General features: G+C 40.2%; 8 protein-coding genes and 3 pseudogenes across 14 annotated transcripts; 5 read left to right on the top strand and 6 right to left on the bottom strand.

The window, feature by feature from the left end:
* The first annotated feature begins 28429 nt into the window (after window positions 1–28429).
* On the top strand, window positions 28430–30197 carry LOC115742211. The gene is made up of 2 exons (XM_030676349.2): window positions 28430–28766; window positions 29929–30197. The coding sequence occupies exons 1-2, from the start codon at window positions 28497–28499 to the stop codon at window positions 30040–30042; spliced, it is 384 nt and encodes a 127-aa protein (XP_030532209.1). The 5' UTR covers window positions 28430–28496; the 3' UTR covers window positions 30043–30197.
* A 799-nt stretch (window positions 30198–30996) lies between these two features.
* LOC115742198 lies at window positions 30997–33518 on the bottom strand (annotated as a pseudogene).
* Window positions 33519–43736: 10218 nt separating this feature from the next.
* Window positions 43737–45700, top strand: LOC115742199 (annotated as a pseudogene).
* Window positions 45701–62556: 16856 nt separating this feature from the next.
* LOC115742200 lies at window positions 62557–63042 on the bottom strand. The gene has a single exon (XM_030676337.2). The coding sequence runs from the start codon at window positions 63040–63042 to the stop codon at window positions 62557–62559; it is 486 nt and encodes a 161-aa protein (XP_030532197.1).
* A 5554-nt stretch (window positions 63043–68596) lies between these two features.
* On the bottom strand, window positions 68597–71834 carry LOC115742201 (annotated as a pseudogene).
* Window positions 71835–72285: 451 nt separating this feature from the next.
* Window positions 72286–75272, bottom strand: LOC115742209. Its single transcript, XM_030676346.2, has 2 exons — window positions 75076–75272; window positions 72286–73512 (listed from the first exon to the last, which is right to left on the bottom strand). Exons 1-2 carry the CDS (start codon window positions 75176–75178, stop codon window positions 72497–72499), a joined length of 1119 nt encoding a protein of 372 aa, XP_030532206.1. The 5' UTR covers window positions 75179–75272; the 3' UTR covers window positions 72286–72496.
* A 7234-nt stretch (window positions 75273–82506) lies between these two features.
* Window positions 82507–85243, top strand: LOC115742206 (cytokinin dehydrogenase 6). The gene is made up of 5 exons (XM_030676341.2): window positions 82507–83309; window positions 83674–83801; window positions 84013–84273; window positions 84373–84635; window positions 84721–85243. The coding sequence occupies exons 1-5, from the start codon at window positions 82637–82639 to the stop codon at window positions 85040–85042; spliced, it is 1647 nt and encodes a 548-aa protein (XP_030532201.1). The 5' UTR covers window positions 82507–82636; the 3' UTR covers window positions 85043–85243.
* Window positions 85244–90660: 5417 nt separating this feature from the next.
* LOC115742208 (probable glycerol-3-phosphate dehydrogenase [NAD(+)] 1, cytosolic) lies at window positions 90661–95408 on the top strand. Its single transcript, XM_030676344.2, has 6 exons — window positions 90661–90946; window positions 91035–92275; window positions 93074–93295; window positions 93497–93744; window positions 94403–94542; window positions 94944–95408. Exons 2-6 carry the CDS (start codon window positions 91615–91617, stop codon window positions 95068–95070), a joined length of 1398 nt encoding a protein of 465 aa, XP_030532204.1. The 5' UTR covers window positions 90661–90946; window positions 91035–91614; the 3' UTR covers window positions 95071–95408.
* A 459-nt stretch (window positions 95409–95867) lies between these two features.
* On the top strand, window positions 95868–99493 carry LOC115742210. 3 transcript variants are annotated; one of them, XM_048279092.1, is made up of 4 exons: window positions 95868–96169; window positions 97861–98169; window positions 98976–99060; window positions 99204–99493. In XM_048279092.1, the coding sequence occupies exons 1-3, from the start codon at window positions 96009–96011 to the stop codon at window positions 99043–99045; spliced, it is 540 nt and encodes a 179-aa protein (XP_048135049.1). In that variant the 5' UTR covers window positions 95868–96008; the 3' UTR covers window positions 99046–99060; window positions 99204–99493. The 3 variants fall into 3 exon arrangements, with proteins under 3 accessions (XP_048135049.1, XP_048135048.1, XP_030532207.1); XM_048279091.1 differs by having other exon boundaries at window positions 99148–99493; XM_030676347.2 differs by having other exon boundaries at window positions 95870–96169; window positions 98976–99493.
* A 1952-nt stretch (window positions 99494–101445) lies between these two features.
* Window positions 101446–106558, bottom strand: LOC115742203 (zinc finger CCCH domain-containing protein 53). Of its 5 annotated transcripts, XM_030676339.2 has the most exons (11): window positions 106289–106558; window positions 105996–106075; window positions 104316–105554; window positions 104032–104208; window positions 103718–103903; window positions 103499–103599; window positions 103154–103408; window positions 102898–103048; window positions 102515–102739; window positions 102307–102399; window positions 101446–102209 (listed from the first exon to the last, which is right to left on the bottom strand). In XM_030676339.2, the coding sequence occupies exons 3-10, from the start codon at window positions 105278–105280 to the stop codon at window positions 102327–102329; spliced, it is 2133 nt and encodes a 710-aa protein (XP_030532199.1). In that variant the 5' UTR covers window positions 105281–105554; window positions 105996–106075; window positions 106289–106558; the 3' UTR covers window positions 101446–102209; window positions 102307–102326. The 5 variants fall into 5 exon arrangements, with proteins under 5 accessions (XP_030532199.1, XP_030532198.1, XP_030532200.1 ...); XM_030676338.2 differs by lacking the exon at window positions 106289–106558 and having other exon boundaries at window positions 105996–106277; XM_030676340.2 differs by lacking the exon at window positions 106289–106558 and having other exon boundaries at window positions 103154–103409; window positions 103506–103599; window positions 105996–106277.
* Window positions 106559–119032: 12474 nt separating this feature from the next.
* On the bottom strand, window positions 119033–120727 carry LOC115742352 (basic leucine zipper 23-like). Its single transcript, XM_048279573.1, has one exon. The coding sequence runs from the start codon at window positions 120151–120153 to the stop codon at window positions 119371–119373; it is 783 nt and encodes a 260-aa protein (XP_048135530.1). The 5' UTR covers window positions 120154–120727; the 3' UTR covers window positions 119033–119370.
* Between the last annotated feature and the right edge of the window lie 1239 nt (window positions 120728–121966).

The raw sequence follows: 121966 nt of genomic DNA, 5'->3' as shown, positions 1-121966 counted from the left end.
CATTTTAGACCCCTGAGATTTATTTATTTATTTATTTGTTTGTCTGTCTTGTAAAAGGGAATCCAGTTTGAAGCATTCAACCATCTAGCTGTCAGCATCATTAGGAGGCATGAGGCATCACAGTTGCTTTACTTGAATTTTGTCTGCATTTTGCAATTTTGGTGAACGAGTCAACAGTGGGTAGGGAGGAAGACTGGAACGTGGCATTGCAAGTGGTGGAAGAGGTCACTGTGGAAAGTTAGAAGTTGCTGCCATTGGCACAAAAGCAAGAAGACTATAAATGAATGATTTAAGTCCACTTTCAGCAAAAGTAGGAGATATTAAGAAGCCACCACCTTATCACCCTGATTTCTTTAGCTGTCTCAGTTCTGCATCTGCAGCCAAAGCAAAAACATGGTCTGGTTGGAAGCAGTTCTCTCTCCAGCCCTGCAGGTGCTTTTTGAAAGTCAACGTCTGGAGATATCACAGAGTTTCTCCATCGCTCAAACATCGATGAATTCCTCCTTGAGGAGCTAAAAGATTACATAGCACACAAACATTGCTGTACTTGAAGATGCAGAGGAAAAGCAGTAGGATGATCCGGCCATCGAGACCGGGCTAGATATGCTTAAAGAAACAACTTATGAAGCTGAGGACATATTGGATGCGTCGGCAACAGCAGCACTGACATGCAAGTTGCAAGTGGCCTCTCAAAACATAATGAATCAGGTGCGCAATTGGAACTTGGTACATCCTTTTAGATCGTTTGATGACAACATCAAGTCAAGGATAACGGGAATTGTCAATAAATTAGAATACATAGCAAAACAAAAAGATTTGCTCGGACTAAAAAGGTGAAGGTGGGAGGAAGTTAAGAATCACGCGAAGAATGTCAACAACTACACTACTCGTTGAGTCTCATGTTTCGGTGGGGATGATGACAAGGAAGAGATGATTAGGTTATTTTTGGACGACGGCTGTGAAAGGCAAAATAGCGAATTCTCTGTAGTCCGTCTTGGGGATGGGGGGAATTGGTAAGACTCAACTTGTTCAATTTGTCTTCAATGACAGAAGGGTGGATGACCTTTCTGATGTGAAAGCATGGGCCTGTGCGTGTGATCAATTTGACATGGTAAGGGTGACAAAGGCAACTCTTGAATCGGCCGCTCATAAGTCATGGGAAACCATGAACTTGGAGCTACTGCAGAATAGCTTTAGGGAAGAAGCTAAGCAAAAAGAAGCCTCTCATCGTCTTAGATGACTTACGGGATGACAACCGTGAGAATTGGCATGAGCTGACGTTACCTCTGCCTGCTGGTGCTCGTGGAAGTAAAATAATGGTCACAACATGCGACGATGCTGCTTTGTCATCTATGGATGCCTGCACGCCCTATTGTCTCAGGGAATTTCACAGAGACAAGCTAGTCTTGCCAGGAGAAGATAATAAAAGAATGGAAGATCTAGGTGTAGAGTACTTTAATGGCCTGTTATCAAGATCGTTTTTCCATAAGTCAACAGTGGATAAATCACGTACGTCATGCATGACCTGATTAATGATTTGGCTCAGCTAGTGTCGAGAAAGATGCGCCTAAGCTGCGAGGGTAGATCAGGACTGCAAAAGCCAACTGGTTTTCGCGAAAGGCTCGTCACTTCTCCTATCCTCGTGACAGATATGATCTGTATAACAAATTCGAGTCCTCAATTGAAGTCGAGTGGTTACGGACATTCCTGCCATTGTCTCCATATGAGAACGGATTTCGTTACTTAAGCAATAAGGTGGTCACCGATCTTTTGCCTAGGTTGAGATGCCTGAGGGTGCTTTCTTTGAGTGGCTTTAGCGTCAATGAGCTACCCGACTTGATTGGTGATTTGAAAAATCTCCGTTACCAGAATCTCTCACACACTGCCAATAAATCTCTACCTCAATCTGTGTGTACTCTATACAACCTGCAAACATTGATTTGGAATGATTGTGATTCTCTTGAAGAGTTGCCTCCGGATTTGACAGACCTAATTAACTTGCATTATTTCAATGTAAGTATGTGCAGAATACCGCGGATGCCTTTGCATATTAGTGGACTAAGAAATCTTCGCACTTTGCCAGAATCTCGCGTGGGCCGTACAAGCGGTTCTGACATAGGGGAGTTGCGAGATATGGTGCATCTCCATGGAGCACTTGCCGTAACAAGGTTGGAGAACGTCCAAGATGCTTGGGATGCAAGGAAGGCCAATTTGACAAATAAGAAGCACCTGTCCACATCGACAATAGAATGGGAGCTGCAACTTCGAATTACAGGACGAAAATGTTCAGATAACCATCCTGGAGATGCTAGAACCTCATTCGAAAGTAGAGAAGGTCGACATAATTTGATATGGAGGTACAACGTTCTCGTCTTGGTTGGGAGACCCTTCCTTGTCTAACATGGTGTTTCTCAGCCTCACAGATTGTCGAAGATGCGTGTTTGTTCTTACCCCCACGGGTTCAGCTATCCTCGCCGAAACATCTCTGCATCAAGGGACTCACTGCTGTGAAGAGCGTCGGTGTGCAGTTTTATGGCTACGCCTTATCTCGTGGTAAGCCTTTTCCCTCACACGAGACTTCCTAGTTTACAAAGACATACCGGAGGGGGAGGACTGGTCTTGCTCACTAGATGATAAAGGAATCGCCGCGTTCCGGAGCCTTCGCGAGGTTTATATCGAGAGTTGTCGGAATCCAAGGCGGAAAACTACCTGGCCATCTTCATGAATGCAAGCTGTGGGCATCTCCAAGGCTTCCTCTGCTCCATCAACTAGACATTAGAGGAAGTGACGCGTTATTGCTTGGAACCGCCATCGAAATGAGCTCACTTCTCTCGTCGCAAATTTGCAGACTTGCTCCGTGAGTTAGAAGACAGTGAGTAGTTTTCAGTGACACTCTCACCACCTCCTAAAACTTTGTTTTGCGGAATGTATATGACATTCATTAAGCCGACAATATAAGGCAATACAAGTTGTCATATGTTTATCCCTCTTTTGTTTCTCCGTCAATGTGATATATCAGCTTTAGCACTTTTGATTGGATATCCTTTTCCGCAAATATTTGTAGGTCAGTTATTGTGATGCAAATTCTTATTTTCTTTGGCACTTGAATTCTTGGGATTATCCAGCGTGTGGATCAAGCTCTTTAAGTGTGAAGGGCAGTTCCAATATTTTAAGCAAGCCGCCTCTGAATTTCGGAGAGAGGTTTCGGGATGTATATGATGTAATCTAAATATTTTAGGCATCACCGACGTACAAAGTTGATTGAAAATGTAGGTGCACAATGCAAGAGTAGTAATTAGATCACTGCTTTTTCAAATTTTGAGGTATCGACATTAAGAGACTAATCTAAATGGATTTTTCCATCTCCTTTTTCTTATCCAAAACCTCGCCCCTCATACACTTTGACTTCTTTTTAAAAAAAAAATTAGTCGGATGTATTTTTTGCAAAATATTTTTGAACTTAACTAATAGATTAAATTTTGACTGAATTACGTTTCACCTTTTTATCTTTAGGTTAAGCTGAAATAAACACGCCTCATTAATGAATGTATAGCATCAGCTAGAAAATACGCTAATAGGAGTTTGAAGCAAAAGTCACCCCTTACTTATTTTCTTAAGTTGCTTCAAACCTCTGTCTATTAATGTGTCTTCTCCCCCACCAAAATAACGGATAAAATGTTAAATTCTTCTTACTAAAATGTGCTTATCACGTGATGCAACCATTTTATAGTTGATTAATGAAAAAGTCCACTGTATTTCACAATTGAAGAATAATTATATTATTTTATAACCTTATTTATTAATAACCTTGATATGATCTCGAGATTTGTGCGAATTCGAAAAGAGTAATTTTCCCTATGTCGGTGCGAGGAAAGAGTGATGGAGAAGAGGGATGATGGGAGATACTAAACTTACCAAGGTCCGTTCGTTTCAAAAGGCTTTCAAAGAATTGAGTAAGGGAAGCTCTAGTTCCAACAATTTGAAAATTATTTTTCAAAATCGTATCATTTATATATCGTACGAAAAATGAACAAACGAAAATCACTACTTCTTATATTAAGAGTTTGGAATTATATAGATGAGTGACACTAGGTCAACATAGGATCAACAAACACAACTTTGGCAACGATATATACATCAAATTCACTTCACCGAATAACCGTACACCTTATCAGGTTTGGATTCATATATTTACATACATATATGTATTTATTTTCCTTAATACTATTTAAGTGAAAGCGAGTATGCTAGCTCTATAGAGATTGAGTGGTATTATCATATGATGCATCAAAGTCATATATTGTCGAGTTAATGAATGTCATATGCATACAAATTTCCACAAAATATGGGATAAATGCTGTAATATCTCCAAAAGAGGGGGGGTGTGCATAGCTCTTTGTCCCACGTTGCTTAGGGAGAAGGTCTTGGATGGCTTATATGTGTTGGATCCTCTTAAACTTGCAGGATGCCTTTTCCGAGGTTGTATGGGAGGCCCTCGGAGGAACAAAACCGTGAGGAGTTGGCGAGCTTTGTGCTGAGCGTGGTGGGTCCAGACCGTTATGCGTAACTCAAATATTCTTGGATAAATTCTTTTAGTCCCATGTCCCATGGACTGGATCATGAAGGCTATCTTAGAAAAAGCCGGGGGAATCTTTTGTGTTCATAAACTCAAACTATGCAACTCATGATGAGCAACATGGAATGTGTAACTCAAATTACACTGCAATTGAAAACGAATAGACAGACAGATTATTCTTGGTCATATATGCTTTTGCCCCATGTGGGCTTGAGTGCTATAGTAACTTTTCCGGCGTGTTACGTCAGCTTTACGGCGAGCCACGTCATCTTTCCGGCGAGCCACGTCAGCTTTTCCGGCGTTTATGGCACTTAAATGAACGTTTTGAAAGTTATGGCATTCAAGTAAATGCCGTACAAAAGTTATGGCACTTCTAATGTACTTTTCCCCTTATTTTTCTCCGGATTTCCTGCTGTATTTTTCCTGGTTTTGTGGAGGTGATGACTTTCAAGCAGCATCGAAGGTAATGCTCGTTGTTCGCTCGATTGTTGAGGTAGTTGCGTATACTGTATAGTACAAGAAAATCAGCTTATTAAAAATGTTAACTTTTCTGAATTGGTTTAACAAGTGATTTCGAGTTATTGCGAGTAAAGTCTTGGCTTTTACTAGTGCAGTGTCCTGTGAAGCTGGTTGTGTTTTGCTTGTGAAAGACTGTAATTCGCACAAATATACGTATTTAGTTTCCAGAGTTTCACAATATTCGAGAGCTGGTAGAATGCTAATGACATCCATCTCGTTTGGAGAATAGAACCAGAATATTTTCTTTCTTGCAGTGGAAAATTCAAGGGGCAATTCATGTTTGCTAGGGAATGGGGCAATTCATGTTTCTTTTATTTTAGCTTGAGCTGATTAGTCGATAGCCTCGCAGCCCACCACGAGGTTGGCCAAGAGTTCGAGACATTCATGGCTAAGTCTGCTGAGTATTGCTATCACCTTGATTTGCACGTCAAAGGACAGTGAGTTGCCAGCAGATAAATGGACCAATAAGGATATAGTTTAGTTTGTGAAATACAAGGATATAGTCTGCTTTCCTTTCCTCTGTTGTGAGTTTGCGACCTTAAGATAGAAGTTTTTCTTTGCATACAGGATTGCGTATGTGTGGCGCGCAATTTTCTCGTTTGTGCTCTCGTAGCTTTTTGGATGTCTGTCTGAGCTTTTATGTATGGTAATGGCAAGGAATCATACCTCTTAGATTTTGGAGAAGCCTCAGATGAAATTTTTGCCTTCACAATTTTAATGCCAGATTAAGTTACAAGCCTCTGCTTGTACTGGTATTTTTTTTTGCATTTGCCTTCATGCGAATGAATGCTTGAATTACATAAAGATGTGGGATTTTCATATCTTTGATGGTGGAAGACCAGCATGTTTGATTTGATCGGTCACTTGGGACAAACAATACAAAGAACTTGTTCATAAGATAGTAGTCTGTCAATGTTTTTACCTGTGTCTGTGAAGAGGCTCACCCTAGTTTAACAGAATTTACATTTCTCTGATCCAGCTTGCTATTAATCAAGCAATTAAGGACGCGGATGAAGGTGATGATGCTGAGGTCTCTTTAGAAGAGAAACCCGTTCTTTCCCGCACTCGCAACCGGCCAAAACGACAATTGTAGACTGCAGCAGCGTTGTGCGTAGTTTTGACTTTAGTTGAGAGACCAACACACCATGGGGAACACCAATCTGGAGAGAGCAGTAGCATGCTTGTAGTTTCATGTGATTCATCTTGGTTCTGAATATGTGTAATTTGGGTTTGATAGATGGATTGGAATAACTTAATCAGTAAAAAGATAAATTATATCACTGCAATCCGAATGTAATCGATTGAAATGCAACCTGGATGTACTAATGTCAATTTCGACTGCACTTTAACTAGTCCTTTCCTTCGTTAGTTTCTAATCCAATGATTCTTTCTTAAGCTAGTGGATTCATGACGTGGGTTAATTGCTAATAAATTGAAAACCTCCCTTTATTGGTTAATCTTTTGGAGAAGTGCAACAGGATTTACTTTTCAGATGTCTCAAAGTTCGACCCACAAAAAAAAATAGTCTCAAAACAGATCCTCAAAGAAAACACGTCAGAATTTCGAATCAAAAGCGGAAAATAACAGCATTAAGTGAAAAGTGTCTTAATCACTTCTATGTCCACATCATCTCCTCTTGGATGACCTTCATAGCAGAGGCAGGCAAACCTAGAACTACATTGATGTCTTTCTTATCCTCCCCATGGGGAATGATCAAGATCTCTTCCTTCTTGGGCGGGTTTTCGTACCTGGAAAGAAGCGGCTCTCCCCCGCCGAAATCCGTCGTATGAATTGACAATCTTGACCAAGTACTAATTACGAAGTCGCAAGCAGGGGACACCCTCGGTTTATTTCAAAGTGAACAAGCCGACCTGATATAGCTATGCGTGACAATCTTGATTGCATCTCAAATTAGCCCCATAATGAGTTAATCATGTTTCGTCTCCTTGGAAAATCGAGTGGGCTTCCATTACTTCATTTCCAACATTGCAGTGTTGCTCATCCACCAAATTGGTCTCTTACACAGATTTGACTAGTTCATGAGATGGGTTAATTGCTAACAAACCACAAAACATCACCTTTATATGAAAGAAATACCAAAGGATTTACTTTGCAAATGTATCAAAGCAGATCCACAAGAAATCACATCTAAAATATAAGGTAAAACGCATAAAATAACAGCATCAAGTGAAAGGGTCTTAACCTTTCTTATATCCGCATCATCTCCTCCTGGAAAATCTTCATAGCAGGGGCAGGCAAACCTAGAACTACACTGATGCCTTTCTGATCCTTTCCAAGAGGAAGGGACAACATAACTTCTTTGTCAGGCAAATTCACAGGCGCCGAAATTAGCGGTTCTCCCCAGCCGAAATCTGTCTTATGAAATGACTACCTTGACCAGGTACTAATCAAGACGCTGCAAGCAAGAGTAGGTCGCGATCATTTCATTTCAAAGTAATCAATGACCGACCTGACATAACTCTCGGTGACCATTTTGATTGCTTCTTGAATTAGGCCCATTGTTTCAGTACCCCACATCCGAACAAAATAAATAGTGGTTTTGTTCAACACGCCGGCGTGACCACATAGGTCAAGAATCAACGAAAACAGTGAAGTATTTTACCCTGAATTGGGCGAAAACCACTCAGGACGCAAAAAACCGTAATTGCGAATTTCCTTTTCAAAATTCGTCTCTGCCGAACAACCAAATGTCGGGACAACTTAGGACTTTTGTTCCCCATGGCAAGCCAACCCTATTTGTCCGAAACTGGGCCATGATTTGCGGGAATTTGGCAAGAATTGGCTAAAGATCCTGCCGGCCAGAAAAGCCCAAAAACGATTTCCCCAAAAATCCCACAAAATTCATTAATATTCAGATAATTCAATTATAAAAGTAGACAAGATCAAAATTCAAGGACAAATGCTTTGATACCAAAGAATTGATCGTATCTCACATCATACGCAACGGAATTATACGGAGAACGTGCCCTAGAATCAACTTGGATCACCGATCGTAAAAGAGTATATACCACACGAGGGACATACATTTTCACAATTAAATGTACAATGCAGCGAGAGAGTACCGTCATCTACCGATCCTGCATTCGAAACAAGAGCGGGAGGCCTCATTTTTCGTTTGTCACTCTTCTTTTTCGTAAGAGAAACGTCATTTTTATTTGCAAGGATATCATCTTTTATCACATTTAAAAACTGATAACTGCTAAAGGCAATTATCTAACGTGGAAAAAGGCTACAATAGCCTACATGGCAGACCACGGCCCTTCCCATGAATCCCAACAACCTGAACGATACCCTCCCCAAGTGAGCCTTGCGAATCAGAACCCACTATGCCATGGCTTTTTGAATCACTGCCATGCCCATTATTCAGTAAGATGTTGTCCAAAAGGCCTTTAGCCATCCTATGGCCTGTTTCAGAAGCAGGTTAGTATTCGTCGTGTGGCATGTATGTTTCTTTTTTTTAGCTCTTGGAAAAATTGAGGGAGAATCTGGATAAGTCATGTTGAATGGGGGAACGAGGGTGCCTCTACAATTTTTCTTTTCCTAATTCAACTCATTTTGGAAAGGATCACAAGCTCAAGAGATGAAACCTGATAAAGAAAAAGAAAAGAAAAAAAGACCCATCGCGAGCGAGCGAAAGTATTACCTTGCGGACTTGCTTATCGAATGTTTCAGACGAACCATGCTCAATAGAAACGAATAAAGAAAATGGGTCTATAGATTGCAGTTTTATGATGGAAGGCATCTTGAACTTTTCACGGTGCGAGGGGTCAAGGGGTGTATACTGAAGATAGACAGGATAGCATGATTTGGCAAGGCAATTCCTTGGGTTCTTTCTCTGTTTCGTCGGCCTGGGAAGTTGTTAGAGCAAGGGGTCAAGTGGTGTATTGGCATTCGTTTATTTGGGATAAAGCCATTGCACCGAGACATGCCTTTCTATTGTGGCTTGCAACTCGTAATCGATTGCCAACTCAAGTTTTACTGCTCAATTATCACAGGATATCCGAAGGATCATGTGCCTTTTGCCATCTTAGACCAGATTCTTTAAATCATCTATTCTTTTGATGTTCGGTTACTTCTTCACTTGCTTTATTCTGGGCTTCTAAGTGTAATGTCTCGTGGACCAACCAGCCATAGCAGGATTTTTTGCGTTGGATTGTTCCTCGGTTGGGAGGTAATACCTTCCCCCACCATGTTGCACGTTTCTCTCTTGGAGCACTTTGTTATCTCATCTGGACCGAAAGAAACAACATCATCTTTAGACAGAAAACGCTATTTATACCAGGCATCATCAAGCATCTACAAAAGGTAGTAAGGGACAAAGGTCTCACCTTTGTCGGCATTGAGGACAATCCGAGCAATAGGCGTATCCAGTCGAAGTGGGGTATATCCGAGTCCATCTTCGGGGACCGTTCGGTGGTGTCTTAATGTACTGTCCCGTCCTTTTTTCATGATCTTTTCTGCTGGGATTTGGCTACTGTTTTGGCCTTTTTGTTTCGGTGATATATATACCGCTGTCTAGCGGTTGGGTAGGTTGGTCCGGCCAGTGTTGTCTTTGTATAGCTCTCCTTTTTGCCTATACAACCTTGCACCTATTGACACATGTCCGTGTTTCCATAGGTACGAGGATGGTATATAGTTTTTTATTGTATGTAGCGCTTTTGAAAAGTCAATATACACCTTACCTTACCAAAAAAAAAAAAAAACTTTTCACGGTGCGAGAGTACGATAAAGTGAGACTATTACATTATTTTTGTTACTTTTTTTTCTGATACTTAGTTGTGTGAAATAGAGAAACTCTCGCGTGCACCTTGGCTCGCCCACCACGGTGAACCTCTCTTTGATATCTGGGATGGCATTGAAGCTGCCTAAACTGAATAAGAGGGCGGCGCCTATTTTCTGAGATTTACTTGGAGACATTATTGAAAAATTCTTGCTTTATCGACAGAGGCAGTTAGTCCAAATTCCACCCCGAAACAAAGGACCCATCTTGATCATCAAATTCATAATAATGTCACCTGGACAAATTGTTTTGTATCGGGATAATCTCTAATAATCGCAAAAGCCTAGGGGCGAAATGTAAACTCTCCTGAATTTCCTGCACATGGTTGCAAAAATGCCGGAGTGGATATTGAAGAAGTTGAAATATCGGGGGTCAATCGGCACAGACTTAAAAAAGGGATGAAACTATCCCGATTCTAACACCGGACTCAAAGCAGTTGTCTTGTTGCTGGATCCAAACTGTTCTTGCTTTTTTGATAGAGCTTCCACTGTTTCGTTTCTTCGACCTTCCAATTCTTGCTTGCATTGCGCATTTCGGTCTCAAGAATCGGGGTAAGTCTCCTCCCTTTACATTTCAATCACAAAGCAAATCAATTTTTTTTTTCTTGGACTTGGAGATGATTGCATTTTGATCGAATTATAGTCCTCGTGATAATACGAAATGGGGTTTCTTTCATATGGAAAATAGTAGGATTTTCGCCCATCCAAATGGAAAATCTCACGGATAAAAAATAAACGAAAAATCAGAAAATTAAAAGTCTAATATGTTCTGTTACATTAAAAATAGAGGATCCCCTCCTTGCATGTTGCTTGCGCGCAATTCTTTATTGAATTAAAAGAATCTTTAAACTTGGCAAAATTAAAACTAGTTATCCACTATGTGATGGCCGCCATGAACCGTCACCTGAGGTCGCAAGGGTAAAACTAGCTCTCCATAAGCAAAATGAACCACGTTGCGGAACAAGAACCAAAACCACCACCATACACAAAAAGAGTCACATAAAACCGATCGATCATTGAACAGTTAACAAGTTCCTCAACTGAAAAATTCTTCGCAGTAAGGGGCAACAAGAGCCGCAATTCTCTCTTAGCATGATTGGGTAACACATTAGGAATTGAAAGAGAGAGAAAAGTTGGGTCAATCAAGAATCGAGGAAAAGAAATCTTGGCCCCACGTAGAGATCAAGATTGAAGAGCAACTCACTAATGACGAGCTAGTTTCTTACCCTCCTTTCCGAGTTAACACCCGGGCGATTCAGATGACGCGACTAACACACACGAAAGAGGAAAACCATAAAGAAGGATTCTTGCTTTCTTTGTCTAGGTCACACGAAGAGTGCTACCGTTTTTTAGGGAACAACTAACACAAAAGAGGAAAACAAGAAGGCTTTCTTTGTGTGGCGTCACACCAAGAGTACTACCGTCTATTAGGGGACAATTTAAAGAGCGCCCTACGGCTGCCACTCCCTCTTCCTATATAAACATCGCATCGACTTTACTCCAACGCACAGCAAACACAAGCGCAAACAAAGAGAGAAGCGAAGGAAAAGAAATGGCGATCCGTTTAGAAGCCGCAGCGATGCTTGTGGCAGTACTTATGGCGACGGCAAGCTATCATAGCGTCCTGGCAGTGGAATGCCATGGCAACATGGACGAGCTGTGGAAGAATTGTTCGTTATATGTCCTCAAGGGAGAACCGCTCATGAAACCCTCTGAGGAGTGTTGTCGATACGTGAAGGACACGGACGTTTCTTGTGTGTGCAGGGAAATATCCCACAACACCGAACAAATACTCGAAATGGGCAATGTTGTGTATGTTGCAAGGTACTGCGGGAATCCGCTCCAGCACGGCATGCAGTGTGGAGGTAATCAAAATGAGAGATTACTCGTTTCTCTAGTTTCTGAATGTTGTTTGACATTCAAACACTTAGTTATCAACGTTATGATTAAATTTACCATTGTTTGCAGGTTATACCGTGCCATGAAGCCAATAGCCGTTGAAGAGCAAGCCTTGAGATGAGGCGAAAAGTTATACAGGCCAAGAATAACATGTCCGTTTTCAATGTAACTTGAATAACAAATTTCATGTTGCTCAAGAAGAAATATAGTGAGAATACTATATGGGAATAACGTTGGCCTTGTTTTTCGACATCTCCAAGGATCCTGTCTTGTGCATACATCTGTATTTTTTTTTTTTTTTAACGTTGCCTTTCATTCATCAACTAATTAAGAAACGAATAACAAAGAGTTGGTCGATTCTATATCTAGTTCGACGGAATGGCTTTCTAAGATGGGAATTACGCGATCCCATCCGCTACTTGGTTTGTCTCGCATGCGTCTATTGTTTAATTTTGAATTGAAGAAGTGCGTATGGAAGAGGACTAGTTGGGTAAAGAATAGGTTTCTCCAAATCCGGGCTTCAGGTACATCAATTGCTTGTGTCCATGACGATGAACATCCTTTTTTTTTTTTGTCATATTCGGTGATGAATGTTGGGGTGTCAAAAATTTGTCCATTATTGGCATTAGATGGGTGTTTTCGAAAGAGAGAACGTACAAAAGAATGTGGCATAAAAAAGAAGAAGAAGAAAAGCAAATGAAGAATGCTTAAAAAATGTGGGACCTATAAAGGTTAATATTGTCAAAACAATGTGCTAAGGAGTGTTTAAAGCATAAAGGGAGTGGAAAAAGAGCCACCCTTAGAAAAATAGCAGACAAATTATTTATACCCTTTGTTTCTTGGATGCAAGATGCTACAAAATCACCTTAACACATGAGAAATGTAATTTCAGTGTTCACTCTCCTTAATCCAATGAACGGAGATTTTCTCGAGCATATTTCCTTATATTGCCTTGCTGCCAAAGCAGCTATGGACAGTGACACGTGAAATTTTCTCACGGGATGCACATGTGCTTAAAATGTGGGCTTAGCACATCTTCATTCCGTTGTAAAATGCGGTCGGACGATCAGTGTGTGCTAATATATCAACAGGAACTTGTGATGAATTGGCCCATCATAATGCAAACTAAACATGCTATGGTCTCCTCTCCCCTCCTCATTTTACAGAGTACAGCTTATCCATCAAGACCGTCTAAGGGATGAGAAGGAGAGGATGACGCAGTCCCAAACAAAGGACACCTATTTTCTGAGATTTACTTGGAGACATTATTGAAAAATTCTTGCATTATCGAAAGAGCCAGTTAGTTCAAATTCCGCCCTGAAACAAAGGACCCGTCTTGATCATCAAATTCATGATAAAGCCACCTGGACAAATTGTTTTGTGTCGGGATCATCTCTAATAATCGCAAAAGCCTGGGGGCGACATGTAAACTCTCCTGAATTTCCTGCACACGGTTGCCCTTTATAGCTGGCACCATAAAAGTCACATGAGAGCATGCAATTGAAGTTTTGAGGAGAATTTGATATGACTCGAAAGCGGGGGTAAATTGAAACAGATTCCAAAAATGCCGGAGTGGATATTGAAGAAGTTGAAATATCGGGGGTCAATCGGCACAGCCTTAAAAAAGGCATGAAACTGTCCCGATTCTAACACAGGACTCAAAGCAGTTGTCTTGTTGCTGGATCCAAATTGATCTTGCTTTTTTGATAGAGCTTCCACTGTTTCGTTTCTTTGACCTTCCAATTCTTCCAGCCCATTTTGGCTGGCAATCGTTAAAGTGGATCCAAGCATCCTACATGGCACGGCTGCCACTAGCATTGACTTGGACGATTTTTTCAACATTTATTTCTTTTTCTTTTTTACTATTTCCTTCCATCGGTCACCAGGGCCTCGGTGATGGTCGATGCCATAGGCAAGGGATGGTGAGGCCATTACAGCCCTCACCTCTAGCCAGTGACCTCCTTTAGCCATTGCCAAGGCCCTAGTGACCGACGAGGAAATAGGAAAAAAAGAAAAGTGAACAAGAAAAGACAATCAATAACATTTATTAGAAATTACCAGTGTAGTCCACCAAAGATTTTCGGTCAAAATTGGCCAAAAGGACTATTTTTAGAAAGTCGTTAAAATTTTTAGGGATAAATTAACTAAATCAAAAGGTTTAGGGATGAATTGACTATTGTACAATAGGTTTAGGATTTCTGGGATAATTTTTCCCTTTTTCATTTGAAAAAACTACAAAGCTTTCACAAAGTCGGTCACTCGTCAATCATTACCAAAAGTTTTTTCAGTTTTTGATGTTAACTTAACACTAATCTATCAATTTGTGCTTCACTTTATAGTATATACCACTTCTAACTTCTACCTAGGTCGTAATTATTTCATTTTGTGACAGCCAAGTAAAGAATTCTAGCCAATTTTGGTCGAATATTTGCATGTGTTAATTTGTGGACTTTGTCCGTGGAAGAGACCTAGTTAAGAGGAAAGTAAATAAACAAGGTGAAGGCATTTGCCCGCAAAAAAGAGAGCCTTGAACTCATTTTCACATATGATAGAATACGGAAGAACCATATTGGAATATATACATTTTATGGTGAGGCTCCACAGATTCTTCACATTTTCCTTTTTTGTGGATTAGGCCGATCCTTAACGAAAACAAAACCAAAGTTGAACACATTCCATGTACTATTGGCGCATAATCGTTGCTAATACTTATCCAATTAAATTACCGTCATGTTTAAGCCCCAAAGAACAAACAAGCTCAACTCTTTCTTTGTGTTTCTCTCTCTTCGCCAATTGCAAACGTCAAGTCTCCCACGTACACTTGCACATACCCTCCGACCTAAATGCGTCAAAAGATGGCGCGGATTACTTTTGGTTCTGCAAATCGAGCCAATTGATCCTTCGAGGAGGAGGGGATCCAAGACGACTATAATCTAACTAGAACGGGTTGATGTGAAAACAAATAAGCCGGCTCACCTCACCCCCGAGGAACCAAGGACGCCATGGACTCTTTGTGCGGAGGCTCATCTTGCTTAGAGACCTCAGGGTCGAAGTCACCGGCAGTCACCGGCACTCTTCCATCCGTATCCCCATTGCGCACAGCAATGCCGATAAAAGGAGGTCGAACTTTTCCATTTCTTCACTACTTCTCTCTCGGTATGTGGGGTTGTGAGTTTTTGTGTGTTTGGGTTGAAACTAGTGAGGCCTTTATATAGGAGAAAGCGAGTGGCAGGGGCGGCAGGGGCTCTTTGCGTTCTCATGAATGCAAGCGGTGGGCATCTGTTGTTGTATCAAGGCTGCACTATCTATTTTCTGTTGAGTCAGTTTGTTGATGTCCTATTTTCCAGGAGTTAATTATTCGTGTTTTACTTGGTCAGTCCTATTTTGTATGAGTGTTTAACTGTTCTGTTAGTTTGTTGCTGGTTTTGTGGACCAAGCAAGCTGTTAGTTAGTGGGCAACGTGTGTTTATGGAAAAGCTTTTAGTCTATTTAAGCATTTTCAGTTTTTCTGAATAAAACAGAGAAGTCCCCTTCCAATACATTCTGTCTTGCTGCATAATATAGTTTTGCTGCAAAAAAAAATACAGCTTTCGCTGTCAATTCTCCTTCTGTTCTTTGAAAAACAACAGCATCTCTTCTACCTGACCAAACTACCCGACCATCTTCCGAGAATGCAAAAGTGCAATTGGCGTGATAGAATGCAAGCCGTGGGCATCTCTTCTACCTGACCAAACTACCGACCATCTTCCGAGAAACTTGCGACTCATGAATGCAAGCGGTGGGCGTCTCCACTCCCAAGGCTTCCTCTGCTCCATCAACTAGACATTCGAGGATGCAACGCGTTATCACTTGGAACCGCCCTCGAAATGAGCTCACTTCTCTCGTTGAAAATTGGTTAGATCACAAACTTCACTCATTTCAACCCGGGTCTGATGCAACATTTGACACAGCTCAAGCGTTTAAGTATCACAGATTGCGCTGATCTTAACTATCTGTGCGGAGATGATGGCGGGCTTCAGCAGTTGACTTCCGTCCAGAGTATGCTAATTCGCTATTGTCCACAATTGATTGCTTTGACCAAGAAAGAGCAACATCTCACCAACGATATTGAGTATTTGGAGTTGGAGCTTTGTCATAGTCTGCAGACACTACCAACCGCGCTTCAGGGCCTCACATCTCTTCAAGAGTTGACGATCAAGGACTGCCCTGCAAGTGCTGACCATCTGTAGCTGTTTCTCGAATCTTTTCGTGTCGGCAACTGCACTGGTCTCAAGTCCTTACCCAATGATCTGCACAAGCTCGCTGTTCTAGATTATTTTGAGATCGAAGGGTGTCCGAGTCTAGCATCCTTCCCTGAAGGGGGACTTCCAATGGTCAATCTCAAAAGGCTCAATGTCCTGAACAGCGAGAACCTAGGGCATTGCCCGAGCAAATACAGAATCTGACTACTCTTCGGGAACTGTGCATTTCAGTCTGTCCAGGAATCGAGTCCTTCCAAGAAGGCGGTTTACCCATCAAAGATTGCGAGAACAGTAATCTCTTGACCGACTGGGGCCTGCATAGACTGAACTAGCTTGATAAATTAAGTGGATGCTCGACTCTTTCAACTTTCCCCGAGTGGATGCTTCTCCCACTCTCACCAGCCTTCACCTGGGAAGGCTTCGGAACCTCGAGTTTCGAACTAGCTTGTAGCAGAACCTGACATCCCTGGAAGAACTTAGGCTTAAAGATTGTCGGAAGCTCCACTCTTTGCCTATCGAGGGGCTTCCGGCCACTCTTTCACGCCTGGAGGTCGGTGGTTGCCCCCTGATCGAGCAACAATATGAAAGAGAATAGACAAAGATCGACCACATGCCATGCATGTTAATGTGGACTCTGGAGCGAGAACTGATACCAGCATTGTTCAAGATGGGCACTGTGTATTATTGGTAGTTGCTAGTCAGTCTGTAGTACTGGAAGTGGTAAGCTAAAAATAAGACTATTGAAAAAAAATAAAAATAAAGAATGTGCTGTTCATCATCTGCTAGAGTTTCCAATTCCAGCAAGTCTTTTCAACAGAGGTGCTGTTCATCATCTGCTGGTGTTTCCAATTCCAGCGAGTCTTTTAACAGAAAAGCAGTCAATTCTTGTTACTCTCTTTACTCACATTTAAAGTTCCGTGGAATTGCTCCATCTCTCTCACTCTCTACATAAAAATTCCGACATATATAAAAGTTAAACAGACAAAGAAACAGATGCTGGGGTTTTTCTACAAGTCCCATTTCGTTTTTCTCACCCCCTTTTTACTGAACTTGCATTTTCAGTGAAGCTTGCTTGATTTAAGATAAAGAACTATAAAAAAAAAAAAAAAAATTTGACCCACGAAAATCCTTCGAGCACGAACTTTTGATCCGTGATAGGTAATTTTAAATGCAAGATAGTAATTTTTCAAATGCTCTACTAATTTTCTTTACTAATCTCTATTAATTCGTTGTCGGCCAAAAAAATTCCTATATTTGGTTAGGGTACATTTATTTCTCGAAAAATGTAATGAAAAAGGAAAACGTTTTTAGTGAAAATTATTTTCAAGAAAAAATAGTTAGTGTTTATTTGTTTAATAACATGCTGAAAAATATGACTGAAAACGTTTTCAGGTGTTTGCATCTCAATTGGGATAATTGGTATTGTGCTTTGTGAGGCTGGTGTGGTTTTTCATCCTAGAGTTGTCATCATTTGTACCATACGAGCTTTGTTAGGAGACTTGTTATGCTTGGAAAAATGAAAGTGTGTGTGCTTTCATTGGCGATAAATGTAACTAGTAATTTTTCATGGAACCAAACATATAAATTTGCGAAAAACTAATTCGGGAAAAGCTCTTCATGGTAACAAATTGAAACAAAGTCTGGATTTTTTTTATATTTTTTTTGGGATATGATATGGATTGGAATGGATAAATATGGGATCTGTAATATCTTATACAATGTTTGGCAAAATACGGATATACAGGCTGGATTGAATGTGGATGATCAGATAGATTGAATTACTATTGCCGGCACCGGTAAATTCCATCTCACTCTCCTCGCCGTCCTCCGCCTCCTCCTCCAGATTTTATCATATCCCGATTTTCATTGGCTACCAAATGTAGTTTCTTTCTAAGTGACTTGCTTGATTAGGATTTAGACAGTAAATGTGGAACGGAGTCGGAAAAGGTTAGGGGGATTTTGGCAATGTGCCATCGTGGCGCGCGCCGTGGCAAATGAAGATAGGTGAAGGGATAAGAGGCGATGGCTCGCCCCACGACACACCATGGCGAGCCCCCTCCCCTGCTTCAACTGCCACTCTCTCTCCCACGCTCTCCCCGCACGTGCGTCCCTCAACCCTCCGCACGTGTGATCCTCGCCGCCGGTCGGACTCTCTTGTGGGAAACCTCGGTGCACAGATAGGGGCGTCCAGTTGGTGGCTCGCGCCGGCCAGAGCTCGAGTAGCTACGTGTTCGTGTTCACATTTCCCCTCTCGATCCTCGTCATCACCATCTTCGCCTCCATAAAGATCACTGATAAGCTCGATAGAGATTTCCTCGAGGAGGTAGATACTCCATTCTCCCTCGATTCTTAGGTCGTTCGTCTCTGGATTTCCTGCTGATTTTTTCCTGGTTTTGAGGAGGTGATGACTTTTAAGCATCACCTTGGTGATGCAGGTGATACTTGTCGTTCGCTCAATCGTTGAAATAGTTGTGTATAGCACGAGAAAATCCAATTATTAAAAATGGTAAATTTTCTGAATTGGTTTAACAAGTGACCTCGAGGAGCATTCTCTAAGCCTAATTACTTGATGATATCAATACGACACTTGCTCTTATTGCTTCGCAGTTCGATTCCCAAGGTGTGAAACCCGCTTTCTAAAATCGTGAATCAATTTCGAGTTACTAAGAGTAAAGTCTTGGCTTTTTCTGGGTGCGGTGTCCTGTGAAGCTGGTTGTGTTTTGCTTGTAAAAGACTGCAATTCGCACAAATGTACATATATAATTTTCACATTTTCTTCTATATTAGAGAGCTGGTATAATGCTGATGACATCTATTGTAACAAATGCGAAAAGCAAACACAGAACACAAGGATTTACGTGGTTCGATCAAGGTGATCTACATCCACGGGCAAGGCAAAACAAGATTTCATTATAATCAAAGAGAATACAGATTACAGAAGTCGGTCTTATCAATCGAGCAAAAGCACACGGCTCACAAATCTCTATCCTCAATCTAAACGAAAAAACCCTAGCCGCAGTATAAATGGAGCCCAAAAAGTTTTCTCGGGGGCATTGCCTCCGAACCCCCATAGAGATCTGTTCGAACCGCTATAGAGATTTGTTCGTTTGCTCCAAATTGGGCCTATCAGCCTGATTCTCCACGTCACGAACTAAATCTCAAGTTTTTCTCCACCTTTGGGCCGCACAAAAAAATATATGTCGGGTCAGGTGATGAACCGGACAAAGTACATAAAATTCAAGACATATTTAACAACATCCATTTCTTGTCGAGAATTGAAACAGAAGATTTTCTCTTCTTGCATTGAAACATTGAATGGGCAATTCATGTTTGCTAGGGAATGTTGCAATTCATGTTTCTTATCTTTTAGCTTTAGCTGGTTAGTCGACAGCTTCGCTGCTCGCCACGAGGATGTAATGTTACTGACATAACGAAACCCCTCGATCTTTTCTGGTTGGCCATTTCTTATAGAATTCCAGTCATTCATGGCTAAGTCTGCTGAGCATTGCTATCGCCTTGATTTGCGCGTTAAAGGACAGTAGGTTGCCAGGAGATGAACGGACCAATAAGGATATAATTTAATTTGTGTAAAACAAGGATATAGTCTGCTTTCCTTTTCTCTGTTGTGAGCGTTTTTGTTTTTTTTTTGGGGGTCGAACTCTGTTGTGAGTTTTCGACTTCAAGATAGAGAAGTTTTTCTTTGCAGACAGGATTGCATATGTACGCCGCGCTATTTTCTCGTCTGTACTCTCGTTACCTTTTGGATGTCTGTTTGCTCTTTTATGTATGGTAGTGGCAAGGGATCATACCTTTCTCGGATTTTGGACAAGCCTCAGATGAAGTTTTTGCCTTCACAATTCTTATGCCAGATTAAGTTGCAACCACTTCTTTCTTCCATAAGATGGCTTTTTTTCTCCTTGTACTGGGTACTTTCTCTTTTTTTTTTTTTTTTTTGGCATTTGCCGTCATGCCAATGAACTCTTGCATTACATGAAGATGTGGGTTTTTCATATCTTCGATGGTGGAAGACCAGCACGGATGATTTCATCCGTACAAACCAGACAAATAACTTGTTGATAAGATAGTAGTCTGTCGATGTTTCTACCTCTTTGTGAAGAGGCTCACCCTAGTGTAACAGAATTTACATTTCTCTGATCCAGCTTGCAATTAATCAAGCAATAAAGGACGCGGATGAAGGTGATTATGCTGAGGTCTCTTTAGAAGAGAAACCTATTCTTGCCCGCACTCGTCACCGGCCAAAATGAGAAGCGTAGACTGCAGAGGCGTTGTGTGTAGTTTTGACTTTAGTTGTGAGAGCAACACACCATGGGAACACCAATCTGGAGAGAGCATGTGATTTATCTTGGCTTCGAATATGTGTAATTTGGGTTTGATAAAATGCACAGACTTGGTATATTTCTTGAGGATAATGTGACAGAATTGAAATGACTTAATCAGTAAAAAGATAAATTAGATCACTTCAATCCGAATGTAATCGATTGAACTGCAGATTGGATGTACTAATCTGGATTTCGACTACACATAAGTCCTTTCTTTAGTTAGTTTCGGATCCAAGGATTCTTTCTTAAGCTAGTCGATTCATGACATGGGTTAACAGAACCTCCCTTTAATGATTAGTCATTTCGAGAAGATGCTACAGGATTTACTTGTCAAATGTCTCAAAACAGATACTCGAAGAGAATACGTCAGAATTTCGGATCAAACACAAGAAAGTGGCAGCATTAAGTGAAAAGTGCCTTAATCGTTTCTATATCCGCATCATCTCCTCTTGGAGGATCTTCATAGCAGAGGCAGGCAAACCTGGAACTACATGGATGTCCTCCTTATCCTCTCCATGAGGAAGGATGAAGACCTCTTCCTTCTCGGGCAGGTTTTCATGCCAGGAAAGAAGCGGCTGTCCCCATCCGAAACCCATCGCATGAAATGACAACCTCGCCACGATTGCGAGAGGGTCGCTGGCCCATGCCCGGGTCCGAGGGAGGGCCACAGCCCTCGGCCAGACTAGGGCGAGGGCTACCGGGGACCTAGATGGCGACCGGTCGGTGGGGTCGTCGGCCCCAACCAAGGTGCTGGCGACCCAAACGACGATTCTCATTGCCCCACAACCGGTGGGGCTCTCTTAATTGAAATTTTCCCTAAAAGAAATTCAAAAAATTATGAAAAATAATTTTGTTCAAAATTGGTTCCTAAGTCTGGGCCAAGGCTTTCAAAGTTGATTTTGTGATTTTACGATTTTTTTTTTTTATTTTTAATTAATTTTTAAAAAATAAAATGATCAAAAATCAGGTGTCAACAGCAGTGTAACGTTACTTGCAAGTTATGTTTTGCTATCAGATATAGCAATTCTCAGTAGGACTAAGCTGTCCATACATCGATATCCTCGGGGTAGTCTAAATGCATTCTTCTTGAACTAAATATCTACATTTTACTTAGCGTAGGGATCATAAGTGATTCACCTAGTTCGAGATGTTGAATTCATTGGTTATCCCAAAGAAATTAGCTAGATCTTTTTGTCAAAGGTAAGAATGCCAAAGGAACCAAGCGTTATCTTCCCAAAAAGAATTCTGTTGCCTAGGCATTACTGATTACTTTTTATAGGTAGAGAATGTCTCGTCTTCTCAGCTTTATATTTCGTAGTGACTGCAAATTTAATTTTTCAGTTGGTTTATTCTTCAGGGCAACCTCGAACGGGGATGAATTCATGTGTAAGCAAGAACTTATTGATGCAGCTGAAGCTAGTGGACTTTCTCGGGCGCCAATTGTGTAGGTTATTTAATCTTTTTGTTTTTCTCTGAATTCGGAGTTTAACAGTTCGTTCTGTAACCACATCACTCTGTTCTTAGTCCAGAAAAAAGGAAAAGGAAACCTGGTCAATTTGGAAGCTCTCCAAGGGACTGGTACAGTGGATGGAGCTGCGTGACGACACTGATAACAAAGGGATTAGTTATGAAATCTAGCTGTCTAGCAAAGTATGGCACTTCTTTTGTCTCGCAATTTTGCTGATGTCTTTTGCTAAGATTTTCTTTTCTTTCACTTTCTTGGGAAAGTACACTAGAAGTGCGATAACTTTTGTACAACGTTCACTTGAGTGTCATAACTTTCAAAACGTTCACTTAAATGCCATAACTTTCAAAAATCGTTCACTTGAGTGCCATATTAATGTGGCAGCCGGAAAAGCTGACGTGGCATGCCGGAAAAGTTACTGTAACACGCCGGAAAGCTGACGTGGCACGCACGAAAAGTTACTGTAGCACACCGGAAAGCTGACGTGGCACGTCGGAAAAGTTATTGTAGCACTCAAGTGAACGATTTTTCTCCGACATAGCATTCAAGTGAACGATTTTGAAAGTTACGGCATTTAAGTGAACGTTTTGAAAGTTATGGCACTCAAGTGAACGCCGTACACAAATTATGGCACTTCTAGTGTACTTTTCCCCACTTTCTTTTATTGGTTTGCAGCCTTGCAGAATCTATCCTTCATTGCACTCCCATTTTTAACTTCTTGGCACATTTATATTTGAATGATTAATAATATTCAATCTGCTACTAAACAATCAAAGCCATCTTTCTTGCTGAAATGAAATGATGATGGGGATTTGGGAGCATCCATTTCCAGTGGCTAGTTGCATATTGTTTTGCAAACTTGGTAGCCCATTGGTTGGTTCACCAATTCCTAACCAACTCACTGAGCCAAATAGGTTTCAATGCCATTCTGACGACCTCCTACTTCAACTTTGAGGGATTTTTTTTTTTTAAGGAACAATGCAGATAATCTAGATTAGTTGCATTTTGTTTTGCAAACTTGGTAGCTCATTGGTTGGTTCACCAATTCCTAACCAACTGACTGAGCAAAATAGGTTTCAATGCTACTCTGACCACCTCCTACTTCAACTTTGAGGATTTTTTTTAAGCAACAATGCAAAGAGCGCACCCCCCCTACCAATCCCTTTCATGTCCTGTATAAAAGCCCCACAAATTCCACTGCCAATGACACAAAAAAAAACACATAAGAGAAGCAGAATGGCGAGGGTCGAGCTCCATTTATGGGTGGCGGTGCTTTTGGCAGTGACAGCCGGTATGGCCATCTCAGGCGCTAACAACAGTGGGCGATGGCCGAGCAGCAATGCCAAGGTGACATGCAGGGCCACTTCTTTCAATGCTTGCCTTCTTCCTGAAGAACAACCGCAGACACAGCCTTCACAAGGGTGCTGCGATGCGGTCAAGGACAGCAACGTGTGTTGCGTGTGCAAGCATTTGTCCCACAAGCAGCACCTCAATATGGATAACTCCGTGTTCGTCGCAAAGTATTACGGGCAGATTATTCTTGGTCTAAGTAGGTTTTCGCCTCACATGTGGGCTTGCCCTTCAACATCCATTGTCTTCATGGATCGTATAACCTGCAAATAGTGGTCAATTTAAGAGTAAGGTTACTAATTGAGTTCTTGAATTTGAATGTTGAGCAACACGCAGGCGCCAGAGAAACGAGTTATCTCTCGTTCTGGTTACCTTTGCATTGCGTGCCGCGGCTTGCTCAATATTCAAATTCAAGAACTCAGTTATGAACCTTACCCTTAAATTGACCACTATTTGCAGGGACAATGGATGTTGAAGGGCAAGCCCAGACGTGAGGCGAAAACCTACATAGACCAAGAATAATTTGCCCGCAATACTTCGCGACAAACACGAAGTTCTCCATATTGAGGTGCTGCTTGTGGGACAAATGCTTGCACACGCAACACACGTTGCTGTCCTTGACCGCATCGCAGCACCCTTGTGAAGGCTGTGTCTGCGGTTGTTCTTCAGGAAGAAGGCAAGCATTGAAAGAAGTGGCCCTGCATGTCACCTTGGCATTGCTGCTCGGCCATCGCCTTAGCGCCTGAGACGGCCATACCGGCCGTTGCTGCCAAAACCACCGCTACTCATAAACGGAGCTCGATCCTCTCCATTCTGTTTCTCTCTTGATGTGTGGGCTTGTGTGTTTTTTGTGTCATTGGCAGTGGAATTTGTGGGGCTTTTATACAGGACATGAAAGGGAGTGGTTCGGGCTGCGCTCTTTGCATAGCAAAAGAAAACATATGTCAACCATTGACATTTATGCATATTAGCAAAAGAGAGAGCACCAATGTCAGTATCCAAATCAGATCCATATTGTCCTATCTGTTTTCACCTTTGTTGTTAAAAAGATGTGCTACTCTTATCAATCATATAATTTACATAACTTTCATTCTGTTGATAGGCAACACAAGTAACAAACTTTCTCCTTTTCCTGGGCATTCATGGGGAACTAATAAAGAGGCACTACTTTTAGAGCTTCGTTGCTCTTGCTTTCTTCCGTGAAAATCATAAGGAGGCATGAAAAAATGAGATCATTCCTCTGACCGCGCCTCTCGTGCTCCCACTTCATAGAACGCCTCATCCATGACATGAGTGGATAGCTTGGCAGCATATTCTCCAGAACAACTTCTTAAACCTTGCGATAACCTCTTCCCTAAGGAAAGCGGTGTTTGGGTTATAGATGAAGACGATGTTGTCTAGCACCATAAACTGCCCTTCAACAAACGAACGAGGGTGCAGGTCACGTCGGAAGATGGTTGAGGAACTGAGGGTATTTGTTACAGGACAAAGCACTTTATTTTGGTTTTTAAGAACAGATCAACTTGTTGGGCATGATGTGAATTATTTGTTTGTTCATCATTTTCCACACACAGCTTCATGTATACATCAAAATCTGCCGACAAGAATATTTAGGAGCTTAAAAACCAAATTAAGCCCACATTGTTTAGGGATCATGTTCTCCTAAATAACTTCTCAGCACATATTCAAATAATTAATAGTATTCAATCTGCTACTAGCCATTCAAAGCTATCTTTCTTGTAGAAATGAAATGATGATGGGGATTTGGGAGCTTCCATTTCCAGTGGACTATATAAATGTAGTGATTATTCAACCATAGAGCAACCAGGTGAAAAGTCTACTTGAATGACTACCTATTTCCACAATGGCTAAGGCATCTTACTTCGTATAAAAAGTTGCATTTCATGGAGTGAGAAACACAGGATGAAGGTGCACTAGTTGTTACGAGAATCCGCTACCTTTCTGCTATTTTCATACATAGGAGTAACTCCTAAATAGATAGATGTGGAAGCATCAAGATTAATGACTTTGCAGATCATGTTCTCTCATTCATCTCTTAGTAGCCTTTCAAACAGTTAATTAATTACTTGAGGGATCTTGACCTGGCCAGATATTTATGATGTGATAGCTTTGTGCAGAATCAGATCAATTAGCAGAATCCCACCATATAGTAAACGTTTATTCCCATATATTATTCTCACTACATTTCCACTTGAACAACATGCAATGTATAACTCAAGTTACATTGAAAATGAGCAAATTATTCTTGGTCTATATAGGTTTTGCCTCACATCTGCGCTTGTCCTAGGTTCATGACTGAGTTCTTCAATTTGAATGCTGCTCACGCAGAAGCTAGAGAAACAAGTTATTTCTCATTCTGGTTATAGCAATTTTTTTTTTAAATGTCGCGAGAATACTAACTTCTAAAATATGCTTCACCTTGTAAAAGTTACATGCAATTTAAGTGCTCATCAAAAGAAAGGAGAACAACAACAACCAATTTGACCTTTTAAAGTAACAGGAAATTCTTATTTTTTTCAAAAATCATAAGTTTTATTTTTTATTGAGAACATATTAGTAAACACTTTTCGCCTTTTGATCATTTTTTGTTTTCTCTTTTCATTCTTTTATTTTATAATTGTTTCATTATTTATCTTTTTCTTTTTTTATCTTTTTTTTTTCCTTATGGTTTCGGCCAGTCACGGCCATGGTGACCTGTTGTAGGCCAGCTTGAGGCTTGGCTGGTCCCGGCGATCTCGAGACCCGCAAGCTCTAGCCTCGCTACCAACTTGTCGACCCACGTCATGGCAGATCGTCGGGCTGTCGCCATCATTGAGGTCTGCAATCGGCGGAGGACGAGGGAGAAAAGAAAAAGAAGAAAATTTAAAATTTAAAAAGAAAAAGAGGAAGAAACAAAAATTAATTATAAGATCTTCAAAATTTTAAAAATAAATAAATAATGAAAAGAAAATAAAAAATTAATTATAAAAAAGGAAAATGTGAAAGAGAGAAATAATGAAAGATGAGGAGAATGTTTTCATGAGTGGACAATAATTGTCAAACTGTTTTTATAGACTAGTTTATTTTTTCGCGAACCAAAGGCCAGAAAATCCAAAAAAATGCTTTCCTAGAAGTTCTTTTCGGCGAAACAAACGGAGCCTAAACCCGACAAAAAGAACCGAGTTGTAAAATGTTTTTTTCTCTTTCAGTGTTTTTGTGTGTGTATCTATATAATGAATAACCACTTCATAATATGTGAATAATATTATTTGACTAATTTATAACATTAATATTCTATACTAAGATGATTTTACTAGTTTCATTTAAATCTTCCACATTCTCAACAGTCTTAGTTTTCTTTCCTAAAATGAGACAGATCACATTATGTCTTGCTTCTATTACTTTTTTCCCATTTTCGCCCACGTTTATATATTTATGTGCTATTTTTGCCGGATTTTAGAGATACCGATTCATAAGTTTTATCTTTTTATTGAGAACATATTAGTAAATCTTTTCGCCTTTTGATCATTTTTCGTTTTTTTCTTTTCATTCTTTTGTTTATATAATTTTTAATTATTTATCTTTTCTTTTTTATTTTTTTCTTATGGTTTCTGCCACTCACAAGCGGGCTCGATGCTTGGCTAGTCCCGACAATCTCGAGCTCGCTCTGCCCGCGACCTCCAACCTCACTGCCCGCTCGCCGACCTACGTAATGGCGGATCGCTAGGCTATTGGCCATCGCTAAGGTCCGCGATCAGCGGAGGAAGGAGGAAGGAGCGACAAGCAGAGGAAGGAGGAAGAATGAGAAAAAAAAATTAAAAAGAAAAAGAGAAAAAAAATTACTAATAAAAATTTCAAAATTTTTAAAATAAATAAATAATGAAAATAAAATAAAATAATAATTATAAAAAAGGAAAATGTGAAAGAGATGATGAATGAAAGATGAGGAAAATGTTTCCATGGGGTGGACAATATTTTTCAAACTATTTTCGTAGACTAGTTTATTTTTCACGAACCAAAGGCCACAAAATACGTTTTCTTGAAAGTTATTTTTTTGCGAAACAAACGGAACCTTAATATATTTCAATTTTGAAAGAACCCATTTTATCTTATAAAGATCGGTAAAATGACATCTTAAGTGTTAATATTTATGTACGACACTCACTTTGACGCCAATATTTTTTTTGAATCACTTAAGTACCAATTTATTTGAAAAATGATTATTTAAGTGCTAACTAGGTCGCCAAAATTTCTTGCCGTTGGCACTAAAGTAATCATTTTTCTCTGATTTGGCACTAAAGGGATCATTTTTTTGGATCACTTAAGTACCAATTTTTTTATAAAATAATTATTTAAGTGCCAACTCCAAAGAGATCCTCGGAATTTCTCACCGTTGGCACTAAAGTTGTCGTTTTTTTCTCCGATTTATCACTTAAGGATCCTAAAAAAAATATTGGCACCAAAGTAAGCACCGCAAATAAAAATTGACATTTGAGATGTCCTTATACCTATAAAAATCTGACAAAAAGAACCGAGTTTTAAAATGTTTCTCTTTCTATATATATTTTTGTGTGTGTGTGTGTATATATACGAAAGTGGGTAGAGAGGAAGACTGGAAGGTGGCATGGCAAGTGGAGGAGGAGGTCATTGAGGAAAGTTGAAAATGGCGATCCAAAGCTGCCACCGGCACAAAAGCAAGAAGACAATAATAAACTCTGAATGATTTAAGTCCACTTTCAGCAAACGTCGGAGATATTAAGAAGAAGTTCTACGTCTACCGCCAAAGCAAGACATGGTTTGAAGAAAACAATGGGCGCAGAAGCTAGAAGGGTTTGGGCCTAGACATATATTGGCAGCCTCGTCCAAAAAATCATTAGTCGAAAAAAGTTGTGGCCCAATTCGAAGACAAATGGCCTTGTAAGGTCCACCATTTAATGAATAATTAACTGTTAAATCGATGATCCTAGCGAAGATGAAACCTGATTTGGACGCATTAATCCGCAAATGAGCAGAATTAATCGTCTTGTACAGAGAGTAATCATTCAAGTTTTTGTCAAAAGTAGAGAGGTATCCCTGTCGGAAGAACATGAGAGAAACCCATTAATCAGTCCTTGTATGTGAGTAATTTAATGGTCAACACAACGCAATCAGACAAAGATTAAGAAGCAAAAGAGAATATTTCAAGGAGCACACACTCACAGCCATTTGAAGGTTAGGGGCATTTTGGTAAAATGTCATCGCAAGCGCGCGGTGAAAGATGAGGAAAGGCCATGAGATAAGACGACGACTCGCCCCACGGACACGCCATGGCGAGCCTCCTCCCCTGCTTCAACTGCCACTCTCTCTCCCATCCTCTCCCCGCACGTACGTCCCTCAAGCCTCCGCACGTGCGATTCTCCCCTCCGGCGGGACTATCTGGCGGCCGCGCCGACAGAGGCGTCCGGTTGGTGGCTCGCGCCGGCCCGAGCTCGAGCAGCTACGTGTTCGTGTTCGTGTTCCCTCTTTCTCTCCTGGTCGCCACCATCTTCGCCTCCATCAAGATCGCCGATAAGCTCGATAGAGACTTCCTCGAGGAGGTAGATACTCCATTCTTAGCTCCTTTTTCTCCGGATTTCCCGCTGTATTTTTCCTGGTTTTGTGGAGGTGATGACTTTCAAACCTCATCGAAGGTGATGCTCGTTGCTTGCTCGATTGTTGAGGTAGTTGTGTATAGTACGAGAAAATCAGTTTAATTAAAGATGTTAACTTTTCTGAATTGGTTTAACAAGGTGAGAAATCCGCTTTCTGATATCGTGAATCGATTTTCGAGTTATTGTGAGTAAAGTCTTGGCTTTTAAAAGACTGCAATTCGCACAAATATACATACTTAATTTCCTGAGTTTCTTCTATATTCGAGAGCTGGTAGAATGCTAAAGACATCCATTTCTTGTAGAGAACAGAAACAGACAATTTTCTTTCTTGCAGTGTGAAATTCAATGGTCAGTTCATGTTTGCCAGGGAATGGGGCAATTCATGTTTCTTATCTTTTAGCTTTAGCTGATTAGTCGACAGCCTCGCAGCGCACAACGAGGATTTAATGTTACTGACATAACAAGACCCCTCATTCTTTTCTGGTTTGCCAAGAGTTCTAGACATTCATGGCTCAGTCTGCTGAGTATTGCTATCATCTTGATTTGCACGTCAAAGGACAGTAAGTTGCCAGCAGATAAATGGACCAATAAGGATATAATTTAGTTTGTGAACTACAAGGATATAGTCTGCTTTGCTTTTCTCTGTTGTGAGTTTGCGACCTCAAGATAGAGAAGTTTTTCTTTTCAGACAGGATTGCATATGTACGGCACAATATTTTCTCGTTTGTGCTCTCGTTACGTTTTGGATGTCTGTCTGCTCTTTTTTGTGTGGTAATGGCAAGGAATCATACCTCTCTCAGATTTTGGAGAAGCCTCAGATGAAGTTTTTGCCTTCACAATTTTAATGCCAGATTAAGTTACAAGCCTCAGCTTGTCCTGGGAATTTTTTTTTTGCATTTGCCTTCACGCAAATGATCACTTGCATTACATAAAGATGTGGGTTTTTCATTTCTTTGATGGTGGAAGACCAGCATGTTTGATTTGATCCGTCACTTGGGACAAACCATACAAAGAACTCGTTGATAAGATAGGAGTCTGTCGATGTTTCTACCTGTGTGTGTGAAGAGGCTCACCCTAGTGTAACAGAATTTACATTTCTCTGATCCAGCTTGCAATTAATCAAGCAATTAAGGACGCGGATGAAGGTGATGATGCTGAGGTCTTTTTAGAAGAGAAACCTGTTCTTTCCCGCTCTCGCAACCGGCCAAAACGAGAAGCGTAGACTGCAGAGGCGTTGTGTGTAGTTTTGACTTTAGTTGAGAGACCAACACACCATGGGGAACACCAATCTGGAGAGAGCAGTAGCATCCTTGTAGTTTCATGTGATTCATCTTGGTTCTGAATATGTGTAATTTGGGTTTGATAGATGGATTGGAATAACTTAATCAATAAAAAGATAAATTAGATCACTGCAATCCGAATGTAATCGGTTGAACTGCAACCTGGATGTACTAATGTCGATTTCAACTGCGCATTTAACTAGTCGTTTCTTTCGTTAGTTTCTAATCCAACGATTCTTTCTTAAGCTAGTGGATTCATGACATGGGTTAATTGCTAATAAACTGCAGAGCCTCCCTTTATTGGTTAATCTTTTGGAGAAGATGCTACAGGATTTACTTTTCAAATGTCACAAAACTCGACCCCCCCAAAAAAAAATATCTCAAAACAGATCCTCAAAGAAAACAAGTCAGAATTTGGGATCAAAAGCAGAAAATAACGGCATTAAGTGAAAAGTGTCTTAATCATTTCTATTTCCGCATCATCTCCTCTTGGAAGATCTTCATAGCAGAGGCAGGAAAACCTAGAACTGCATTGATGTCTTTCTTATCCTTCCCATGGGGAAGGATCAAGAGCTCTTCCTTCTTGTGCAGGTTTCGTACCTGGAAAGAAGCGGCTCTCCCCATCCAAAATCTGTCGTATGAATTGACAATCTCGACCAAGTACTAGTTACGAAGTTGCAATCAGGGGACACCCTCGATCGGTTTATTTCAAAGTGAAAAAGCTGACCTGATATTACTATCCTTCATCATCTTGATTGCATCTTAAATTAGCCGCACAATGAGTTAATCATATTTCATCTCCCTGGAAAATCGAGTGGGCTTCCATTACTTCATTTTCACCAAATTGATCTCTTATACAGATTTGACTAGTTCATGAGATGGGTTAATTGCTAATAAACCACAAAACATCATCTTTATATATTGATCCTTATACACTCGATATGAAAGAAATGCCAAAGGATTTACTTTACAAAATGTCTCAAAGCAGATCCATAAGAAATCACATCTAAAATATAAGGTATAATGCAGAAAATAACAGCATCAAGTGGAAGGGTCTTAACCTTTCCTATATACGCATCATCTCCTCCTGGAAAATCTTCATAGCAGGAGCAGGCAAACCTAGAACTACATTGATGCCTTTCTGATCCTTCCCAAGAGGAAGGAGCAGCATAACTTCTTTCTCAGGCAAATTTACGGGCGCCGAAATTAGCGGTTCTCCCCAGCCAAAATCTGTCTTATGAAATGACAACCTTGACCAGGTAGTAATCAAGACGCTGCAAGCAAGAGTAGGTCGCGATAGTTTCGTTTCAAAGTAATCAATGACCGACTTGACATAGCTCTCGGTGACCATTTTGATTGCCTCTTGAATTAGCCCCACAGTGAACGATAGTGGCTTCTCCACAATTTCACCCGCTCGGCGGATCAAATGGGCTAACATTATTCCATTCCCAAAATACCCTTTCGGAAGCGGGGGATCAAATTTGGCACGCATGTCAACAGCAAATAGCAGCTTGGTTTGTTGGTCAGGCAGCATACTGAGTGCTTTGGTCCTAGCAATCCATAAAAAAGCAGAGAGTTTCGAAAGTGGTGCATTTCTTCAATACTCCATCTCCCATCACCTTGGCCTTTAATTTCTCGATCTTGTCAGCATCAAAGCAGAAGGAATCATATAGCAGCTCATTGTTCTTGTAAAGATCCACGCAGTTAGACCTGTCTTCGATCTCACCGAGTTCCTGGTGTGAGTATTCGACCTTTGGTGGGTTCCTGGATTTGAGAATGGTTCTGTCCAGGAATGGTGGAATCGATAGAGGCAAACCCCTCGCTGTTTCAGCCCATGAATTGATGAATTCCATCGCCGCAATCCCATCAAACATGCAATGGTTCATACACAGCCCCAGAGTAAATCCTCCGCATTTGAACCTTGTCACCTGTTGCATGTATAAAATTTAGAACAAGAAGTTTTTGTGAATTACCTTCAATATCCAATCCTATCCGGAGGACATGAGCCTAGTTTAAGAGATGATGCACACATAAATGCACATGCTCTCCTGCAGAGGGAACATACTTGGAGGGATCTTTGTATAAAGTTGAGTCGAAGTATCTCAGTCTCTATCATTTCCTAACCATGATACAGTAATACTCTGCGACAAGATGCGCATAGTTTTATTGCAAGACTCAAAACTAGCAAATGCTCAGGCAAGAACATTTTCAATAAAACTTAGACTGACCTTGTAGGGACATGCATCGGAAAACAACAGTGAGGAAAGTTTCACAAACCTGAGCCAAGACAAGAGGCATCTCAAGTATGCTATTTGCACTAGGAATGTCATAGACCAACTTCCCTAGTCTCTCAGGATCGGGCTTTGTCATGTCCCTGAGTTCACTCAGTGAGCAATCCACCTCGGCCACAACAAAAACCACACCTTCTCCGTTGCAATCCACCACCAGCCTCCCTGCAGGGCCGATTGTGAGCCTCCCTGCAAGAGGGTAGTAATGCACAAGAACCTCTGCGAATGCATTCTTGATCACCTCACCAGCCTGTTCGTTCCCTTTTCCATTCAACTCGAAGCAATAGACGGTTCAGACTACTGAAAGGAGGACAATGTCCCAGTTCGTGAGGAAGTATAGCCCTCTCTTTGTTTCTTCTGCAGGAGAAATGAGTGTTGGCTCACCTTGTTTTACGCCAAGTTGAATCACTTGGCCATTGGAGTAATAATTCTCCGTGAAAGAAGACTGTTCAGGCTAATTTCAGAAACTATAGGCACAAGCTCAATAAACAAGATGGGATTAAATAAAGTTTAAAACTTAGCATTATTCATCTTGACGTAAGAAAGAATGTGATCCGAGTGAATTGTGGGTATGAATGCGTAGAAAAATGCTAAGAAAAGTCCGACCATGTGACTGGATTGAGACATATCCATAAGAACTTCTTGTGTTACCTTATTTTTTCCGAAGGAAAGGAGGCGGCCAAGATTAGCGTTCCTTCTAAGCTACCTCACTTCACTGCAAGAGGCTGATATATCTGGACAATGGATTGATAATTTGTCGGATTAGCGAAGTTTCATGTATTTAGGATATTAAATTGGGCAGTTCAAATGTTAAATAAAAAAAAGGAGATAAATGATTTCTTTCGTGAAACCATGTCAAACTTGACATTGATTTTCTTCTGTTACCTTATTTTATCCTAATTGTTTCTTTCACGAATATAATTCCTTGCTATGATTACTTGGAGTTGAAGAACTCTTGTTTTAGGCACGGCTTTCTTAGATAATATGTAAAACTTGAGTGGCTCGCTACATCACGGCCACTTGACATGGTGAAATTGCCCCCCATCGAATCCAGCTTCGGTCCTGCCCGGGTGCTGTACTGAATTCGCTCACCGAAGCATTCTGATCTCCTGTACTTTGTACTCCAGCATGATGTGAATTCTTCCTAATTTAATCTAACAAGCAACAATACATGTGAATGAACCCGAATCTTAGATCTATATATTTATTTTTCTGAAGCCAATAATGCTCTTTTATTTTTATTATATCTTGTCCCCAATATCACTGTCGCAGATTATCTGAATCCTGACGTTGTCGGCATTTTCCATTTACTTACCCTTAATTAGATATTGAATAAAGAACAAGAAGTTAGAATATCAAATGGAAGACTGAGTCTTGATGCAGAGAACTGAAAAGTTATTGACATGTCGTTAGGAATATAATACAAGTATATTTTTAATAAGAGACGATGGAAACTGTAGGACAAGAAAAATCTGGACACATCATATTATATTGGCAGATGGTTATTTTGAGCTATTAAATTTGGATCATCCTGGAATTCCAGTGAGCCATAGCTTAGTTAGTGCTAGTGAGTAATAGTAGCCATATCAAACAGCTGGCTTTAATTGATGGACAAAGCCAATATGCATTATATGTTCAGGCACTAAATAGTACATCCCAAGATTAAGAGGGCAAAACTAAGAATCATTGTCAGTGATGAAACATACTCCTGCTTCTATATCTTTGCCTCTGTTGAAAAAAAAAAAAAAAAAACAGTTTGAGGCACTGTATACAGAAGCTTTTCTGTTCGACAAGCAACTTTATCCTACCAAAACATGGAAGAGCCCATCAAAATCGGAGGCGCGACTCTCCGTTCCCCCCGAAAAAAACAAAGAACGAATATAATTTCTGATTTTTCTCTATACAAACAACTTTATGAAACTGAAGATCCAAAAAGCAGTAATCCCATACCTAAACACAGCTATAGATTCCTGAAGTGCGAGACTAACCCTCTTGTTATCTCTTCTGCTGCTCCAATATTGATTAGCTTGTTTACGTGCGCTGATGAAAATTTCCCTCTTGCGCGAGCCTTCTCCATCTCTGGGAACCCAAGTCCTGCTACTTTTTTTTTTATCAAACAGCCATTTTATCTGTTTTCATTAATCAGAGAACCTGCATCGACTCGCTTTTGTGAATCTAAAACACAAGAAAAGAAAGACTCCCTCACCACAATAGACTACTCAATTGCATGCATATGAGGAGTTCAACAGTGTGAAATAGACACGAACTGATCAATATTCTGAACTGCGCTACATGAATTTTATTCACAAATGCCAGAGATGGGTAACTCAAAACAGCGAGATTTAGCAATCATGATTGTCAATGTGGTAAAAGATCGAGCCTATTAAGCAAAACCAGCAATGTCCACTGGCTGTAGAAACCACTAGAGAGGAGACAGAGTGCACAGGTGTTTCTCTTGCCACACGCATTCTCTATAAGCAGCAATATCTTCGCAAGGACTTGAACAAGTTGGCTTCAAGATCACACCCTAGCTAAAACTAACATCACAAAAGTGCCTTTTGAAGCCTCAGTTCACGAGACACGATCATGAGCAAAACCTTCAGGATCACACCATAGCTAAAACTAACATCACAAAAGTGCCTTTTGAAACCTCAGTTCGCGAGACACGATCATGAGCAAAACGAATTGGCGCGATCTATCGAGAGGAATGTATACATAACATAATCAAACCCCAATGGCTGTCTCATACTATTACCCCAAACTACGACACTTTCTGCCAAACCATGAAGTGGGAGCATTGAAAACTACTAACTTCAGAACATTGAAAACACTAACTTAATTTTAGTTTACAAGGTAAAATATTCAAAACATTGAAAACACTAACTTCATTTTCAGTGGCAATGCAACTGAACAATACCAGCTTCATAAGCAAAATGACCCACGTTGCGGAATAGGAATAAGAAGCAAAACCACCACCACACACATAAGAGTCACCTAAAACTGATCGATCATGAACAGTTAACAAGTTCCTAAACAGAAAAATTATTCGCACGGATAAGCAACAACAGCCTCAATTCTCTCTTAGCATAATCAGTAAAACATTAGGAATTGAAAGAGAGACAAGTTGGGTCAATCAAGAATCGAGTAAAATAAATCTTGCCCCACATAGAGATCATGATGGAAGAGTAACTCAGTAATGTTAAGCTAGTCTCTTACACTCCTTTCCAAGGCAACACCTAGAGGCGATTCAGATGACGCGACTAACAAACACAAAATAGGAACAAAAGAAGAGAAAGATTCTTGCTTTCTTTTTACCGAATGTACCTGGAGTACAAGGGTCATGGTAGAAACGGTGAGCGCTTTCTTTGTAAAGATAACGATTGGGGTCGTACTTCCGACGAGGAGGGCAGTTCCACCACCTGCCCATAAAACCCCGAAACCAAGACAACCTCACATTCACTGTTTCATAGAGACTACAGAGCACCCTTCACTAGTTCACTCTCGGTCTCTGTCCGAGAACCGAGAGTGAGAGAGAGAGAGAGAGATGGCTTTGGTGTCGATCAGAAGCCAGTTCAAATGTGGGCATGTGGAGTGTAAGTGCCGCGAGTTTGGGGGTTTTCGAAGTCTCCGGCTTAAACAGTTCATGGGCCTCGAAGGCGCTCCATTTTTCAGCTTCCGGATAGGTAAGGCTGCTTTGTTAGTTAGGATAACAATCAAGTAGGATAAGATTTATCATGTACTGTGTGTTTGGCTTCTGTTTAAAATGAGATGGAAGGAATATGGCCTGGATGGATTGTCCTTGCGAGATCGAAAGGATCAAAGTTGTATCAACTTGTGCATTAAAGCTCTCGATCAATTTGGTAACAGCACTTATAGGGTTACTGGTGTTTTTCCTTTTTCTTTACAATTCTTCGTCTAAAATACTCGAAAATTATAATTTTAATATCATATTTGTGAGATATCTTTCTATTAATTTTCCTTTTTCATAGTCCAAAAGTCTTTGATAACGCAATGTTGTATCTTCACGGGCACAACGAGACCGTCGTCACCGGCCAAATCTGGCCAAAGCGAGGGTGGGCGAGGGTCATGACGCCCTCGCCGTGGTCCGCAAGGGCTTCACAGCCTCCACCCTCGCCGGCCCTCACCCATGGGCTTGTTACGCCCATTGGCCCTTCGCCGTCCCCGGGCAAGGCTGGATACCCCTATCGGCCCTAAGCTAGCGAGGCCGCAGCCCTTGAAACCAGAAACCAAAAAAAATTCAAAATTCTTTTATAAAATTATTAAAAATTATCAATATCAACATCGATTGTACCACATAGGATAGTCAATGTTCACATCAACAATTTCGGATCAAAATTGATCGGATTGACTCAATTCGCATAAATACAAAATATTTAGAACTAAATTGGCACTAATACAAAAGATTTAGAACTAAATTGGCACCAATAAAAGGTTTAGGACTGAATTGACAACCATGCAATAGGTTTATGACTGAATTATCATCAATAAAAGATTTATGACTGCATTGACACAAATATAATTGGTTTAGGACTTTTTTGACACTTTTCCCTAAACCAGTTCATGGAGTAGAATGTGCTTCGACAATCCAAATTGCAATATGCAACAACTTTTCTTGTGTCCGTTTTGAGATCTTTTACATATCGAGTACTGATAGTGATAGGTTTAACCCCGATTCCGATAGCAATTAGGCAACGACTAGGTTGCTTATTTATTACCGTGTCACATGTAAAGACCCAACTTCTCTCTTGCCCTACCCCATCTCTCAACTATATTCAAACAGTTAACGTATGTTCCCCATAAGGGACGTGAAGCCCCGTCAAAGAGAAGCCGCATTTGAAGAAATTGAACATGAGGCGGGAGAGATAGTTAGAGCTTCCGAAAGACTCTGGTTCGTCTGTCAGCTACCGTCCAAGCAAAGCAAACACTAATAGCAGATATCCAATGGCGCAAGTCTTTTGAAAACATGACTAGAAATGAACGATTTCGGGTTCCATACAGGTTTCATCGGGAACTTAGAACTTATCCATCGGAACAGGTTTTTTATTTTTTGGAACCTAAAACCCACCGTCTATACCCTGGAACCTATCATGTCACAGCTTTTAGAGTCGGTTCCGAAGTTTATCAGATTCCACCTATATTTTTAATTGAACAATTATGATAAATTATCACATTTAATAATCACCACTTGCTGCTACAATTCACTAAGTACAACTCATATTTAGAAACACGAATAAATATGAAACATTAATAAAGTAAAAGTCACAATCATAAATATATCGAAAATAGAAGCACATACTAAAGGTTCCAAATTACACACTATTAACATAAGCCACGAAATACCGCAGGATCACGCAAATACATATACCAAGAAAAAAGAGAAACTCATTCTAAGTTCCAAGTTCAGGTTCCATCTACCTAGAACATGAAATCTACCAATCGAAATAGGTTCTTCAATTTTTGGAGTCTGGAACTTATCTTGCATAACTTGAAACCTAGAACTGAACAGATTCCACATAGATTCGTTTCCCGATTCTAAGTTCTACCTTGAAACAATGCTTACCCCTAAACATGGCAATATTGTTAACTACTCAAAAATCCATTCTTAAATGATAAAAGAAAGTTGACGCCAGAGGTATTGATGAGATACAATTAAGTATAAAAATATTTGTTAAACCGTGAAACATCGGTCTTTCTTATCGGCTGGGACCATAATTGGGGGTTGGAGCCATAAATATTGTCCACAGATTCTGATATGATTATAAAAAATAAAAATAAAAAAAGATCATGTATTCTGTTCATGGGTGTAAACATCACAATGTGTTGTAAGTCCAAAAAGTCTAGGATTGCTCAAACCTTCTAGGCCACACCATTCTCTCATCAGTGAAAGCAGAGAGGGTGGTCTCCCACCAAAACCCGTAACCATCCCAAGTGTCCTCACTGCCAACGAACGCACTTTCCTCTGGACTTAGACCTAACCAATCTACGACAAGCACATGGTCTGTTCGTCCTTAGAAATTGCAGAAAAAAAGAACAACATTGAATTGACTGAGGTAGATTGGTCAATCCCACTTGAGAAGAGGCAGCGTCCATCCAAAAAGTCATTCAACGAGCACCCTTTCGTGTAATTATTAGTGCTTTTCTCACTACTCCAAGATGGACCCAGCAAATTCGTGCTCCGACATAATGTGGAAAGCTAAGGACAATGTTGACAATGTTCTTGTGCTTGGGAATTCACTGCTTGTAGATCACTCCCTCTTCTCATGCATGAACACAGGCTAAGGAATTGACATCATGTCTCTTTTGATGTATGAAAAGTTGGAAGCTCTGCAGACATCCGGAACTTGTGTACAAGTTCCATGTGGCGGTGAAAATGAGAAGCCATATGGTATTGGTAGTAACCATCATTGAATTGGAGGAGAGCAATAGGTTTATTGGAGTGCGTAGCAGAAGTCCGATACCTTCACTTGAAGAGGGAGCCAACGAGGAGTCTAACTTCGAGCATGTCAACATATTCAGTTGGACCCACATTCACTCAAAAGCTTAAGCCATCAAGTTATGAAACGACCACAGTAAATTAATTATTATGACCACATCAATTCTTTGATGTGAATTTTTTTAATACCACTCACACGTTTCTAGGTACATTTTGAATTTATATGGAAAGAGGATTTGCTCTTTGTGTCAAAGGCACACCATTAGACAATAAAAGTACTAAGAAACAAATGGAAATGGAAGCAACTATATGCCAATGAGTTCACAATCATTGAGATAAGATGTGGCCAAAGTATAGTTGGGTGATTAATTTATCTTGAATGGTAATCTTTGTGAGTTGGGTACTTCAAAATTTCCGAGAAAAGTTGGCATGGGTACTTCAAATTTCCTAGAAAAGTTGGCATGCACCTCTCTCTCTCTCTCTCTCTCTCTCTCTCTCTCTCTCTCTCTCTCTCTCTCTCTCTCTCTCTCTCTCTAAATAAAGAAAAACAGCCTTTCCAATGAGCAGGTGACTCAAAGAATGAATTCTACTTCTCCATTTGCATTTCTTCCCGATAAACGTTCTGATGAGTGGGACTTGAGAGGAAGCAAAAGCTGCATTATTTTTAGCAAGAAAGGGACTGTAGATGTGAAGATCTTCCGGGAAGGTTTTTATATTTTTGACCATATAAATAGTGGACAAGAGAAGTTGCAGAAGGAAAAGATGTTGATAGCCACATGGGATTGGAAAAGCATCACACCCATTCCCACAAAGATATTCCGTATATTTTTCTTTCTCGTCCATGCTTTCGGAACAAATAATATAATGTATATAGAATGTATATGATAATAAAGTGAAACTGACACCTATTCCAATGATTAGTGGTGATGTACAAATAATGTGATCAAGTTAAATACACATGAGAATAAAAAAAATCCATTGATTTATTGGGGGAATGTTTAATGAGACTTTTCACCAAAATGCGCATTCTAGCTTAAAAAAAAATCACCACATGAATGAAAATGAATGAAGATTGGAATCAAGATTTCATTGTGAGTTGGTTCGGTATACTTTAGGGTAACTTATATTTTAACTCTGACCTTCAGTAAATTTTGCAGACTTAACCCAAAATAATAAAATCTTTTCAAATATTCGAACAATAACATGTAAAACTTTTCATAAAGTGAAGATATTCTTTCGGAACTTGAATAATATTTTTCATTTTCAAAGTTCGATATAAAGGTAGAAGTAGAGGTATGAAAAAAATGCCCCAAATAAGAAGCTTAAGTGGCTTATTCTCACTGTTCATGCTCAGATTATACATTCTTTATGAAAGGATGGTTATCTTATTATCTTAAATGGTTTTCGTAATATAAATTCAATATTCATTATTCTCCCATGTGGATTAAACTCTTTTACCAATTCGTTTTTCCACCCTTTTGCAATACGCAGAAGCTTTCTTCATCGATTGGTTTGTGAGGTTTGTTTGGGAATGGGTATGAAGTAATACTTCATGTACTTAGGAAGTGGGTTGACCTCTTTAGTTAAAGTTCAAACCCCGCTGGATAAATCCACATTGAATTATAGTATTAGTAGTCTTAGCTAGGGCATAATCTTTTAAGATGGGATTAGGGCAATACACTCGAAAAGCAAAGATGCACTGTCCAGTGTCCACGGCACGAGATCTGCTTTTGACGTCAACTTATTCGTGGTGTGCTTCCCACGTTCGAATGCTCGCACTGCGTCCTTCGGAAGCAACTCTTTGGAAGGAAACCCTTTTTTTCTTTTTCCTCTTTAGCTTTACCTTAATGGCTTTGTCATCCCGAGAGGGAGCTTTACACTCCCACTAGAGAGATGGGTAAGGACATGCAAATCTTACATAGTATCATGTTTGCTTTGTTTTCTCTGTAATTTTCAGATAACTGGATCTTTTCCTCGAAGAGACGCTAGCACGCGTGGACCCTTGCATGCATGCATTCAATCTACCATGGCAACTACAGATCATGGCTCTGTTTCGTTCATCTTTCCCGAGGGGTTTTGAATTTGACAAGTTTTTTTTAGACCCCTTTGTTCAAATGTTAACCTTGACAAAGCTGAAAACCCAAAATAGGTGGCGACCTGCCTTGGGCTGTCAGCATTTGCAGGAGGCTATTCTTAAGATTAAATAAAAAAAAGTTCTTCCAAAACTACCATTACCAATTTTTTTCATTTTCTAGTTTTGCCCTCATTGTTATTGTTCATCTTCTTTGCTCAAGAGCCGCAGATGAGGCCACACAATCCAAGTGACTACCTAGTTAGCATGACCTCAAGCAGCCCTCGCTGGGGTCGCCTGAGGTCATGCGACCTCAAAGGACGGCAACCAGGGCCAATCTTGGCTTGCCAGCAGCCTAAGCCCTTCGCCGACCGAAGAAGAGTTTGAGGTTTTTTTTTTCAATAAAAAGAAAGAGCAGCTAGAGCAACCAAAGTCGCTTGCAAGAAGAATTTTGCCAAATACTATTTAACTCGAAGTTACTTTACAAAAAAATTATTTCCAAACGCAATTTGCATTTTTGAAACCTCCTTTAATCTAAAAACCTTTGCATTTTCCCAAAACTTTCCCCCAAAGCTAAACCAAGCGCACCCAATGTGACCTAACTCATAATTAACTGTTAATGAATTTTGGGTCGATATGTACGCACGTTGGTCCATTTAAAATTCAAAATCAAGCACCGCCATAACAAGAAAGGCATTTTTCTTCCCCTTATGGTCGTCGAAGAACTCCAAAACCCATCTTCGGATAGGACGTACCATCTTGTTCCATGTCATGAGCGATCCATGCTTTGACAACAGAGATAGATCACGACAAACATGTTTAGAACACGAGCCGAAGAAAAGTTAGAAGCTTTCAAAGATTCCACCGCATAAATGAGAGAGGGCCATCAGACATTGATTAGTGTCGAATAAAAGATGATAGGGAACATGACAAGAACGCTTTCATCTCTAACCCATAGTTGTTTTTTTCCTCAAGACCCTCAAAATCAATTCTGCGCCCTACCCAGTGGGCCTGTACCCACCCGTCTAATTCCCGTTACTTTATTATCCCTGTAATCTTGATCCAAATCGACCTGACACGGCATGCGGCACAGGACTAAATGACCTTTTGGATTCAATGGCCATGGAAACGACGCTAGGCGACGCGTTATCTTCGTATCTTGATATGCCCAATCAGGCTACTAGCGTCACGATTGACATGACAAATTGGTGTCGCTTCTATCGATGATTTGATGAGGCGTGTTCTTGAAAAGGCTCAATGGAGCCCCCCGGTTTGCCGCCCCTTTGATTCACTAATGACAATTGGAGATGATTAATTGTTAATGTTTTGGACGTCTTGACCCCTTTTTAGGTTCCACAAACATGGCATTATGGAGACATCAGGCCCACAAATGGGCCAAACCCTAGTACGTGTAAGGAGATGCTCCAACAAAATAATTACTCTTAGGAAATTGATCTAGGATTTAATTATTGTGGTCGGTCTCCTTCTAGAAAGCATGCGATCACAATTAGGTTTTTCACCACAAACAAGGGGGGGAATTATGTTCCTAGTTCACACTTAGACACCATGATGGCCCATTACCCACCCTAAAGGAAATATGAGAATGCTATGTCCACTCCATAGTATTACTTTGAATATCTAAACAATCTAATGAAAGGTGAGTCCAAATTTGGACAGTCCACGATGATTAACTGGTAAATTCCATGATCCTAGTGAAGATGAAACCTGATTTGGACGTATTAACCCACTACAGAACGGAATCAATCGTCCCGAACAGAGAGAAGTCATCCAAGTTTTTCTCAAAAGTGGAGGTATAACTGTCGGAAGAACATGAGAGAAATCCATCAGTGTAGCAATTGAGAGATAAAACACATTAAGACATACCAGTTGATCAGTACTTGTACGTGAGTGACTTGATGGTCAATACTAAGCCCCCTGCCGCAATTAGATACGCGATGTTGATACTAGTACAACAATAGGATCCAAAACGAACAAACGAGTCATCACACATCACACAAATGAATAAAGACTTGACCGGGGGAGGTACCAGTCAACTGGAACAGAGGAATGCTGATTCCATCACAAGCTTTTTTTTTTTTTTATAGCTATAAATGGCAAACGTATCCTTGACATGATTAACAAGAAACTATTGGAGATAAGACCCCTTCGGTGCAAAAGGTGATAGTGTGGTTACAACTGTTTGAAAAAGGAAAAAGATCAGTGAGATCTTCCATTCTTGTGACTTTTTCCTCCTCGACTTGGCTTATTTGTGATGGCTTCTCTCATAAATGAACGACCCCAAAACAAGAAGAGCTAAAAGCAAACTCCTAAGGCTCTCCCACTCAAGTGGGCAGTCTTCATACTGTTGAGGTTGATGTCTTGTATTCTATTATTCAAGAGATTATGAGGCGGTTCCGAAAGACCCTCTAACGACTGGACAACATGGGAGTCCCACTCCCCGGTGAGCGGGTGGGGGTCGCAGGGGCAGTGCCCCGAGGCTGCCGGAGGCGTTTTATGTTCAGAAGGACTTATATGGGAAAGTTAAATATTTTAGGCTATGTGGACAATTTTGTAATTTGTGCCATGTAGGGTTTCGCTATATATATTTAGGGCGAAACAAGTCTCTAAAGAGAGAGAGAGAGGATGTGAGAAAGAGTGGCTATACACTTTTCTACGTTATTAGTAAAACGGATCTCATCTCCCCGTGGACGTAGGTAGGCGGAATATCTCTCCTACTGAACCACGTAAATTCTTGTACTGTGCGAATTTCCATTACTTTCTTGCATCGTTGATAGGATCGAATTTAGATATTCGACACATACGTGTTCTTGCCAATGTAGATAGGTTGACTCTGCCACCGAATCTCCTCCCTTCAAATTCCAGCCTTCGACCATTCTTTTCTGCCTTGTTTCTGCTAAACCTCTCCTTTGTTCTTTCTCACGACAAACGACATATATGGAAATAAAAGTCTTCCATCTTCCACTTTTTCTGATTCATCCAGTGAGAAAAATGAGAAAGCCGACAGCAAGTTGCCCCCAGCCAAAGAACTTTCTTGCAGTAAGAAGCTTCTTGCTCTTATTACTGAGCTGTATAGCTGCCAAACTGAGCCTTTGCTTTTTCACTATTCCCTCTTCACTACTAACGTTCTCCCTTGATGGGCATCTCAATACCAGTTGCTGCCTTTTGCAGTATTTCACCCCAAGACGGTGACGGATATTTCCATCACCATAAAGCATGTCTGGCAAATGGGTCCTCACTCCGAACTCACCGTTGCAGCCAGAGGCCATGGTCATTCACTTCAGGGTCAGGCACAAGCCTACCGAGGTGTTGTGGTCAACGTGGAATGTCTTAAGAGCCCAATAATGCAGGTCCACGGGGGGAAATTCCCGTAGGTTGAAGTTTCTGATGGAGAGCTGTGGATAAACATACTGCGTGAGCGCATGAAATATGGTTTAGCACCAAAATCATGGACAGATTATTTACATCTGACAGTTGGCGGTACTCTGTCAAAATGCCGGGATCAGTGGGCAAGCATTTCCCCAGATTAGTAATGTCCATCAGCTGGAGGTTATTACAGGTACTACTGATGCAAAAGTTAAATAAACCAACAGCCAACATACTTCATCATGATATATAAGACGAGGGGTCAATGAACCACCACGAACTCAAAGATGGAAAAGAGGAGGTAGTAAAGTGCTCAGAGACTCAGAATGAAGATCTCTTCCATAGTGTCCTTGGAGGACTCGGACAATTGGTATCATCACCCAAGCTAGAATATCACTTGAACCAGCACCTGGCAAGGTAAACACCATACCCATGTAGCTGTACCTGCATAACACTACATAATTGTTTACACTATATGCCCCCATTGAGGATTAGATGTAAACATAAGATCGCCCCCATTGAGGAGTAGATGTAAACATAAGATCACAAGCTCCTAGGATCACAGATAAATCCAGACAAACTCATACATTTAGACATACAATTGCAAGATTTAATGCAGTGGAGTTACAAAGTACTCTAATATGGTTACCAATTTAAACAGGTGAAATGGATTCGGATGCTCTACTCAGATTTCAACACATTTACTAGAGATCAAGAGCATTTGATATCTTCAGAGAATACATTTTACTACATTGGAGGATTGTGATAATAAACAGAACTGGCCTTCTAAATAACTGGAGGTCATCCATTAGTCCACAAGATCCACTTCAAGCAAGCCAGTTTGAATCTGGTGGACGAACTCTCTTCTGCCTTGAGGTGGCCAAGTACTTCAACCTGGGGCAGACAGATACCATAATTGAAGTAAGATGTCGGAGTCAAGATTTAAATTTCATTCTGAACGTAAGTGCCATCATTAGTTGAAAAAAAGAAAGATTTTAATAGGTTATTTTACATTTCAGGAGGTTGAGAGGCTTTTATCTCCGTTGAATTATATCTCCTCAATGCTTTTCCTATCAGAAGTATCATGTATAGATTTCTCGGACAGTGTACAAGTATCTGAGGTCAAACTCAGGTCAAAAGGTCTGGGGGAAGTTCCGCATCCTTGGCTTAATCTTCTCATACCCATAAGCAAAGTTCATCGATTTGCTGAGAAAGTCTTTGGCACAAGCAATGGTCCCATTCTCAAGACCGACGCAACGGTACCTTGCACGCTCCTAACGGACGTCTCACGTGCCCACTCGCGCCGGTCAAAGCGTCATCGCATGTGGTCCACGCGTGGTCAACAAGTTCCGTTGATCGGTCAACGGTTGGAATTCGGGCCGGACACGTCAGCTGCCACGTAGACGCCACATCATCGATGACATAATCACACGCGGTTGGGCTGTTTGTGCACGTGCGATGTGCGTGGGCGCATGCAGTGCGTGTGAGCACGTGCCACTTCGTCCGGCGACGTGCCACCCCTCAAAATGCTAGTATCGATCGGACGAACCCAATGGTATACTTAAACCGAATTTTATTTGAGCGAAATATCACAAAATGGTCAAGTTTCGCCGCAGCCTCGAACAGTCCACTGGTGACTTTCGACCATTATTGGTGGCGCGTGACGCCAAATACAGTGTCCCCAATGACTTTTGACCACTCGAATTTCTCATCTCGACGAACCCTTTCCGTTGGTGTGTTCATTGGGATCGATTTTGGTTTCTGTTGGTTTGCTCATAAATCATTTTGGTTGGGAAGAACAAAACCGATCCAATGAACAGTGGCGACGAGAATCAGGTCTAACACGCTAAAATGATTACAAAATATTATATCACATAACGGTTATACCTCAATTTTCACGGATTAAATGTTCCCAATGCAGTATTCAATTTCCACAGATTAAATGTTCCCGATGCAATAGATTAAATGTTTCCGATATAGTCTCGAGAGAGTCCTCGTCATCACATTTGATGTTGGGGAGAGCAAAATGCCTTCCTCCGTTTTCTCTTCTTTCACTGTTTTCTCTCTGTTGAATAAATGGAAGAAAACGGTGTCTGTTTTCTTAATGCAAGAATGACAACGCTTGGAACGTGATCCTTTATCACATTGAAATAAACTTGCCGTGACCTAAAAGTTAACTTTTCATGTTAATGGGTTGCTAAGTTATTAGACATTGCTCAGGCCCTTCCAAATCCATACCAATTCACGACTTATGGTTCAAGTATCTCATGCAAAAGATTTTATTTAGAATCGCTACTAATCTGTTAACAGTAGGTCGATTAGATACCTAAATAAAGTATTGGGAGAAATACTTTCTTCCTACAAACCAGAGATTATGAATTCGAGGACTTGATTACGCTATATTACACTAATGCCCTTTTGGTACCATTTAAATAAAATGATTGGCAGACAGTTTGGATTCATTTTAAAACTTATCTCCTAACATCTAAAAATGTTCATGCTGTAAACAAATTGCGTGGATGAATGAAATGCGAGCAATTCTAAACATGAATTTTTTTTTTTTTTTTTAGTTTTTACTTGCTTAATGCACACTAGCTATATGCAATGCTAACCTAAATTAAACCTAAATGTAATAACATGCGATCTGTTATAATATGAATGCATACGATACGAAAATGACATGGAAAGTGTACTAGCCTATGATGGCATATATTTAATGAACTACATGACTAATCCTAAATGATATGTATTGATTCAAATTTAACATCAACATCAACATCAAGATCAACATCATCTTTATCCCAAACTAGTTGGGGTAAATGGTCGATGAACCCAAAAATAATAAAATAAAAGCAAGACCGATCGAGGAAAAATAAATAATTATATAAAATAAAAATATATAAATATTTATAGAAAAAAAAAGAATAAAACAAACAATCTGAAACATAGGAATTCTGCCTCTTCACAATGCTAATAGCTTTCCTTCACTCCTTGCTAAGACAAACCATACGCTAATTTATTTCTCACTTCATTAAATCTTATTTTACTACTTTCTCCCATGTAAGTTTCGACCGACCTCTTCCTTTCTTCATGTCATGCTCTCGGTAACAAACTTCTATTCTTACCAGAGCATTTAGGGATCTTCGAAGAATATGCCCAAACTATCTCAATCTATGTTCTCTCATCTTTTCCGCCACCGATACTACTTCAACTTTTCGTTGAATATCTTCATTTCTTATCTTATACATCCTTGTATGACCACACATCCACATTAACATCCTCATTTTCGTTACTTTCATTTTATGCTCATGTTGCCTCTATGCTGGCCAACATTCAACTCCGTATAGCATTGCAGGCCTTACTACTGTCCTATAAAATTTTCCTTTTAGTCAAAGAGGGATTTTACGATCACAAAAAAGCCTTAAATGATATGTATTGATTACGTGACCTAATTCTAACGGCTGGCAAAATAATGCAACTAAATTTTGACATGCACTTTTTAATGAATGACCCTAATGACGTGTAAAAAATGGCAAATTCGAATGACATAGCAAGTGTGCAATTTGAAACATATGGTATGCATGCATGATTTTCTTTTTCTTTTTTCTTTTTTTTATGTTTTTAAAAGGTGAATATTATCTATGTTAGAGGTAAAATCTTAACTAATCCATACGTGCAATGCATGAAAATCTCAAATCAAAGATTACGGTAATCTAAAAAATAACCCATCGTCTCACGGATTAAATTAAAGATTATCACAACTTTAGACAACACAAATATTCAATATAAAGTCAAAATAATTATAAAAAAAAACGGTCCAAAGTCTTACAGATCAAATCATGTTTGCTTTTCATGAAAAAATACCAATTGAAGTGGAGGGTTTCTTCAAACAACAAGGAGCTGGGTCAACTATTCAATCAAATGAAATTGAACATATTTCCCATCTCTTCTCGAGAAACAAGTGGGCTATATCTTTGCAAAATTGTGCTCAATTTCATATGTAACAATTCCGCCAAGATCTCTCCGTTAGTTGGGGGAAGAATCCGAACGAATTGGATTTTTTTAGGAACATATCAAAAGAGAATTGGATTTGGTTAGATAATGTGTGGTTGGTAAACAAAGATTGGTTTTTTAGCAAGGTATGCTTTTCTTGATAATAAAACCTAATTGGATAATACCTAAAATCTCAAATATTCACATTAAATATCAATCTATCCGAAATATGAAAACAAAATATTAAAATCAAATCGGATAGGAATCACTACCTATTTCGTGGATATTATTTCCAAATTCGAATCTGCGAATGACAGAATCAAATGACTGACTGCTGCATTTCCAATGGATCACGTGGTGGTTCGCAGTTCACAATCAGAACTCGAGGCCAATAAATCTACTGGAAAAGGATGAAGGGGAATTGCTCCATGGTGTGTGACGAACAGCACGGGACAGATTCGGTTGGCGGATCGTGCGGACGGACCCGCGGCGATGACTTACGCTGTGGCAGGAACAGCTCTAGTGGGTCTGCTAGTTCAGATGTTCATTGGAGAGAAATTCATGAGATTTTTTAGACTTTGTCTCCACTTTCTTGTGCGTATGATTGACTCCAAAAGGAGAGAGAGGCACTAGTGAAAGTCACTTTCCTTTTCCAAACCTTGTCCTTGCGTAACCCACAGGACAAAAGGGAAAGCAAGACCTTTTAACTCTTGACCACCGCTTGGACTTTTGCCTTCAACAAAATAACCTGCAGAATCAAGCATACGTGAGCAGTAGGCCAATGGTTCGTTGATCCAACGCGTGGGACGTTGAGTAGACTTGGTGGACAAAGCGTGTCAATCGTTTGACAGACAGAGCGACAACGATGGGGGATCGTCCAATGGGGCTTCAACGACTTGCACCAAGGCCTCATGCTGCAGCATGGATGCCTCTCGGACAAGGGCAATCACGATAATGCTCGAGAAACCGGCATTGGCAGGGCAGGAAAATCTCGTCACGGTGGCTAGCCTCAACTGGCTGGTGAGCCGGCGGGGCGTCGAAGCGAGAAGGAATCTTGGTGCAGCTCCTGTGCTATCCGAACAAATCGAAGAAACTCCTTGCTTTTCCTCTCTCTACAATTTCCTTCTTTCTTCTCTCGTCTCGTCTTTTCCCCCTGACTTCTCTCAGACTTTTTTTTTTCTCTCATGTTCCTCTCAGTTTTTAATACGCCAAGAGTTCTCAATGAATGCCCTTCCCTCCTCCTGTGAATGAAAGTCGTTCGCCTTTTATAACAAAAGTCTATCATATCTCTTTGGAAGTTTTGAATTCATGAGAGATGATTGATGGTACTCAATGGATTATTGCTCTTTTTTTGCAATCTTGTAATTTGCCTTTTTGCCTTAAACGTGTCCACATTCATTCACCATCAGCCAGTTCGTTCAATGAGCATTGATCTCATGCCGATATTACAGTGATTCCTCCTAATCATATCTGTGTTCTTGCCTTTCTGCATGACGCTGATTGGTGTCCGAAATTATTGATTGAATATTCCTACCCATATGCCTTTGATGTGCCCAAGATTATCATTCAGCTTCAATCCTGTTCAAGTTTTCCACAATTGATTTGCTTTCTTTCTTCTTTCCATTCTTCTTTCTTATCTCACCACAAGATCTGCTCTGCACACATTCGACAGCCCACGGTTTCCAAAATGCTCCTAATCATCCTCGAAATGCACTGATCTGATGGTCAACGTTGATGTGTCTGAGCTGGGGAGAGAGTAATGTTGTAGCAACGTGGGTGATTCTGTCTGCGAGGAATGCCGGTACTCGTCTCTGATTTCTTCTCTGGAACTAGATACCTTATTACCAGCGGATGCTTCATCTTTGTGGGAATGAGACTTAGATGAACAGAGGGGTGTTGACACCTAAATTTTATTTTTTAAGAAATTTATTTATTTACTTCATAAAATGAGGGTTAGTCATAATTCTCATAAAAAATAATCTTCATGCATTGCATTTTTATTTTTTGTCAGTCGCATCATCTGCATTTAGGGTCATAGGTGAGTCATTGAGCTTAATTTCAACAGTAATTTGGACCGAACCGAGTCTAAGATTTTCGTCTGAACCCACAATTGGGTGTGCAGAATTTTTGTGAGCTATTTGGGCCCACTTCAAGCTCAATTTAATTTGTTCAAGTCCATTTAGTTTGTAAAGGCTTTTAATTTAATGTCTATTATTCATAAAGCCCAATTTGAGTCCGAGAGTGTGCGATCAAGCCCGCAAGAGGATGAAATTCGAATAGCCCATGATAGTCCAGTTTGTAAGGAATTTTAATGGGATCGGACTCTTGAAGATCAGAAATTTAATCCTACGGTCGTTAACGAGTCATATTAGTTTATAAATACCTCGTTATGGCTTAGGGTTGAGGGGGACTTGATTAAAAAAAGCACGGCCATTGGTGGAGGAGGCCACACATTGTAAACACACGGCCATGAAAAGAGAGGGAGAAAATCTGCTTGGTGTGGTGTTCTCTGATCTCGCATAGTCTTCCTGACGCATACCATGAAGAGTTGACCAATATCTCTTGCAAAGCATTTCACAATAAGCTCTTTCCGATGTTCGACAAGCATGGATTTCACAAGGGAGGGATTCAGAGGCACACTTGGAGATTTGCTCAGGGAAGTTCTTCATAAAAATTTGTCCTTTATCTCCCATTAATATGCTCTCTCTTTCCTCATGGTACATGACCAAAAGGCAATTTCGTATACAAAGTGTGTTCTCTGGACCTGAGCCTAATTCCATCAATCCATCTATTTTTTTTCAAGGGCACTAATAGCCAAAGAGGCCGGCGATGTTCTTGTTTTTGTGAACGCATAGCGCAACGCCTCAAATCGCCTCTGCACTTGTTTTCCTCGTTCTTTTTGCAGGATCATTGATCTCGTTGTTTATAACCGAGTACCGCCACTGTCCAGCTGCTGGTGTATTGTCGCCGTTGTTGCTAGTCCGTCGTTGCCCACCACAAGCACACTGAGTTCCAACGAGCTTCAACGACCGTGTGCCACCCTGATGACTCCAAACCAGCGCCAACTTTGATCCGATGGACCTAGCAAGTTTAGTCCTATTCTTGCGGCAAGGTGTTTCTCAAGTCTTTCTCAGCCATGCACACCCACCATCCGGATGCGCACCACAAGGAGTCCCTCAAGCCTTGCGAAAGAGATCCCATGAAGACATTGATGTTCGGTCACCGTGAGAAGAGAAAAAGATAAGAATAACCCCACTTTGCAGGGATCACTCACGAGTCTCTCTTTTTCTAAAGATTGTGCACTTAATACAAGTGGACATGTTATGCACATAGAGAGTAACTCGTGTATGACGGCATCATCACGGAACTTATTCTTGCTGCATCTGATAAGGCGTTGCGTTCAGTACTACCGAGCACTTCAATCCCGCCGAAGCCCCCCTGCTGTCTGGCTTGTTTTGCGCCACTGTTCAGCATTATTTCTTAGGTTAATCAGCCTTATTTTTTCATCGTTATTTGGTGCTTGATATAGCTGCTGTTTGGTTATAGAATTTCTCCAATCCGAAGCTCAATCGGTGACAAATTCGGGTCAAAGGGCTGCTGTTCTTGGGCGAATTTACAGCTTGCATAGGTGCAAGAATTTGGCTCGGAAAATGTATGATTCTTTAACTTTTGATTGCTGAATCAATGCTTATTTGATTGGAACTAGCATGTGTGTTCTTACATCTTAAGAAATGTACACGTTGGTTTGCAATTAAAAGTGAATAGTTAAACCTTTTTGCTAATTCTTTGCTACAACAGAAAACTTGGGTTCTTGGTAAGAAATTCTAATTTTTTCAAGCAAGATTAATTGGATGATGAAATTGGTTGAACTCTATGCATGATTTGAGAATTGATTGTTTTTTTTTTTGGAAAAAACCTTTTCTCAAAGCTTAATAATTGGTCTACAATTTCTCTCTATGATCTAAATTGAATTGAAAAATTGAATTTGTGGTGAATTGATTAAGGAATTTCGGCGCATATGACCCCTTGGCTGAATTTGATATGTAGATGGATGAGCATTATTTTGATTTTTATCCCAATTGGTTGATTCGATGTTATCCATTGGTTCTTCAATCTTATCTCATGTAAATCAGATAATTATCAAGTGAATCGGGCTCTATCTAATGTCTGGGAATTTTTGAATCAGATAGTATCTAACTTGTGGATATCCTCGCTTTGAATTATGATCCATGGTTGGATGATTTATCTAATCCTTGCCTTGTCTTGTAGTTATTTGATGCTATCTTGTATCGTAGATAAGGATCGGTGCTCAATTGGATAATGTTTGATCGTTGTGGATAGACTTTTGATTCTGATGACTATCTTTAACATGTGAATCGGTTGGGATGATTATTTGATCTTATCTCCGGTAAATTTTCTGAAGGCATTTGATTAGAGATAATATTTGCGTCCGACTGGATAATTATCCCATTTTTTGAGAATTATTTGAAATTAAATTTTCAAATCTCAAAGATAATTTCTCAAATTAAAAGTGGATCAAGTTTTTTTCTAGATGAGGAAAGGTGGACTCCAATGCCATATTTTTGTCCACCCCTCTCGTATTTTCGAAAGTTCAAAATAAATTGATTCATTTTTATTTTATTTTTGGTCATGTTTGTTTGCTCTTGATTGTTATAAAATTTGCACAATTTTAAACAAACATGCCCATAATATATGCTCCCCTATGTGCCTAGACCCTCGGAAAAATAAATCACACGCTTTGTCCATGATCTTATGGAATGGGATGGTGATTTAAATATAGAAATTCATATTCTGCCCTTTGACGAGAAGGGACGTTGTATTTCTATATATTTATCCGCATACTGGCTCGAATCCTCGAGTATGTAGCGGATAAAATCTCGCTCTGACCCAAATCTTTGGGAATGAGAGGATTTTTGGAAAAATCGAAAATTAAAAGGTATATTATGGGCATTTTTGTTTATTTTTGTTCAGATTTTTGATTGCTTTTGAATGCTTTCTTTTATTGCCGAAAATACACCTCTTGAGCATAATATATGATCTCATATTACATTTTTTCAAAAAAATCAAAATCATTCAAATCACATCAATCAATCAAAAAGGGATTTTTCATGAAATTAGTACCGAAAGGGCATTAATTTTTCCAATTAATGTAACCAAATCCCTGAACCCATTTTTCTTTGGTGCGCAGAAATAAAATAGTTCTCCCTCTATTTTATTAAGGTTTCTAATCAACCTTCCGTAAATGATTAGTGGCGGCTCCAATTGAATATTTTTCATGAATAAACCTAAGTTGTGATTCGGTAGGACTCGGGAGGGTTCGAATTAGGTTAGTTGATTCAATTGACACGATAATCCGTTAACCTAAATTTTAGGTCGCGACAAGGGCAACTTTCTCACACCCTTGGAGGACATACTCATTGCCAGAGATAGGCATCACAAGATCATCATCCAACATGTCTCGCCAAATGTATCCCATCTTTTACCTGCTTTTGCGGGACCGACGGAAGGCCTTGGGTAGATGGCTTCGTAGACGATGTTATTTCTTTGTAATTATTCCCTTAAATAGCGGAGGAATAGTCGAGATTTGCGCAAACCGGCCCGGACAACTCGGTTATAAAAAAAAAAAATAGCCGAGCATGTACGGATATATACGGAACCGTGTGCACATCACATGTGACTTTGGTCACCATGGAGGAATTGAAGGATAATTTAAAAAACATCCACTCAATAAGTCCACCCGTCAGCCCGCATTAAATGTAAACTATATTAAAATACATGAAAAATCATTCTATTATTTTTTGTAAGGAGTAGGGTCAGTCCCTGATTTTTTATGCAAAATTAATAATTAGAAAAAAAGGAACTAAAATTTAGGTGTCAACAAAACCGATAACCGGTCTTAGCGGTTATTCAATATGAGACAAGGGCTATGAAAGCCTACATGGGCGGACTACCGTCCTTCCCATAAACCCATAAAACCGAACAATATGTATGATGGTGGCACAAAACTCCCATAAGACTTTTCTTGATCTCTCAATCTAAAGTTCCTCAAAACCATGTTTTGATGATGAATCAAATTAATTTGAAATAAATATATTAAAAGTATTGTTACACATCACTTGACAACGGATCTTAATGCTCTTTATATTCATGTCGCATCCTTTACCTATCAATTTGAGCTTTTTAGTTGAACTTTCTCACATGATATTAGATCAATGAGGTATTGAGTTTAAATCTTTTAGGGCTTCCCAATTGCCCGTATACATGAGGGAGTAATAGAATTTATGAATATTAAATTACTTCTCCAATTTTTATTTTTTTTAGATCTAATTACTTCTCCATTTAATAAGTTAAACTTTTAGAACACTTCACTGTGGTCTCACAGAATACTTGGGTTATTTTGACCACAATTAACCGCCGCTTTCCATTATCTGCATGCCAAAAACAAGATAACATCTAAGAGAGTAATTGCACCATTTTTTTAAATTGCATCATTTTAACGAGGGAACTATTTATCAATTGAAAATATTTAATGGCTACCATTTGGCCCAATCCAACGTAAATGGCGAGTATAGCGCGCATTATACCTAGTTATGATAATGCAAAAGAGAAAATGGGTTATGATTATTCTAGAATACGATAAATGAAGACGAACCATGACAATTCAAAAACAAATAATTTGAGTCTTATTAACTCATGGTTCCGTGAGCCAACCGACCAACCACATCGTCCGAAAGCACCACAAGACTTGAAGCGACTTGATCTCTAGGGTTTTCTAGAGTATTCTTAGGGGCGGGCAATACTGTAATTGTCTTCATATTCTAGAATTCTCTTCTTTAATGTCGGTAGTAATTAAATGGGGAAATGCATTCTTAGCCACTAGATCAATAGCCAATCAACGATCATAATGAGAGACTCTTTAGTATAAATAAAGGTGTCATTCCCTCATTTGTATCATCCAACACTTCAAGCAACACAAAGCATTCTCTTCCAAACTTCTCTCTCAAAACATTTTCTCTCTGTAACGGCGATCCAAGAAAACCTAAATCGCCGCACGATTCGATCCCAAAAAGATCGGCCCGTGACACCTACATGATTCAATAATCTCTAAACATTTTCTCTCTATCAACGATCCAAGAAAGCTCAAGTCGCCGCACGGTTTGATCCCAAAAAAACCGGCCCATGACACCTACACGGGTCAATAATTGCCTAAATTAGCTAATGAATTGGGCAAACTTGGGTCCTTTTCTCAAGAATGCCAATCATTATCATTTGCACCTTAAGCAATTCCAGGGTTCACAACTCGGTAATCCAAGAGGCGCTAAAACAAATGACATCCTTATTTTTTTATAACAAATAAGCAATTTGAAAAATAAATTTTTAAAAATAATCACATGACCTATAGGTTTTCGCCTCATGCAAAAAGTGGTCAATTTAATGGTAAAGTTCATAACTGAGTCCTTGAATTTTTTATTGCTGAACAACACGCAGAAACAAGTTATCTCTAATTCTGATTACCTCCGCATTACATGCCACGGCCAAGCGGATTCCCGCAACAGTTCGCGATGTATGCGAAGTTGAAGTGCTGCTCCGTCTCATGGGACATGTGCTTGCACATGCATGATGGGTTAGTGCCTTTAACCGCATCACAGCATGCTTGAGGCGATGTCTGAGGTTGTCCCAAAAAGGCCGCGCATGGCATCAAGAGGCGCCGGTCAACTGTCGCCACCACACTGCCGCTCAACCGTCGCCACCGCACTACCATCGCAGTGTTAGCGCCCGAGAGGGCCATACCGGCCACCATTGCGAAAAGCACCCTGGGCATAAACAAAGCTCGAGCTTTTCCATTTCATCGCCGGCCTGCAATTTGCAGCAACCACCGTTCCAATAACCACCCCTACCCTTATGGCCGACACCGAGGTCGAGGTCTAACGGAGGAAGGTGTAGCTGCCTATGTGACGCAAGTGCATGAGACACGGGGATGGCGGCTGTTCTCCGGATCCGATCATGGAGGAGGATGATCGCTTGTGCTTCAAATCTAGCTGTGGATCTCTCCCGTGGTCGAGATCAATTCGAGCCTGTCAAGTGGGTGGCGACCATGGGTGCGTAGAGGATATAGAGAAGGGATAGCCGCCAAAATTGGATAAAATGTATCATACCTCCATTTTTATCGGCTACCAAACATAGTGTCTTTCTAAATGACTTGCTTGATTTCAGATTTAGATAGTTAACTAGTAACCGCGTCGGAAACAGTTAGGGTCGGTATGGTAAAATGCCATAGTGGCGCGCGCTATGAAGAATGAAGAAAGACGAAGAGATAAGACGATGACTCACCCAACGGACTTGCCATGGCGAGCCTCCTCCCCTACTTCAACCGCCACTCTCTCTCTCGCTCTCTTCCCGCTGGTTTGTCCCTCAAGCCTCCACACATGCGAATCTCACCGCCAGCCGAACTCTCTATCATGATACCTCTCCGTGCCGACAGGGGCGTCTGATTGGTGGCTCACGCCGTCCCAAGCTCAAGTAGCTACGTATTCGCTTTTGTGTTCCCCCTCTCTCTCCTCGTCATCACCATCTTCACCTCTATCAATATCGCCGATAAGCTAGATAGAGATTTCTCGTGGAGGTAGATACTACTATAAATAATTAATTGTGATCCCACATTAATGAAATACTGACATTTAAATTACATCAACGCTGTATTACACACATTAATTTTACATGATAACTTTCTCGCCCAATAACAATCCCGATGAGAGACAGTTATCTATAAGGGCAGACATCGGGTTAAATGGATCGATCCGAGCCAAGCCCCTCTATAATTTTTTTTTAAAAAAAGGAGGTTAAGACCTCGGTTTCTCCTTGAAACGTCGGTTTTTCTCTTATTTGAGAATAACGTGCATTGGGAACGGTACCTTTACAGAGAATAGAACGCATACACCATCAAAATCGAAAGGGGCGAATGGCTAGAAAGAACCCATTTTTGCTGGTAGTTTAACGTAGGCATTCGTGATCATCATCTTCATCAATGGCTGGAGGTATGTTTGTGTCCTCTTCACGTTTCCGCAATCGTTTCCAAACTTGCATGAAGTTTGTACGTGATTAAGGTTTCGGGATCATCAAGTTTATGAATTTAAGTCTAACGGATACTCCATTTTCCCTCGATTCTTAGCTCGTTTTCCTCCGGATTTCCTTCCGATTTTTCTTGGTTTTGTGGAGGTGACCAAAGTGGATGCCCATTGTTCGTTCGATTGTTGAAGTAGTTGTGTATAGCACAAGAAAATCAATTTATTAAAAATGGTAAATTTTCTGAATTGGTTTAACAAGTGACCTCGAGGAGCATTCGCTATGCTTAATTACTTGAAGATATCAATTTCACACTTGTTCTTATTTATTCAGAGTTCGATTCCCAAGGTGTGAAACCCGCTTTCTGAATTCGTGAGTTAATTTTGAGTAATTGTGAGTAAAGTCTTGACTTTTCCTGGGTGCGGTGTCCTAATGAAGCTGGTTGTGTTTTTCTTGTGGAAGACTGCAATTCGCACAAGTACATATAGGTAGTTTTCAGATTTTCTTCTATATTTGAGAGCTGGTAGAGTGCTGATGACATCCATTTCATGTAGTGAATAGAAACAGAAGATTTTCTCTTCTTGCATTGTAAAATTCAATGGGCAATTCGTGTGCACTAGCCTCTGCTGGGGTAGGGTGCAATTCATGTTTCTTATCTTTTAGCTTCAGCTGATTAGTCGAATCTTCGGAGCTAGCCACGAGGATGTAATGTTACCGACGTAACAAAACCCTTCATTCTTTTACGGTTGGCCATTTCTTATAGAGTTCTAGTCATTCATGGCTAAGTCTGCTGAGTCTTGCTACCGCCTTGATTTGCACGTCAAAGGACAGTAAGGTAGTGCATGATAACACTTCTCTGTTCGAGAAGTCATTCTGGCAAGAAGTGAATTTTTCAGCTTCTGCTTTTTATCAGAAGTAGTTTTTTCTATTTCCGCTCCAGGAGTTGATTTCTGACGGAGAAATGCGTTTGATAACCGAAACAAATTTTTACTTCTGACAGGAAAATTTGTTTGATAATGGCTTAAAATTTCTATTTCTAAAATAGAAATTCGTTTGAAAATAAGTGCAAATTTTTCCTTCGGAGTAACTTCCCAAGACAAAACACTTTGACAAAAACAATTGAGCTTTTTCCCTTTGGTCGATCTTCCAATTCTGGCCAAAATGAAAACGACGCTAGCAACCTACGCTCCTCCCCAAAGCAAACAGGCAAAACCCTAAATTTGCTCCATCGAAGATCGTCACTCCTTGAGGACGGAAGATAGCCGTCGGCGGCCATCGGATGCTCGACGACCCTCGCTCCTCCTCTTCGTCGCCACTCTTGCGCAGCCGTTGGACGCTCACCACCGAAGGCCTTCACCTTTCGACGATAGACAACGGTCACCGACTCTAGCAAGAAGCCTGGGGATTTTTGCATCACAACGACTCGTTCGGTCACCATCGAAGCCCTTCATCTCTCGACAACGGATGCCGGCCATTGACTCTAGCAAGAAGCATGGGAATGTTCGCACCACAGCGACTCAATGAGTCACCACCGAAGCCCTTCACCTCTCAACGATGGACGCCGGCCATTGACTCTAGCAAGAAGCCCGGGGATTTTCGCACCACAGCGACTCGGTGAGTCACCACCGAAGCCCTTCACCTCTCGACGACGAACGCCGACCATTGACTCTAGCAAGAAGCCTGGGGATTTTTGCACCACGTAGACTCAGTAAGTTCCCTCGATCGATTGGAATCCCTAAAAATCACCAGCCATAGTCCGGTGTTCAGTCGTTGTAGGTATTTAGATTTGTAAAGGTTTTGGAAACTTCACGCAAAACCGGTGTGGATTATACGCAAACTAGGAGGTAAAATGTGATTTGTTGGGAGAGTTATCCGGGAAGATCTTACAGAGTGCCAGTGTGCTATAATGCCCGCAATACGATTGATGTCCGATCTTATGTTTCAATGAACGAAAAAGAAAAAGTCTTTATGCCGGTGTGCATTGCCATTGATCCTAACTTTAGTGAGAAATCACCTTCCATTGAGGAATATCTTCAAGTAATTTGCGACCGAGAGACATCTGCTTTAGCTATCTTGCTGAATTACATGTAGATGCTGGTTGTAATGTAACCGACATCTCCTCCACAGAGAGACTCGAAAATGGTGCTTCGTGACTCGGTGAATTACATTTGAAACTTCACGTAGTTTCTCGCCGAATGTGTGATGTCAAATGCATGATAGTCATTGGATAACATCAAAATCACGTCCGCTGAACTTTTCAAGTGATTGTATAATCGAAATGGCTTGTGTAAGTTTTGTTCCATCTTAATGAGGTCTAACAATAGTACTTTCACTTAATACGCCCAATAAATCATGAACTAATATAGTTGGTGTAACAGGATCAACCTGAGAACCATGCTTGAGGGCAATGGATATGGCTTTAGATGGTTACTCGATAAAATTATGGGATGATCATCATTGTTTGACTGTAGCACTAGGAGCTGCATTGTGTAGGGACATCAAACAAGCTGGTTACGTAGAAAAAGGAGTTGGAATTTTATTTACATGCTTCTTTGTTGCCATCGGTGAATTCACATATTTCATTATTTTTCATTTATATAGTATTGATTGTGACCGGTAAGGGTAGAATATATGTTGGTTGTTCGTTCTTAAACGAAGAAATACCGAGGGCGGTGCATTTCTATGCGGGAAGGTTCAAACCGAAGGATTCAAACATGATATCCTCAACCCTCACAGTTCGTAAAAAAATTAATGCTATCCACACTTCTTTCTTGCGGATGGCGGAATCGAAGACGTTAGTTCCCCCAATGGACAAAGATACATATGTGTTTTGTTATTGTGTCTCGAAAGCTCCTCTGCGAACAGCAAAGACGAAGGAAAACCGGGGAAGACGATACCATGGCTGCCCAAGATACAATCGCAGTAATAAAGGGGAAAGTTGTGGTTTTTTCATTTGGGTAGACGGGGAAATCGGTGAATCGTGTAGTATGTCCAGAAGTTTGCCACGGAACAATGCCAAACAAGAACCAATATCGACTCATGATGAAGACGATGGTTGCTCAATAGTCGCTGAGGTCAAAGCTCTCAAGGCACAATTGAAACAAATGAAGCAAGTAAAACAAGAGTCGGCATACCCGAAGAAAGAAAATTGTAGATTGAAGATAATTGTGGTTGTATTGTTATTGTTTATAGTGATAACACAATTTATGTAGCTGACATAAAGTTAAGGATCACGAACCTATTCTGTATATATATGCTCACTGTTAGTGATTTGAATGAAAGCAATTTTGTTGTGTTGCTATTTGGCAAAGTTTTTCTGTCTGTTCTTTGTTTGAAATTTGCTGGTAGATTGATTCGTGTTGAAGAATCTACCCGCAACATTTGGCTTTCTTGAGTTTCAACTCGGCCTACTTGGATAGAAAGGGGTAACGTTTTTTATGTTGGGAATGGCTGTTAGTGATGTCCTCATAGTAGGTTGTAAGAGAAAAAATGCTCATGGTTTCAGGAAAGAACCATTTTATTGAGTTCCACGAAATACTTGTAAAAGTTTTACTCGCACGAGTAGATCACATCGCGCAAGGAGATGTCCCGCTTGTTCTTGAATACATTAGTTTCAAGAACTATATCCGACTAGATCTAAGTTTCAATTTGTCTATTGATTTGGGGGCTGAAAGAAATGGGATTTTAAAAAGAGCTAGAGTAAATCGAGCCACTCATGAACTAAACCTTAATTGCTTGTGGTGAAACCTGTGTAAAAATAGGGGTTGAGTTTCGTCCGCAACTGAAATTTATTAATTGCAATGAAGTGTATTACCTTAATTGTTTGTGGTGAAACTTGTGCAAAAACAAGGGTCCAACGACTCATCAACTAGACCTTAATTGCTTGTGGTGAAACCCGTGCAAGAATATGGAGGAAATTTATCGTAGTTGATCTTAAATGCAATGAAGTGTATTACCACAGATGAAGCAGGAAAAAAAAAATTCTATATCTTAGAATGAAATTTACCCAAAGCTTTCTAAACCAGGCTACAAAATGAATCACGGTGGCATTGGAAACAATGAATTCCTATAATCTAGCGTAGACATCATATAGCTCCGGACAAAGTGATCAACTAGTGGGCTCATGTCATTCTCATATCGACAGTCCGATTTCTCCAGGAAATCATGAAGCTGAAACTACCCGAACCCTTTTCCTCATTTCTTTTGGACCTACGTCAACCGTACGTTCAAGGGCTTAACAATTAACAGCGATAAATGAATACACAGACCGAAGAAACTTTCGGTAACGTAAAGTATAACAAGAAGTTGAACGAAAACAAGCCACACATCGGTGCGAAACCGTGAACTGTTGCAATCTCTGCAGCACAATGATCCAGGCTAGGGTAATCTGTGTTCATATAATTGAATCTTCCTCATCACAATCTGCTCTCCCTCAAGGACAATAATGAATCCTAAACATGCCCTCAAAATCGAAACCGAAAAGGGAGTCCAAAAAAATCGTGCGTGGGAAATTTGATACCTGTATACTTGAACAAATCCGATGGTCTCCATCAAATTCGATATTAAGGAGGAATACATAGCTGAATGAGAAGGCTATGACTCAAAAACTTTGTGCGACAAGTTCAACAAAGTGTGTACTTCAGAATTACAATGAGTATCTGCGTCAAAATGCCTTTCCATTACACAAGAAGAATAGATACACATGAGATAGTGTGTACTTTAGAATTACAGTGACCTCGTAATAGATACAAATGACATGAGCTCATTCAAAATGAACTTGCTATTCAAAAGAGTGTATTTCAGTTTTACAATGACTAACGTAACAAAGCACGTGATCACAAGCACCTTGCACACATGAAAACTCCCCCTCGCGGTTCAACTCCATTTGTACCCTGTATGAAAAGGGAGAAAACTCTGAAGGAAACAAATAAATTAGTAACACTATATTCAACCTCAAAGAAGATCCGAACATACTCATTAGAAAGAAGTTTGAAAGTCTAACCTGATGCATAGCATTTGTGTCACATGCACGAACTTAACTCAAACAAAACCTTAAGCCGCAATAATATGTCGCGGACTCCGCAAAACTATGCACTTGACTCCCTTAGAGGCAAAACCAGTTTGAAGGGGCAAAACTTGTATCTCATTCAACAAGAGCATGTCACAACCGAGCAACCCAAAATCATGGAATCTCCTCCATACCATGATCCCTCGCTATTTTATTGGCAATACGTTTTCTGAGAATGCTCATCTCGGTTCCCTCCTCGGTCGATATAACATCATCTGTCACCTCATCGTGCATAGATTCATTCACATACTCGGGATCTCCATATTCAGAAAAGTTTCTATCGCTCCTATCTTGGTCGCGGATGTAATTATGAATGGCACAACACGCTATGACAATATGTGCCTGCTTCCTAATTGAAAATGGAGGCATACGTCTTAAAATGAAGAAGCGATTCTTCAAAGCCCCGAATGATCTCTCAATGACGTTCCTAAGTGAAGAATGTCTATAGTTAAAAGGCTCTCTTGCATTTGTAGGCCTTGCATTTCGTCTAAAATCATTTATATGATACCGATCACCTTTAAAAGGTGTTAAAAATCCTGATGTTGATGCATAACCAGAATCGACCACATAGTATTTGCCTATAACAAAGTATTCGGACATTTGTCATAATAAGCGATCACAGCAAAATCACAAGGACAAGTACTCATTTATAGCAAACAATTACCTGGAGGAGGTCGTGGAAATTGTAGTGTGGGATCCTCGAGTGCAGCCGCGAGAACCCGACAATCGTTAGCAGATCCTTCCCAACCAGCGTATACAAATGTAAATTTCATATCAAACGAACACGCGCATAATACATTTTGAGTGGTAGTTCCCTTCCTACATGTAAAACGATTCCGCATTGCAGAGGTACTCTCGCATCAATATGGGTGCCATCAATGGCGCCTATGCACCCCTGTCACAATTATCACGGACCAACATTAAACAAGATTATTAACAACATTAAACCAACGGTGCAAAGAAATGATAAAAATGATACCTTGAAGTAAGGTTTATGCTTAGGATCCATGAGAATCTCCCGTGGGACAACATCTAAGGGAGGTGGTGCGATAAGCTCCTTTGCAAGTTTTCGAACTGCTTTTAGAACTAATTGAAAGTACCAACTAATAGTCTGTCCCGAACATTGAAATCTCTCGGCCAAGACTCTATTGGAACTGCCATGACAGATTATAAATAAGAAAATCCCAAGTCGTTCGGATACTTTAAAATATCGATCGTCGGCCAGCTAACCTCTTGCAATCAACAAACCACATAAGTTAAGAAAAACATGTCTCTCCATTCTAAAAGCTTCGTATACTCTATCAGAATGTCCATTAAGAATTTCACTTATCCATTCCGCTCCGGACAAAGCGCTGTCCCTAATACGTTCTCTCGTACGAAGGGCCCTATGCAGCTGACCAAGACATAACCATGCATGCAATATACGATAATATTCCTCATCAAACTCTTCACAACTTGATTCATTTCCTCCAGCTGGAGCTACTTGATCACTAACTCTATCCATATTACCTATAACACGAAAAGCGTCAACACACTAGACCATACCGTAGTCTTAGATGAAACGAGAGTAAGAAATGAAAGACTTTATCTATTGAAAAGTAAAGCAATCTAAATAATAGTCAACGCGTAAATAGGCAATCCAATATCGGCTAGAAAACCAATCACAATATAACCATAGTCGCATAAAATTAAAACAAAGCGCAAATGTCTCAAACACATAGGTCTTGTGAAATAAACCACTACGAATCCATAACATATGCCAATATCTATTTAAATGGAATCAAGAACCGCACGACGCCATTCGGGTTCCGTTAAGATGAAACCCTCTCTCCAAGCAGCATTCATGGAACCATAATTCAAAGCTTTGGCATAAAGAGTAGGTTTCATGTCGGGCATGCTCTTCAGGATGGCAATGAAGGCTCCCATGGAGAAAGGCTGTTCGGGCGATGGAGCCTGTGAGGTGACAGAGGTATGTGATGATTGAGCCATCTTCATTTGGAGAGATTCTTGAATGGCTTTGCATGTGCTGGCAAAATCATATGAAGTACTCTTTCTCCTTCTCTTCGAATTTGGAGTCCTATTCAACTTGTGCTTCTCAAGAACTGGGACAACCATCGATTCATTATTCAACCCTTGTCCACTTTGGTGTTCATCATCTAACCCATATTCAGTCTGTCCTTCTTCCGCCCTTACTTCCTCCGGAGTACCTAATGCAACACCACTAGCAAATTCATCCCCAACACCATTATCACCTTCATCCGATGAAATATGGTCCCGCACATTTCCCGATGCAAACTCTCCAAGAGCATAGGTATCCCCAAACACCACACAAAGTTGGGGATATAAAGGAAATCCATCCTTTCTAAATGTACCCCGGTCAGGATGCTCCCGCATCATTTTCAAAATGGTATACATCAACAAATGAATTTAAAACAGATGACTTCTTTCATATATATACAAAGCTGGCATGAACACCTAAAAGTGAGGCTATACCTTGATATGATCCTCCCAAATAGTTCCCTCATGCACAATAATCTTGTTGTTGACATTATCTCATCCAAATCCGGTTTGGTTAATCGCCTTCTTGAAACCGCCATACTGCTTCTTCGGTTTGAATACCTTGTTTTTGAACTTGTCCGGAGAATACCGGCACCCCGAATGCTTATTGAATTCGCGCTGAATGTTATTCCACCCTGCTTTGTTGAAAGTAGAGGTGGTTCGATTCCTCTTTTTCACCTCATCTACCATCAAGCTTACCAATAATCGCGTCAATGGCTCGGTCCACTTAGCAGTGACCGTTTCTTTTTGGGATGCCATTTAACATAAACCGATGGAGTGTAACACGAGGCAAATCATTAAAATGAATTAAAACATTCGCCAAATCAAAAATATGAACTCGTTTCCGAGCATTACGGATATACTTAGTGAAATAACACATTTTCAGCAAACATAAGTAAATTTCTGTTGCAACAGTAAATGTAAATGCAAAGGTTGTGCATCTCATTACCTTTTGTTCACCTAATGCAATCTTTGCCGAAGGCCTAGATTATATGATCCTACTCCTGTTCAACAAATCGGTTAGAATGTCAAACGGAATGTTATGTAGATAGCAAGCATGAAGTAAGAAGTTGTCTTGTTTCATGCGAAACATAGTTTCACACGATAAGGGAGCGATGTCTAACGGGGTTTAATCTAAAATTAACTTTTGCCATTCGGCTTTAGCGGTCTTCCCAAGTTAGTTTGTGAATTTGTTATTTGTGTAATACTTCCTACAATAGATTTCTGTCTTCTATCCCAGCTACTTGGTGTGATTTAGAAGGAAACCTCATTTAGACTGCTTGAAATGTTCAAAACGATGCATGATGACACATATTTTTGGAAAAGAAGGGAAATTTCTATAAAAGATCAAATCCGCGACTTCAAAGTCGCAAATTGCAAAGCTTTGACTCTCCTCCCAAGCATGGCCTTTATTAGAAATACAGTTTATAAATAAATAAAAAAACAGCCCTAGGCAGTTTGAAGAAACTATATGTCATCAGTTTTTTTAATCTCACAAGCTTTACTTTAATGCCCACAGAAATCGGAGACAACTTGCGCACTCGGAGACAACTTGCGCACACATACTTCACAGTTCATATCTTAAATGCGTAGTGGAAGACATCTATGTGAGATCTCGGATACTTCATGTAGAAAACTAGAAAGTATTGATAACCTATTAATACTCAATAAAGCACGAGTACCTATCTAATGCTACTAAAGAGACTCACCTTGAGATGACAATTGTCGGCGGAACTGGTTGAGTGCTGATTCAACGGAGCTGCAGTTTCCTTATAAGCTCATGATGCGGCTCACGATAAGTAGACCACCAGCGTAACTTGTTAGCCTACATTCAATTTCAAAACTAGTTTTATCTTCCTAACTGAAACATCTATCAAACGAATGCTGCAACCACCCCAACAAAATACCCCCTGATTTGAACTTGTACAACTAAAAAGAACTTGTATTTGATGAGAAGTAAATCCAACCATGATTGAAACATCTACCTAGAGTAGAGGGAAATCAACCCAAAATGAGGAATTTGGAATTACACAGGACCCAAAGATGTGAAAAACTAATCTTTTCTTTTTCGGTTGGCTAGGATAGAAACGTCCAGAAAAACCAATGGTAACCGAGATGATTGAAGCCCAATAGAGAACACACAACAAAAAATTCGACACAAAAGTTGAAACCGCCTTCACAAACAACAAAAAACAAAACACAAAAGAAAATCCTGCACAAAAGTTGAAACCGCCTTCACAAACAACACAGACCAAAACGCAAAAGAAAATCCTGCACAAAAGCCTTCACAAACAACACGGAACAAGTTAAGGCAGAGCATACCCTAACATCGCAGAACCGATTTCATCGCACGGGAGGCAAATCGGAACTGTTGATAGAGTTTTCAGAAGCAACGGTAGAAACGAAGGCTCTCGAAGGGGGTAATCGGGATGCGTGGCTGCATATGGGTATATTGGCTGGCAATGAATATAGAAGAGGATCGGGACGAGCGAATCGCAATCAACAGCTCATTGAGGTCGTTGGATCTGCAAATCGAGAGAATATGGCGGAGGCAGAGGCGGAGGCCGAGGCGAAAGCGGAGGTCCGGGCCGAGGCGGAAGCGGAGGCGGAAGAGGAGGCCGAGGCGGATGCTGAGGCGGACGCGGAGGCGGACGCGCAGGGACGGGAGCTTACCATCGAGAGAAGCTTTTGGGTGTTGTCCACAAAAAGGGTTTTTACAATGGGATGAATTCCGGTCGAGAATGGAGAAAGGGAGAAGCAATTTTTTTTTACTTCTCAAGATTGAAGGAAAACGTGATCTGAAGTTAATTTCCACTTCAGAAGGCCAAATTCTTGTCAGAACTAAAAAACATTTGTCAAACGGCTTTCTACTTCTAGTGGATGTTTACCAAACAAATTTCCCTGCCAGAATGACTTCTGGCAGGGAAATTAAAAAGCAGAAGTGTTATCATGCACTACCTAAGTTGCCAGCGACTAGATGGACCACTTAGGAAATAATATAGTTTGTAAGAAACAGCGACAAAGTCTTCTTTCCTTTACGTTTTTGTGAGCTTGCGACCTCGAGATAGAGAAGTTTTTCTTTGCAGACAGGATTGCTCATGTACACCGCGCTATTTTCTCGTTACATTTTGGATGTCTGTATGCTCTTTTATGTATGGTAATGGCAAGGAATCATACCTATCTCAGATTTTGGAGAAGCCTCAGATGAGGCTTTTGCCTTCACAATGTGAATGCCAGATAAAGTCTGCGACCACTTCTTTCTTCCAAGCTTTTAGATGGCTCTTTTTCTCCTTGTACTGGGTATTTTTCTGCATTTGGCTTCATGCCACTGAACGCTTGCGTTACATAAAGATGCGGGCTTCTCATATCTTTGATGGTTGAAGACCAGCATGTTGATTTGATCCGTCACTTGGAACAAACCATACAAAGAACTTGTTGATAAGATAGTAGTCTGTCCATGTTTCTACCTGTGTTTGTGAAGCGGCTCACCCTAGCGTAACAGAATTTACATTTCTCTAATCCAGCTACGCGGATGAAGGTGATGATGCTGAGGTCTCTTTAGAAGAGAAACCTGCTCTTTCCCACACTCACAACCGGCCAAAACGAGAAGCGTAGACTGCGGCAGCATTGTGTGTTAGTTTTGACTTTAGTTGAGAGAACAACACACCATGGGGAACACCAATCTGGAGAGAGAGCAATAGCATGCTTGTTGTTTCATGTGATTCATCTTGGCTCTGAACGTGTAATTTGGGTTTGATAGAATGGACAAGACTTTTAAGTACATTTCTTGAGGATAACGTGACGGGATTGGAATGACTTAATCAGTAAAAATATATATTAGATCACTGCAATCTGAATGTAATGTCGATTTCGAATGAACATTTAGCTAGGCCTTTCTTTCGTTTGTTTCTAATCCACAGATTCTTTCTTAAGCTAGTGGATTCCTGACATAATTGCTAATAAACTGCAGAACCTCCCTTTATTGGTTAATCTTTTGGAGAAGATGCTACAGGATTTACTTTTCAAATGTCTCAAAACACGTCAGAATTTAGGATCAAACGCAGAAAATAACAGCATTAAGTGAGAAGTGTCTTAATCATTTATATATCGGCATCATCTCCTCTTGGAAGATCTTCATAGCAGAGGCAACCAAACTTACTACATTGATGTCTTTCTTATCCTCCCCATGGGGAAGGATCAAGACCTCTTCCTTCTCGGGCGGGTTTTTGTACCTGGAAATAAATGGCTCTCCCCTGACAAAATCTGCCGTATGAATTGACAATCTCGACCAAGTACTAGTTACGAAGTTGCAAGCAAGGGACACCCTCTATCGGTTTACTTCAAAGTGAACAACCCGACCTGATATAGCCATTTGTGACCATCTTGATTGCATCTTAAATTAGCCCCACAGTGCGTGAAAGTGGTTTATGCATATCTCATCTCCCCGGGAAAATCGAGTGGGCTGCCATTACTTCATTTCCAACATTGCAGTGTTGCTCATCCACCAAATTGATCTCTTACACAGATTTGACTAGTACATGAGATGGGTTAATTGCTAATGAATCACAAACATCACCTTTATATATTGATCCTTATACGCCCCATATGAAAGAAGTACCAAAGGATTTACTTTGCAAATGTCTCAAAGTAGATCCATAAGAAATCACATCTAAAATATAAGGTATAAAGCAGAAAAAAAACAGCATCAAGTGAAAGGTCTTGACCTTTCCTATATCTGCATCATCTTCTCCTGGAAAATCTTCATAGCAGGGGCAGGCAAACCTAGAACTACACTGATGCCTTTCTGATAGCCGTAATCTGTCTTATGAAATGACAACCTTGACCAGGTACTAATCAAGACACTGCAAGCAAGAGAAGGTCGCAATCGTTTCGTTTCGAAGTAATCGATGACCGACCTGACATAGCTCTTGGTGACCATTTTGATTGCATCTTGAATTAGCCCCAGAGTGAACAATAGTGGCTTCCCCCCAATTTCACCTGCCCGGCGGATCAAATGGGTTAACATTATTCCATTCCCAAAGTACCCCTTCGGAAGCGGGGGATCAAATTTGGCATGCATGTTGACAGCGAATAGCAGCTTGGTTTGTTGGTCAGGCAGCATACTGAGTGCTTTGGTTCGAGTAATCCACAAAAATGCGGAGAGAGTTTCAAAAGTGGCGCATTTCTTCAATACTCCATCTCCCATTGCCTTGACCTTTAATTTCTCAATCTTGTCAGCATCGAAGCAGAAGGAATCATATAGCAGCTCATTATTCTTGTAAAGATCCACACAGTTAGACCTGTCTTCTATCTCACCCAATTCCTAGTGTGAGTATTCGACCTTCGGTGGGCTCCTGGATTTGAGAATGGTTATGTCCAGGAATGGAGGAATCGATAGAGGCAAGCCCCTCGCTGTTTCAGCCCATGAGTTGATGAATTTCATCACGGCAATCCCATCATTTGAACTTTGTCACCTGTTGGATATGTAAAAATCAGAACTCGAAGTTTTCACAAGTTAACTTCAGTATGCAATCCTATCTGAAGGATGTGAACCGAGTTAAAGAGGTGATGCATACACAAATGCACATGCTCTCCTGCAGATAAGAGAGAAATCTAATTGAACACTTAATGGCAGAATGAACATTCTTGGAGGGATCTTTGCATCTAGTTGAGTCTTGAGTACCACGTCTCAATCATATCCTAGCCATGATACAGTAATACTCTGCGACAAGATGCGCATAGTTGCATTGCAAGACTCAAAACTAGCAAATGCTCGGACAAGAACATTTTCAATAGAATCAGACTGACATTGGAGGGACAGGTATCAGAAAACAATAGTGAGGAAAGTTTCACAAACCTGAGCCACGAGGCATCTCAAGGATGCTATTTGCACCAAGAATGTCATAGACCGACTTCCCTAGTCTCTCGGGATCAGGCTTTGTCATGTCCCCGAGCTCACTCAGCATGCAATTCGCTTCGGCCACAACAAAAACCACACCTTCTCCGTTGCAATCCACCACCAGCCTCCCTGCAGGGCTGATGGTGAGCCTCCTCGCAAGAGGGTAGTAATGCACAAGAACCTTTGCCAATGCATTCTTGATCACCTCACCGGCCTGTTCGTTCCCTTCTCCATTCAACTCGAAGCAATAGACGGTTCGGACTACTGAAAGGAGGACAATGTCCCGGTTCGTGAGGAAGTACAGTCCTCTGTTTGTTTCTTCTGCAGGAGAAGCGAGTACTGGCTCACCTTGCTTTATGCCAAGTTGAAGTGCTCGGCCATTGGAGCAATAATTCTCCGTAAAAGAAGAATGTTCAGGCTAATTTCAGAAACTAAGGCACAAGCTCAATAAACAAGATGGGATTAAATAAAGTTTAAAACTTAGCATTATTCATCTTGACGTAAGAAAGAATGTGATCCGAGTGAATTGTGGGTATGAATGCGTAGAATAATGCTAAGAAAAAGTCGGACCATGTGAATGGATTGAGATATACCCATAAGAACTTCTTTAATGTTTTTTTTTTTTACATTTTTTCCGAAGAAAAGGAGGCGCCCAAGATTAGTGTTCCTTCTAAGCTACCTCACTTCACTGCAAGAGGATGATATATCTGGACAATGGATTGATAATTCGTCGGATTAGCGAAGTAATTTCATGTATTTAGGATATTAAATTGGGCAGTCCAAATGTTAAATACTCATAAAAAAAAAAGGAGATAAATTATTTCTTTCGTGAAATCATCTCCATCTTGACATTGGTTTTCCTATCTTATTTTATTCTAATTGCTTCTTTCACGAATATAACTCCTTGCTATGATTCCTTGGAGTGGAAGAACTCTTGTTCAAACTTTATCTGCAAATTTTCAGACACGTTACTTTGTTTTCTTTGGGTCCTGTGGGTGGAGTTGGTCATGACAAATGAGATATCTCCAGGAGTTTGCACAGGCAGTCCAATTTGAGAGGCCATCTCATGAACCCAACAACAATTTTACGATGGTATCAAAGCCTATCCATGTTTGTAGAGCTAGCGATGTGTTTTATAATTAAACTTCATAAATTGGGTGCTTTTTTTCCAGACAAAATGCAAACCTTAATTGGCTCACTCACCGAAGCATTCTGATCTCGTTTACTTTGAACTCCAGCATGACGTGAATCCTCCAAGATGAACATCTTCCTAATTAAATCTAAACAAGCAACAATAAATGCACATGAACCTGGATCTTAGAACCTATATGTTTATTTTTCCAATGCCAATAATGCTCTTTCATTTTTATGATATCTTGTCTCTGGTATCACTGTCGCAGATTATCTGAACCTTGACATCGTCGGCATTTGGCATGTGCTTATCATCAATGAGAAATAGAATAAAGAAGAAGTCAGAATATCAAATGGAAGACTTGAGTCCTGATGCAGAGAGAACTCAAATAATTTACATGTCACAAGGAGTATAAAATAAGTACATTTGAAAAGAGAAGATGGAAACTGCAAGACAAGAAAAATCTGGACACCTTATATTATTTTTGCAGATAATTATTATCAGTAATTTAATTTGGATCATCCTACAATGCCGGTGAGTCATAGCTAGTTAGTGCCAGTGAGTAATGGTAGCCACATCAAAATGCTGGCTTTCATTGATGGACAAAGCCAATATGCATAACTGTTCAGGCACTCCATAGTTCATACCAAGATTAAGAGGGCAAAACCAAGAAACAGTCGGTGATGAAAATGATACTCCTGCTATATATCTTTGCTTCTGTTGAAACAAAAAACAGTTTGAGGCACTGTATACAGAAACTTTTCCGTTCAACAAGCAACTTTCTGCTACCATCAGTCATTGAAGTGCCCATCAAAATTGGATGTGCAATTATCCGTTCCAAAAAAAAAATGAATGAATATAATTCCTGATTGCACAAATCCCTAACCTGGGATTCTCTATACAAACAACTTGATGAAACCAAAGATCCAAAAAGCAGTAACCCCACACCAAAAAACGGCTATAGATTACTGAAGTGCGAAACTAACCCTCTGGTTATCTCTTTCACTGCTCCAATATTGTTTAGCTTGTTTATCCTCCCCCCGGAACCCAGAGCTCCTGTACCTTGATGTGTGCTGATGAAAACTTCCCCTCTTGCGTGAGCCCTCTGTGGGAACCCAGGTCCTTCTGCTGCTTCTTTGCTCATCCTTGCACTCGTCCCGGTGTTTCCAACCACTTGAAGTAGTGGGCACATTCTCTCTCCATCTTACATCGTTTGGAGCTCTATCTTCTCTAATATAGCCATAGCCCATAGCATCAGGATTCGAACCGAACTTCCTCGACTTTTCAGCATTCCAGAGTGAAGAGTTGAGGGCAGTTTTGGCCCATTTCTCATTGTTCTCAGAATGACCACTGATCTGCTGATTAGAATCACCTCCCCACTGGTTCCAACCTGATAAGTTGACCCCGTCGGCCCATGCGTTTTCCTTCCTCACCCTATTGTCCTGAGAGAAGCCTTGTTCCCATGGACTGCCATCACTATGCAGATGTCCTGGTGTGCGAATTTCATCATCCCATGAGTTTCTGCTCCATGCTAAATTCTTCACATCCTCGCCACAATGTAAATTGTTTATTTCCCAAGGATTTTCGCTGTCGTTCGGATCAACATTGCATCTATCAGATGGTGAGCCAACTAGGTTCTCAATCCTTTTCTTTTTACTCCCCATCTCTTCGTCTTCATCAACAATATCGGGATTAAAATACTGTTCATCAAGGTCCTTGACAAGTTCTGGGTCAATGGCCTGATTCCAATTTATTTTGTCCATATAAATATCTGGATCAGGCAGAGAGATATCACAAGGGAGGCCATTGATCTCTGCCCAAAACCGTTTCCTGGCATTTTGGAATGCCTCTTCAGCAGCGGAATCATCCCAGTGGCAAATATTGTCATGGTAGTTCAAAAGCGTCTTTGAATACACAATCTTCCCCCATGGAATTGTTCCGATCAGTCTACAGAATCTCTTCTCCCATGAAGGCACGTTATCTTGCCAAACAACATTAAAAATTAAATCAATTGGTAAGAAGGCATAAAAGCTATGAATAATCAGATTCTAGGATTGCTTACAAGCAATCTTCTAAAAACAGAACCCAAGAAAATAAAAGAGATGGCTATAGAATATTGTTTCAGTTGTTTGAAGATAGATTACAGGCATAATGCAGGACTTTTGGAACATAAAAAGTTTTTCCGATCAATCTACCAAGCACAGCAAGCTGCTGTTATATGATTGCAGTGCATTTCTGGAATACCAAGTGCACATAAGAATTCACTGTTAGAATCCAATCTAAAAGAGACATTTCATTTAACTTCTACTCCAAAAACTATCTGCCAATTTTCTTCCTTTTTCTTTTAGGAGTCAGGCCTGCCAGAACCACAAAAATCCTATCAAGTTCAAAGCACATAGTTAATTGAGGCAAGGGGGAGAGAGTAGTGTTAAGAATTCAAACATCCATTTTATATTTGTTTACTAATCAGAGAACCTGCACCAATTCGCTTTTGTGAATCTAGAACACAAGAAAAGAAAGACTCTCCCTCACCACAATACTCTACTCAATTGCATGCATATGAGGAATTAAACTGAGTGAAATAGAGACAATATGATCAATAATTTCAAACTGCGCTACATGAATTTTATTCAGGGTAACTCAAAACAGCGAGATTTAGCCATCATGATTGTCCATATGGTAGATAGGTCAAGCCTATCAAGCAAAACCAGCAATGTCCACCGGCTGTAGAAACCACTGGAGAGGAGTCAGAGTGCACAAGTGTTTCTCTTAGCACACGCATTCTCTATAAGTAGCACTATATTTGGACAGACGAATAACTTGTACTCGCAAGGACTTAAAGTTGAACTTCAGGAACACACCATAGCTAAAACTAACATCACAAAAGTGCCTTTTGAAACCTCAGTTCGTGAGACACAATCATGAGGAAACCGAATTGGCGCGATAAATCGAGAGGAATGTACACACAACCTAATCAAACCCTAATGCCTGTCTCATTTCATTGCCCAAAACTACCACACTTTCCTTTGCCAAACCAAGAAGTGGGAGCACAAATAGCTACATATACATAAATACGGCAACCACGAAGAATTTTTAGTTCACAAGGTAATGTTTCAAAACATTTGAAAACACTAACTTCATTTTCGGTGGCGCAAATGAACAACACCAGCTCCATAAGCAAAATGACCCACGTTGCGGAATTAAGAACCAAAACCATCACCATACAAACTAATGAACAGTTAACAAGTCCCAACGGAAAAATTACTCGCACAGATAAGCAACAAGATCCTCAACTCTCTCTTAGTATAATCAGTAGAACTTCAAGAATTGAAAGAGAGAGAAGTTGGGTCAATCAAGAATCAAGCAAAAGAAATCTTGTCCCACATAGAAATCGTGATCGAAGAGCAACTTGGCAACGACGAGCTAGCTTCTTATCCTCCTTTCCAAGACAGGATGCAGAGGCGATTCAGATGACCCAACTAATAAACAGAAAAGTGGGAGAAAGAATTTCGGAAGGATTCTTGCTTTCTCTTGTGTAATGTACCTGGAGTAGATGGGTCGTGGTAGAAACGGTGAGCGCTTTCTTGGTAAAGATAGCGATTGGGGTCGTACTTCCGACGAGGAAGGCGGTTTCTCCACCTGCCCATGGAACCCAGAAACCAAGACAACCTCAAATTCACTGTCTTGACTAGAGAGCACCCTTCAATCGGGTGTCTGTTCGAGAGAGAGAGAGAGAGAGAGAGAGAGAGGGGTTTGGTGTCGATCGGAAGCAAAGGCCAGATGTGGCCACGTGTAGCGTCAGCGCTCCGAGTCGGGGTTTTTCCTTTTGAGTCTTCGGCTTAAACGGTCCGTGGGCCTTGAAAGGCGATCCTTATTTCAGCTTCATCCAGAGGCAAAACGAAGACCCCCCCCGGATGGATCGATGGATGCTCTTGCGGGATCGAAAGAATCAAAACTGTATCGGCTTTGTGCATCAAGCTCTCGATCCGCTTACCTGATTACTTTTGTCTCAAATAGTCGAAAACTGTAACTTCATTGTCGAGAAAAGATCGAATTTGAGACACTTTTGTCGAAAACATTGAACTTTAGTTTGGTCGATCTTTCGATTAAAAAAAAAAAAAGTTTGGTCGATCTTTAAATGACATTTCTAATCTTCTTTTTTCATAGTTCGGAGGTCCTTGATAACGTAATGTTGTAGCTTGAATTATCGCTTCCAACATATGCGAATTAGATTATATCTATGGTCGATCATTCTCCTCAAGCATAATTTGCTTAGGATAAAAATTTTCGTTTTTTTTTTTTTTTTTGATTGGGGGTTTAAGTGTTCAGATTTTCCTTTGCTTTATGTATGGGCCCAGAAGCAAGAAGGGTTGGGCCTAACATATATTGACAGTCTCGTCCAAAAAATTATAAGTTGAAAAAAGTTGTGGCCCAACAAATGGTCTTCTAAGGCTCACCAACTGCCATTTTGTCGGTAATTGTAGTTTTTCGTCATTGATGAGAAAGCCCATAAAATACCTCACTAACCTCAGTCGAGCGTAAGAAGACGTAAGTGGATAGTTTAAAGTTAGAATTTTTTTCTATTGGTATTTAATGTTATAGAGAATCGAACGTGTGTTTTATTAGTAATCTCCGAGACCCATCTCTTTTTCCTCACTACTAAACCAGTTCGTGGACTAGAATGAGCTTCGATGATCCAAATTGCAAGATGCTTCCTACGAAAATATGCAATAAATTTTTTCGTATCCGTTTTAAAATCTTTTGCATGTGAAGTACCGATAGGTTTAATCCCGATTCCGATATTAATTAGGCAACGATCAGCTTGCTTATTTATTACGGTTCCACATGTAAAGACCCACCTTCTCCTTGCCCCGCCCCGCCCCGCCCCGCCCTCTGTCTCTCGACTATATGCAAAAACTTAACGTATCGTCCCACATAAGGGACGTGAACTCCTTAGCCCCGTGAAAAACAAGCTGCGGTTGAAGGAATTGAACATGAGGTGGGGGAGATGGTCAGAGCTTCCAAAAGACTACGATCAGTCTTTCGGTTACCACCCAGGCAAAGCAAATGCTAATAGCAGATGTCTTATGTACTAAGTCATTTGAAAATATGATAACTTTATTGATTACTCGAAAGTTTTATTCTCAAATGATATGAGACAGTTAATATCGGAAGTATCGATGAGATACAACTGAATATATAAATATTTTTTTAGATCGTGAAACATCGATATTTTTTTTAATCTATACATATCATAAATGGGTTTTTGGAATCATAAATTATTGCCCACAGATTTTGATGTGATTAAAAATGATCATGTATTCTGCTAATGGGGGTAAACATCACGATATGTCGTTGTGTGGAGAATCGGAAAGTCCAAAATGCTCAAGCCTTCGAGGCTACACCAATCTCTCATTAGTGAAAGCAGAGAGGGTGGTCTCCCACCAAAACCTGTAACCATCCCAAGTGTCCTCACTGCCAACGCACGCATTTTCCACTGGACTTAGACCTAACCAATCTACGACAAGCACATGGTCTGCTCCTCCATAGAAATTGCAGAAGGAAAAGAACAACGTTGAATTGACTGAGGGAGATTGGTCAATCCCACTCGAGAAGAGGCAGCGTCCATCCAAAAAGTCATTCAACGAGCTCCCTTTCGTGTAATTATTAGTGCTTTTCTCACTACTCCAAGATGGACTCGCCAAATTCTTGCTCCGACATAAAGTCGAAAGGTCAAGACATCGTTGTTGTGCTTAGGAATTCAATGCTTGTAGATCACTCCCTCTTCATGCATGAACACAGGCTAAGGAATTGACACCATATGTCTTTTGATGTATGAAAATTTGACGTTGTGAAGACACCCAGAACTTGTGTACAAGTTCCGTGGGGCAGGTGAAAATGAGAAGCCATATAGTATTGGTAGTAACCATCTATGAATTGGAGGAGAGCGGTATGGTATGTTGAGAGTGCGCAATAGAAATGTAATACTTTCATTCGGATAGATCGTCGAAATGGAGTTCGGGTCCGAACTCATCAACGTGTTCGGTTGGATCCACCTTCATTAAAAAAAAAACCTAATCCGTCGAGTTATGGGACGACCATGATATATTAACTGTTTTGCACCACATCGAGATACATCAATTCCTCGACGTGGATTTGTCTAACACAACTCACACTTTTTTAGGTACATTTTGGATTTATATGGAAAGAGGATTTGCTCTTTGTGTCAAAGGCACACCATTAGGCAAGAAACTGTAGTGAGAAACCAATGGAAATTGAAGCAATTATATGCCAATGAGTTCGCAATCTTTGAGATGAGGTGTGGCCAAAGTATAGCCGGGCTAATTAATTCCTCTTGAATGGTAATCTTTTGAATTGGGCACTTCAAAATTCCCTAGAAAAAGCAATAGCTTCCTTCTAATTCCGAAGGTGAACAAGATCTAATTCAACTTGGCATGCACCTCTCTCTCCTTGTCTATCTAAATAAAGAAAAAGGCATTTCCAATGAGTAGGTTATGACAAAGGTGACTCGAAGAATGAATTCTACTTATCCAACTGCATCTCTTCACCATAAACGTTGTTATGAGTGGGACTTTCTTTTACTTTTTTGGTCAAGTTATGAGCGGGACTTGAGAGGAAGCAAAAGCTGCATTATTTGAAGCGAGAAAGGGACTGTAGGTTGGAAGATCTTCCGGGGAGGTTCTTGTATTTTTGACCATGCAAATAGTGGACAAGAGAAGTTGCAGAAGGAAAAGATGGCGATAGCCACATGGGATTGGAAAAGCATCACACGCATTCCCACAAAGATATTCCGTTTACTCTTCTTTGCGGAACAAAAATTGGAATGTGTTTGGAAGGTATATGATGATAAAGTGAAACTGACACCTTATTCCATGGTTGGTGGTGATGTACAAAAAATGTGATCAAGTTAAATACACATGAGAAAAAAGAAAAATCCATTGATTTATTGGAGGAATGATTAATGAGACTTTCACCGAAATGCGCATTCTAGCTATTAAAAAAAAAAAATTCAACACACAAATGAAAGTGAATGAAGATCGGAATTGAGATTTCATTATGAATTGATTCGGCATACTTTAAGATAGCTTATATTCTAACTCTGACTTCTTTCGAAACTTGAATAATATTCTTCATTTTCAAAACTCGATATAAAGGTAGAAGTAGAAGTGAAAAAAAAAATGCCCCAAATAAGAGGCCTCTGTGGCTTATTCTCACTGTTCATGCTCAAATTAGACATTCTTTATGAGAGAATGGTCATCTTATTATCTTATGAAATGAATTTTCGTAATATGAAATGAATATTCATTATTCTCCCAAGTGGATTAAACTCTTGTACCAATTCTTCTTTCCACCCTTTTGCAATACGTAGAAGCTTTCTTCATCGATGGGTTTGTGAGGTTTCTTTGGGAACGGGTATGAAGTAGGAACCCGTTAGCATGATAATTTAACAAGACTATCATTATTTCTACCCCCACGATGTTTCAATTAATAAGTATTTTATGCAAAACACGCGGTGATGGTGTATGAATCTATGGTCAGATATAACTAACAAGATTGTCGGACTATTAGAAAAGTATTTTTCTATGAAGTAATACTTCATGTACTTAGGAAGTGCGTTGACCCCTTTAGTTAAAGTTCAAACAGCACTAGATACATCCACGTTTAATTATAGTATTAGTAGTCCTAGGGCATAAAGAAATGATTCTTCATCCATCTTTAAAATGGGATTAGTGCAATACACTTGAAAAGCAAGATGCACTGTCAGCGTCCACGGCACAAGATCTGCTTTTGATGTCAACTTATTCGTGGTGTGCTTCCCACATGCGAATGCTCGCGCTGCATCCTTAGGAAGCAACTCCATGGAAGGAAACCCTTCTTTTTTTCCTTTTTAGCTTGACCTTAATGGGATTGTCATCCCAAGAGGGAGATTGACACTCCCACTAGAGAGATGGGTAAGGACATGCAAATCTTACATACTATCATGTTTGCTTTGTCTTCTTGTAATTTTCGGAACCGGATGTTTTCTTCGAAGAGACGCTTGCGCACGCAGACACTTGCATGCATGCATTCATTCTGCTACAGCAACTACAGATTATGGCTCCATTTGGTTCCGCTTTCTCAAAGGGTTTTGAATTTGATAAGTTTTTTTTTTAGACCCCTTTGTCCAAATGTTGGCCTTGGCAGAGCTGAAAACCCAAAATAGGTGGAGACCTGCTTTGGGCTTTTAGCATTTGCAGAAGGCTATTCTTAGGATTAAACACAAAAAAATAAAAATAAAAAAACTCCCAAAACTATCATTATCAAATTTTTTTCGTTTTCTGGTTTTGCCCTTGTTGTTATTGTTCATCTTCTCTGCGCAAGGGCCACCGATGAGGTCACGCGATCCAAGCAACTACTTAGTTTGCATGACCTCGGGCAGCCCTCACTGCAGGTTGCCTGCGGTCATCCGACTTCATATAGCAGCAACTAGGGCTAAATCTAGCTCGCCAACACCCTAAGCCCTTCGCCAAATAGAGAAGGGTTTGGTTTTTTTTTTTTAATTAAAAGAAATAAAAAAAAATGCAGCCAAAGTCGCTTGCAAGAAGAATTTTGCCAAACACTATTTAACTCGAAGTTACTTTAACAAAAAAAAAAATTCCAAATGCAATTTGCATTTCGGAAACTCCCTTTAACCCAAAAACCTTTACATTTTCCCAAAACTGTCCCCCAAAGCTAAACCAAGCGCACCCAATGTGACCTAATTCGTGATTAACTGTTAATGAATTTTGGGTTGATATAAACGCATGTTGGTCCATTAAAAATTCAAAATCAAGCACCGCCATAACAAGAAAGGCAGTTTTCTTCTCCTTATGGTCGTCGAAGAACTCCAAAACCCATCTTCGGATTATACCCTGTGGACGTACCATTTTGTTCTATGTCATGAGCGATCCATGCTTTGACAACAGAGATAGATCACGACAAACATGTTTAGAACACGATCCGAAGAAAAGGTCGAAGCTTTCAAAGATTCCACCGCATAAATGAGAGAGGGCAATCAGACATTGATTAGTGTCGAATAAAAGATGATAGGGAACATGATAAGAACGCTTTCCTCTCTAACCCATATTTGTTTTTTTCTCAGCACCCTCAAAATCATTTCTGCGCCCTGCCCACCCGTCTAATTCCCATTACTTCATTATCCCCGTAATCTTGATCCAAATCAAACCGACATGGCATGTGGCACAGGACTAAATGACCTTTTGGATTCAATGGCCCTGGAAACGGCGCTAGGCGACGCGTTATCTTCGTATCTTGATATGCCCAATCGAGCTACTAGTGTCGTGATTGACATGGCAAATTGGCGTCGCTTCGATCGATGATTTGATGAGGCGTGTTCTTGAAAAGGTACAATGGAGCCCCCCGGTTCGCCGCCCCTTCGATTCACTAATGACAATTGGAGATGGTTAATTGTTAATGTTTTGGACTGCATGACCCCTTTTTAGGTTCCACAAACATGGCATTATGGAGACATCAGGCCCACAAATGGACCTAACCCTAGTACGTGTAAGGAGATGCTCCAACAAAATAATTACTCTTAGGAATTGATCTAGGATTTAATTATTATGGTCGGTCTCCTTCTAGAAAGCATGCAATCGCAATTAGGTTTTTCACCACAAACAAGGAGGGGAGACTATGTTCCTAGTTCACACTTCGACACCATGATGGCCCATTTCCCCTTTAAAGAGAATATGAAAATGTCATGTCCACTCCATAGTATTATTTTGATTATTTAAACAATCTAATGAAAGGGGAGTCCAGATTTAGACAGTCCATAATAATTAATTGTTAAATTCCACAACCCTAGTGAAGATGAAACTAGATTTGGACACATTAACCCACTACGAAGCGGAATTAATCGTCGCGTACACAGAGCAGTCATCTCAGTTTTTGTCAAACGTGGATGTATCATTGTCGGAAGAACATGAGAGAAACCCATCAATGCGGCAATTGAGAGATAAAAAAACACGCACAGAGAGACATACCAGTTGATCAATACTTGTATGTGAGTGATTTAACGGTCAATACTAAGCCCCATACCGCAATGAGACAAAGATTAAGAAGGAAGAGAGAATATTTCAAGGAGCTAGCTGCATACTACCTACCCTCCCTACCATCATGATTCACGAAAATCTACTTTTCACCCAAACAAAAAGAAGAGGTCAGATGCATTTAGACATACAACAACGGAATCATTCAGAACTTCAGACGTTAGTGAGCCTTTTAAAAGGCGGAGAGGAAGGGCAAAGGGAAAATAGGCAACTGTACATACAAGCCTGTTTCACTCTGTTGTCCTTCCTTTTCCAAACCATTGAATTGGGCCCCATTCTGGTCCCAGACACAACCAATCATATCTCTTCACCCCCACAAAGCACACAGCCATTTGGAAAGTTCACGTGCCCGTCGGACCCATGCACCTCCCACACTGTTCATACCTCAAGCTTTGCAAAGAGAATCATGGAAGGCCCCCGCAGTCTCTCTCATCAGATCTGCAATTAGATACGCGATGTTTACACTAGTACGACAATAGGATCCAGAACGAAAAAACAAACTCATCACGCATCATCCAAACGAACAAAGACTTGACTAGGGGAGGCATCTGTCAACTGGAACAGAGGAATGCTGATTCCATCCCAAGGTTATTTTTTTTTATTTTTTGCTGTAAATGGCAAAGGCATCCTTAACATGATTAACGAGAAACTATTGGAGATAAAACCCCTTCGGTGCAAAAGGTGATAGTGTGGTTACAACTGTTTGAAAAAGGGAAAAGATTTGTGAGATCTTCCTTTCTTGTGACTTTTCCCCCTCAACTTGGCTTATTTGTGATGGCTTCCCTCATAAATGAACGACCCCGAAAAAAGAAGAGCTAAAAGCAAGCTCCTAAGACTCTCCCACTGAAGTAGGCAGTCTTCATACGTGTTCTTTCCAACGTAGATAGGTTGACTCTGCCACCAAATCTCCTCCCTTTAAATTCCAGCCTTCGACCATTCTTTTCTGCCTTGGTACTGCTAAACCTCTCCTTTGTTCTTTCTCGCTACAAAAGATATATGGAAGTTAAAGTCTTCCATCTTCCACTTCTTCTGACTCGTCCAGTGAGAAAAATGAGAGAGCCGGCAGCAAGTTCCCCCCAGCTAAAGAACTTTCTTAGTATAAGAAGCTTCTTGCTCTTATTACTGAGCTGCATAGCTGCTAAACTGAGCCTTTGCTTTTCCACCATCCCGTCTTCACTACTAACGCTCTCCCTTGATGGGCATCTCAATTTCGATGAAGTCCAGCATGTGGCCAAAGATTTCGGCAATCAATACCAGTTGCTGCCTTTTGCAGTGTTGCACCCCAAGACGGTTACGGATATTGCCATCACCATAAAGCATGTCTGGCAAATGGGTCCTCACTCCGAACTCACCGTTGCAGCCAGAGGCCATGGTCATTCACTTCAGGGTCAGGCACAAGCCTACCGAGGTGTTGTGGTCAACATGGAATGTCTTCAGAGCCCAATAATGCAGGTCCATGGGGGGAAATTCCCGTACGTTGACGTTTCTGGTGGAGAGCTGTGGATAAACATACTGCGTGAGAGCATGAAATATGGTTTAGCCCCAAAATCATGGACAGATTATTTACATCTGACGGTTGGTGGTACTCTGTCAAATGCCGGGATCAGTGGGCAAGCATTTCGACATGGACCCCAGATTAGTAATGTCCATCAGCTGGAGGTTATTACAGGTACTACCGATGCAATAGTTAAAGAAACCAACAGCCAACATACTTCATCATGATATATAAGACGAGGGTCAACGTACCACCACAAACACAAAGATGGAGAAATGACACAAACAATCATCTCGGCCTTTGTTGCCCAGCCGCCCCTCCCCAACCCCACCAACACAACCCCACCCCCCCCACCCAAAACACACACACACACAACAAAAGAAAAGGCTTTTTGTCCTATCTGCACTGATTATTTATCCTAGTACATCTTATCTGCCAGGTTCTCCATGACAAATCGCCCAAATTCTATTTCTAATTGAAGCACTCCAAGTCCACGCGAATGCATGATAATTTTGGTCATTTCATAATCTAAATGCAGGAAAAGGGGAGGTAGTAAGGTGCTCAGAGACTCAGAATGAAGATCTCTTCCATAGTGTCCTTGGAGGACTCGGACAATTTGGTATCATCACCCAAGCTAGAATATCTCTTGAACCGGCACCTGACAAGGTAAACACACACACCCATGTACCTGTACCTACATAACACTACTTAATTGTTTACACTATATGCCCCCATTGAGGAGTAGATGTAAGCATAAGATCACAATCTCCTCAGATCGCAGATAAATCCAGACATACTCATACATTTAGACATATAATTGCAAGATTTAATGCAGTAGAGTTACAAAGTATTCTAAGATGGTTACCAATTTAAACAGGTGAAATGGATTCGGTTGCTCTACTCAGATTTCAACACATTTACCAGAGATCAAGAGCATTTGATATCTTCAGAGAATACATTTGACTACGTTGAAGGATTTGTGATAATAAACAGAACTGGCCTTCTAAATAACTGGAGGTCATCCTTTAGTCCACAAGACCCACTTCAAGCAAGCCAGTTTGAATCTGGTGGACGAACTCTCTTCTGCCTTGAGGTGGCCAAGTACTTCAACCTGGGGCAGACAGATAGCATAATTGAAGTAAGATAACGCAGTCAAGATTTAAATTTCATTCTGAACGCAAGTGTCATCATTAGTTGAAAAAAAAGAAAGATTTTAATAGGTTATTTTACATTTCAGGAGGTTGAGAGGCTATTATCTCCGTTGAATTATATCTCCTCAACGCTTTTCCTATCAGAAGTATCATATATAGATTTCCTGGACAGAGTCCACATATCTGAGGTCAAACTCAGGTCAAAAGGTCTGTGGGAAGTTCCGCATCCTTGGCTTAATCTTCTCATACCCAGAAGCAAAGTTCATCGATTTGCTGAAGAAGTCTTTGGCAATATCCTAACAGACACGAGCAATGGTCCCATTCTCATCTACCCAGTCAAGAAATCAAAGTAATGGCATGCAGAAACAACAATTTAATCCTCCATGTTTCAAGAAATTCCAAATCTGACTGATAAATTTGTCAATTTATTGCAGGTGGGACAATAGGACTTCTGTATCGATTCCTGAGGAAGATATTTTCTATTTGGTGGCATTCCTTTCCTCTGCAGTTCCTTCTTCCACAGGAACTGATGGCTTGGATCACATTCTATATCAGAACAAACGAATATTAGATTTTTGTGAATCAGCCCATCTTGGGGTGAAGCAGTATTTGCCTCACTATACTAGACAGGAAGACTGGAAGACCCACTTTGGCCCACGCTGGGAAGCTTTTGTAAGGAGAAAATCTGCTTATGACCCCCTAAGGATACTTGCACCTGGCCAAAGAATATTTCAGAAGGCAGTGCCCTTATCATGATACTCACCTTTTCAATTTCTCAAGTTCCTTTAGAGAAGCAAAGCAACAGAGGAAGACCCTCGCCAAAGGCTAGGGGGAATGCTTTAGTTACATATATTATATATACTGCAGAGCGTTGATTATACTATTTATTCTAATTCCTTGTGTCTTCTCACTTATTATAAGTAATAAGAAGGAGAAGCCTGTATCAGATATGTTTAACCAACTGCTTACTTAACAATGAAAAGGTAGAGAGGAAAAAGAGAACATGCTCCAAACCCTTAGAAATGATATACATGACAAATCCACAAAGCGAATGAAAGCAAATCATGATAGTTTAGGACATATTGACTATAAATGGAAAGGAAGGCCATTCTGGCCTAAAAATTTAAAGAAAGGTATGCCCCTGATATACTATTTACTAAGGAGAAACATAATGAGTGGCATTTCAAAAAAGAAATGCCTCTGTGCCAGACGAAGGCCAAGTACAACTGCACCAGCAAGCCTCTGTACGTGTGTGTGCGCACGCGCGTGCGTGAGAGAGACAGACAGACAGACAAAGAAATTATTTTCCATCAGCAAAATAGAACAACCAATTGCACATGCAGCATACACTGATGCAATTCATCTCCAAAAAATTTACAGCACTCATGACAGGGATGGAATGGAAAGATACTAGAAGTTGATCTCCTGCACGACTTTTCTTCTACATTCTGAATAATTGCGTGTAAAAAAGATTTCAGACAAGTAACAATGGTGTGTTAACAAGTGATAATTGCTATTATCAACAACACAGAAAATTAAAACATATCATTTCCCTGATTATAGGAGCATCCTTGAGATGAGCACTCTGTATGTAGGGGAACCACAGCAATAATATTGCTTAAATACACTGGTGAAGTATGAGACTGGGAGGAGTTCCACATCAGATAATTAAAGTTTAAACAGATAGCTTACTGAATAAGATTGCTCATTGATCGAACTCTAGGCTCCCGCTAGCGATCTCCCGTTATGAGGTGCAGACCTTTGTCACTGAGTCTTATAGGTCACATTAGAGCCAATAATCTGAGTATAGCCCCAGTAACAATGGGCATTTAAGAATATCTCAGCAAGAATCTCGTGCAACATCGCTTTGCTGAGTGAGGTTGCTATCAAGCCCATCACGGTTCAGTCTAGAGGAACAGAACATAAGCGAGTGAAGGTGTACGGATTGAGACATCAGCAGACTCTGAACTTGGTACATCCCTTGAGGTGCCACACAGCCATGGGAACAAACAATTTAACTATAGGATACATACACTTAATATTAGACCTGGTAATGGGTGGATGTTGTCCTTGAGTCGCACAAAACCAAAGGCAAGATGTCTACCAAATGAAGAAACAGAAACAGAGCTTCATATGCTGCATGTATAGTTCACCGAAACATTAGAAGCAAAAGAAAGTGGAGCCATGATTGTTATTTTCCAATATCCGTTTAATCAATGAACTTGCTCACTTTGTTAAAATTGCACTGGGAAATAAGACAGACTCCCATGTTTGATCTCCATTGTCACCAGCAAAGAGCAGAATCAGCAGACAAAATTACGAATTAGCATTTAGTCAACATCAACATAACCTTCATCCCAAACTAGTTGAGGTCGGCAGTCAATGAACCCAAAAATAAGTAAAATAAAAGCAAGACCGATTGAGGAAAAAGAAATAATTATATAAAAATAAATATATATAAAAAAAAAAACTAAAAAGAATAGTCCGGAACATAAGAATTCTACCCTTGCACAATGCTAATAGCTTTCCTCCACTTTGTCCTAAGACAAACCGTACGTCAATCTATTTCCCACTTCATTAAATCTTGTTTTACTACTTTCCCCCAGCTAAGTTTCGGCCGACCTCTTCCTTTCTTCATGTCATGCTCCCGGTAACAAATTTCTGTTCTTACCGAAGCATCTAGGGATCTCCGAAAAATATGCCCAAACCATCTCAATCTATGTTCTCTCATCTTTTCTGCCACCGGTACTACTTCAATTTTTCGTCGAATATCTTCATTTCTTATCCCACACATCCACCTTAACATCCTCATCTCCGCTACTCTCATTTTATGCTCATGTTGCCTCTATGCTGGCCAATATTCAGCTTCGTATAGCATTGCAGGCCTTACTTCTGTTCTATAAAATTTTCCTTTTAACCTAAGAGGGATTTTGCGATCACACAAAAACCACGATGCACCGTGCCATTTCATCCAATCTGCTCTGATTCTATGACTTACATACTCATCAATCTCTCCCCCATTTTGCAATATTGATCCTAGATATCTAAAAGCATCTTTCTTGGGTACCTCATATCCGAGCATATTCACGGATTCTTGATCTCCTCCTCTTGCTATGTCAAACTCACACTTCATGTATTCGGTCTTACTTAGACTTAACGTAAATCGTTTAGACTCCAACGTGTTTCTCCATAATTCTAATTTAGCGCCAATCCCAGCCCCGATCTCATCAATAAGCACAATATCATCTACAAATAGCATACACCACGGCACTTCATTTTGGATAACTTTTGTTAGCTCATCCATAACTAGAGCAAAAAGATAAGGACTCAAAGTAGAACCTTGATGTAAGCATACTGTGATTGGAAAATAACTTGATGTGCCATTACAAGCCTTCACACATGTAGTAAGACCATCGTACATATCATTGATTGCCTCTACATACTTCGATGTACGAATTAGCATTTAGTATTTATCCAAAATTACACCGTGAGGACTTCAAATCAAAACCTTCTCTCTAAAATTAACTCAATTAGCAATGTGTTTATTTTGGCTTTCTCATGCACCTTATCTTCTGCTTTATGCGACAATGTCAACGAACATTCAAAACTTGTATTCTCCCAACAATGCCAAAAGAAATACATCTTTTGAGCTAGACAAAAAGGACACGCCAATGAACAGCCAAAACTTGCATCCATCCTACAATGCCACAAGAAATACTTCTTTTGAGCTAGACAAAATGGAGATTTAAAAGAGTGAGAAGATCTTTTCCACTCAACATATCCTGGAATCCGTTTTCTCAGGATAACTGGGACCATGTTAGTCAATGGTGCTCAGAATCCATGTTTCTGCTGAGTCACTGCCCAGTCTGCACTTGTAGATATGTTCAAGTTGATGTAGACGGGCCCCAGGGGCCACCTTACTGAACCTAAAATGTAGTGGCTCAAAATTTCCCTCTACTTTTCAGACCATTGGAACTGCCAAAGGCACTTGACAGATCAAGGCATCGCCTACTAAAGTGACGGCCCAATTGCCAATTGAAAGGGAATATTCGCCTGAAATGGACCTTTTGTGCTACACAGGGTATGCATGTAAAGACTTGAAAAATCTCGAGAATACTATCAACCATTCATTCTAGTCGTACTTCCAATGATTCAACAGCACTTACATTACAGTACACCAACAAGTGGCATTAGAACGCTTCTGTGACGTTCTAACCATAAGACAGGTGCTTGCTTCACTAACATCAAAGTTGTTTGCCGAGGTTCCTCCTTGGGAATACTACAGTGCGACACAGTTCCAACTTCGTAGTCAACGAAAAAAGCTGAGTGACACAGAAACCTACATTATTCCCGTTCTCCTAGAACCAGAGCCTGCATTGACCATGGAATGGAATGCAACTGTCTCCTTAGAACCTGCAAAGCTAGATGCTGCTTTTCTGGCGACAAGGCAGATCTTTCTGAAAGATTAGATACCAGAGTAACCGATTTTTCACACCTATCAATTCAACGTCCATCAATCACAGATGTCTTCTTCTTCAACAACATCGTGTCTTCAACTTATTTACTGTTGCCCACAAGGATTCTCAAGGGTGCTGTAAAAATAACTCTTTTCCAGCAGAGATTTCGTCAAAAAGTTTTTAACTCAAGAAGGGGAATATCAAGAAAGGCGTACTCTGTGCCTGTGAACAGCCGTAGAAATCCAGCCCTTCTACGTTGCCACTTCACCGGGTCTTTCGTCAATCCAAGTTATATCCAACTCCCTGCACATATCCAAGAAGACCCGCGTCTGTCTCGGGAGCATTTAGGCAAACACCTTGTCCTCGTGCACGAAGATGATTTCGCTCTCCAACGAGAGAGGAAAAAAACGAGCACGCGAACCGATTTCCTCCCTCGTTCTGAATCGAAAACCCCAATTGATCCTGCCGAGAATCATGTAAACAAGCGTTGAAGGCAAGGAGTGCAAGAGGGTATCGTCAGTGTTACAGTGTTACGTTGGTCGCCGATGAGGCTGACGCGCGGGATTTTTAACCGAACCTGTAATGATGTAATAACGTGGCGGTTATTTTCCCCATCCATCCATTGCCTCAATGAAAGGGATAAAATGCGCCGTTTATATTATTTCACTAGCCAAAAAATATAAATATTATTTACTAGAATCAGCAGAAAATCGGCAATGCTTCGGTAAAGACTACAAGTTATTTTACATTAACAATGAGAAATTACTAATCATGGATAAAAGTCACCATAAAGATATATAATTGAGAAAAAACCCGTCGCTTAAATTCTAAATCGAGGAGGCGCATTTCCCATTCTCTAGATTAATAATCACCGTCTCCATCGAAAAAATTATTATACTTTTAGAAGGAAGACTAATGGGAAGCTTGGAAAAAAAAAATCATAGCTCAACATTTGGCTAAATGCTGAAAGCTTGATGTTGGTCCCCATCAACATGGAGCTTTCACATTTCCAAAGCCAACTTTCATCCCAAAGTCTTTTGAGAATGGTTGCTAAACGCCCTACATTTTCTCCATGGGGCTTTGGAGCTTCAATAGGATTTGGAAAAGCTAAACTAAACGCACAATAAATATAATCAATAAGGCACTAATCACATATAAATGTCACTAGTGAGATATATTATTAATTTTTTTATGTTCACAATTGAATGAACTTTGCGATTTAAGTTATAAGTTGTGTTCTTTTTCGTTTTGAACAAACTAAACCATTTTTTTATAGAAAAAGTTATCATTGAAGAATTATTAAGATGCTATTAATTAACGATAAGTATACACTCAATGTGAAAAAAAAAACTCTAGATTGCGATATGAAAGCGATTTAGGTTCTATTTATTTCGTGAAAAATTGAATGGTCCAAAAAACATTTTGTTAAAAGTAATTGCTTGAATCAATTAAAAATAAATAAATGATTGCAAATTGTTTTCATCATCCACAAAAATATTTAGACATGAATTGTTGTCGATAACAAAAGAAAATTTCCATTGATTAATAATTTCAAAAGTTATAAGCAATTATTTTTAAAGAAATGTGTTTCAATCTATTCATTTTTTGCAAAATAAATGGAACAGTGAGTTAATTCTACTCTCCATTTTCTGCTTGAACAGCTTCATTGTTCCATAGTTACTTTTTTGTTTGGTCGAACTGCATAGTTACTTTTGCTTCCATTAAGTAGAAGGATTTCCATCTTCTTCTTAAATTGTCCTCTCTGATTTTTTATTTTTTTATTTTTTTGAAAGGTGAAATTTTTCTATTGGTTTTTACCGTCAAGGAAGCTCATCAGTTTTGCGAGCTACGCACGACTTTCGCAAGCAAGAAGTCCCTCCCTCGAGTGGAATTCGGAACGAGCGAAGTCGGTATAAACCAACATGGGCCCACCTCTTTTCCTTTCCGATAATATTCCGGTACGATGATTCCGATGAACATGAGCTGGGCCGTGATGAAAAGGAGCAATCTTTTTCGCAATTTTCGTTCATGAAATCTAACCAGAGCGCGCACAAGAATTCTGAATCTCCGATAGTTGTGTTCTTTGAAGAGCGCACGAAACTTTCGACATTGGTTGCGTACTATGTGCAGCCGTGTACGCAATGGTGGCTTTCTGCGTTTCGTCGGAGGCGCTTGGCCAACCCGCGTCTTCACTTCAATCCCCGTAAGAAACAAGAAGCGCGAACGCAAGTGTTGCTTCTTTTTCCTTCTTTCTTTTCCTGTTTCAAGTCAAACATCGCGTTTTTAATCAGGAGAATCGCCATAGCCTTCGTATCTTAGTTTTCAGACACGAAGCGGTGCAGTGTGACTCGACAGAATTGCGTGATCACGCGTGTACAAAGTGGGTTTGTTGACGGAGAAAGCGTGGGAGGACGAAGTTTCTCTTTGCTTTTTGGCTTTCCTCTTTCTTTCTCTTCGTCAAGTTCCCCCCCTTTGCGAATTCGCTTCAGCTTTCTGTTGCATTTTTTGGATGGCACGAGCAGATGCAGACAAAGAACCCTTGAAATCGACGTGCCCCGCGTTGAATAATCCGCCGAATCGAAATCAAGTGCATTTCTTTCCCACTTTTCAATCGTTGTTTTTCCTTGTGCCCGGAATAGTTTGGTGTGGTGGGGTTGATAAAAAGGAAGATGCCGAGCACCCAAAGTTGGGTCTTGTTTTGCATGTTTTTGATTAATCTTCCCCGCAGTACTTGAAGTCCTAAACCCTGTCAAGTCGAAACCTCTTTAGGAGGGGTTAGGGTGATTGCCTAGGAACGGGGTGTTCAATTCAACCTGTGTTCTTTGTCAGTCCTGAGCGCTGAGCCTAAACTTAGTGAATAGATAGGAAGAGATGGGGGAGACCTCTGAAGAGATGACTAACAATGTTTACTCAAATGGGTCGATTCAGAGTATTAATGGGTCTCTCGAAGAGAAGGTGGATGAGCTCCGTTGCCTCATGGGAAAATCAGAGGGAGATCCACTCAGGATCGTTGGTGTTGGAGCCGGTGCTTGGGGCAGTGTTTTTGCAGCTATGTTGCAAGATAGTTATGGTCACTTGAGGGAGAAAGTTCTGATTCGTATTTGGAGGAGGCCCGGAAGATCAATCGATAAGGCTACGGCTGAGCATTTGTTCGAAGTGATCAATTCGAGGGAGGATGTGTTGAGGCGGCTTATTAGGAGGTGCGCATACTTGAAGTACGTAGAGGCAAGATTAGGTGATAGGACGTTGTTTGCGGACGAGATTATGAAAGATGGGTTCTGCTTGAACATGATCGACACCCCTCTTTGCCCTATGAAGGTGGTCACCAATTTGCAGGAGGCTGTGTGGGATGCCGACATTGTAGTGAATGGGTTGCCTTCAACAGAGACCCGCCAGGTGTTTGAGGAAATTAGTATGTACTGGAAAGAAAGGATTACAATGCCTGTTATCATATCCTTGGCGAAGGGTGTGGAGGCAGAGTTGGAGACCGAGCCCCGCGTGATTACTCCCACCCAAATGATTAACCGAGCAAGTAAGCCCCTATCCTTTCCGGTTTCTTGACCAACTAGACATTGCTGTCTGTTACATGGTAGGCCTAGTATCCATTTTCTTGGACTAACGTACTTCAGCTGTCGTATTAACAAAGCAGCTCGACTTTTACTATGGGTGATAATAGCAATATATTTGTCTGATTAGGATGATTCACATTACAAGCGCTACAGCAATCCCTTCTTGAAAACTGATCTTTCTTTGCTCCACCCGTTATTCTTGTTAAGGCAGAGAACTTCTCTGCTTGTAAATTATGTGAAGCTGGTTTCATTGTGATCTGGCATTTATATTTCAGCTGAAACGGGCTATCAAAGATTCTGTAGTGTTAGTTTTGTTTTCTCATTTGCTTATTGAGGAGCACATTGTGTAATGAAATATCCCATTGAAGATATGAATGCTGGTTTTGCCTCTGGCCATTTGAAAATAGTCGATTTCATTTCTTGACATGGCATAATCTGCTTTTTAAGGAAGGAAGAATTAACATTTTTATTTGGAGGGTCCATTCCTGTTGCTTGTGATGCTTCGGCTCACAGAACTTCAAATTTCAGTTTCCACTTTTGATATCTCTTTGACTGGCCAAATGGTTAAAAAAAAAAAGCAGCCTTCTTAAAAGGAAAGGAAATTGACAGAGAAAGCTAATCTTGCAAAAAGAATTATCTGGAGAAGTCTCATGCTATTTTTCTCTTCCTGTTTTTCTTTTGTCCTTGTCTTTGAATGGTGAACAACTCTCCTCTCATGGGTACTATCTTCTTAATATTGTCTCTATCATCATTCTTTGCAGCTGGAGTGCCACTAGAGAACATTTTATACCTCGGGGGACCAAATATCGCCTCAGAGATATACAACAAGGAGTACGCCAATGCTCGAATATGTGGATCTGCAAAGTGGAGGAAGCCTTTGGCAAAGTTTTTGAGGCAGCCCCACTTTATAGTGTGGGACAATGGAGACCTTGTTACTCATGAAGTTATGGGTGGTTTAAAGAATGTCTATGCCATTGGAGCGGGTAAAGTTGTTTGCCTGGCAATTTTACTTTAGAATCAGGAAAAATGTTGTCCTGTCAATGCCCTTTTCTCCTAACAAATCATTGATAGTTCCTTCCCCCAGTTCTGTTTAGGAGCCTTAGTATACTAGGTTTGAAGTTTTGATAAGCTATACAATTCTGCGATTGCACCTCTTACAGCTCCTTTCAACTTGAAATTCACAGGTATGATTGCAGCTCTGACAAAGGAAAGTGCCACCAGCAAAGCAGTATATTTTGCACATTGTACGTCAGAGATGATATTCATTACCCATCTGTTGGCAGAGGATCCTGAGAAACTTGCAGGGCCCTTACTGGCAGACACATACGTAACTTTGCTGAAGGGTCGTAATGCATGGTATGGACAAAAGTTAGCTAGTGGAGAACTGAACCTTGACATGGGTGATAATATCCAGGGGAAGGGGATGATTCAGGTATTCAATCTCAGTCACCTTTAGGTGCTGTTGATAGAAACTTTTGAATTTGAGTCTGTAAATATGAGAATTTTTACTTGATTTTGGTGGATGTCTTTGAACTGAAATAGCTAGTCAAAAGAGTGTCTTCCAATTATCATGTCTTCGGGATAGATTTATACCACGTGTCACTCATTTTCAATTCGTAATTAGATGGACATATGACCAAATAAAAAAGTAGTGCTGGATAGTCCAGTGCTTTCGGGTGAACAATCTTGTGATTGAGAGGGCTTCAGTAAGAATTGTTTGTCCAGAAACTTTTCAATTTGAGTCTGTAAATATGAGAATTTTTATTTGATTTTGGTGGATGTCTTTGAACTGAAATAGCTAGTCAAACGAGTGTCTTCCAATTATCATGTCTTCAGGATAGATTTATACCACGTGTCACTCATTTTCAATTCGTAATTAGATGGACATATGACCAAATAAAAAAGTAGTGCTGGATAGTCCAGTGCTTTCGGATGAACAATCTTGTGATTGAGAGGGCTTCAGGAAGAATTGTTTGTCCACTGCTAAATTTCTTGGTACAATATTTTGTTTTATCCATAGGCAAGGCACGCGTTCTAACTTCTAATTTACTATGTGATGCAATTGTTCTGCCTTGTGTTTGTGATTGTAGGGAGTCTCGGCCGTGAAAGCCTTTTACGAGCTGCTGAGTGAGTCATGCTTGAGTGTACTGCATCCTGAAGAAAAGAAACCAGTGGCTCCTGTGGAGCTGTGCCCAATCTTGAAGAAACTATACAAAATTCTTATTCTGAGGTAACAAAAGCTCTTATATTTCGTGCCTCTTCCGGGTCCCTTTTTCTCTTCCCTCGTATCAGAGAAATTGAAGGTAGTGTACCCAAGTGAATTGATTGATCTGTGTCTTTCATGGGCTTGATAGCCACACTCTGTTGAATTGTTTGCCCAAACATTTGAAGATGACCGGACTGTATGCGTGCGTATTATATATCTAAGAATGGATGAGTTGTAGCAAAAATGTCGAATTCCATCTATGCAGCAAGCCCTTTTGGAGGTAATGTGCGCAAATGCGCAGTCCAATGAATTAGATAGACTTCGGCATAGCATTTCATTAGATTACTTTGCTCTGCACCATTGATATGTCATTGATGTTGGGGGAGCACAGCAGCAAAATGTGATTTTTATCAATTTGTTTGCAGGGATTTCCCAGCAGAAGCTATTCTTCAGGCATTGAGAGATGAATCCATGAATGATCCTCGAGATCTCATCGAGATAGCTCAAACCCACGCATTCTACAGGCCATCGCTTCTCGGGCAACAGCCTTGATATGATGCACTTCCATCTGCATGCAGTTGCAGCCTTTTTTGGTCCTGGGCTGAATATCAATGGGAGTAGATGGTCCCTCGTCGCTTGTATTTTTCTGAAATGGTGGGGCGTCGGGAATGTGTTCTGTGTCCACTGGAATATGTTCCTTGTAACTCATCTCTGAAATGATGATTGGCGCGTCGGGATGCATCTATGCTTGTTAGACTTGGGCTTGTTTGGCGGGGAGTCAAGAAAGTAGCCCGGTTGGCAACGTAGGATAGGAATTGTACGGTCACTATCGACTCTGTAAGATTGAAGTTTTTTTTTTTTTTATGAAGGAGTGGAAGCAAATTGAAGAATCGGCAGAGTTTTTTGCATATTCATCTCGAACAGCCGAAAACGAAACAATCATCTGAATGACTTGCGCCGCAAGATCTATGCATCCTGTCTTCCCTGGATCCGACAGGGTTTGACGCACGAATCAGAACCACTTGCGATGACAAGGGGACCTCAAATTTGGTTCAATTTCTACAAAATTGGAGTTGTGATGATAGACAATGGTTTGGAGAGTGGCAAGCAACTATGTTTCACTCCCTCTATACAGGCCTAATTCGTTCAGTTATCTTTCACCATAGACAACAGAGTTTTTAAACCATCTAGGGAAATGGATACTTTCACAAACTGAGATATCTTGTTAAGTATCATGTACCAAGAAATGATACGGTTGGTTTTGCTGGAAACCACAAATTTTAGTGTAGTTTTCGTCCATCATCATTTTGTTCCTTGCTCTATTTTCTTTTGTCAATTTAGCTCGAAAAGCGTTCAATTTTGCTGGTTTTCCGCTTCCTTTTACCCGAGCGCTCCGCCGACATGGGACGGGTCAAATAACAGGCAACCTTATTCCCCCCAAGCGCACACACACACGCACACACAGAGACCCACAAAGAGAGGAGAGAGAGATGTCTCTGGTGGACTACGACGCTTCTTCGGACGAAGACGTTTCGGAGGACGAAGACAACGAAGAACAAGTAGAAGAAGAGGAAACAGGAAGGAAACCAGAAGCCCCGAAACCCCGACTTGCTCAATCCCAGCCTTCTCCTCTGCCTCTTCCTCAGATCCGGTAAATTTCCTGATTCTAAGGATACGGAGTTCGATCGGAAAGACTGCATATTTCCCTTTTTCTTGGTAGATTTTCTTACGACATTACGGAAGCGAGTGCCCTCTTTTACCCTGTTCAATGTGAGCTCCGTCCAAGTTACCTAACACCTGGCGATTGTGAATACTGGGATGTAGCAATCGACGGCAGAGTCAGCGTCGACGATGGGTTCCGTTCTCTTTGTCCAGTGTTTCGTATCCTGATTGTATACTGTGTGAGACATGAGGCATAGCAACTGTGCCCTAGATCCCCAGCTCGGATAGAATTAGTTTGTTGGTTAGTTACTTAGGTGGGTGTTCCGGTCGATGGTTGTTCATAGCTTCGACTGACAACTCTTCTGATAAACGCCCTTAAGTATTGCTCTGCCAAAATCACGGTGATGAGCCTCAAAGTTCTGTCTTGTTGTTTTATTTTCATTTCTTTGACCCATGGGATTGCATACCAAGTTGAGCCAGTTATGTCGTGCTAATCGAATGTTGTCGATCAGCTTTGGCTATTTGGTTCGCTTGTTCTTGTATTGAATTTCACTTGATTTTGCTTCGAGCTCCAACATTTCTATGATTTTATCCTTTCTTTTTGTGGTGATAATATAATGAACAAGCAAATACCATTCTCATACTTGAAGGTGCAAAATTCCTCTTCCCTACATAGGGTTTCCACTTTGAAAATAAAATAAATGCCGATAACTTTGGAGAACTGGTGAAAATAGCTCGAACATGATGATTTGTAATTTAAGGACATTGTGCACCATGGCTGGAGTCTGGTGATGTTGGCCATGAATTATACGTCTTGGTTTTTTCAATTCGGAAGGTGATGTACTTTGAAATGCATCTTTATAATCTGAGAAGTTGCTCTAAAAGAGAAGGTTACATTGCTTAAGAGTTTTATGGAGATGGGGACACTCTGTAAGTGGTTCCGTTTTCAAGAATATAAGTTTAAGCATTTGCAGCCGATAGGGGAATAATTGTCTGATCCCACTGTCAATTTAGCCAATGTTCTTTTCTATCTTTTAAGCATGGTAGAGTTGTTTTTTTCCCTTTGTTTAGAAATTTTGCTCACTGCCTTAGCCTATTTGATCTACTGATAGTTGGTATCAAATGTTTGTGTCACTTTTATGGTGAGGATGTAGGGTTAATTGCTTTTTGGGTCAATTACAAGTATATGAAGCTATAGTGGGACTCGATAAACAAATTTTCTCAAAAAGGTTGATGGTGGAGAGAGAGAGAGAGAGAGAGAGAGAGAGGGGGGCGGGGAGGGGGGGGAGTGAGGGAGAGGGAGAGGGAGAGGGAGAGGTAGTTTCCATACTTTGAGTAAGTTTTCCTATTACTATGTAGATTGACATAAGAGTTTGGCTATGAGAGAGAGAGAGAGAGAGAGAGAGAGAGAGAGGCGTAGTTTCCATACTTTGAGTAAGTTTTCCTATTACTATATAGATTGACATAAGAGTTTGGCTATATTAAATGGTCAAAAGTTGCACTAGTTATTTGGATTACCCATTTCAGTTAGCATGGTATAAAGGTAGGACTGTTTTTCCTAGTGATCTGTAAGAGATTCAGTACATCTTTTTCGTGATCTGCCAAAAGTTTGCAATTGTTGCTGGATGTAACAAGGCTTGAGTGTTTTTGGTTTGTAATCTTCAGTTGTGTTGTCTATAGGGAATCATCATATGCATCAGACCATCAGCTAGAAACCACAGCAGGTTCACCAGCGCCCCCTATTGAGAAACTTCCTGATGCTTCCCTCTTGTTGGATGCTCCGGCTGGATTGGCTTCTCCGTTGAGCAGTGGTGACCATGCTTCTAGAGTTGCAGCAGCAAGGGCTGAAAGTGCTCTGCGAAAGAGAGAGTCTCATTCGTTATCTTCATCTGTTCCCCGCAGCAAAATGCCAAGGGGGACATTACCCCATATGAAGAATGTTCCAGATACTGTTGATGGACTGCTGGTTCCTCCTCAGCTTAGTGGAAGGTTAGTCCGTACTAGACTTTGACATCTGCATTACATGTCTCCTTTGCTCTGCAGATAAGATTTTTTGTTCTTGTAAAAAAAGGTGGTTTTTCCTTTTTGTTCTACTTTCCCTCTGAAAATGCGAAGACAGGAAAAAGAATATTATAAGATTAGAAAGTCATGAAAAAACAATTTACAATTCTACATGTGAATATTTGTATATTTTGTTAGATTTACTGTGTTTTATGTTAAAGAAAAGTAATTGTGGCTGCAGTAGAAAAAAAAATTAAAGATAAAAAGATCACTGGAAAGTAACTCTGTAATTGAAGAGATGATTATATAATATTCCAGACAAATTACCAATAGAGGCTTGTACCTGCACAAGCAGTTACATAGAACAAACACTGAACAAGAACACAAACACCTACTGAGTTGAATCAGTGTTGACTGAGTCAACTTGGATACCTTGATACAAGTACCAATATGTATGCAAGTACCCTAACATGAGTATGTGCCATATGACACGCAATCTGCCTGCGCGACTTTTTAGATCAACCTCCTGTATAAACTTCCACAGTCTGTCTCCTCGGAGTTGGATCAACCTCCGGCCCCACATTAGAAGTACGTGGTTTAGAACTGTGATTTATAATTTGGATGATTATTGATGCTGGACCTTGGTAAGTTTAATCTTCCGCACTGATTCAAAGACAATATTTTCATCTTGTAACTGATTGGTAATTTCAGTGGTCATTTTATCGAACTTTGTTTCCTGTGGATGCAAGAAAGCATTAGGACTGATGAGTTGGTTCTTGTCTTTTTTCTCCTAGGAGCAATGTTGTCACTGAAGATATCAGCAAGTTGTTTGTAAAGGGACATGCAGAGAAATCATCTCATTAGGGAACTTACAAACAGGTCTTAGTTTCTTCGCTGTATCCTTATCACACCTCTCTGATTAAAGCCATGGCTATGCTTACTTTCTTGAGGGTCTGGCATGTACAGAATGGCGAGCAATGTTGTATGAGAATGATCCGATGAGAGATTCATAAAGCTGACAGGATGATGTCATGGAATTGCGTCAGAACATAAAATTTTGTATGTGCTAGAGCGTGGATGTTGCAGGAAACTATTTGGCAGATCCATTCTGTTAGTTTAATGGGGCACATGGTATGATACTGGCATTGATAAGTTGAATCTACCCTGTTGATGGAGGATAAATGTGTTGCTAAAGTCACATGATTTGTGAGGTTTATTACTGCCGTGATGGGCTGTATCTCCTAAAAATAAATTTGCATCATTTCTCTTCTTCTCAGCCGGCCTATGCCTACCCTAATTACGCTGCTGTTCCCTTTTACTCTGTTAGAAGAATATACATCTACCTTTACATCGTTACAAGACTTTCCTTTGCGAACGAGATAATATGGTTAGCGGCCTGGCCATGGTTTCGAAAACTTCCATGTGTTTTTAACATTTCTTTGTCAATACCGTCTGGAAATGATAAAAGAGTATATCAGGAGATATCTCTACGTATGTACTGAAGAATGTCAAGATGAATCTGTATTGTTCAAAATTCTTTTCATGATGTTGACTCCTTCCATCTAGATAGACTGAAATCCTTTGCAATAGTTCTGATACGATGGCAGGATTGAACATCACCATTCGAGGACACCAACGCTAATGCTTCTTCCATTTGCAAGATGAGTTTGACTTGATAAATGGTGTAATTTGGCCAACAACGGAATATAAGCTTTGTTAAACTTCAATTCCTGCGTTTATTCACCTCTGAAGTTCCTAGGGGCTTATCCGACAGACATTATTATTCTAGAGAGATGCGTGTTCAGGGAAGAAAGCGAAGTATTCTGTCGAGATATGACGAGTTGTTCCGTGGCCATGGTATGATTTCACAGGCGACCAAACCAAGCCAATAAAATTCAGATGACCAATTGGCAATTCTTTATCAGTATTGCGTCCTCCTCCTCCATTAAGTCTTCACACCAGGTGTTGGATGTAGACCCAAGAGAGCCTCATGTCATTGAATCAGGAATCGATAGAGCAGCCACAACCCATCATTACACAGAATCGTAAGCCACCATAACTCTCACTCCAAACAATATTTTAATTGAGCCGGGGACAAACATGTCTTCATCAGATTGGGTCCATGATTATCTTCTTTATTACAGAAAAACTCTTCTGGGCCATCATCACCCCCCAACATTGAAACCCCCCTAATCATGAAGAACCTATTTTTCCTCCAAAAAAAAAAAAAACCAAAAACAAAAAGCAGCCTCCGCCAATCAAGAAAGTTCACCTTGGTCACACCTTTGAAAACTTCCACTAAAGTTTGAAATAATCACTCCCTCACATAAGAAAAAAGTACACAAACAGCAAAAAAAAATGATATATTGCGCATTTGCATGTCTCTGTCTTTACTTTGCCAGCCTGTCTCTCCCCTCTCATTCCATACTTTAATTTTTTTTTTTTCCCTTTGGCAATGTACCCTTTTTGAGCCACCCTCCAATTTCTCAGCTATTAATGATAAAGGACTGCTCTGGTAAGGGAAATTTTGCAGGAGAGTCCCTTTACTTCAACTAAGAACGTGAAAGTGATCTATCTAAAGATTAGATTATATTATATTAAACTGAATTTCTAGCCTGTTTTGGTTCAAGGGAGGGGGGGAGAAGGTGGGGATAAAACAGAAAAGGAGAAAAGAGAAAGGGAATCACAAGGCTTCACTGACTGTCACACACACTCACAAGTGCTGTTAACAGACCCAGAAAAGATTCCTGCAACTACACACCGTGCACTTTTGTCATACGTGTGGGCATCAACATCTACCTTTAGATCTGTGCACGTCCTTTCCTCTTATTCAAGAACCCCCCATTAAAAAGATTATGCAGCAGAGAGAGAAAGACACAGTTCTGCAGCATCTCTCACATGGGTCTGTATTGTTGGTGTGTGTGAGGGAGAGACCCCACACAACTGCACAACCTGGCATCAATTATATTTCAATATTTTAAGGAGGGGAGGGGGACCCACCGTGGATGTGTCAGCAACCCCATGTGAGATCACTGTGACACACTGGGTTCTGTGGGGACCGCATTCCCCTCCATGAATGGCAACAATGAAAGGCCTCTTCTGTTGACCCCACCACCCACCACATACATTTGCATATGTTATCATGTCACTCCCACCTAAATTTATATTTATCTATATGGGCAAATAATAATAAAGAGACAAACTTTTCTAAATTTAAAGGCAACACACACCCAGGAGAGACAGGACACAGAGAAGAGAGAGAGGGAGAGAAAGCTGAGCCCTTTTTATAAATTGAGAAACTGATTTCTTTCTTTTTGGTTGCTGATCTTCCACTACTTCCTTTCCTGTCTGTCTGATCCCCACGAGTAGTTGAACACAAACTGTTGTGTAATAAAAAGCTACAGTAAACATCAAACACTGATAATCAACCTTACAAATTTGTACCTGAAAACTCAGCTGACTGACTAAAACTCTATTCATCTCCGCTTCTCCCATCATCTTCTCCCCTCCCCTTTAAATCTCTCCCCCAAATTACCATTTATGGATAAAAAATCAGCCCTTGTAGTCCCTTCTTTGCCTTTTTGGCCACTCCCTGGTTCTTTGGATTCTCCGATTCTTCTTTGCTGTACAAAGATTTGATCTTTCTTGTACCCTAACAACACAAACTAACAGAAGACTCTTGCTAATTATGGACTCTGCCACCCTCCCAAAGGAGAGGCCGTAGTAAAAACTTGAAAACGGGAAGAAGAGGAGATTTACAGCTGTGAGTTTTAAAATACTACACAGAGACTGTAAAGTTCTCCTGGTGGTCCAAACTGCAACTAGAAACAACATGTGAAAATAGCACAAACAAAGGAGATTGGGGTATCCCATTTCATTTACTCATTTTTTACGTATGCATTTTTGTATGGTATCCAGTAGTATAGTATGGATAATTGAGGTAGTGGTGATGGTGACGGTAGTGGTACTGATTCTCTACAGATCTGACCTTGATCACAGGTTTGTTTGGTTATTGTTGTTAATCTTTCCTGCACATGTTCAGACAAAGCAGACACAACCATGCTCAGTGAAAAATGGCGACTCACAAAGCCTAACAATACTAGGCAGATCAAAGGCAAAAATTACCTCAGTCAAGGAAGAGCCAGCTATATACCCACGGGGCACGTTGGCCCTCCGGCACCGGCATACATTCCTATGGCCCCATGACCAGAGGAAAATCTGAGAAGTTTGGAGGAGAAACTGTTGTCATTGCTTTCTTAATAGCATAATTATTCTGGTCTGTTCTTTTCGGTACATAAGCTTTAGATTATGCAATATTGGGATACAATCTTACCTGGGGATCTGGCAGTTGAAAGTTTTGAATGATGCCATGTCCACGGCAGAGGTGCCCGGGATTAAGGGTGAAGAGACCGGGTTATTGCTGTTAGGAGGAGAAGATGAAGCCGAACCTGCACCGTCCTTTTCGGCCTCTCCAACTACATTGGTAAAGGAAGAAAAATACTCTGTGGAGGCATTGGTAGGAGATGCGAAGGGACTGTCAGGAAGGTTATGCTCCAAACTGCATCATTTTACGAAAGTTCAAATGAATCGGTCAAAGTAAGAAAATGCACTAAAGCAGTGGTTAGAAACTCATGCAGGCACAAGAGAAATTGCTATTTGCTCGAGAAAAATCAATTCATTTGACAAAGCAGAAGCATATTTATTTTCCACCTATACCTTTCAGCCAAGCCTCCATCTTCAGTATGGGAGCTTTCCTTGTCATTCCCATTATTCTTCTCACTTCCAGTCAAATCTTTCCCAGCAGAGACAATCGCAGACTGGTAGTTCAAGGGCCGACCATCTGATAAGCCAGGGCTAGAGCCATTCTCTGAATTAAGTAAAGAAAGAGAACCTAATCTCAATGCTGCATTTGCCAAAGGAAATCAATTGGCCAAAAATTGAATTAAGAGAGCCTAAGAGAAAACAGGTATACCTTCCGTTATGCCCAGGCTGCGAACCGAAGGAACGTTAAGGAAGGTTGGATTGTTGAACAAAGTGGGCGATTGAGTAGGAGATGGAATGGGTGAGCCAGTTGAGAGAGCCCTCTGATGATGATGCTTCTTGACATCTAGAAGCTGCAGACTCATCAGCCGTTGACTCTGGAGTTCGAGGGCTTGTTGTAGATCGGTTTGCTCATCGAATCTCCTCCTCCACAGCATGTCCTGAGAATTGTAAAACGTCCTCGCTCCTGCATTACAGATCAGAAAAGAGGGAAGTTAAGAACAGCCCATGACTAATCTCACAATATGAAAAATCCCACTCAAGCTAAAATTCTAACCGAGGTTGAGGTTGAGGTCAAACGGTCCCACCCTTGAATCTAACCCGGTCGGAGTTCCACATGGCGAAAAATCACCCCTTTCCCCCAGCTGGGACTGCTTCCTGCAAAACACCACAAAAGACTAAAACTTGAGCTCATTTCCTCTCATCAACACAAGCAAACAATGGACAGGCAAACGTCAAAAGAACAACCAAACTGAGGAAGAGTGAGAAAACGTGCCTAAACTTGTCTGGCACTTTCCCCTTCTCTTTGTAAGGCTTGACAAGAACCCTAGCATCACAAACAAAATGAGGGTTCCCTTTGGCCAAAATGAGCTTCACCGTTCCTGGGTAAACAAATGTAACAAAGCCAAACATCCTCTTCTGCTGATAAGGAATTCTTACATCTTGCACCGGCCCAAAGTTGCTTCATACACCAGCCATATAAGAAAATGGAACAATCAAAACAAAGTTCTTGATATGAAAAAAAAAAAAAACAGAAACCGAAGAAAGAGAAACCTCCAAATGAACTTGCTAGAGAAAAACCTGACTCACCTGAAATAGTTGGAAACGTCTTCCTCCTTAAAAGTACTGTCAGCTGGGAAAGTCAAATAAATCTGCCTAGAAGCTGGGTTCACACAACCATTCACTGAAAAATCACTCCTTTCAAGCCTTGATCTGCCATACTTGTAAAAATCATCGCCCATCATCAGTGCAGCAGCAGCAGCAGCCCTGCCCACATATGGTCCTTAACATATCATATCACACGTACGAACACGAAAGATAAGAGACTTTGTGTGAACATATGTGACGTCCCTTTAATGACATGCATAGCGTACCTATGAGCATCATTTTGGTGATGGAGAAGCAAATTCATGGACTTGGGAGAGTAAGGGAAAGTTGCAGAACCTATGAGCTGAGAAGCAGCAGCTAGTCTCTGCTGCTGAGCAGATTTGGACCTCAGAACAGCTTCATGGCACTGACCCATCATGTCCACCTTATTCGGGGAGCCGACCACCGCGGTCGCACCGCCGTCCGGGCTGCCGACCAGAGAAGCGGCATCGCCAAGTCCACCACTGTGCAAGAACCTGCAGCTGATCCCATTCTTGCAATACCCTCTAGCATAGTACAAGCATGGCCTCCATCCAACTCCACAAGATGGGTCTTCTGAGGACCCCGAGCACACATCGCTGACCGAGCAGCTCCTCCGGTGCACAGAGGCGGCCCAGCCGGAGGCCGCTCCGCCGTACACGGCGGTGGGGCTGGACAGCAAGTCCTGCTGGGGGCAGAACATATCAGGGTTGCTGGTGGGTCCAAGGGGTGGGGAGTTATCGTTGAGGAAGGACAGCTGGTCTTGGAGCTGAAGCTCATCGATCATGGTGTCACTGCCTCCATTTCCATACAAACAAGAGGAAGAATTTATCAGATCATCTCCGCATGAGAGATCAGAGAAAGCGCCACCACCACAACCCCAAGAAGATGGGCTGTGGATATTTGTGAGAGAAGATGGAGAAAAGCTGTTTCCTTTAGGCCTGGAGGAGATGGAGACGGGGTTGGTGGACATGAAAGGAGAGGGAGAAGAAGGTGTGGAGGGCGTTGAGGGAGAGTTTGAGGGAAGGCTCATGTCCTTCCTTGCCTTGAGGACCACTGAGTGAAGCAGAGTCTCTGGTCCAAGAGCCAGCCTGATCATTTCCTTCTCACCGTGATCTTGGATTAGGAGGAGACCCATGATCTTGGAGGCATTCTCAGGGTCTAAACTTTGGATTCTTGAGAAGACAATCCTTGTGGCTTCGTAGGCGTCCATGGAAATAAAATGGAGTGAAGTGGTGAGTATTCTTGTTTGGTGGCTGTGCGGCTTTCACCTTTTCGCACCAACCCTCTTGAAACCTGTTTTTGCTGGCGATGATCCTTTGAGCTTAGTGTTGCCTGCGAGAGAGCGAGCGAGGTTGTTTTCCCTCTCTCCCTCTCGGTAAGTAGAACTTCTTTCTCAACCACAAACCCCACCTACTACCAACTCAGCTTGTGAAGCTGTGTGATGAGTTCTCTTGAGTATTCCAGTGTCTTTCTTTCTCATGCTCCTGCAAGAACCAAGAAGAAAAACAAAGGGGAAAAAAAGGCAAAGAAAAGAAAAAGGAAGCGTTAAAAGGAGTGCTAGAAAGAGCTATTCTCGTGTGTGTGGGAGGGGGTTGGAACTTGAAAGCAGGCGAGGAGGAAAGATGGAGACTGAACAATATTAGAATATATAAGAAAGACTTTAACTTTTCATCATCCTTTGTTAAAAAGAGAGAAATAGGACATGTTGGTTGGGCAGAATTTCTTCATACAGAAACCAGGAAGGGCTAAAAGTAGTAGCAATCAATCATATGAAGAAATAACGATAAATAACACTTAACACACCTTTCTTTGATAGCATTTTTCGTTTCTCTCTGGTTCTTACCAGAACTGAAAATTCAAAAACAAAAAGCTCTCTGTGCACGAATGAAGTCTGCAGCAGTAAACTGACTGCTCTTGTGGCTTACCATCAAAATCTGGTCTTTCTTCTTTCGCTTCTGACGAGAAGATCAGACTCTCTCCTCCTTCAATGCTCTCTCTCTCTCTCCTTCTTCTACACCGGTCAAAATTCAAACTTTATAGCTGCAAAAAGCAAAACCCCCAAAGCCCTTGTTCCTAGGCTGGTTTCAGCCATGGCAGAAACCAAAAACAACCCTATTTAGCTCAAATTTGCTCAGTGTGGTTTCTCGGGAAACTTAGGCCAAGTTGGTGGCAGTCAAGCTGAAAAGGAAAAGAAAGATCAGCACCCCCCACCCCCCACCCTCTCTCTCTCTCTCTCTCTCTCTCTCACTACCCACCTAGAGTTCTCTACCTTCTCCCTCTCTCTCTCTCTCTCACTAGTCACTCTCGCTGTCTCTCTCCTTTCAAAAAACAATAAAAACAAAGACTGGTAGGAGAGGAGGAGTCCCCCACTGTGGCAGTGAGTGAAGTGATAGAGAGAGAGAGTATGCGGAGAGTTGAGTGATTGAAGATCGAAGCGGATCCAGATCTGTGCTTCAAATAGTGCCCGTTCTCTCTCTTATGCTCACTCATACCGTCAATGACCCAAGAAAACTCCTTTTACTTGTTCTTTTGTTTCCTCTTCATATATTCAGCTCAATCGCTAATGAAAATCTGAGGTGACCCAGTGAAGAAGCACAAACCCACTTGCAGTTCGTGGACCGTGAACAGCACACGCTTATGGAATCAAAATACGAATTATTGGCCCGGACAAACTTTGGTTTTGAACTTGATTGGCCCCAGGAGTTATCACACGTCCAAATTATTGTTTAGCTTCCATCTGATGAACCGCAGGACTTGCTCAGCCACTCGTCTGATAAACAAATGATTTTGCCTGTTTGTTCGGTTTCTTGAATTCAAAAAATAGTTAAAGCTCAGTTATATAGTGCTTGAGGAGGATCTATGATGTTATCAAGTTGAAAGATACACCAAAAAAATCTGGGCTTTGTTTAAATTTCTCATTGCATGTACTTGGCATCCTAATCCTGGAGAAGAAAAAGAAGAAGAAGAAGCGGCTTATTAGAAATCAAGACCATAGGCTGATTGAAACATGATGGATGGAAATGGGGCCCATATCCCTAAAATCTTTAATGTCTAGTAATTGGAGAGTGAGTCATTTGATGCTTAGTTTTTTGTTTTGGTTTGATTGAGGCATTATGGATTTTGTGGGAGAGTGTCAATTCTCTCTCTCTCTCTCTCTCTCTCTCTCTCCCTTAAAAAGGTGTTTTCTTTTTTGATCTCCTCCATCCTCTTTTTCTATATTTTGCTTCTATTTTTCACCATATTCCATGGACATCATGAGGGATCAACTTTTGGCCATGTCCCACCACCATGCTCCCTCTCCTTTCATCTCCATGGGGCTGGGTTCTCCATTGCCTTGAATAATTGAAATTATGGTGATTGATGATCATCACGGTGATGGAAGTTTTATAATCCATTATTTGATTTGCGAATGTGGGAGTGGAGAGGAGCAAAAGGTGGACCCTCATGCTGGAAAATAATCATTACAAAAGTTCATGTATAAATGTTCTGGGGATTTGTAAATGTTACTTGCGTTCTTCCTCCTTCAAGAGTTCAAATATTTGTATAGAGTTAGACCAAATATGCTCTCTCTCTCTCTCTCTCTCTCTCTCTTCCCCCCCCCACAAAAGAAAGCTCAGAGAGAGAATCACAATAATTGACAGCACAAGGTTCAATTACTTTTGCTCACCTTTTGCAATATTCATTTCTTTTTCTTGGGGACATGTACAAAAGTTAGAGGTTGAGGGAGGGAAAATAATAGACGAAAAGGGAGAGAGAAAAGAGAGTAGTACTAGCTGTAAATTTTTCCCCGTCACATTCATGAGTGTTAAGGAGAAAATGGGACTTGAAAAGCGAAGCTTTTTCCACATGGTGGGCACAACTTTCCCTTTTAGCATGACGGGAAAAACTAGCAACTCGGCTAGAGCGAGGTAATCCAATTTATAGTAAATGTAATAGAAAGAAATGTCTAACCAGAGGGTAATTTTCATGATTGGTTTTTATGCATGATAAGGACTACTCAATTTGATTTCCAATGCTATAAATGTGATCTAGAAAAGGCAAATCGAAAGAAACTTTTTTTCTCGACACCATTGTTCTTTTAATAGAACATGAAAATACTTCTTCTCCGATTATGAAATCTTATTCGTATTTGTCGAGGCGAGACAAACTTTGAGGAGAAAATACATAATAAGGCAAACTCAATATGTTTTCTAGTGTTATATCTTTGTGACTTCAATGTTGTTACAGATGTGATTCAAGATTTTACAAGGTAATGATGTGTATTCCAAATGAATATGATTAAGAAAAGGCATAACAAAAGACTATTTTTCCCGGCACCATTCTTCTTTTAAAAGTACGCGAGAATACTTTTACTCTAATTATGAAATGTTGTTCATACTTGTTTAGGCTTGATTCACTTTGAGGAGAAAATTATATTAACGATGTTCATAAAGTTTGTGTTGCACCACTTTCTTGTAGTAAAAGGGGAAACATGGAACCTCTCCTCCATTGGATCATTTGTACTCTCATCCGTTTTTTATTGCGCAAGCTCACTAAGAAAAACGACATAAATGATTTCTAAACTTTGGTCCAATATACTATGTTATCCCAGACCTTTACTTTAATGTGCAATGTGGTTCTTGATCTTTGATCCAATGTTCAATGTGATCTACGAACTTTAAAACATTGTTATATATTTTAGGGACTATATTGAATACGCACTAATAGTTCGAGGACTATATTGAATATTCACTAATAGTTCAAGGACCACAATGAAAATATTAAAGACGGCACTACACATTAGGTCAAAAGTCCAAGGATACAAATGAAAAGTTTATGGAAGACAATATATATTTGACAAAAGTTTAGGGATTATTTGTGTTATTATCGCAACTCCTTTATACGAAGTCATATGCCTTGCATCAAGAGAGGCTTCGTTCAATCACGCTTCAGATTGTTATGATCCCAAATAAAGAGCATTGCATTATACAAATTAAAATTTCAGAGACGACATTATAAATTTAATCAAAATTCAAAGATTATTTGTGCTAGTATCCCAACTCATTAATATGTGGTCGTGCACCTTGCATTAGGAGAGGCTTTGTCCAATCACAAGTTGGGTTGTTTATGATCCTAGATAAAAGGCATCTCCTAAGTATACTATACCATTGCCATCCCTAGCTTACCAAATGTATCGTGTTGTGTACAATTTGGGTGGCAAACATCGTTAGATGAAAATGAAATGGCAATCGCTTGCCACGCCGACTCGAACCCATGCACGAGAGTGCGAAAGCCACGTTACCTTTGTGACCACAGTCCATAACACACGAACCCCGACAATGTTATTCATGCTCTCAAAACTTGAACGTGACTTCTCACCGACTAAACAATCTACTAATTTAGGGCCTTCTTAAGAAGCCTTAAAAGAAAAAAAAAAAAAAAAAAAAAAGGGGGGGGATAATGATACAATGGTCCATGAACTTTGACCTAATATGCAATGTGATCCCTAAACTTTTAATTTGACCAATATGATCCATGACTTTTAGTCCAATTTAACTTAATCAATATGGTTCTTGAACTTTTGGAATATGTTCAACTTAGTCTATGAACTATAAGAAGATGTTGAATATAGTATTTTCATTAATTCAAATTTAGGGACGGCATTGAAAAATTTATTATAGTTCGGGGACCAAGTTGAACGTAATCCAAAAGTTAGGAGATCACCTTGAATAAATTGAAAGTGCATAGACTACATTGCATATTGAACTAAAGTTCGGAGACTATATTGGTCAAATTAAAAGTTTATGGATCATGTTGTGTATTGGGCCAAAGTTTAATAATCATTTGTGTCATTTTGCAATAAAAAAATCATGTTGACTCTCTCAAACATAGGCGAAGCATCTTTTTCCTTCAAAATTTTCCAGATACTTGTGCCATAATTTAAAAGGGCTGTAATCTTTTATGTAAGTATGTGAACTTTTTAGAATATATATATTTTTAAAATCATCTTGATGCTAATAAAACTCTTTATTTAGTTTGCGTTGTCTCACATACTATCCTAGGAAAGTTCAATCGAGTCTTCACATCAAAAAGAGAGATTAGAATTATTGGCCAGAGAGAGAGAGAGAGAGAGATTAATTAGATAGAGAAGAGGAGACAATAGTCTATATTTAGCCGAGTCGTCCGAGGTAGGAGGGCCATTGGTAGTCCCTCGGACAATAAAAGAGCAACACAGGTTTATGTTCCCCAGGGAAACAACTTCTTGAAAAGACGGGCATTCCTACCCCCGTTTGCATGCACTCTTAATTAACACAAACCACATCATTGGACCAAGACATTGTCTTGTCCCCTGATCAACCAACTGAATCCTTCTTCGATAGGTGGTTTTGTTGTCGGAAAATTATCAAAAAAGTTTTAAATTTATCATAATCATATTAATTTAATTTTAAATCCTTTTTTTGCCAATTCTTCGATCATAAACTTTTTACATTTGTGCTAAGTAAAAACTTTAATTGACCTCCCTTAGCTTTCTACTGCTTCTAGCCTTTCATGCAGTTACCTCCATCTGCTAAGTCGTCGAGTGTCCTTAATTGCAGGAGCTAACTTTCCATGGTGCTCCTTGTAAAAGGTGACATCTTGACATCAGAGACCATTTTTTAAATTCATCTGCTTTGAGCTACCTTAAAGTCCCTCTTGAACAGCAAGGGCCTCTACCACCGGTTGAACACAATCTGCTTTAGCCTCTCCACCACAGCCATCAATGAGCTTCCCAACCTTCATAACAGTTGCCCTTCCCGTCAACTCGCAAACCCAATATACCACCCAACCATACACACCCTACACAATCACAATCACAATCAAATAGCACGTGCTCCTCATTGTCTTCAAAGGTACCAAAAGGACATTAAGCATTCTCAACCACTCTTCTTCCACGAAGATATCGGTTAGTTGCTTCCAAACTGACATGTTAATTATGACGTCCCTAAATTAACTCACTCAAGATATTATCGATTTTGGCCTTTCTTATATCAAGCCTTGCTGTTTTAGCCTTTTGTGCGCAGGCGAGCACTTTTCTAAGAGGTCGCCTTCTTGGTTGTACTCTAACTTAAGCATGTTTAATTTTGAAATTTCAAAGCAAAGCTTGCTGTTAAGTCAAAGGCTCCTGAGTAAGTTAATTCTACTTTTCACAACCAAACACATATCTTGAGTACGCTCTCCCCCTATTTTATGTGCAATTTAATTAATTACTCCCCCGTTTGTCATTGAATAAGCTTGCCAGGAGCCGCTACTTATTTGAGCCCTCTAACCTCGACAATCATGTCCCGCGTTCATCAGATCGAAACGTTACATCAATCCTCTTCTATGGAGACGTGGCTTCTGCTCATCCCATAGAGCCTCCTCTTCATGCATAAAATGATATGCTGGCCCAACCATGTGATACAAATAGATTATATATCCAGTTAACGATTGACAGGATCAAGAGAGAGTGGTCACAATGATAATACAAAGTCAAGGGAAACACCCAAGTTGGAATCAAGAAAATGAAAAACAAAGCAAAAGGGGCTAAAAAGAGTGAGTGAGTGAATGGACAAAAAAGATCGTTGGCTACTCATGACCCCCTCACATGGATTCTGTATCTACTTTTACGTTGTCAAAACTGTTTTGTCTTATTTACTTGAACGAGGCCAATTTTTCTTTTATGGTGGTTGCCGAAAGTCGGTCCCGATCCGGCTGATTTGGTCCCATTTGAGAGTTTTTTTTTTTTTGGTCGAACCCATTTGAGAGTTGGTCCGCTCATATATATGTCCCAAAGTCCCCACTCTTGGTCAAATTAATTTAAATCACACTGATTATTCCCACCTGAGCCAATTAATTAAATGTCCTAAAGTTCCCACTCCTCAGGCACTTTTTTTTTTTTTTCATTTTGATGTTTTTTTTTTAGCATAGCTTTTAGTACATATTTGCATGACGAGAATTGTTGTGTAGTTAACAGAGCGAATATGAAATTAGAGATATGATATTATTTAAAATATCAATATGGATATACATTAAATTTAAAAATTTATGGGTTTTCTACCAAAAAACTTTTCATCGTTCTTTCTTTACCTCGAATTGAGTTGTGGAACTTGATCATCGCTTTTCGATGAGCTTTATCCCCGTCAATAATCCGAGATAGATATATGGAAAAAGCTTCATATCATGCTGAAAATTATGACGTGATGCATAATCTTGTCTTGTTACTTAACAATTGGCCGATATAGGGCTTACTAAAGGGGAGCCGCTAGAATAACAGTGGAGTGAGGGATGACGGCATAACAGTAAAATTCCAGTGACAATATCAGAGGAGGCTTTGACTTCTATCTTTTCTTTTCCATCTTTTCAATCGGTGGCCGAGGATTGACCGTGCTGCTTACTAATCAAATGGCACGGTTCTGCAAGCATTTTCCTTAGTGGAGTTCACCATCAAGGTGATAGTAACCCGTCATCCTTTTGAGAGGTAAGTACACCGTCCAATTCCATCATCCAACATCATTTAGATTACAAATTATATAATATATGGCTACTCTGAAGAAGCATGTATACCAAGTTGGTCCCACAACCGAGTTCTTGTGTGTATGTATATGTAACCAGATGTCTAGATTAGTCTCTCTTGTTGCAATCATAGTTCTAGCCTAGTACTGAGAGAAAGAGAGAGGGAGAGAGTAGAGGCTCTCCCCACTGCCTCTTTTAGTTTTGGTGCATGAATAATGGACGTGATATTAAAATGGATGGTTTAAAAATTTATTTGATAGGTGTAGTCATAGATTAAAAAAAATTCATTATTGAATCTAGCCTGCTTATTTAAATGCCGCCATTCTTATAGCGAGGGAGACCCATGGAAAGAGAACGAACACTATAGATAGATATGGCTTTTGTTCATTTTCAAGGAAGAACCATTAATGTGAAAAAACAACTCTTCTATTCCCCTTTTTTTCTCCTTTCTTGTATTGTAAACTCGACACAAGGTTTTTCAACTTTTTCGATTTTCACCAACTCTTTTTCAGGGGCAACTTTTTTTTAAAGCTAGAGCAACAACGTACATAACTAATTGGAAGTCTGTGAAATATCTTGTAAGTCTCACAAACGGATTAAATTCAGACATTTTTGACCAAAAAAATATTCAGACCTTTTACTGTACATGTGATCTTGACTCGGAGCAATTTGTAGAATTTGCATATGTGACTCTGATTGAAGGCCAGGAACGATAAATATCCTCTTAATCGTTAAATATTTTTCCACCTAACATGTAAAATGTGTGGTTCTCTTCATTTTATGAAAATGAACAATCAAGAATTTCAAACGGGGAATCGCTAGAGTCTACGAGAGATGTTCGACATAGGAAAATGGAATGAGATGGAAACGAAATGGCAAAAGAATCAAATGGAACAGGATGGAAATGAAACAATAAGTAGTTCGATCAACTCACCTCGGGATTGATCCCATGCTTTCGACTCGGGAACCTATGATTGTGGTTCCTTTATCAACCTATACCAGCAACACAAAAAGAATCAAGATCGGAATGATTTCCTACTCTTTCCCCGCTCGGTTTCGTGTAGCAAAGCGAACATGGGATCCACTTACGGTGAAGCAATATTAGGTGAGCTTCATCCTCTCCAACAAGTGATTCAGGATAAATCGTAAGCTTCTGTTACATGGCCTTCAGAAGAAGCGATTAACTTCATCTCTGTGCGTACTGAAAGGCAATGACTTCTCATTATGAGCTTTCTAAGTAGTCCAACCCCACGTCTTCCCACTTTGTATTTCATTCTCATTGTTTATTCTAATCTCTTCTTATTCATAATCATAACATAATGGAATAAACACTTCATTTACATTTTATTGCCCCTATGTCCAATCAACCAACAGTCCTTTAGGGAAATCAATCAAATATAAGCGATGATAGGTCATTATGAGTTAATTACGCCCGTGCAACGCGTCATAAGTGTGGTTTCTCTTGCAAATGTTTATAGATTATGCTAATATCATCCGTTGTATCTGTTATGGTAAGATTATCTAGTAAATCTCCAAAACCGATCCAGTATCTCCCTTTTCCCTAAGTAATAGGAACCCTGGTTATCAACCACTTGGAAAAAAGTCAAGGTGGGTTATGATGACTTACTGTTTTGGAAAATTATCCAAAAAGTCCTAAACTTAATGTACGGCGACCAATTCACTCCTATCGAATCTTGAATATGGTATTCTCTAACCCATCCTCCCAGTCTATTTACCATCAAGGCTACATGCATATTAATGATTAGTCAATTTAATCAAAAACCTTTTGACAATTTCCCAATATAGTCAAAATTGGTAGAAATCGCCAACTTGGCGATCCTATCAGCATTGATCATCCTACATGGCACGACCGTCGCCAATATGCACGATTTTTTTTCATTTTTTCTTTTCCTGTTATTTCCTTTTTCTTTTTTCTATTATCCTTTGCCAGTCGCCGACCATAGTAGAGGTCATAGGAGGGAAATTAGGAAATAATAAAAAAGAAAAAGAAAATAAAAAAATGAACAACTTCAGAATTTTCTTAAAATTTTGAAAAAATGCGAGTCGCGCCACGTAGGACGGCCAACGCCCATGTCGGCAATTTCTTGCCACAATTGGCTGGAAGAATTATATTGACAAATCGTCAAAAGGTTTATGACTAAATTGGCCAACTTAAAAAGTTTAGAATTAAATCAAGTGCCATAAAATAATTAATCTTTTCGCACAACAATGCCTTTCTTCTTTCAACCATTAGTTCATATATAATCTTAGATATGACATGTTTCATATATAATTCGAGATTTGAATCTTATGAATGCGGGTCATTATATAAAATACTATATGAATATCGATAACACAGCAAGCATATGAATTTTTTCTATGTTTAGCAAAGAACATAACATTTTACGTAAGCAACACAACCTTAAAAAAACTTCTTTGCATTAAAAATATAACTACGTACAATTGAAGGGTACAGGTGCAAAATTTTGTAAGGTCGGTACCAACAATTTTAAAAGTTAAAGAAGTTAGAATTTTATGGGATTATTATCAATTGTTCTAAAAATTTTCAATTATTATATCGAAAATTTGTTCGCTATTCAAATATTTTAACACTCTTGCCACTCCTCCTCAAGTGTGGGCTAAGAGCAACAAGATTTGAACTTAAAAACTCCTAATTACTATACAATTTTCTAATTAGATCACCTTATCGTAAGTGTTGACATCACGAAAATCTCAAAACCAATACAAATGTACCTTAAACTAATTTCTAGGTTACCAAAAATCTCAAACTGGTATTTACAAAAAAAAAAATCTCAAACTAGTACACATGTAATAATTTTACTCCAAACTAATTTTTAGATCACGAAAAACTCCAAATTGGTACATGCTTGACACAATTACTCTTCGTTAGCTTCCGTCAAATTTTCGTTGTGAAATTATTGAGTTGGATGACACATGACAATAACTCGGTTGATTTGGCAAGTGGAAGGGTAAATTTATTTGCACACCTATAATTTGACGAATGAAAGGTAACTGTCTTCCGATCATTGGACTCTATGAACCAAACTCCACCACCATTAGAAGGTTTGCTCAAATATGCCCGAAAATCTATTTATGCATCTCCTAAATTTTCACGTGAATTTATCATGTCAACTTAGTTATTGTCATGTGTCATCCAGCTCAATAATTTCACGGTAAAATTGAAGGAAGATAACAGAGGGAAAATGTGTCATATGTGTATCGGTTTGAGATTTTTTGTGACCCAAAATTTAATTTAAGGTAAATGTATCAGTTTGGGATTTTTTGTGGCACAAAAATTAATTTGAATGTAATTTTGTTATGAGTGCACTAATTTGAAATTTTTCGTGATATTAATCCTTAATATAAAAACTTAAATCTGTAAAATGAAAGTGGTTCGCTAAGAGTATCCTACTTGTATTTCATTACATAGCAATGTAAAAAGTCCTTTAATTTTTCGATCCTAGGGCCACCCACAATTTCAAGTCCTTGTCTTTAAAAGAGTGAAGAAAGGCAAAAAGGGAGAAAAAAAATGGAAGCAATGAATGGGGATAAAAGGAAGAGAGAGAGAGAGAGACAGAGGGGATATAATTGAGCAACCACTCCTAGAAAAAGGGTAGATGCGGCACCTAAATGTGATGTAACTGGCTGCATGCAAAGGGCCATATATATCATGTCTCTTTCTTCGGACCAAACACCAAATAAACGAACGAATAATCAAATATATTTATATTGTTAATTAATTAATTGGTGTCACAAATACACTTGTTAGGACAAACGTAATAACACTTTTGCTCTAGAAATCAACTTCTAGTCAAAATTTAATTTTTTATATTTCTAGAAAGAAGTAAATTTTTTTTTTTTTTGCTTCTTTAGGTGGTTTCAAAACTACTTCAAAAGTAGAAAAATAAAATTATTTAACCAAACAGATTTCTACTCCAAAAGTTGTGTTACCAAGCGAACTTCTGCTCGAGAAATACTCCTGAAACAAAAAATTTACTTTAAAAATGTTGTCATGCGCGCCCTAGCAACCAAGAGAGCAGAAACTTCAAGCTCTAAAATGTTAACTTTTTCTTTCGTGATCGGTGTTTTGAAAACAAAAGCTTTTCTTATTAGGCAGTCTTGTTGTAGGGCACTCGTTAAATATGATTAATGCATGATAATTTGATTATTAAATAGTCTCTTTCAACCGGTGTTGGATTGCCTTTCGACACTTCTGTATGGACAGCGTCTCCCCTACCGTCTCCTACAATGAACCCTCAAACAGCTACTTCTGAATCTTGGACCATCTTTCGACCATGCCTTTCCTAGATCACATAAACCTACCATTTTCATCGAATAAAACGTGGGTTATTTTCATTGTCCGTTAGACTCGGATATGAGAATTTGGAAGCTGTACATGTTTTGAGGGCATCGATTCTTTACACCGAACCACATGTGATTCATTATCTTCAGTATTAAAAATCACCCGTGATTTGAAATTTCGATACTGACTAAGCATGCGAGCGTCATGGATTTTGTTCATGACAACACGAAATTTTATCCCGAAAAGAAAGATGCATTTATGAAATTTCCTCATCACCATGTTATCTATTCTTTTTTTTTTTTATGTTAAATCAACGCCCTCTAATTTCTTCTATTCGTGATGAACAAATAAGATTCTTCACATGCTCTATTTAAGTGAAAATTTTCCGCAATTATTTTATAGAAAGGGAGATTGTTGACCAAAAGAAATACAAAAATAAAAAGGAAAATAAGAGGGTAGAGAAGTAGGAACCCATGTGGACTCTGGTCACAACAAAGATGTACTAAGAGAAAAACCCTAATAATAGTGTTGTGGCAGTGGGGCAAGAACCGAGTCGAATGGGTCCAACGCACGGCTGAGTCAGACAGGCAACGAGACAAGGAGTTGTGGCTTTCGCGGATGTGACCATGCACTGTCCGAATTTATAATTGTTTTGTCTCCTTCTGTTTCAGAGCCATCTCCCAAAAAACCCTTTTGAAAAAAAAAAAATTTCAATAACGTTAGGCAATTCTAAATTAGCAATTACACAAGCTAATTTTCCTTATTACTATTGTTATTATACTCAAATTAATGTGATTTTTTGTCTTGTGCAAGGTCGATGGAAAGGGACATGCATTTCAGATCCGACAAGATCTTGCCGGACTAAAAATACAAACCCATGTGTTGCAGTCAATATCAAATGCTTCTCTCTATTCGACCAAAAAAAAATGCTTCTCTCTCTCTCTCTCTCTCCAACCAATTTATCTCATCCGTACTCTCTCGTGCATGCACTTCCCCACCTTGACTATTTTCTCAAATATCATATATGCAACTAGTCAATAGAAATGTGCATCAAGAATTAGAATCTTCATTTAAAATGAATAATCCCATTAATCATACAATTAACATCATTCGAATGTAGATGGGCCGACGAGAGCCTGTGTATCGCGTGATGGCCCATTTGATCTGAATTGGGCCCGACCCCACTGGATGGGTATTGCTAGTTCGATTCGGCCCATGTAAGAGTTGAACGTGTAGTTTCCTTCCATGTTCCATTTCTTCAAGAGTATGTTCTTCACCACTAACAAGAAACTCGTTTGTGTTTGTTGAATTGTCATGTGATAAATTCGTTTGTATTGCTCTCTTTGACACGATTACGGCCCACACGCAGCGCATTTCGCAAGAAAGGCCCAACCAAAAGAGGCCCAGTTCTTGCTCAAGCTGGATAGCTATGATCACAAGAGTTCAATGAGAATTCACCCCCTAAAATTGGCGAAGAAGTCACTTTCTGTGGCTTTGCTTTGCTTAAAAGTGGTGAAAGTTTGAAAACCTTAGTTGAAACCAGACGACAATATGGACAATCTAATAGTACGGCAAATACTCTAATGTGAAGAAGTGATAAGTCGCAAGCAAAGGCAAACTGGACTGTGCATCAGTTCCGATCCAACTCGCCAGTCACAATTAATCTCGATCACCTTGAAGCATCTCATCTGATAGCAGGCCATGACCAGAAGCGTTCCGAGCCTAGCTATTGATATATCAGCACTGCCTCTTTGCTTGATAGCCACCCATTAGCCTAGAACAAGCTGAAACAGAGCACCCTTTCCGGTACAGATCATACCGAGTGCTAGCTTCTTCAACTTCCAGTGGAATCCTTCGACCAAAAAAAAAAAAAAAAAAAACAAACACTTCCAGTGGAATCCCAGTTTCTTACAAAAACACTAGCCAACTTCTACACTAGAATAACGAGTTCTACTTCACAATTAACTCTGTGATACGGTGAAAGCAACTGTTGTGCTATCAGTTAAGTCAGAACTTTGCAAATTCGGCCTTCTTCATCAGTCATCAGAATTAGCAGTAGAGTGTACAATTGAAACATATCACAAACGGCATAGGGGACAACCTCCCAGTAAATCATGCAATGCTCGGTAAAAGAATCACCATCTCCACAAATAAAAGAACCAAGAGCTTTTACATGAAGGTTGTGTTTCTATCAAACATCCACAAGATTTCATGTACAATCTGTTCAACAAGATGAAAAATAAACTAGTTTGTCGATACATTACATAGTCATGCCTCATGTGGTATGTATTTACCTATGTGTTGTATTTACAGAGTCAGTTCAAACTGCTGACTAACATTACAAGCAAACTGCTGCTGGGCTCCCCTCCCTAATCCGAACTAAGGAGCTACTACACTTAGGCTACGGATGAGAGTACAGCATACATCAAAGTTGGCGAAATTTGGGAGATCTTGCACAAGACCTGCTATTGTTCGACTTGAGAAGTGGTTGACACGATATTTTCGACCGTGTTCGAATTGTGTACATCAGAATTCATGCCAACATTTGCCTTGACCTGACAATCCCCAATTACTCGCTGGCAGTTTTGTCCGCCCCACAAGACCATAGTATCATCGCTCCTGCCGACACCTGCTAGAGACGACGAGCCCGTGTGAGGATGAAAGCACAGTAACTCAGTCGAACACCGTAGCCCGACCAGTCCACTGCCAGACTGGACCCCACAATCACCTTCCTTAATAGACGAAGAATTGCAAGGCTTCTGAAAGGGGATAGCACCTAACTCATTTTCAATTTTACCTCTGAGGTCTACCACAAGGCTTCTAAGCCTTATGACCTCAGCTTCGAGAAATGCCTGAACCTGCAATTTTCTAACCAATTGCTGATTCAACATACGCAATTTCTGGACTTCCTCCTCTAAGTAAGCTGTGTGAGCCTTCTTTTTCTCCCTGTACTTCCTCACTGCCTCTCTATTACCTGCAGGCCTTTTCACCTTCGAGAACGGCTTTTTCCCATTGCACCTTTCATCGTCTTCGGACGAGAACATTTGGGTGTGGGTGTGGTAGCATGTGTGAGTGTGAGCAGCGTCTGGACCAGGAGGATTGCATGTGTGAGTGTGAGTGCAAGTCCTAGTATTTTTCAAAAACTCGTCAAAGAAAGAGTCCACAGAGGCTGAGCTCTGGAGATTGCTCGAAGAGTCGACATTCGGTAACAGGACATGATCCGAAGCCTCCACCTCCCCATCATCCATGTCCTTGTCCTCCCTTCAAATGCTTCAAGAGGAGCCCTATAAGCTGTCAAGAACAAAACTTCGTCTACAACCGCAGTGTATCCAGGCTTTCAGAAATCCTGAACATCCAAAGAACTGAACTGAATAGACAGACCTCTGCAATTCCTGCTAAGACGCAGACCCTTTTCAGCCAGAGCCATTACAACCCAAGAACATATGCAAAGGACCAGAACGACAGAAACAGAACGTAATATACCGATTGCCCATCTTCATCACGATCGATCAAATCGTATATATCAAGAAAAGGGTCGATTTTGTGCGACCCCAACCAGGGATAAAACCCCAGAAACAAGGCAATTCGACAAATGTGAACAGACTTTTATCTGAAGTACCTAATCCCCTGCAGAGAAGAATCCGAGCTTCTTCAAGTGGGTGCAAAATGACGGGACCAATCCCTATCAAAAAGCGAGAAACGCAAGTTTATCCTGTATCGTATGGCATCAAGATTCGAGATTTATGCGAAAAAAGGAAGATCTTTTTCTGAGCGTGATGCTTCAACCATTCGCCACCTCAGGCTTTGACTAATAGGAAATCAATTAATTAATGGCCCCTCAAGTCTCGAGTGGTTTCGACCCAAAAAAAACCAAAAAAGTACGGAGCGGTGGTTTTTCTCCTATTTTCGTAATGGAATAATAGCGCAAATAATCTTTGAACTATAACCTCTAAATTTTTAATTTGTCAAATATAATTTCGAAACTTTAGCTCAACATGCAACTGAGCTTTTAATTTGACTAATATTATCCTTAAACTTTTAAAACATATTCAATTTAATTCCCGACTTATAAGAATATATTCAATGTAGTCATTTCATTAATTCAAGTTCATGAATGAATTTGAACATTTTCTTATAGTTCAAGAACTAAGTTGAATATGTTTCAAAAGTTCGAAAATCATATTGAACAAATTAAAAGTACCGAAATTACGGGATCATATTGATCAAATTAAATATTCATGGATCATATTACATATAGAGTCAAAATTTATGAACTATTTGTGTCATTTTTCCTTTCATGATATATATCTTGTGATGACGTGTGAATACTACATATTTAGTTCTTCCGGTCGTGGGAGGCTTAACTTATCCAACATATTCAGAGTTGAAAATTATTTCTATCTTTTGTAGTTACTTTTAGAAAAAACCAAAAACATAGTTGAATTTTCAACCTAGTATCAAGTACTTACATCTATTTCCAGAAGTCAGATATCCACTTTCACCCCCACTGAAATGACTTAAACTTCGACCCAAAAAAAAAAGAAAAGAAAGAAAGAGTCAAGCACTGTCCTTATGTAAAGTCCACAAAAGAAGAATAAAAAAACTCCTGCCCTTAAATCATCCCCTACCAACTCCCGTGAAGTTCTTGTCCAAGTCTGTCAATGGACTCCACCACGGGGCCCCACCACCGACGGTGCTGTCAACACCACCTGGCCGTGGTGGTGGATGTTGACAAAATATGATCAAACGGGATGAACAAAGAAATCAGACTCTGAGGCGTGATAACACTTTCTTTAAGGAATTATTTGCTATCTCAACCTCTTAACAATGTACTTCAACAATCTCTTCAAAGTGCTTGAACATTGATCGATTCTTGCATATGTGCACAGTTGCACTAGAATCAACCCACCAAGTAAATTTAACCATGGCAGAATTGACTTTAGAAATCATGGCCACAGAATCCTTAACCTTTTCGGAAATTTTCAAATTCGAAAACTTGGTTGAAACCATGGCCACGTAGTTCTCTTCAACCATATTTGCATCTGCCTTAACTGTTGAAGT

Source organism: Rhodamnia argentea, chromosome 5 (assembly GCF_020921035.1).
Source record: "Rhodamnia argentea isolate NSW1041297 chromosome 5, ASM2092103v1, whole genome shotgun sequence".
In the NCBI taxonomy this organism is placed as follows: domain Eukaryota; kingdom Viridiplantae; phylum Streptophyta; class Magnoliopsida; order Myrtales; family Myrtaceae; genus Rhodamnia; species Rhodamnia argentea.
The sequence above is the reverse complement of the archived record's forward strand: the minus strand, read 5'-3'. Positions and strand labels throughout refer to the sequence as shown.

What these genes read in the sequence shown, in the direction of transcription:
- LOC115742203 (XM_030676339.2), bottom strand. Translation starts at nt 105,280, where the DNA reads ATGGACGCCTACGAAGCCACAAGGATTGTCTTCTCAAGAATCCAAAGT. An exon ending in TGACCTCAACCTCAACCTCG is followed by an intron (nt 103,409 to 103,498) that starts GTTAGAATTTTA and finishes TCTGTAATGCAG; the next exon opens with GAGCGAGGACGTTTTACAAT. An exon ending in GATGGAGGCTTGGCTGAAAG is followed by an intron (nt 102,740 to 102,897) that starts GTATAGGTGGAA and finishes AAAATGATGCAG; the next exon opens with TTTGGAGCATAACCTTCCTG.
- LOC115742206 (XM_030676341.2), top strand. Translation starts at nt 82,637, where the DNA reads ATGGAAGTTAAAGTCTTCCATCTTCCACTTCTTCTGACTCGTCCAGTG. An exon ending in AGACAGATAGCATAATTGAA is followed by an intron (nt 84,274 to 84,372) that starts GTAAGATAACGC and finishes TTTACATTTCAG; the next exon opens with GAGGTTGAGAGGCTATTATC. An exon ending in TACCCAGTCAAGAAATCAAA is followed by an intron (nt 84,636 to 84,720) that starts GTAATGGCATGC and finishes AATTTATTGCAG; the next exon opens with GTGGGACAATAGGACTTCTG.
- LOC115742209 (XM_030676346.2), bottom strand. Translation starts at nt 75,178, where the DNA reads ATGGGCAGGTGGAGAAACCGCCTTCCTCGTCGGAAGTACGACCCCAAT. An exon ending in CCACGACCCATCTACTCCAG is followed by an intron (nt 73,513 to 75,075) that starts GTACATTACACA and finishes TTGTTTGGCAAG; the next exon opens with ATAACGTGCCTTCATGGGAG.
- LOC115742210 (XM_048279092.1), top strand. Translation starts at nt 96,009, where the DNA reads ATGTCTCTGGTGGACTACGACGCTTCTTCGGACGAAGACGTTTCGGAG. An exon ending in CTGCCTCTTCCTCAGATCCG is followed by an intron (nt 96,170 to 97,860) that starts GTAAATTTCCTG and finishes TGTTGTCTATAG; the next exon opens with GGAATCATCATATGCATCAG. An exon ending in CCTCCTCAGCTTAGTGGAAG is followed by an intron (nt 98,170 to 98,975) that starts GTTAGTCCGTAC and finishes TTTTTCTCCTAG; the next exon opens with GAGCAATGTTGTCACTGAAG.
- LOC115742200 (XM_030676337.2), bottom strand. Translation starts at nt 63,042, where the DNA reads ATGTCCGAATACTTTGTTATAGGCAAATACTATGTGGTCGATTCTGGT.
- LOC115742211 (XM_030676349.2), top strand. Translation starts at nt 28,497, where the DNA reads ATGGCGAGCCTCCTCCCCTGCTTCAACTGCCACTCTCTCTCCCATCCT. An exon ending in ATAGAGACTTCCTCGAGGAG is followed by an intron (nt 28,767 to 29,928) that starts GTAGATACTCCA and finishes TCTCTGATCCAG; the next exon opens with CTTGCAATTAATCAAGCAAT.
- LOC115742352 (XM_048279573.1), bottom strand. Translation starts at nt 120,153, where the DNA reads ATGGATGATGGGGAGGTGGAGGCTTCGGATCATGTCCTGTTACCGAAT.
- LOC115742208 (XM_030676344.2), top strand. Translation starts at nt 91,615, where the DNA reads ATGGGGGAGACCTCTGAAGAGATGACTAACAATGTTTACTCAAATGGG. An exon ending in AGGGGAAGGGGATGATTCAG is followed by an intron (nt 93,745 to 94,402) that starts GTATTCAATCTC and finishes TTGTGATTGTAG; the next exon opens with GGAGTCTCGGCCGTGAAAGC. An exon ending in TACAAAATTCTTATTCTGAG is followed by an intron (nt 94,543 to 94,943) that starts GTAACAAAAGCT and finishes ATTTGTTTGCAG; the next exon opens with GGATTTCCCAGCAGAAGCTA.